Source organism: Protopterus annectens, chromosome 3.part1 (assembly GCF_019279795.1).
Source record: "Protopterus annectens isolate FY-2018-M chromosome 3.part1, PAN1.0, whole genome shotgun sequence".
NCBI classification, from domain to species: Eukaryota; Metazoa; Chordata; order Ceratodontiformes; family Protopteridae; genus Protopterus; species Protopterus annectens.
Window position 1 is genome coordinate 415107493 of NC_056732.1, and position 144179 is coordinate 415251671.

Sequence of the window (144179 nt, forward strand, 5' to 3'; positions counted from 1 at the left end):
CCTTCTACAGTGGACAATGGTAAGTGTACTGGGTGGCACACACCACATGTTTGTGTATAACACACACACACGGAGGCTTTGGCATTGATGCATACACAGAAAATACTGTACACATGGGTGTACTTAATTTTGCAGTAAACCCATTTTAGCCTAAGTAATTCCACCAAGATAAAATAGGTAAACATCACATCAGTAAATAATCAGTCTGCTACTTTAATATCATTGACGATGGTACTGGCAGGGTATATGACCCTTCCCCAATGTAGTGCAATCTCAGAGTTGGTAAACATAGGTGTGCTGGTGTGGGTGGCACAGTCCTCCACTTTGGAGGGTGTGGGGTAGTGTAGAGCCACACATTGTGTGAGTGACAACTACTTAACCTGTTAACAAAAACTGTACAGTATTACAGCAGACTAAGCAGGGGGATACACACAGCAATACCGCAAGTGAGGGTGGCTGTGTCCACAACATCGACAACCAACTATATATACTAACTCCAGTATTGCTGCACAGCTATAGAGTGGGGAAGAGGGCATTTACACATCTACTACTAGTTTTGATGGAATGAATTTCCATGACATGATTCCTTTGAAATGTTAGCATTTGCCAGTCAGTTCCTGGACAGATGACCTCCTGGGATATGTATTTTCTACAAACTGAAGTAGATCCCTTCACATACACACACACTTACTTGGCAAAACTGAGAATAGAACTCCTACCTAGGTACTTATTGCTTCTAATGTGTTTGGCCTTAATTGCATACACCACACACATTTTAGGATGAGGTGTGTCCCGAGTTTCTTAAGTGAGGAACATCAGCAGGCCTTGTACAGTATGGTAATTGGGGATGTACTGGGTGTTAATGAACAATACATAAGATGACATACTGTCATATACACATTGACAAACACATAGTCTTTGACACATCTGAGAGACCTGGGTTTATCAGTGCTAACTACATTGTCAGTGAGTCCATTCTGTTACAGATAATTTGCACAAAGCACATGCATCATTGGGCTGGATAGTGTACTCAGTTACCTGCATGGTGGATGGTGACAGTGGTCCTCATACAGTGGATCTTGGGACATGTACCTGGGGTACCATGGTGTAAAGACAGTATACCCAGCACTCACACCCCACATTGGATATTTTACTCACTGAAATCCATGATAATACTCTGACATACCCACAGCCACACATCGACCAGGACTGCAATACAAACCCTTGTATATCTCATCAGTGCTACTACAGGGATATGCATTTATTTCACATGCCACATGGATTGTAGGATGATGGTTTGTCATGGCTCTCCTAATGCCAGCAACATCACTATCCCTTATACTGTATGGCCAGGTGTATTGTATTTGGGGAATGTGGCCTCAAAATGCTGCATCCTACAAATATACACACATGCACACATACACACACTTGCCAGGACTCAGAGGGTAACCCATGCCTATCTACCCATTTGTACAACAGTGTTGTGCTGGTACTGCAAGCTCCAGGTAGCCCATAGGGTGAAGAGTGTAACAAGGTGCATTTAATGTCCATTACAGCAGCAGCCATTTCTAACTATGGCAATGGGGGGGTAGTGCTGTGGAAGGTCCTCAGGGTATTATCAACTGCAAGTTTACAAACACACAGACACTGTTATTCTCAGCAATGCACGCTGACACATTTGTCAGTACTGGGGTCCATAGGTGCAGGTGTTCCTATGTGTGTACCAGGATATAGTCCATGGAGAGATGAGAAGAATAGGGGATGTGGGTACAGTGGTATCATGCCACCTGACATTTGTCAGCAGGCCATCTATCAACTGATGCCATGTGAGTGATCCTCAGGGTGACAGTTAAATGCAACATCCAATCATTTGGTTATGTCTTGCAGAGGGCCAGTGAGGTGCTCCAATCGACATGTATGCAACGTATATTACATAACATGGCCAGTGTCTGGGTTGGCGACCTGTACCTAAGCATGTTCTGTTGACTGTGGTAGCCTAGTTGAGGTTTCCATGGCATGTGGTACATACAGGGTGGGGTTTCTTAGCTGTGACATTCATAACACAGCTGGGCAGACATGTCAGTGTCAGTCAAGCATAGATTGCCTGTAAGCAGCCAAGATGGATACCTGACATCGGCACATCTGTACAGAGGACAGACAGAAATCAGCTAGCCAACAGGTTATGCATTTGGATTAATGTTTTGACAGATAGACATCTGACACTGATTGGTATGCCATTACTACATGACAGCAGCTCTCAATGACATGTCCTATACACATAGTAGTCTACAGTTAATATCCACATATCAGATCAATATCCAGTAACAAGTATTTAATAACACACACAGCTCACACACCAAGGACACGATAGCCAGTATTCAGAGTCCAGTTTTGCATGCAGGGCTGTATGGTTTCAGTACTACAACCTGCAATCTACTCTTAATTCAGAAAGCAGTGTTAACAGTAGTAATGTAATGATACAATACCTGCAAGTGTGACTGCATATAACATGGGATACTACCCATGTATGAAACACATAAAAAAGGAAAAGAGTGTTGTACTAGCCATATATGCTCAGGTTTCCCAGACAATATACTCACATCCCTTGCTACTGTAATGACAGCACATAGAAGCATGTTATGTACATGGAATTGAATACACTTATTAAATATGTCATTACCATGCTATTTCATCAGACTGGAATGTGATCACTGGTTACCAGGGCTGATCCATGCATAGGAGGTGTAAGCATTGCTTAAATATAAATGCTAAGCAGATTTGTGCACTGGTAAGCGAAGCCTACACGGTGCAAGCACTTATTCATTTAAGCATACGTTAGCAGCACTTACCGTCATTAAAACCCATTTAAAGCTGCTCAAAACTGCCTTAACCTCTCTGTATCCAACAGTCCTTGTTCTGCCTAGCAACAAAATAAGCAGCCCCTGCAGGTCTTGAACCCAGGACCCTATACACTATAGTAGTCACCACAGTTAACCACTAAGCCATCAGAGCTGTGATGATGTTTGTTGTTTTTTTCCAATGTATCTGTCAGTACACATACTGAATAGTAGTGGAAAACTGTTTTCACTTCTACATTTGTGAAGTACTTGTTAGTGAAATTAGTGTTGAAGCAGTATGTTGTTATATCTAAATATACACATATCAGATAAATATGGTGTGATACATCCAGGAATATATAAATATATATATATATATATATATATATATATATATATATATATATATATATATATATATATATATGTAGCTATATGTATACATGTACATACACATATATATATACAAATTTATACATATCTGTATATTGATTTATACATATATATATATATACATATATATATATATATATATATATATATATATATATATATAAATATATATATATATATATATATATATATATATATATATATATATATATATATATATACATGTGTGTATATATATATATATATATATATATATATATATATATATATATATATATATATATATATAGGTTTACTATTGAAATCTCGAAAGTTAAAAAAAGGTACTTAACAATGAACTAATTCACCAAAAGTACACATAACCTAACCTTCCTAATGTCGAAAATCAGCTGTTAATGCCAAAAAAGTCAGACACGATATTTTCAGCACTTAACAGCAATGCCACCCTTGCCATTACTCCTTAGCTAGCATACCTAACATCCAGATTATGCAGGGAGGCAAGCCCCCCTGCAACCCCCTGTGGGGGGCTGCCCCCCCACACCCCCAAACAATATATTCCAACTCCGAGAACGTACTACAGTGAGGAAAGGGATGTATTTCCCTAGCTGCACAGTACCGTAATCCCTGTACATCCCTTTGAACGTTATATTTGTGAATGCACAGTCCATTCGCAAATATAATGCTTGCTCATTTAAATTGCAGACATATGAAGTATTTGAACATCTGTAGTTCGAATACTTCATAGCCGTGCAATAGTACGGTGGCATTACAATGGTAAACATGCTTCTATAAACTATCCCTTATACTGTATGGCCAGGTGTATTGTATTTGGAGAATGTGGCCTCAAAATGCCGTATCCTACAAAATTACAAACATGCACACATACACACACTTGCCAGGACTCAGAGGGTAACCCATGCCTATCTACCCATTTGTTCAACAGTGTTGTGCTGGTACTGCAAGCTCCAGGTAGCCCATAGGGTGAAGAGTGTAACAAGGTGCATTTAATGTCCATTACAGCAGCAGCCATTTCTAACTATGGCAATGGGGGGTGTAGTGCTGTGGAAGGTCCTCAGGGTATTATCAACTGCAAGTTTACAAACACACAGACACTGTTATTCTCAGCAATGCACGCTGACACATTTGTCAGTACTGGGGTCCATAGGTGCAGGTTTTCCTAGGTGTGTACCAGGATATAGTCCATGGAGAGATGACAAGAATAGGGGATGTGGGTACAGTGGTATCATGCCACCTGACATTTGTCAGCAGGCCATCTATCAACTGATGCCATGTGAGTGATCCTCAGGGTGACAGTTAAATGCAACATCTAATAATTTGGTTATGTCTTGTAGAGGGCCAGTGAGGTGCTCCAATTGACATGTATGCAACATATATTACATACCATGGCCAGTGTCTGGGTTGGAGACCTGTACCCAAGCATGCTCTGTTGACTGTGGTAGTCTAGCTGAGGTTTTCATGGCATGTGGTGCATACAGGGTGGGGTTTCCTAGCTGTGGCATTCATAACACAGCTGGGCAGACATGCCAGTGTCAGTCAAGCATAGATTGCCTGTAAGCAGCCAAGATGGATACCTGACATTGACACATCTGTACAGAGGACAGACAGAAATCAGCTAACCAACAGGTTATGCATTCGGATTAATGTTTTGACAGATAGACATTTGACACTGATAGGTATGCCATTACTACATGACAGCAGCTCTCAATGACATGTCCTATACACATAGTAGTCTGCAGTTAATATCCACATATCAGATCAATATCCATTAGCAAGTATTTAATAACACACAGCTCACACACCAAGAACACAATAGCCAGTATTCAGAGTCCAGCTTTGCATGCAGGGGTGTATGGTTTCAGTACTACAACCTGCAATCTACTCTTACTTGAGAAAGCAGTGTTAACAGTAGTAATGTAATGATACAATACCTGCAAGTGTGACTGCATATAACATGGGATACTACCCATGTATGAAACACATACAAAAGGAAACGAGTGTTGTACTAGCCAGATATACTCAGGTGTCCCAAACAATATACTCACACCCCTTGCTACTGTAATGACAGAACATAGAAGCATGTTATGTACATGGAATTGAATACACTTATTAAAGATGTCATTACCATGCTATTTCATCAGACTGGAATGTGATCACTTGTTACCAGGGTTGAGCCATGCATAGGAGGTGTAAGCATTGTTTAAATATAAGTAGATATTTGTAGATATATGTATACATGTACATACATATATATATATATTTATATACATATTTATACATATCTGTATATTGATTTATACATGTATATATATATATATATATATATATATATATATATATATATATATAATAATATATAGACACTCACCATTACTCTGAACTATTGATCCCAAGTATTTAAACTCATCCACCTTCACCACCTCTACTCCATGAATCCTCACCATTCCTCTATCCGCCCTCTCATTCACACGCATATATTCTGTCTTAGTCCTGCTGACCTTCATTTCTCTTCTCTCTAGAGCATATCTCCATCTCTCCAGGGTTGTCTCCACCTGTTTTCTACTATCACTACAGATCACAATGTCATCTGCAAACATCATAGTCCACGGGGACACCTGTCTGATCTCATCTGTCAACCTGTCCATCACCATTGCAAATAAGAAAGGGCCCAGAGCTGATCCTTTATGTAATCCTACCTCCACCTTAAACGCATCCATCATTCCCACCGCAGACCACACAGTGGTCACACTACCCTCTCCCGACTTCCTCATACAATACCACAACTCCTCTCTAGGCACCCTGCCATATGCTTTCTCTAAGTCTACAAAAACACAATGCAACTCCTTCTGACCTTCTCTGTACTTCTCCATCAACACTCTCAGAGCAAACATCGCATCTGTAGTGCTCTTTCCCGGCATGACTGAGGATGAACAAGCCAGTGCATTTCTTTGTGCTGGTCCCAAGCCTGGATAAATGGGGAGAGTTGTGTCAGGAAGGGCATCCGTCGTAAAACTTTGCCAAATACTTCATGCGGACACCAGTAAAAAAAAAAAAAAAAATATATATATATATATATATATATATATATATATATATATATATACACACACACACATATATATGTGTGTGTATATATATATATATATATATATATATATATATATATATATATATATATATAGATATAGATATATATATATATATATATATATATATATATATATATATATATATATATATATATATATATATATATATATATATAAATACATACATACATACATACTAACTTTACCCCCCTCTCACCCCCTAAAGGGCCCATCTTTATACCGGAAGAATGCAAAGTTCCTGTAATCACGGCTGCACAGGTAAAAACTTCACTCTCCAAAGCCAAGAACACAGCATCCATAGGACCTGACAACATCCCAGGCTGCCTTCTACATGAATTACAGAATGAACTGGCACCCCACCTAAGTACCATGTTTAATCATAGCTTCACCTCAGGCTTTGTGCCCATTGAATGGCGCACCACGACAGTTATCCCAGTCCACAAAGGGGGGGGGCCACAACAGACCCCGGGAACTACCGCCCATTAGCCTGATGAGCCTCATCAAGGCCATGGAACGTATCATCATGGAACTCATAAATAAAGACATTGGAGATCTCCAAATCCTGGACCCCACACAGTTTGGGTTTGTAAAAGGCAGATCATGTCTTCAAAACCTGACAGACTTCTTTGAAGTAGTCGCCAAAGCCATAGATGAGGGTAAGGTTGTTCACACAGCCTATCTAGATCTCACCAAGGCATTCAACATCATCCCCCACTCTGGAATTATAGATAAACTCACTAAACTAGGTATAAATCCCTATGTCACAAGATGGGTTGCCAACTGGCTTACTGAAAGAACCCACACTGTGAAAGTAGCAGACTCCAAATCAGACTTCAGACCAGTGACAAGTGGAGTACTGGAGGGTTCAGTCCTGGGTCCTCTCCTGTTTGGTATCTACTTCTCTGACATACAGGCTAACATAGAAGGTCTTTGGATAACTAAATTTGCAGATGACTGCAAACTAGGAGCCATAATTGAAACTCCTAATGATGTGGACAGCCTAGAAAAGGGCCTCACTGAGACAGATGCCTAGTGTCAAAGACATGGTCTCAAGCTCAATGCCAAAAAGTGCATTGTCATTCCCTTTGGTAAAGATTCTGTACCCATGAACTACCACATAGGCGGTAGTCTACTTAACACCGAAGAGTGATAAGAGACCTTTGGACACAGGTGGACAGTAGTCTCTCCTTTGATAATCACATCGCCAAAGTGGTCAGGAAATCCTTCTACATGGCACACCTCATCACAAAAGGTTTCTCATCCAGAAAAAAAGAGGTCATTGTTCCCCTCTACTCATCACTCATTAGACCCATTATAGAGTACAATGCCCCTTTTGGTATGTACCTTACAAGACATCTACAACAACTGGAAAGGCCGCAAAAATACCTCACAAAGAGGATTACTGGCCTCAAACAGATGCCTTACGCAGACCGTCTCAAAAAACTCCAGCTTTACTCCGTCGCATATCGCCTACTCAGAGGCAATCTCTGCCTAACATACAAAGCTATGTCAAACCCAGAGCTGTTGGACATGCTCCACTTAAAGACATCCCAATCCCTCCGAGCTACACGCTCTAGGGACCTAAACCTTGTCACCACAATAAACAGAACATGCTGGAGGGATAGATTCCTGTCCCAGAGACTTCCCATACTCTGGAACAGACTACCTATCTATGTCAAACAGAGCTCCTCATTAGCACTCTTCAAGAAAAATCTTGATGATTGGATGGCTAATAGGAAATTCAGCCCGGGGATCACTTCTGTGGTTCTGCTTGACAGGGGCATAGGAAAATAATTTTCTTGGGTGGCGAAAGCCAGGGTACATTTTGGCTAGGCCTGTATAGGCCCTAGGGCCAATAGCCTAGTACCTACATATGAACCTATGAACCTATATGTATGTATATATAAAACTTATGCCCATAACATGTAGTGGAGTCATACCTCAGCACCAGTAGTCACAACCTCTTAGTGCAAGGGGATGTCATATAAGTATTGCAGGTACAAATGTGGAATGTTGCTACAGTAACAGGGGCTGTGTTAATAGACATGTTGCAAGGGAAGTCACTTCTGATACTGATATGTATGCCATCAGTTACTGACAGACATCATAAGATCATCATAGTGAAGTACCACAAAATCACAGTAATGATCCTTTGGAATACAGCAGAGATATGACCAATAAACATGGACAGTCTGACATAATCTGGTCAGTGCAGAGGTATACACAGAACTTCTTAGTGCAAGACATGTGGACCAAGCCTGACAAAGTGGATTTTTACAGCCATGTAAATGGGGATATCACAAAAATACTGGAATAGATAAGCTCACACAGTTAATGCATTCACACACTCCTGTCTGCCTAACACATATTAACTAGAGGAGCAGAGGTTCCCAAGCCCACATACTTCACACTGGTTAGTGACATACATCTTTACAGCATCCCACTGCTTTGTCAGAAATGCACAACAGTTATGGTGGCCAGGCAACAGTACATCTGACAAATATCTGGACATAACATCACACTAGGTAAATACACTGAGCTGCTAGGCATGTCACAAAGCACTGTGCAAACTACAGGCAGACTGCCACAACACTGACCCAAGTTTTCTATGGGGGAATACACATGTACTTGCAAATATAGCAGGCACTAGAGGCATGTAACAGCATGGAATAACAGACACCAGTGTGAAAGCGCATACCCACAACCAATCTGAACACAGTCATAGTCACATTATGGTAAGCTTAAGTAATATTACAGTATATGGGCTGTGTAAACAAAACCACACTCATGAGCCACTCACACAGTAACCCTACATATATTGGACCAGTACACAGTGCAGTCTGATGCCTGATTGTGGTATGGGACATGTGTCAGTATGGCCCTACAAACATGTACGCTGATGGGGTACCATAAACTGGAGCAGCATGCAACATCAGATAGAAGAGGACCAAGAACAATGACATCTACCACAGTTTGCACACAGGCCAAGTAACATATTCAAAATACACTCTCTGTCAACAATCACCATAAGTACACAGACCTCACTACTGTGCACACTACAACAGAATATCCAGGTTTTGTCCTCAAATATAAGGCCTACTATACATAACATGTCTAGCAGTCTGATATCTCACGGACTTGTTATCAGGTATGATGTCAGTAAATAATGATGTACTGTACATATGCACCGCTTACTGCATGACATATGAACAAAGGGTGACAGACTTGGGAGACGGAGGCACAAACACAGGGCCACAATTGGCATATTGCTGTGATAAACTGAGACATTTCCTGGTGTAACAGGGTTTGTTGTGACATATCACTTCAGAGGGATATGAAGTCAGTAACTCACATGGATGTCACCATGTACTGACTGCAATCATCAGAGTATGTTATTGCATATCTAAAGATAGGAAATGTGTGAGTAACGCAACACATGTAAGACTCCAAACTCTGGACAGTCTGCATATAGCCCTACAAGTGAGAGTTTCCTCAACCACATAACACTGTCATGCCAGACTTTAAATCATGTAGAACAGCCATATCCTCACAAACCCTGTTAAACCAACATTACTTCAAAAGTAGAACAGCAATACTTACATTCTGTCCCCATGTCTGGAACATCCCCCTCCTGTTTGTTGGCCTGTCTCCACAGTGTATTTTGTAAGAAGTATTTCCAACTACCCTCTGTAATGCTGTTCATCAAACACCCACATAAAGTCCTGCTCACAGTGAAGGAAAAGGGTCAACACCCACATGAAGTGCTTAGTTATAGGAGAGGTTTTCCATACAATAGGCTATAGGAATGATACCACAGCTGTTGCACGTGCAATTAGCAAGTGGGGGACTGCAATTCATGCACAGGCCATCAGCTGATCATGAGCATTCCTTACAAAACTCAAGCTATTGCCTATGCAAAACAGATGTACTTTCTCACATCCATCAGAGAGACAGAGAGGGAGAGAGAGAGACAAAGTAAGAAAGCAAGGGTGTAAGAGAGTAAGAGCCAAGCGTATTTGTGTATGATTCGTGGGTGGAGACTGGTATCTGGGTATTATAACAGTTGCCTATATTGTTTACTAATCCATACTGTCACATACTAATTGCATATAGCTATACACATTTATGGCTGAGGATTGTCTACAACAACCTCTACAGTGTTTGAAAACTGTTGGCCTTGTAATGTGGACAATGGGACATATAGGTCCTCAATATAATGGTGTAGCAAAACCCACACTGCAATGGATCCTGTCAGTACACAATCACTCCAGTACCCACACAGGATACTGATGACACACACACAAACACACACTCAACAGTACTGAGTTTCAAACCCCTACCTCACTATGTATTGCTATTACAGTGTTATGCAGTTATTGCACTCAACATGGAGCTTACTTGGTGTAGAGCTGTCCAAATGTATCTTTGAAGGTGAGTGACACCAGCAACAGTGCTAAAGGAGGGATAAGGGAAGTGTAGTACATGTGAATGTCCACAAACGCAGGTGTCAACAGAGACACACACACATACTCTGTCAGGGAAACACACACATTATCACAGTTGGCAAGATCAGGATTAAAACTCCTGCCTAACTAGTTTGCTACAGTATAGTATTACTCAGTTATCACAAGCACCATAGAGCTTATGTGACTGATACATGGCCAAAGGGTTATTTCAAGGTGAATTACATCAGCAGGCATGCTAAAGTAGGGCAATGGGAGGTGTAGTGATTGTGAATGGCTTCAAAATCATTAATCTACACACACACACACACACACACACACACACACACACACACACACACACACACACACACACACACACACACTTGCAAGTACTGAGATGCATAGGTTCATTGCTTCACAGGTGTGTAGTAGGTGAATGGGCCTGATGGCCATACAAGGCTAGGCAAAGGGAATACCTTGGTATCAGGCCACATGACAATGGTCTCCAGTGTGGCTCAGGAGTGTAGTCCCTGGAGTGGTCCCCACAAGTGGGTATTGTATTCACAATCCACTCATCTGGGTTACTACTGTGGGTGGCAAGTGATGTGCACTGCTTCCCATGTATGTGATCTATATTCCATAACATGGGCAGTGTCTGGGTTGTGCATGTGTCCCACTGCACTTGAAGTCTCGAGCATTTTGTGTGTACAGATTGTTATCTTCTGATGTAGCATTCATGACCACATTTGGGGAGACCTGGCTATGGAACTGAGGTCATGCTTGCACCTACATTGGCAGCATGTTACAGCTATTCAGTGGAGTTGGTGGAATCTGTCCATACAAGGCATGTGTATAAGGCATGGCATTCCCTTTGTGGGTTACATTTGCAGACTACAATTGTTGCAGGCATCCAGTGGGGAACATAGCAAAATGACCACTGTAAGCATTTATTTGTCTACTGTAGGGATGGAACAGGGTGCCATGTCCTTTTACTTGCTGGATAACACACAGTCAGCAGATGTTACATATCACAGTACTTTTTGATATCAGTGGCACTTATGTGGTCAACAGGCATGTAGTCCACTGCAGTCACACCGTGGTTACAATCTGTGAGGCAATATGCAGGGAACTACCAATATAGTGGTTGTTGCCTAGCCAAGTGTGTTTGTGTAAGAGACATGGGTGGAGGGTGTTCTCTAAGTAAAACAAGGGTTGCCTATATTGTTCACCGATCCATAATGTGACATGTAAGGCTATGGATCTACACCAGCCTCTCTGGTGTTTGACATCTGTTGTCCTTGTACGGTGGTCATTGTGACATATAGTAGGTCCTCAATATAATAATTCAGCAATCACAGCAACCTCCACACAGGATACTGATCTCTCTCGCACACACACACACACACACACACACACACACACACACACACACACACACACACACACACACACACACACACTTACCAGTACTGAGATTCAAACCCCTACCTAGCTATGTATGTCTACTACAGTATACCACATTTATCGCATGCACTTAGGAGCTTATAGGATGGATGTTGTCCCAAGGTACTTTTAAGGTGAAGAACATCACCAGCCCTTGTAAATACTGGCATTGGGTGATGTAGTGGGTGAGAGATCCCAAAAATAATTTTACCCTAATCACACATTTACATTTTCCAGGGGTGAGGTTCAAACCTCTATTTAACAATCTTTACATACCATTATGGTTACACATTTATCTCATGTACTACTGACCTGACATAGTTTAGTGTTGGTAACAGGTACTTGTAAGATGAAGGATATCTGCAGAACTGCTAAAGTCAGGCTCTGAGATGTGTACTGGCTGTAAATGGGGCCAAAATCTTTGAGGTACACACACAAACACTTGCCACAGATGAGATTCAAACCCATACCTGTCTAGGTCACTGCTACTACATTGTTCCACATTTATGGCACGCACCCCAGAGCTTATAGGGCTGGCTTTTATCCACAGGGGCATTTCAAGGTGACTGACATCAGCAAGCTTGCTGGAGTAGGGCACTGGGAGGTGTAGTGAATGAGAATGGCCTCACAATCACTAATCTCTACACACACACACACACACACACACACACACACACACACACACACACACACACACACACACACACACAGAGTTTCACAGTTGCCATGTCTGGAATTAGAACTCCTACCTAACTAGTATGTTACATTATAGCATTATGCAGTTATCACATGCACCATGGGGATTATGGGGTTGATAATTGGCCAGAGGGTTATTTCAAGGTGACTGACAATCAGCATGAGAGCTAACAAGGGCTATGGGAAATGTAGTGTGTGTGAATGGGCCATGAACCATTCCTCTAGAAACACACACATAACAGTCACACACAACTTTACATTTGACAGGACTGAGTATACAAATGCTAGTTGAATACTGATTTGTACTATCATTTTACACAGTTATCACAAGCACCACAGACACTATAGGGCTGAGGGCTACCAAAAACAAATGTATACAGTGATTGACATCGGCACATCATGTGATATTGGCCAATTGGATGTGTGGTGGGTGGGACAGGCCTCATGATGGCAATCTCTTTGTCACTGTCTTCCTCTCTCTTCCCCACATCTCTGTGTGTATGTTTGACCTATTATAGTGTGTTGGCCTTGGATATGTCTGAGTATTCCTATCCAATGTGTGGGCAAAGCATGAATGGTGTGCAATGTAGTGTGTGTGCACAGACATCTGCGACTGAAAGATATGTATAGTCCACTGTTGTCAGACATGGGCTTCATTTCTCTAAGTGTTGGAGTATGAGCAGTATAACCTTCTGCATTTTATTGTCAGACATGGGCTTTATTTCTCTAAGTGTAGGAGCATGCCCAGTATGATTTTCTGTACTGAGTGTTTGAATCCATTCCAGCTAGGTTGTACTCCAGTGCAGGATTTTGTGTTCTACACCTACAGCTAGCAACCTGTTTCTGCAGGATATCTGTAGATAGGTTCACAATATAGAGTCATAATGGGCGAAAGATAGTGGGATACAGTAACTATTGCTGTCTGTGCTGTTTGTGTTACTTGGTTGGTGTCAGCAGAGATATTCAAACATGTACTGTGTTATACTGTGATGTATTATGTCATCAACTACTGACAGATATACTGATTTGCTCACAGTCATTTCCTGGGAAATACAAGATGACTGAAGCCGTGTCCAGTATTATGATCCACAGCCTAAATATTCTTGCACACTCATGCCATTATGGAGGGGTAGCTGCAGACACTTGCTGATGGATCTGTGTAAATGGTCCAGCACCTTGGTACTGTGGTGGCTGAGGATCCCCTGCTTGTACATCTATAGACATAACAGAATGGCCATATCCTGCTATGGCCATACCTCTCAGCTGTACAGATTCACCCAGGTTATCCAGATGCAGGGCCCATATATCTGGTCATTTCCCCTTCACATTGTGGTTTATGAACGGGTTTGTACCCACCCATTACTGGGTTTGCAGGCAGAGGTAGTATGGGCACACATCAGAGTTTCAGACTTCACACACTCCATGGCGTCCATGCTTCTACACCCCCCACTCTGTTAATCTATCCTCTTCCTAACATTATGAGAGTGATATCAGTGAAGTATCCCTATAGTTATCCCTTCATCCCAGCGTTATTTAGGGGTTGGTCCGCAGTCCATGCAGTAGGACATGGTGGGCATGCTACTGGGATTGGTCGACATGGCCTTGCATTTATGTCATGTTGTTAGCTGGGACCCCATGAGATAACATACATTGGCAGTACGGGTGAAGCACAGGCCTTTGACAGAGAACTGTAGGGCATTTGGTAGTGATACAGGCCATCTGTAGCAGGCCAGTGCATTCTGTCACTCCTACAGTCCCAGGCTGTGAGCCACTGGATTTCCCTGGGGTGACAGGGTAAGTGTGCAAGGTATTAATGGCAATAATTCCTGTCCATATTAATCCATTGGGCTGGATGCTGGCAAGGTGCTGCTTACAGCTAGGGACACACCTGCATAGGACACCTCTTCAGCATGCTGCATTCTGTGGTTATTCCCATACAGAAGTGGGTGTCATACTGTACTCATTCTCAACAGCAGGGATATGACCTGTGATAAACCTGTGGATGATGGTGGGATGAGCTGAGTGCATGTGTCATATGGAAGCTTCTTGCAGCTGACTCACAGATATACCTGGGACATTCCCCTTATGCTGCCTTGTGTGGGGACATAGGCAGTCCCTCATTACTTCATAACTGTGCCTTTTGTGGTCTGCCAGGGATTGGCCAGAATATATCAGTGTTCCACACTACACAGATAACTAATGTGCTGCTAACCTGTATGTACAATTCCAAAGGTGTGTCCATTTGACAGAAACATTATACACTCTCTGTCTAGGGTACTTCTATCTGTGTACTGTGTCTGTGTTTGGGCCCATATTCATGGCATGTCCATCTTTCAGGTGGTGATAGATATTGACATCTGAACAATGAGTATGTTTAACTGCTGAATTGGGTCTTGCTGGGATGCATTGTGGTTGGCACTGCAGTTGTCAGAACATGGCCCTGTCATCGACAGTACTGGCCATAGGCTACCGAGACACAACCCTCCATGCCTGCATGCTGACCACTTCCACACAATGTATAACACACAACAACCTAACACACAGAGCCCTGCATATTGTACACATGCAACAATCTATCCTGTAAATTGGGCCAGCTCAGGTAATCTGTGCTCTACTGTTACTGCATTTCTACATAGGATTGTTGTGGGGGGGCACACCTGACAACTGTAAACATTTGCTATGACTGTACTGGTACTTTAGGTACTCTGTTGGGTTCCATTTCATTTTGTATTCTGACCTATCATGCAGACTAGAGGCATATCAGTAGAGTATAGATCTTAGGTTTTATTGACCTACATTTCAGTTTCAGACTTCTTACCCTGCAGAACTAGCATACAACTGGCTGACTTGTTGTAGTCTGTCTATGTAGGTCTGGAGGGGGTTGATATCCATTGCCATTAATTGGAGGCCTTAGCACAGCCTTTCTTTATGGTCATCTACACCTGTTCTGCTGGTTGAGGCTGTTGTTGGGTATGTGAACCTCACTGACATGCATGTGTGTGTCCTATGGACACAAATTTGGGCCACCACATGTACTGCAGTGGAATTTGTCACCTTGTCTAGTACTGCCTACTTTGTTGATGCCAGTATTTGTTATGGATTTCATGCTGCCCATATAGGTGTCCACTATCTGGTGCCATCCCATTCAGCCACCCAATTCCCTTGCATGCTCACATCCATACCATAGCTACAACTAGCAGAACATACTACTCCATTCAGCAATTGATAGAAAGAGTGACTTACTTGCGGCTGTGCCAGTATTGAGGATGGTGCTGGAGGGCTGACTATGTCAGATGCACATAGTACACTCCCTATACGTGGTAAAGTACAGGTAGTGTCATGTTTGGCATCCCTTTTACTGTATGTGCGAGTCAGAGAGAGGTGTCATTCCCTGGGTTCCTGCCGTGTCAGTGTATACGCGTTGCCTCTTTGCCAAAGCCTGGGCATACTGGGCACCTCCTTCTGCCTACATGGGCAGGCTCAGGTTGTTCTTCCTCTGAGTCACTCTGTGCCTGTGCTGGCCTTGGCAATGGTGGGGGGCTGTGTGGCCCTGCCCCATGCTGTTCCTGCTGCAGATGTTTCTGCAAAATCATATTGTGTAGCATGGCACATACAAGGAAAATTTGTGTACATGTAGCTGGAGAATACTGCAAAGCTCCACCGGGTATGTCCAGGCACCAGAGCCATGACTTTGTGCTTCCCAAACACATGCTCTATTATGATTCTCATTTATGTGTGTGCCTTATTATGGAGTTCTTGTTTGGGTGTGTGTGCATTTCTGATCAGCCACGGCTCCAGTGTGTAACCAGCATCCCCCACTAGGTGCCCATATGGGATGTCCCCACTGGCAAATCTCTGGTACAGCTGTGTCATATGTCAGATGTGGGAGTCGTGATAGCTTCCAGGGTTGCAAGCTCACACATTCATTATAATGCCCTGGGCATCACACACAACCTGGCAGTTGATGGAGGGGAAGCCCTTGCTGTTTATGTAGATCTTACCCCGCTTGCCGTGAGGTGCTTTGATGTGTATGTGCATGCAGCCTATAGCACCCACTACCTCAGGGTATTCTGCTATTTGGTGGAAGAGACGCATATTGCTGGTCAACACCTCACTGTGTTGAGGAAATATATGTGCTCGCTGGCATGTGCTGACATGGCATCCAGGAACTGGTAGAGTACTCTGGATGCTGATGCCTGTGAGATCCCCATGATATCCCCAGTTGGCCTTTGGAAGGTACCTGTGGCTAGTATTCTTAAGCCTACAAATACCTTGGTATCCACTGAGATGGGTTCCCCCTCTATTGGTTCTGTGTGTGGGACGTGGCCGGCACAGCTCAACAATGTGCAGTAGAATGCCCCTGTCCACCCTATAGTGCTCCACTATCTTAGCTCATGTAGCCCCTGGTAGGTTACCCTGGGTTTGTACTCTCTTCTCCTTCTCCTCACTGTGGGTTGGTCATCAGCATTCATATCCTCACCACCCTCAGCCTCTTCCACATATTGATGTATGAGAGTGACAGCAGCCCCTATCATTTTGTTAGTTTTGTCAGGTAAAATTTCCCCATCTGTGTACACCAGTGGTGTAGAGTTTGTGGGAAAAAAACAGAGTGAAAGGTGTTTGCATAGTTTATAATAGTGTGTTGGGCTGGGCTGCTGCCTGTGTAGTTGGCTGATTCTGATACATTTTGCTTGCCAGCTATGCTAGTTCCCTTGTTTACCTTCCTACTGCTGTTTTCCCTTCCCATTGCCTTCCCATTTAAGCCCTGAGGTGCCCCGCCCATACCCAGTGCTCAGATGTGAACAGAGCTGCTGTTTCCTGTTTTTTGTTTGTTTGTTTTTTTGTTTAAAACCTGGTGCACGGCACGCACACCCATTTAGGCAATGTAAACACTGCTAGGTGGCGTCAGACATACCCCCCTTCCTTAGCTGTGCTTAGCTAAGGGCAAACACGGGCCACAGAGCTCCAATAAACCTACGGCATGCATGACACTTCCCTTATGAGGTCATCTACCTCTTAGGCTTATACCATGGTGTTGCTGCACCTACACAGTTTGGTGCAAGCTAACAGTGAGGGGAAATCTGTGATTCAGTATCAGTCCCCTCATTTGCATAAAAAAAACTGACTGCTAATGCATGATTACAAAACTGACACTTAGCCTTCCCCCTTAGCAACCACTGTTCCATGGTATTGTTGTGTTATGTGTGCCATTGACTATTATGGCAGAATGCTGATTTTGGTTTAAAAGCTTATTTCCAACTTTTTTTCTTATTTGCTGGCTGATCCCGTTTGCGCACCGCTGCCCTACGCTTAAACGGCTGAAATCAGCCAAAAAGAATAAAAGTTATTTTTTATAATTTTGCAAGTATTTACCATGTCAAGGGCCATATATTTGGCCATTGGCATGCCTACTACATTGGTTACATGCTTTCTTTGGTGCTGTCATGCCTCCGTTTTTGTAATTTGCAGAAATGTATTCAGTTAGTAGCCAAATACATTTCTGCAGGTTACACTATTCCTGCACAGATGCCTGCCTGCTTCCTGGATCTCTAATTCACCTCATTTGCATGGTTTTCACCTGCAAATGGGGTAATTAGCATACAGGAGCTGTGTCCGTGCAGGAGTAGTGCAGGAGCACTCGTGCACATCCAAGGAGCTCATTCCGGGATCGCTTGTTGGCCATATTGCATGCAGCAGCTCTTGCACTATTCCTGCACACTGTGCAGAGCTTGCTGAATCCTGAGGTTCATTACTAGCAGAATGGATCCAGTTCTAGCTAACTAATCCAACTAAAGTAAACTAGTTAAAAAATAACTAATCTAAAAAATTAACAAGTTCTAACATACTCCACACTATAATACCAAATGTATTAGAAATGAGTGACACTGCAAAAGAAAAATACATCAGATCTATAATATAAGAGCACCCACAAGACATCCTATTCATGAAAATATATGCAAACTACCTAAAGGTCTATTCAACAGGAACTAGCCTTAGTATTAGTGTTAGTATTAGTATTATTATTACTAGTACTAGTAGCAGTAGTACTACTATTAGAATTAGTATTAGTATTAGTATTAGTATTATTATTACTAGTACTAGTAGCAGTAGTACTACTATTAATATTAGTATTAGTATTAGTATTAGTATTAGTATTAGTATTAGTATTAGTAGTAGTATCAGTATTAGTATTAGTATGCTTTTCTCCTTCCTCTCTGATTCTTTTATTCTAGCTGCCTCATTGCCTTTATCTATTGCCAGGCCTACCTGCTCCTCCTTCATCATCTGGACTTCTCCTATTGAGCTGGGGGCGAGTGGATCTTATGGGTGTCCCGAGGTTGGTGCCAGCGATTGCTTCTGCCATTAATGGGAGGTTATTATTCTAACCTACCCATCTTTCTCTGTCCCCATACCTTCATTTATTGACAATGTCTGGGGGAAACTCTTCTCATGCCTCCCCTGAGGGAGCATCTTCAACAAACACCCTCCCCTCTGGTTGGGTTGGTAGACTCACCCTCCCTGCCAGCACCTAGACACCTGAATGACTCACTAATCATTCCCAGGTCAACTTGGCCATAGTTAAGACTTTTATGTCATAATGTTTGTATTGCTGTCATATTTAGGAATGTAGATAAAACTAGTTTTAATTTGGTCACAGTATTACATCTGGCTGGATAACTACTTGTAAACTGGCAGGTTTTCAGATACATAAAAGGAAAAAAGGATTATTAATTGGTTGGAATCACAAATGCCTGCCCACCACACTAAGCTCTCATGCATGACAAGCACCAATGACCATGCAGTTTGTAGTTCAGGAAACAGCAGTACATATCACAGCTGCCTATAAAACAAGGTTTCACAGTAGAATATGTTAATAGCCATATAATTAGCTATGCTTTATACTAATGAAGCAAAAAAATTATGGCAGAGTGATTCAAAAACTTATAAAACAAGCACAAACATATTGTTCTTGCTTTAGCTCTGAATTCTAAGACATGCTGGACCATGTCTGACATGCCATAGGCCACATGAAATTAAAATACTACAGTGCAACAGGGTGGAGAGGGACACTATAATGGAAACTGTTGGCATCTGCCAGCCCCATCTGAGCCCACATAGAAATCAGAGAGAACCCAGCCCAGTGGGTACTGACGTATGTTTAGCTCTTAGTATTTTAGCTACAGAAACTTTTTAGTGATGGCCCAGAAATTGTAGTTATTAGCCGTTTGGGCAATTTTTCCATCTCTCTCAACTTTCTGATTTAAAAGCTAACATTTGCACTTGTTTCTTTCCTGTAACTAGTCTAGTTCAGATACAGATTCTTAGTTTTAGCATTTGAATTTGCTTATTCATGCTCAGCACTTGTTCAGAACCTGTTGAAAGCACTAAATAAGCTACAACTTATTACATCACTCAACCTTCCTCATTACCTGGAGGAAAACAGTTTTTGTACTTACTTTCCTCACTTGCTTAGAGAAAAACAGCTCTTGTACTCACTTTTTTCACTTGTCTAGAAGAAAATAGTTTTTTATTCAGGCATGTCCAAGGGTCAGCTCCCAGTGTTCTCTCCTGTCTATCTGATGAATCTGGGCATCTTGGGGCAATGTAGCAATTGCCTCATACACAGACAACCCTCTCCTCCTACCATCCAACACTACAACCTGTGAGAGATGCACTTATCTAGCCAAACTGGAGGTAAAGCTCTCTCCAACCAAGACTGAATTTGACAGTCAAGAGGAGAAAGTAAACACTTGCACCACACACTGCACTCATCACATAGTCCCACTAAACCTACACCACCAAAATCCACACATAGAAACACAAAAACATTCACGGAGGCTCTCAACAATAATATGCTCAAGCAACAGAGACCTCCAAAGCAGAAACGCAAGCAACCTCCACCCCCCAACACAACCCAAATGACACATAACCCACAGACTCAGCGTGCTACTCAACCACAGCCCATAAGACAAAACAACATACCCAACACACTAGTCATAGGTGACTCTATAGTCAGTCACACTGATGTCTCACTCACCAGGCTAAACAAGCAGAAGGTTACTGTCAGCTGCCTGTCAGGTGCCAGGATCCGCCACATAACCCATGCACTAAGGTTACTCCACAACAAGTACAAATATGACTCTGTCATTGTCCATGTTGGTGTGAAAGATCTGAGATGTACCTCCATGGACTACATGAAAAGATACATGGGAGAGCTCTCCGATCCTGTAGCCCAGGCAGGTATGACCCTAGCCTTGAGTAGCATCCTGTCATCACCCAGAATGATACCACAGTACAAGGACAAAATGATTGACTTCAACAATTGGCTAAACTTCTGGTGTCATTCTTAGGGGATCCAGTATCTCTCTGCCTGGGACGACATGGTCGACAGACCACAATGCTTTGCCAGAGATGGCCTGCACCTGTCTCCCCTGGAATACCAGATACCGGCTAAGGCTCTTGCTGCCCCTATAGTGCCTTTTTTAGGCAAGGTTCAAATGATGAATTCACCACTGTAACAAGAACAGGCAAGCAAAAACTGAGGGTAATACTACTCAATGCTAGAAGTCTAAATCTCAAAATGCACTCCCTCGAGGCACTCCTTAAAATGGAGAACATCGATATTTGTGCATTGACTGAGACCCGGTTTAAGGCTCCAGAGAGCACCCCTGCATTACCAGGCTATAACTAATACAATACTTTTCAGCCATCTAACCTGGACTGGAACACCAAAGGCAGAGGTGTGTCCATATTCACTAAGGATATCCACACATCCAGGCTAGTTGCTCAGCATAATGCATCTGAGGTTATCCAAGTGCAACTAACTCTGGGCAAAACTGCAATCCAAATTGTAGCTTGCTACAGATCCCCCACCATGCCTCAGGATTCCCACTCCTCTTTTCTTGATATAGTGGAAAATATTAGGGTTCAACCAAGCACCGTAAAAATGGGCGATTTCAACTACCCCACCATTAACTGGGCAAACTACTCATGTATCAACTTCTTCACTCAACACTTTCTGGAATTCATAAATTCCAATGGCCTGGATCAACTTATCCACACCCCCACCAGGGGCAACAATATCCTAGACCTAGTCATTACCAAAATGAGTGACCGGTGTTCCACACCTGAAGTCAGATCCGACCATAAGCTAATCACCCTAGATATCCACATTCCACCCCACCCCCATTAAGGAAACCATGGTAAAAAAATTCTCCAAAGCCAACTTCATGCTTCTTAAGACAACAGAAGTGGTGAACTTCATGACACCCATGCAGATGGACAATACAGTTACGACTGCTGAATCCTACACAGATGCATTCTATAAGCACTTACATGAGTGCATGGATCATGCTATCCCAAACAGAAGCAAGATGCTATCCTCCAAAAAAAGGAAGCCAATCTGGTGGTCCCCTGCCATAAACAAACTCTACAACAGAAGGAAGAAACTGTTGCAAAAGAGAGTAAAATCCCATGAGTGGAGGATCTCCCTGGTCAGCCTCAGTAAGAAGCTGAGATCCCTTATAAGATCCTCTAAAGCTGGCTATGAAAACAAAATCACCACTGATTCTAGGGATAACCACAAAGCATTCTATAGCTATGTCAAGAATCTCAATGGTAACACCCAGATCTGCTCTGAGTTACAGCACAACGGCATGAAAATTACAGAACCAACTGATATTGCCAACATCTTGGCAGAGAGGTTCATTGCTAACTTTACCCCCCCTCACCTCCTAAAGGGCCCATATCTATACAGGAAGAATGCAGAGTCCCTGTAATCAGAACTACACAGGTAAAAGCTGCACTATCTAAAGCCAAAAACGCAGCATCCATGGGACCAGACAACATCCCAAGCTGTTTTACACAAACTTCAGAATGAACTGGCTTCCCACCTAAGCACCATGTTCAATCGTAGCCTCATGTCAGGCTTTGTGCCCATTGAATTGTGTACAGCAACAGTTATCCCACTCCACAAAGGGGGAACCACCACTGATCCCGGGAACTATCGCCCTGTTAGCCTGACTGACTGTAAGGCCATGGAACATATCATCATAGAACTCATAAACAAAGACATTGGTAACCTCCAAACCCTGGACCCCACCCAGTTTGGGTTTGTGAAAGGCAGATCATGCCTCCTGAACCTGATCACCTGATCGACTTCTTTGAGGCAGTCACCAAAGCCGTAGATGAGGGTAAGGTGGTTCACACAGCCTATCTTGACCTCACCGAGGCTTTCGACACCATCCCCCCATTCTGGAATTATAGCTAAACTCACTAAACTAGGTATAAATCCCTACATCACAAGATGGGTTGCCAACTGGCTCACTGACAGAACCCATACTGTAAAAGTTGCAGACTGCAAATCTGACTTCAAACCAATGACAATTCGAGTACTACAGGGTTCAGTCCTGGGACCTCTCCTGTTTGGTATCTACTTCTCTGAAGTATAGGCTAACACAGAAGGCCTTTGGCTAATGAAGTTCACAGATGACTGTAAAGTAGGAGCCATAGTCAAGTCCCCAAATTATGTGGACATCCTACAGAAGGGCCTCACTGAGACAGATGCCTGGTGTCAGAGCCATGGCCTCAAACTCAATGCCAAAAAGTGCATTGTCATTCCCTTTGGTAAAAACTCTATAGCCATGAACTACCACATAGGCGGCAGTCTACTTAATGCTGAATGTGTGATAAGAGACCTTGGGACCCAGGAGGACAGTAGTCTCTTCTTTGATAATCACACCGCCACAGTAGTCAGGAAATCCTTCTACGTGGGACACCTCATCACAAAAGGGTTCTCATCCATGAAAAAAAGAGGTCATTGTTCCCCTCTACTCGACACTCATTAGACCCATTATAGAGTACAATGCCCCTTTTGGAATGTACCTCACAAGACATCTGCAGCAGGTGGAAAGGCCACAGAAGTACTTCACAAAGAGGATTACTGTCCTCAAACAGATGCCCTACACTGAACATCTAAAAAACTTCAGCTTTACTCCATAGCATATCGCCTACTAAGAGGTGATCTTTGCTTGACATATAAAGCTATGTCAAACCCAGAGCTGTTGGACATGCTACACCTAAAGAAATCCCAATCCCTCCAAGCTACACACTCTAGGGACCGAAACCTTGTCAAAACAATAAACAGAACATGCTGAAGGGTAGATTCCTGTCCCAGAGACCTCCCATACTCTGGAACAAGCTACTCATCTATGTCAAGCAAAGTTGCTCATTACCACTCTTCAAGAAAAATCTTGATGAGCGGATGGGAAATAGGAAATACACCCCAGGGATCACTTCTGTGGCACTGCTCGACAGGGGCACAGGAAAATAACTTTCTTGGGTGGCATAAGCCAGGGAACCTTGTTGGCTAGGCTTACTTAGGCCCTTGGGCAGATAGCCTAGTACCTACCTATGAACCTATGTACAGTGAACACAGTGAGAGTTTCAAAGGTCTCTGCCTCAAGGATACTCCAACATTTCTACAATGCAATGCTGCAACATGTGGGAGAGCATATCTGGTTTCCACATACTCCAGAGGAAAGTGCTACCACCATGTACAATTTTTATACCATAGTCCATTTCCCTGAGGTACTGGGGGTGATAGACTGCAGCTGCATTCAAATAAAAGCCCCACCTGGTAAACTGGGAGAGGTGCGTGAATATAAAAGATTATCACTCTATCAACTATCAGGTGGTTTGTAACAGACAAGGCACTATCTATAATGTGAGTACAAACCACTCAGGCAGTTTTCACAACTCCCACGTTATGGCACACCTGTGATCTGTACCTAAGATTTTCAAGGGATGACTTCAGGTTGTTGGGAATGCAGGATATGAACTAGAATATTAGCTCATGACACCTCTGAGAAACCCACACAAACCTAGTGAGCAAGGTTCCAACACTGCAGGTGCACATTCTAGAAATATAATAGAACATTTATTTGGGCTGCTCAAATCATGGATCTGCTGCCTGGATATATCTGGACGTGCCCTGCAATATGACCCCACCAACTCTGCCAAAATGCTGACTGTGTGCTACATTACATAATACTATACTTAGAAAACAGTTGCAGCAGGGTGCCCTACAACAGGGACTGCAGTTCCCAGCATAGCATGCAGTGGCAGCTGACACAGCAGGGGTGTCATATGAGGAACCAGCAACTGGGGATGATCATGGCAGATGGAGGTGTGTACAATATGCCACAGGACTGGATAAGAGGCAACAAATTGCACATACACTCACCACTTAATTAAATTAAGAGCTAAGCAGATAGAAAAGGTAAAATTGATGCATACAACCAAACTAGACTTTGCTTACCCATGAAATGGCTGGCTACTGTGAGCATCAGACATAGGCAACCCCAGGCTAGGCCGTTCTTAGGACCAGTATCAAAGGTGAGTGATGAACCTGTAATGAAAAGATACTGCAGTCTAAATACTTTGATTTTTCATAAAAAGTGTATTTCTACAAAAGGAATATTCTTAAAAGAAATATCCTTGAAAGGTGACAAGAACATAAACGATTTTTTATGAAAAATCAAGTGCTTAGACAATTGTTTTTTATGTAATTATTTTTTAACATTTTTTAACAAATTATTAGAGTTATTTATGGCATGCATGACACTAGCTAAACTGTTATGGTTTGTTTATGGCTATGTTGCTTTTAGAACATCTAGTAATTGATGAGTTAGCTAATTGCTTTATTGTTTTACTCTGAATGGTTGCTGTTTAATTAAGAATAGTATATGTTTGCTTTGTACTGATGTGATGATATGGTCTCAAGAAGTGGTGTTTAACACTATAAAAGCGCTAACCTTTTAATAAACTGGATTTTCACTTGCTTGATTTTGCTTCCTTGACCATTGTTTGGTCCATTGTATGCTGCTGCGGATTATTTTTATACTTTTTTTGTTGAACGGTCCATTTATTTATGCTGTGACCCTTCTTTTGAGTGTTAGATAACAGCACAGAGTGTCTATCTCATAGCGCTCCTTGCTAACACAGATATAGTATGCGAGTGCAGGTGAAGTAATCCAAGAAAAACGCTCGGTTTTTGTCTAGATTTGAAATCAAATTTTATTGAGATAGGTAGATGAGGGCTTGTTCATTAACAGTAAATGCTTCATGTTTGTCAATATATACCATTTAGTGGTAGGTTAAAAACAATTGTGGTACAAGATACAGCGAGTGTGGAGAAAGTAAGGAATTTAATTGGATAGGCTCAAAATGTAAGCATCCAATGAGGTCCCCACCAAGACAACCAATATGATTGTGAAGCAGTATGTTGTGCCAGCCAAATGGGGAGTTACCTTATGACTGACTAGAATTATAATGAACAACCAATCAAAAACAGTCAAACAACCATTTAAAATAACTATAAAAGTGTAAAACGTTTTCGCAGAAGCTTCATCAGATCTGCCTATGGAATATCTATGAGCAGATAAACATGCGAGCAGAATACAATACCTATAACACTAAAATATAAAAATAACACCAAAATATAACACCATAATATAAAGTCAATGCCAGGACTCTAGACTGACATATGGCATGTGTGAAAAAAATATGTTCTGGATGTTGTTTAAAAAAAACAATAGAAAACTGCACTATATGGAGAGGGGTTATGCTAACAAGATGTGGCATGTGATCAAGGAATGTCTAGGCTTTAAACCCAGCCTTAGTACATTAAACAGATCTAATTTTGTTGAGTAGGGAAAGGGCTAAACAGAATAGCATAAGTCTGGTGAAAGGACTAAAAGGTTATGGGGAGGGGGATGAAAAAGAGTGACTTTGTTTGGCCTCAAATTAATAAGAACAAGGTGACAGTGGTGGTGTAGCTCTATCAATAAAGGGAACTTTAAAGTTAATAGGACAGAGGGAAATGTGCCCTGACTAGCCGGTGGATATGGAGAAGCAGCCAATGACCATGGTCAAGGGGCTACAAATTATGAAAAGATGGGAGAGCGATGCTATAGGCCAAGAGCTATGGAAAAGAATGCCCAGTGGAAGCTGGAGGGAAACCCACCAATGAGGTGGGAGTATGTGGAGACCGATTGAAGGTGCCCCTATAAGTCTAGCAATGTGGTGGTTTTGTATAGATAAAAATACAGTGATGGTCTTTATGAATCATCTAGCAGAAGCCCTGGGAACCACGGGAAGTAAACATAACTGGGGCTATGTCAATGTCAAATGCTTACAACAAAGTAGAATCGAGCATCCTAACAGGAGCAGGAAAAAAGGAAGAAATAAAAATAGAATTAAAAATAGGAATAACAATAAAGCATAGAAACTAAAAAACTATACAAATGGAAGAAATAGAAAAAAGGGGAATCAATAGATGTAAAGCGCTGTCCCAGGAGGACAACAACATATAATAGTAATCAAAAAATAATAAAAAATAAATAATAAAACCCCAGTAGGGATAGCAAAAGCAAGCATAAGAACTTCATGACCTACCCTAAAATAGAGATACAAAGATGACTTGACAATTTGAGTGTGATAATGTAAACAACCAAATTAAAACATCCAAATAAAAGTAAAAATATTAAAAAAGATAAAAGATAAACCTACCAGTGTCTCACAAATACACTCCATAAGACAAAACAATAAACCAACACAGTCCACAAGGCATAACAATAAACCAAGCATACTAGACATTGGCATCTCTGTTGTGAGACACATCGCTGCCCCCCTCAGCAGGCTCGACAAGTGAAAGGTCACGGTCAGTGGTCTGTCTGTCTGGTGCCAGAATCCTCCACATCATGCACACACTTAAGTCTCTCCACAACAAGTACAAGTATGACTCTGTCATTGTACATGTTGGTGTGAATGACTTGAGATGTACTTCCCTGGACTATACGAAGAGAGACATGATTGACATCTCAGAGTATGTGTCCCAGGCAGGTATGACCCAAGCCCCAGGCAGCATCCTACTTTCACCAAGAATGATACCACAATACCAACAAAAAATAACCGACTTCAACAATTGACTTACTTTCTGGTGTCATTCCAAGGGGATCCAATATCAGTCTGCCTGCAATGGCATGGTTGACAGGCCACGATGCTTTGCCAGAGATGGCCTCCACCTGTCACCCCCTGGGATTCTGGATCCTGGCCAAGGTTCTTGCCTTCCCCATTGTGCCTTTTTTAGACAATGCACCAAAGTCAAGTCTTCCAACATAAAAAAAATTGTCAAAATGTAAATTGAAGGTCATGCTGCTTAACGCTAGGAGCCTTAACCTGAAAATGCACCCACTGGAGGCTTTCCTTGCACTGGAAAATGCCAATGTCTGTGTGGTCATGGAAACTTGGTTCAGGGCTTCAGAGGACACCCCTGCCTTCCCAGGCAATACCTCATTCCACACATTCCAAGACTAAGTGTGGTGGAGTCTCTATCTTCATTAAGGGCAAGCACACCTCCAGTCTGGATCACCAACATGACGCATTGGAACTACTCCAGGTGCAACTGACAGTTGGCAAGACACCCATCCAAGTTATAGCCAGCTATAGACCCCCCTCCATGACTCATGACACCCACTCCTCTAACCTGGACCTACTTGACTCCATCAAGGTACCCCCTAACAACCTGATCCTTGGTGACTTCATCTACCCCACCATAGACTGGATGAACTATTCTTGCACTAATGCACTCATGCAATGATTCCTTGACTTCATCAGTTCTAGCACACTAGACCAGCTCGTCTCATCCCCTACAAGGGGAGATAACATTCTGGACTTGGTTCTCACCAACATGGGTGACTGCTGCACCACTCTCATAGTATGTTCTTCCCTGGTGAGATCAGATCATCAGTCTGACTCATTTGAAGTTTTTATCCCACCCAACCTCCCCTCAACCATAATCAAGCTAGGAAACTTCTCAAAAGCTGATTACAACCTCATAAAGGAGGGTAGCAGTAGCTTCACCCCCCCCCACAGGATGCAGACAACTATGCTGAACAGTACGCCAATGCACTATATGAGCAAATGTATTATCATACCATTCGGTAAAAACATGGCCCCTACTGATTACCACATCAATGCAACCCCCTAAGCACACAACCTGTGGTGAGAGACCTGGGTACTCAGGTTGACAACAATCTCACATTCAACTATCATGTAGTGGCAGTGGTCAGAAAAGCCTTTTACTTGGTTCATCTCATAAGTAAAGGGATTGCTTCCAGAAAAAAGGAGGTTATTGCCTCTCTATACTCCTCCCTCATTAGACCAATCATTGAGTATAATGCCCCATTTGGTATGTAACTCTCCAAACATCTGCACTAACTGGAAAGGCCACAGAAATACCTCACAAAGAAAATCCATGGCCTTCAACACCTGTCCTATGTGGACAGGCACAGATCATTATCAGTCTACTTGGTTTCATATAGATTGCTCAGAGGTGATCTGTGTCTCGCCTACAAGGCAATCACGGACCCTGTCCTACTAGAGATGCTCCATATCCATAATTCTAACTCCTCATGCATTACCCATCAAAAGGCCTGAATCTAATATGCGACATGAACAAAACCTGCTGGAGAGACAAGTTTGTCTCCCAGAGGCTGCCCCATCTCTGGAATAGACTTCCCATACAAATCAAATAGAGCACTTCACTGACCCTGTTCAAGCACAACCTCGATGAGTGGAGGGGAACCACAAATTTGTCCCAGTGGTTCCACCTGTGTCCCTCACTGACAGGGGCAACAGGTGCTGAATAAGGTTTCTTTTTGAGGATAAACTTTTGGCTAGGCTTGTAAGGGCTCCAGGCCATTAGCCTAGTAACCTCCTATAATCTATGATTCATGTGAATAACCAGCTGGAGTTGACTGTACACATGATTAAAGAGAGGCCTGAAATAAACATGAGCTTGATCTTGTAATATGATATAGCAGTAAGGTCTGACAATCCTGCCAGCCAGGCGGAGAACTAGTACAATGTGCTGGGGGATGCAGAGCTGATTAATGCTGTATGAGGGCGAACCATGCAGGATAGCGACTGTCTGGGGACATATACTAAATCATATAATTAAGGCACCTCGAGGGGGTCCAACCATATGAGGGGTAGGAATGCCAACTCAAGTTCATGCTACCAGTTCTGAATAAATAGGACCACAGGGGAAAAAGCTAACTAAGAAATAAAAGCGACCTTGTATTTTTTTTTTTAAACTGTGGTTGCAGTAGATTTCAGTAGCATGTCCTGTTGTTAAAATAGAAAAAGTTGCTCAAATTCAGCAGTGTGTACCTCCTATAAGTGTGTTAAAACACAAATGTCAATCTACAGGATTGTTTCACATGGTAGATATGATTGCATACAATTCTACCTCGGGGTGACATTTATGCAGGGAGAGAGTTTTGATCCCTCACTTGTTTTCATACCTTTTGACATTCCAGAGCAATGCTCAAATAATCCCTTCAACTATATGCTTTTTGACAGGTATAATTTCTTGTGTGGCATCATCAGTTAGTGTGCAAGTCCAGAAAATGTTGACACTGATGGCAGATGTTTGAATCTGGTAGTGGTAACAGGCAAGAATGGCTTATTCAACAGATGTTGATGTGTCAAATGTTCCACAGTGATAACACTGTCACAGGTGCAGTGCTTTGATCCCCCAGCTGATACACTCCTTTTACGGCAGCCCATATATATTCATAAACACTGCTCAGGTTATGTGTTTGACTATATTCTTTCTTACAACTGTGTTATGACTTCATCTGTGGCATCAGTAACAACTTCACAGTACTACAGACTGTTTGACTTCAATGGGCATGTGTTGCCTACCTTCTATGAGAACGTAAAAAAAAATATATGAAAAAATAAGGGCGTCGGTGACATGCTGGAATGACTTACTCAATACATGTGATACGTGACTATGTTTTTGGATGGCTGAGTGATTAATTGCTGTACTTCATTGTGAGCATGCCCAATTTAATGATGCATGTATTGCATTTTCCATTGCGTGACTGTTTGCAAAGCAACATAATGGTGGGGACTACTTATTGTAATTTCTTGTTTTGTGGCAAAAAAACACTGAGAATTTGCCTCTAGCAGATGAATAATATTAATTGGTTAGCAGATTCATCCAACTTATAATCTTTCATTAAATATTCTGGTGACTTATCTTTTCCTTTTTCAAAACAATCAGACTATAACACTAATCTATTCCTTTTTAGTAAATCAGTTTTAACATTGTTCTGAGTTTCTTTAAATCTAGACATGCATGCAATGGGAAAGCACAAAAAATTCCATTTTGATATTAATGGAATTTAAAAAAATATTTCTTAACTGTTTTAAGAATTTATTTCATATATGCATAGTCTCAAGTTTGAAATTAATTTCCTTCTAAGGTAAATTTTATTAACGAGATGGAAGGATTGTTACATATTTCTAATTTATCATATTTGTTAAACTTATAAGAATTTAGCAAAACCCAAGTGGAACAGAAGGCTTATACATTTCCAAATAATTCCAACAGAGTTTATTAGAACTGTGTAAGTGCTTTCGCAATGATCAACATTGCTTCCTCAGACAAAAAAACAACTATATAAAAAACAGTTTAAATACACACATTACATTTAAATTGAACAAATCACATTTCTTAAACAGCCATCCAAAAACATTGAACAAACTGTGAGTACAAATTTAAAGGAACATTACAAAAACACCACTCATTTTAATTGTACAGACTTCAATATAGGTTTAAGTGGGACAGAGTCATTCAACCCATGCCCCCTATGTGCCCCTAACCTTAAAATCCATTGAAGTTCTACTATCTCAGTTCTATTAACATGATCTCCCACCCTAATGCTCTCAGTCTGAATGTGTAAGACTTGAAAAAGGAATACATGTTGTTCTCCTGCAGATAATGTGTGTTTAGCTAGGACACTGTAATCATACTCTCTGCAATAGGGATGGTCCCTCACATGTTCCCTGAGATGATGGTTGGTGTTTCCCACATAGAATTTAAAACAAATAACACAATGTGCAACATAAACCATGTTCTTAGTGTTACAGTTGGCTATGGCCCTCAATTACTATAGATGTCTTGACCCTGGGTGCTTAAAAAACCTTGACTCACCTACATATTCACAATAAGCACAATTAAAAGCTTCTTTTGGCAGGTATTCAAGCTATGGAATGAAATATATATAATCTTGGGTAATATGATCATTTTAATAAGTACTAATCTATCCTAAAAAGTAAAAAAAAACATCCATTCCATTTTTTAATAAGAAGTAACATTTCTTCAATTATTTTTTCAAAATTATTATTAATAATCTTATTCACATCTTGACAGATTTTTATTCCTTAATATTTTAATTCTTTTTTGCCCAATTATATTCATATTTACCTTTAAACTTACTATCTATTAATTGATTTAACACTAAAGTTTCTGTTTTGTTATTATTACATTTCAGCAGCAATACTTATTGAAACTTTTCAACTTCCACATCGATTTCTTCAATTGAATAATTTAAATTTCCTATACTTAGTAAAATGTCATCTGCAAGAAAAATGTATTTTAGATTGACAATCCCTGTTAAGTGAAAATCCTTCAATTTTGTTATTGCTTCTTACACTATTAGCTAAGGGTTTGATAGTTAATTCAAATAGTAGAGGGTCCAAGGGACACCCTTGCTTTTTGCCTTTGTTTAAAGTGAATCCTTGAGAAATGTAAGATCCAATGTTAACATATGCTTTGGATTCGCTATACAGTTTCTTTAATATTCCAATAAATTGTTGTGGAAATGCTAACACTTCTAAAGTTTTAATCAAGTAGTTCCAATTTACAGAATCAAAAGCTCTCTTGACATCTAAGCTAACTAGGGACAATTTCTTGTTCATTCCTTTTGCTAAATCAAAGGTAGCTACTACTCTGTTTATATTATACATTTATTTACTGACTATAAATCCTATTTCATCTTTATTAATTAACTGATCTTCTATATCTCTTAATCTTGTAGCAAAGGTGGAAGTAAATATTTTATAGTCCACATTTAATAATGAAATAAGTCTATATGAGATAACTAGCTTATTATCCTTTCCTTACTTAAGTATATGTGAGATTTTCATGAAGGGAAGAATTATTTATCACTCTGGATTATCCTGAAAATTTCACTCAGTAATTCTAAATGTTTAACTGAAGAAGACTACATAATTTCATACTTAAACGATCTAACCCTGGACCTTTCCCATTTTCCTTTTTTAAAGCTTCTTTAACTTCTGTTATTAGAGCAATAGTCTTATTCAACAGGGATATTTGTTGGTCATTAAGTTTATAAGTAACATTTTTCTTTAAACGTTTATCAATTTTTTTATCTTTATTGAGATTATTATGGAATTTTTAAAAATTATTAAGCATTTCTCCTATGTCTGAAGTAAGCTTATTTGTGTGAGGATTTTGGATATTGATTTGTGCATTTTTATTTTGCATCTTACTTCTATTAGCTAATCTATGTAGATTTTTTAAGTCATCACACAACTGTGCAATTTTATTTTTTAAAGCTATCTCCACTTTATGCATTAAAACTGTTTGATATTTTGACATCATTTTAATGACTTCCGTATTACCTAATTTCTTTGTTGTTCAAATCTCACTTTTTGCATTTCATCTTGCATTTCTAACTTCTTATACCACTCTTTCATTTTATTGCTAGCCATCTTCCCATTCTATATGTAATATGCATTTTAAGGAGTCCCATAATATGATTTTACTAACCTGACCATTATTATTTAAAGATGATAAATTCTCAATGTGTTCCTTAAGGTAACTCTTAAATTAATTTCATCGTATATAGTGGGATTCTATAAATAGTCTGAAATGTCCTTATATCCATCAATATAGTAGTACTTAATGCATTATAATCAGATAAAGGACAATGAATATTTATAAGATAATTCACTTTATTACGTACATCTATAGAGGCATAAATCCTGTCAATTCTAGTTTGCATCCCATGTGCAAAAGAATAATGAGTGAAGAACAAGGACTTATATTCTGCTTTCACTATTAAATCAGCTAAATTAACCATCTGTTTAGTGTTTTAGCTGATGACAGACTTTTAGTTTTCTTTTGTTCACATGTATATTCTATACAAGATATGCAGTTTAAATCACCTGCTAAAATTATACTACCTTTCAAATGACTTTGTAATAAGTTTAAGTGACCTTTAGATACTCTTGCACTTATTACAGGAATCCAGTAAAAATAAGCTAGTGTATTGAGTTTGCCACTATATTTAATTATTGCAAATGTATGCATTCTTTTGGGATCAATAATGGATTCTATGACTTTAGGCATTACAGTAGATTTCCTCCAAAGTATAGCAGTTAATAACATTTCGGAACTATTGTATTGTACTATCTATTAAGTGAGTCTCTTACAAGAATATAATGTTTCCTGTATTTAATTTTACATATCTCATTAATGATTTCCTTTTGTTGCCATTATTTAAGCAATTTACATTAATATATAACAGATTAAAACTATCCATAATGTATATTTGAAAATATTTATTTTAAAAGATAATGTCACATTTATCCACCATATTAATTTAATAACATATAAGAGTCTAATGCATTCCCCCAACAGTATCTAAACATTCCACATTATTTTGAATTCTTCCTTTCTACAAAATGAACTAGGAAAACTCATAGATAACAAAAACAGAAACAAGTCTGCTACTGCAACTGTATATATTGCTAATAAAACACAATCTACCATATATACCAAAGTTCCTAGTTTGCCTATCAAACAGGCAAACTACTATACCATCTCTCTACTTACCAATACCTAAAAATTCATCAAAAACTAATTAAAAGCTACTGTGACTTACAAATAATTAATATAACATTATATATAAATTAACAATAACAGACATTTAATTTAGTTATATATTTTATTTAAAACTATTCCTCATTACTACATAAAAGTTGAATAATCCTCTTCTATTAAACACAAACATTTAATAATCCAAGCAACAGTGTACTATATACCTATTTATATAATAGTAGTATAAATTATCCATTAAATATTCAGAAATTATTCACTCATTCAACATTATTATAACTAAATCTCTAAATTAAATCTCTAAATAAATAAGTAGAACAAAGTGGGACCTGAAGAAATAAAGATATCTATGAATTATAGGTGACAGGTAATCTTATCATACTAAGCTATTATACAAGAGGAAAATCAATGCATATATATATTATAGATCTAACAAAAGCTCTGAATTCATTTTAAAAGTACACATTTCTATATCTTACAATTGTGTAATACACTTAATATGACAAATATCAAAACATTTAAAAATCCTTTAGATTATTAAATTAATTCATAAAAATATGTACATTAATGAGATTAAATGGAATATATTGCTATTTCTATGGAGTCAAAAAAAACAAACATTTGCAGTCTATATACAGTGTGCTTAACTCAAATCCCATTCTCACTTCCTACATTCAAACACATTGAAAATCTACTTTACTTTCCATCAAAATGGATGTACTGATTCAACAATATAACACTCAAATTTCAGCCCTGGCTTATGAAATTCATTTTTTCAGGTAGTCTTAGTGAATCTAATAATATGCAATATGCAAAAAGCTTCAACATTGACATGACCAAGCTTCACATTTTAACTTTTAGAGTATTTTTCAAATATTTGTATATGATTTTCTATGTAAATTATATGAGATCTTGTACATTCACATTTCTGCCAAATGCAAGTACATGTAATATATATCTTTCTTATAAGCAGTTTATTTAAATTTATTTTCTGTCTTATTTGCCCACTGTTATTCTACCTTATTCTATATAACTTGTATTTCTAAAAGCTCCCAACAAATAGCTATTTAATCATCAGCTCTCTATTAGAAATTACAGTACATATATATTTTTCTTAACTTACTGATACTGCTATTTTATTCATTTTACATAGTAGATGTTTAATTCCTTGTACATTTGCATATTATTCTTAAGAATTTACTCTTCTTATTAATTCTAGTATTGCAAGCAATCTTGACTACATATAAAATAATTCATGTTTCATGTTTGTTTAATTTGAATGTGTGTTTTTAGACATTGTGACCTGCTGTTCTGATATAAGTTTCACATCCCGACACATTAGAACTTGATTAATGCATGTGAAAATGACAACTTACAGCACACAGCAGCTGCTAATTTCCTCTGTAAGATTCTCATTCTTCTTAATTCTTTTAAACTGTTCTAATCAGTAACAAACATCTAATTCACTTCTTCCCATTAACACATACAGTTAGAGTTAATAACACTACAGCATAAGCTATTAACATTCAGCAAAATGTAAGCAAATTATATGTCAGAAGCAATAAAATATAAAACATTACTGTCGTGTTTAATTTACCAACTCTTCAATTTTAAATGAATACTTTTTAAAAAGGAAAGATGTTATTTTGAGTAGATTTCTCACATACATACTTTAAAAAAGTTCCTTCCTATTTTCACAGACATCGGTGATGAAATTCAACCGGGATTAACAGCTTGAGGAGTAGATGGGAAGCAAGGCAAGCAAGAATCAACATTTTCATACAACTGTAACATTTGTTTGTTCTTGAGGTTTTTTTTAAGTGTTAATTGCTTCAAAAATGACTTGTGAAAGCAATGTATTATACAGGAACAAAGCTAAATTGTCAGCACTTTAAAACATCTAATTAGCATACTACTTATATCTGACTTTTAGTTAACCCAGCAATGCACATACTAAGCAAAGTTAAACAAATAAAATACAATTCTTAACTTATATTTTCTAAAGGTTACCAATTTTATTTCTTATAATGTGTTTAGCGTTTAGAAATACATTTATAAGTTTAGTTAAATTAAATATATTAACTTGTTCACTGTATAGTAAAAAAGTAAAATAACCAGTTATATTCCTTATCATGACAAATGCTTTAACTTAAAATATAAATACATACTTACATATGTTTTGAAGCTTAAAGTCCAATACAAATGTTTTACTTAAAGTGTAACTCTATTGTTTCAGAAAATAAAAGTCCTACAATCAGAAAAAAAAGTCACTTATTTTAAGCTTTTTAATTTTAGAAGCAGTTTTCCAGGAATTCACCTCATTCTATCTCTTAGAGAATAAACTGTTCCAATCCATTTATTCAGTATTATTAAGGAATTTATTTTTGTTAACAAAAATGGATGCCTCCTCCAGTGTGTCATATAGTTTAGTTCCTTCAGAAAAAATTATTTGATCTTTGCAGGGAACACAAAAATGGCTTAAATATTGTTATTTTTAAGTTCTTTAATCATTAGTAAGCAGAGTTTTCTTCTACTCATTACTTACTGGAATAATCATTGTCAAATCTGACTACATTGTTCACCTATTTTACTAGGTGTGCTGGACCATGCTGTTTTTAATATTTAGGAAAAAAACAACTTCTCAGACTGTAGGAAGAATGACAAACTGAACAATGAAACTTAGCACTTTCATATAATTTATTATTTGAACTTATTCAGAAAACAAATGAACAACAAAATGCATACCTCACTATATATTAAATAACAACCAATAGTAAAAAAGCCTAAAAATTCATATCAGAAAGGCTGATATGACTTCCTAATGATACCATCTTAACACACATTTTATATTCAAACAATCATTAAGACCCAGAATGACGTCAGCATTCAAAAACAATTGCCACCTGAGTTCATGCATTTTGAGTAAAGTATCAACATTACCTACAAAGTCTGTCACATGTTCTAAAGCAAAAAAACTTAAAACATTTAAATCCAGAGCAACGTAAACTGTGTTTTGCTAAAACATTAGTCTGATCACAATTTTAATAGCTAAACAATGTTCCTTTATCTGATCAGAACATTTTTGAGCAGTAATACCTATGTAAAAATTAAAACCATAATCACAAAACCCTAAATAAACTACATGACTAGTGTTACAATTACAATATCCAGAAAGATTAATTGTGTATTTACAATATTTAAAAGTACAACTAACACATTGATGAATGCATTTATACACCATGAAATTCTCACATTTAAATATGCTCTTTCTACAATAATTATAAAGTTCAAAAGGATGATAAAAGGAATTTTCATGGTGTTCAAGAAAACAATTTTAAGGTCTTAGTCTTTTTGTAACAAAAACTGGGACCTTCACCTAACACTTAAAATAATTCATGTTTGCCCTGAATAATGCATCAGTTTTTAATCAAACTGTTTTTGATAGGATACATGTCTAAACTAATAGGAAAAGGAAAACTAAGTTTTAAGTCTTGGCAGCAAAGTTTTCACTTGGCCTTAATGAAACCAATTTTAAGTATGGGCTGAAACCTAGTGTGTCTCTGTTCACCAATTTCTACTATAAACCTGTACACCAGTTGTTCAGGATAATTCCTGTCTAAAAACAATTTTCAAAAATCTACACTCTTTTGTAAACATCAGATTTTCACTAATAATTCTTGGAAGGCAAATAGGTTGTCCCTTCACCACACTGACCATCATAAAGTATGGCTCTTGACTAGTAAACTCCAGGAAATTGTTCCTGAAGGTCTGCTTATGATAAATGTTGGCCTGAAATGATAAACTATCTTTATTGAGAAACATTTAAACTGCCAAAAATTGTACTCTAATACCAACATTAGAAAACAAAAACTTTAAAAAACTGATATTATCAGAAAGTTCTTGCAAAAATAGGTAGAGTTCAGCCTTAGTACCCTGCTAGATAAAAATATCATCAGTGTATCTTTTGTACAACCTAGTTTTCTGAAATATTTTAATTTTAGTCAAACTATCAGCTTCCCAAGCACTTAAAACTAAATTGGCATAGGAAGGGGCAATTTTAGACAGCATAGCCACACCTCTCTGCTGAAGCTAAATCTTCCCATTACAATAAAAAAAATATTTTCGAAAACAATATCAGTAAGGTCACATATAGTGCCTACCTTATTTTTATCCAAAAAAGTGTATTTGTAAAGAAGTTGTCTAGTGAGTTCTAGACCTTCACAATAAGGTATATTTGCATATAAGGACGCAATATCTAATGTCACCATAAAATGGTCAAAAGGTGAAACTTGATATTTAAACAGGTCATTATTATTAAGGATTTTATTTTTGTTAACAAAAATGGATGCCTCCTCCAGTGTGTCAAACATTTTAGTTCCTTCAGAAAGAAATAATTTGATCTTTGTAGGAAACGCCAAAGTGGCTTTAATATTGTTCTTTTTAAGTTATTTAATTAGTTGTAAGCAGGATTTTCTTTTAATCTGACTACATGTTCACCTATTTTACTAGGTGTGTTGGACCATGCTGTTTTTAGTATTTGTTCTTTTTCTAAACTATACATAAACTTATCTATAACCAAACATGAGGGTGAGTTTTCATTCTTTGAAGGTGCTGTCATGGATCTATGTGTCCTTTCATTTCTAAAGATACATTTCAGATAGATTTAAGTTTTTTTTATAGCCAGGTTGTTAAGTGTATTATATTTCTTCGACCACCACGTGGCCACAGTGGTGAGGAAATCCTTTTATGTTGCACAACTTATAAGTAATGGCATGGCATCTAGGTCCAAATAGGTCATTATCCCACTATTCTCTGCTCTCATCAGACCTGTATGTACCTGATCAGGTATATGCTGCAACTAGAGTGATCTCAGATGTTCAAAAAGAATACAAGGTGTAACAAACCTGCCTTATGCAGAGCACCTTAAAGCCCTTTCCCTCTACTCAGTCTCCTTTAGATAGCTGAGGGGTGATCTATGCCTGGCTTACAAGGCATCTGCAAACTCCACACTTATGGAACACCTACATATCCGTAAGTGAAAGAGTACCAGAAATGCAAGGTCTAGGGCCTGAATTTTGCCTGTGGCTTAAACAGAACATGTTGGAGAGATAGATATGTGTCCTAGAGATTGCCCCTCCTATGAAATAGGCTTCCCATTCATGTGAAGCTGAATTTGTCAATTACCCAGTTTAAGTGCAACCTAGACCAGTGGGTGGGGAATAGGAAATTTACGCAATGCCTGACACCCATGTCCCTTATGGACATAGCTTATAAATGCCTGACTAACCCTCAGATGTATTATTTGTATACACAACATCATTATTCTTTCAGGAAAACTTGGCTAGGCTTACAAAGGTCCCCCCCAGGTCATTGGCCTAATAACAGTCTATGAATCTATGAATCTAAAAATGCTGTGTATGCGTGTCTTTGTGTGTGTGTGTGTGTGTGTGTGTGTGTGTGTGTGTGTGTGTGTGTGTGTGTGTGTGTGTGTGTGTGTGTGTGTGTGTGTGTGTGTGTGTGTGTGTGTGTGTGTGTGTGTGTGTGTGTGTGTGTGTGTATATATATATATATATATATATATATATATATATATATATATATGCATCCCTACCGTTTATCCTTTTTTTTTGTTGTTGCTTATGATTCTGTACCCTTCTCCTATTGAATTATCCTCATGATGTTTCCTTTCCTCACTCTTCTCTTTCTTACCTTCTAATTTTTTTATACTCTATTGCCCATCTGAATAAAGTAGCTAATTATTTTCTCTTTTTCCAAATGTATGAACATAAAAATTCTATACAGATGTTTTGTTAGCAAAAAAGAGTTTTCTTCGTATGTATGATTATTCAAAAACAAATTAAAACAAGAAAAGGGCAGGAAAAAGACATTAAAGACATTGCTTTAATGACAAAATCATGAAAAAATTGTAAGAGTAAAATCTACCAGAAAATAATTGTGCTATTAAATATAGTTTAAAGAAAGAAAGTGCCAAGGGGTAAGGAAAGCATGAGAAGAGTAATAGAGGACAAAATTGAAGGGGTCTGTTGGGTTCCGGCTAAGGATCTACAAGATGGATATTCAGCATTAGCTGAAATGATGACAACAGAACCCTCATTAAAAGTGTTATCTCAGATATCAGAGACTGGAATCAAGCAGTTATAGTACTGATCTATAAAGCCTGATACATGTGTATAGCCCAGAGATCTGCATTCCACTGAGCTGAATTTAGCAATGGTAAAAGTGATGGAGGCCATTCTGAATTCAAAGCATATGAGACTGCTAGATTAAAATGACCTTGCTTAGTGAAGTCCATCATGGGTTCAAAGTAGAAAGATCCTGTCACAGTAATTCTGTTCAGTTCTAAGACTGGATTAATAGGGAGTGGAGAAGATGCAGCCTTGTGGTCATGATCTGTCTTGACTGTAACAGTGCCTTAGTTCAGTTCCACAGTAGAAGATTCTTGAAAAAAGGAAGGATATGAGCAGATAGTAAACTGTACAGTGAATGAAAAAGTGGTGAAAGAATATGGCATAAACAGTGGCAGCCAGAAAGGGGGTCCTAAAGGAGAAGATATGACATCCATTATCCCAAAGGGATTAGCCTGAGCACTTTTGAATATGCTCTTCTTTGACCTCACAAGGATATAGAAAGCTGGGTTACCATTCCTGTTAATGTCACCAATTTGGCTAAGCAATATATGATGGCAATGTCAGCCCACTGAGGAATTTGAAGGGGGTTGTTGGAGTGGTCTGTGTGATGGTAGCTCTGTTTCAAGTCTTCTATATGCATGTTGATACATCTGGGAAATGATAATCATGTGGTGCACTATGGGCTTGAAATGATGTGGGAATTATCTTATTTTATGCATTTAGTTTGTTTACTGGAGTAGTACACTGATCACAATAGACCATTTGCAGACAAAGCCCAGGTGAAGAAATTTACAAAAAAAAGGAACTAATTCGCAATCACAGAGTAATCGCATAAGGCACAGAGTTCATCAGACAATTGAAGCAATGAGTAAATATTATTAACAGAGGAGAAAAACAAATGTGGATTAATTTTAATAGTAAATATTGAAGGTAAGCAGCAGGTAAGAATAGAGGGTTGAAGGAGAAGTGATATAAGTGAGGGAAGATTTAGGTGATGGGTTCAGTGGAAAAGCATCTGCATTCAGATTTTTGATAGAGGTGTTTTTCTGAGTTTTGCCTTGAATGTGGAGAAAGAGTAGATTTATGTTTTAGGTGAGGGGAGAGAGATTTTTAGAATTTGGGTTCAAAAATGGAGAAGGAGTGGTCAACGCAATGCAGTTTGGTTTGTATGGAGTATTGAGTGAGAAAATCAATTTGGAGAAGTTGCTGAGGCTGTCAGGGTGATTTTAGTATGCTGTTTGGAAGATAGAGGTAGGAAGGCACCTGGTTGATGTAGCTTGAAAAGAAGAGAACCTACGGGTAGCTCAACTCTATAGAAGACTAGGAGCCACCTGTCTCTGGAGAGGGTAATGCAGTAGTGCTCCTGAGAGGGGACTGAGGAATGAACTGGCACATTTTGTTTTCGATGGATTATAGATTGGATGAGTTTTTTTTTAGTGGCTCTGGCTATGATGCGAAGCTCACACTCAAGTTGAACAAAGAGAATTCCTTTGCCTATTGCAGCTTTAGCTGGTCTGGAGAGAAAGGAAGAGATTTTCCAGGACCAGAATAAAACAGAGTTGATTTTTTATAGTATTTTCAATGTGGTTATGGAAGTTAAGTTACTGTTCCCACCATAAATCTACGTATTTAAAGGACTCGGTTGTTTCAACTGTGGTACCTTTAAAATATGTGATGCTGAGATTTTTAGAAGTTTTTTTCAGCTTTTGTTAGGTTCCAAATATCATACTTTTTATTTAGGAGGGGTTTAGGAGTAGCTTATAGTTGTTTAGCTAAATTGTAAGGGAGTGGAAGTCAGATTGAAACTTGGTTTGAATAGTTGACTGTGATGGATTGGATTAAAGGATAACCACATTATTAGTGTAAGGAGTGATAGGAAGTTTAGGGAGGTCAGAGAGTAGTTTGTTAATGAAGACTATAAACAACAGTGGAATGATTATGGAGCCCTGGAGCACTCATTTGGTAAGGGGGTGCTGGAAGTGATAGGGATAAGATGATTTTAACTCTGAAATACCTATTTATTTAAATATCTTGGAACCAGAGGAAAGTGTTTGAGCTAACTCCAATTTCTTGGAGGGAGTGAAGAATGAGGAAGTGGTCAATAAAATCAAAAGCTTTGGTAAAGTCAATGAAGTGCTCTCCTCAAAGGTTTCCTTCATCTATGTTCTGAAGGATCTCATCTCTAAGTGACCATAGTGCTGTCATTGTGTTCTGTTCAGCCTAGGATCTATGCTGTTTAAGAATGAGGAACTGATACAGTTAGATGTAAGTGCACAGTTGACTGTAGTTTAGCTTTTCAAGTATTTTTTTCCAAGTGTAGGGAAGGTGGAGATAGGGTGAAAGTGTGTGGCATTCTCTGGCTGAGGCTGTTTGGGAAGGGTGTTTGACAACAGCAGTTTCCCATGTGTGTGGTGTGGCATTTTGTGTTAGGCAGAGGTCTTACATGTGGAGTAGAGCTGGGTTAAGTATTTGCAGAGTGAGATAAAGTAGGAAGCTTTTTTTTTTTTTTTTTGCAAAATGGTGCATGCAGAAGTACTTTTTTCTAGTATAGGCTGAAGGTTCTTGTGAGTGATTTTCTTTAAATAGATGAGAGGATAAAAGGGGTGAGGGGGTACTGGGTGAGTCAGTTGGAGAGGTAGATGTAGTGTGAGAGAGGTGGCTAAATTCCTCAAGAAAGTCAAAGGTTAACAGTTCAGCATGAGAAGTCTGGATGGTGAAAGTGGAGCATGTGGGATATGTGGATTTCTGGCCTGTGAGAAGATTAATTCCTGCCAAAAGTGTTTAGGTTTCCTTAACAGAGTAAGCGTGTTGTGCTTGAAATAGTATGTTTTATGACTACATATGACTTGCTTAGCTAGGATCCATAGAGAGGTAAATTTAGTGCAATTTTCTGGTGAGGGTTTTCATTATCTCCATGAAGACCAGGCCATATCTTTAAGTCTGATCAGACTTTTCAGTTCATCTGTTAGCTAGTTTTTTTTTTCTTTTAGTTGAAAAAGGACTATCTAATCAGGAACAATTTCTTCTGAAATTGAAAGACCATATGCGTAAAAACTGTGATAGCTGAGTTAGGATTCTGTAAGTTGGTAGTGGGAGGCCATTTGATAGTTGTTAGGTGTTTTTTTTGTGTTTTTTCAGTAAAGGTAGTTGATCTGAGTCAGAAGACAACTAGTTTAGGGGATAATTTTGGTAAAAGGTGGATAATTTGGAAGGCTGTTGGGGAGTGGGCACTGAATGACTGTGAAGGAACAAATATTTTAGAGATAGCAGTAGGGTTGCTAATGATTAGGCTTTCTTTAGTTATGTTAGAAACCTGGGTGGGAATTCCCAGGTATGCTCAGAATTAGTCCAAAATGACAAAAAATACACCAAACCCACAGACATTGCCAACATCCTAGCTGACAGATTCAGTGCAAACTCCCCCACCCCTTCCCCACCAAAAGGGCAAATATCTATCCCAGCAGAGTGCTGCCCCCCTGACATCTCAGATGCTCAGGTAAGAGCCTCCCTCTCCAAAGCAATAAATAAAAGGTGTGGCGATGGGAGCAGCCTGTGCACCTACTTTTGCCAACCTGGTCCTTGCTAATTGGGAGGACAAGTATATTTTTTCCTCAAATTATATAAAGTATTGTAAACTATACAGAAGGTTCCTGGATGACATCATAATATTTTGGACAGGAAGTATTGAAAAATTAAATGAATTTTTCAATTATTTAGGTAATACAACTAACTTCCTTAAATTCACATACAATTTTTCCCAAGAAAGGATTGCCTACTTGGATGTGGAAATATCAAAAACAACTAACTCCTTTGAGACAAGAGTACACAGAAAGACCACCTATGTGAATTCTTTTCTCCACTATGACAGTGAGCATCCAATTCACTGCAAAAGAAATCTAGTTAAGGGCCAGTTCATTAGAGTGTCAAGAATGACAACATCTGAGGAGGAGTACAACAAAGAATGTGATAAGTTAGAAATGATGTTTATAGATAGAGGATACCCTAAAGACTTTATTAATAAGCTCAGAACAGAGGTAACAAATCAAGAAAGGGAAGATTTAAACCCATAATAGGGACAAAAGAAATTACAAATGAGCAAAATGGAAACACAGAAGAGCAAGTTGTGAACTATGAACATTCATTAGTATTAGAATACAATGAATTAAACAAAAAAGTGAAAACATTATTTAACCAAGAATGGGAGAGATTCAAGGGTTTTACAGATCTAAGGGGATTGGCAGAATCTAACCCAAAAGTAGTTTACAAGAATTCCCTAAACATAAAAAATATACTAGAAATAGGGAAAAACACAAACACACGTTTAGGGGATAGAGCAAACACAAGTAAGGTTGGGACATACAGGTGTGGTAAATGTAAACAATGTGAAATGGTCATAAATTGTGAACAAATATATTTGGAATGTAGAGATACATGGTTGTATGGTAAGGGGTATTTTAACTGTGAATCGAGAGGGGTAGTGTATTTAGTAATTTGCAAAAAGTGTCCTTCCTATTACGTAGGCAAGACGGAGAGATCCTTGAAAAAGAGGATCTATGAACATACCTATGATATTAGGAAAGGGAAGGACACTAACGCATTATACAGACATACAACAACATGCAAAGATTATGATTATGCTTTCTTTGTCCTGGACCAAGTTAAAACTGATATAAGAGGGGGCCCATGGGAGGAGAATATAGGATATAGGGAGCTGTGGTGGCAAGTGGCTTTGGAAGCCAATAGATCCCCTGGCTTGAACGAATATATCTCTATACTACCATTATTAAAGCTGAAAGCAGCTAAAGCCAAGTAGTAAAAGATATAATTCAATTCGCCACAAGATGGCGTTAATACTAATGAAAGAATATACTGCTCTCCAATGAAAACTTTGTTAAAAACATACATAGCATCCAACAATCTGAAGAGTAAATATTTATGAATGTTTTTGAAAGTAATAGAGAAAATATTTTGTTTTTATAAATATTTTTTGAAAATCTACTATGGAACAGCATCTTTTTAAAAAAGGATTAGTGGTTTTATATGGTTTTATACCTTTACATTTACTCACAGGCATATTCAAGGCTGCTTTTACTTTAACTAATTTTTGTTAGTTAATTAGTTAAATGGTGATGAGATTTGATTGGTTTTGGAAATTTTAAACATTATATAAGATGGAAAGAAGGTTGTAACTGTTTTATCTGAGGAAGTCTTATGGTAGACGAAAACGCAGGTTTCAATAAAGCGTTCATACAGACATTCAAGTGGTTACGGGTGATCCTTATCCTCCTTGGCTTCTATATTCCATGTGTTTGGTTTTGATAGCAGTAGGGTTGCTAATGATTAGGCTTTCTTTAGTTATGTTAGGAACCTGGGTGGGAATTCCCAGGTATGCTCAGAATTAGTCCAAAATGACAAAAAATACACCAAACCCACAGACATTGCCAACATCCTAGCTGACAGATTCAGTGCAAACTCCCCCCCTTCCCCACCAAAAGGGCAAATATCTATCCCAGCAGAGTGCTGCCCCCCTGACATCTCAGATGCTCAGGTAAGAGCCTTCCTCTCCAAAGCAAAAAACACAGCATCAATGGGACCAGACGGTGTCCCGGGCTGCATCCTACATGAACTCCAAGAAGAACTAAACCCAAACATAAAACTACTGTTCAATCTCAGCCTTATTACAGGATATGGACCCAAAGAGTGGCGTACAGCAACAGTGGTCCCTCTCCACAAAGGTGGTGCCTCAACGGATCCTGGAAACTATCTATAAGCTTGACTAGCTTGGTCTGCAAAGCTATGGAAAGGATCATCATGGACCTCATAAATAAAGATATTGGGGATCTACAGACACTGGATCCTACCCAGTTCGGCTTTGTTAAGGGCAGATCCTGCCTCTTAAACCTGGTTGATTTCTTTGAAACAGTCACCAAGGCCATTGACGAGGGGAAGGTGGTCCACACAGCCTACCTGGACCTTGCAAAAGCCTTCGATACAATACCCCACTCCGGCATTATAGATAAGCTCACCAGCTTAAATATAAATCCCTATGTCACTAGATGGGTTGCAAACTGGCTCAAGGACAGAACCCACATGGTTAGAATTGCTGGAGCCATGTCAGACTCCAAACCAGTTACAAGTGGCGTCCCACAAGGCTCAGTCCTGGGACCTCTCTTGTTCGGTATATATTTCTCGGAGGTACAGGCTAACACGGAAGGACTGTGGCTGGCCATGTTCACAGATGACTGCAAACTGGGCACCATAATCGACTCTCCAGCTGACACAAGCATCCTACAAAAGGGCCTCTTAGAAACAGACAACTGGTGCCAGAGCCATGGCCTCAAGCTAAACACCAAAAAGTGTATAGTCATCCCCTTTGGCAAAAACAAAGTGCCCACAAATTACCACATAGGTGGTAATCCATTTAGTACGGAAGAAGTAATTAGGGACCTGGGGACCCAAGTTGATAGCAATCTCTCATTTGACAAGCATGTGGCCAAAGTGGTTAGAAAAACATTTTATATAACCCACCTAATCATGAAGGGATTCACATCTAGATCAGGGGAGGTCATCGTGCCTCTTTACTCATCCCTCATCAGGCCCATAATTGAGCACAATACCCCTTTTGGGATGTACCTTACCAGACACCTGCAGCAACTGGAAAGACCCCAAAAGTACCTCACCAAGAGGATCAAAGGGCTCAAACAGATGCCATATGCTGCCCGGTTAAAGAAACTCCAGCTCTACTCAGTAGCATACCACCTACTCAGAGGCGATCTGTGCCTGACGTATAAAGCCATGTCCAACCCGGAATTGATGGACATGCTGCACCTCAGAAAATCCAAATCCCATCGAGCTACGCGCTCGAGAGACTTGAACCTCAGCACTGAAATAAATAGGACATGCTGGAGGGACAAATTCATAACCCAGAGGCTCCATTCACTCTGGAATAAAATCCCAGTCCAGGTTAGGCAGAGTCCCTCATTGACTCTCTTCAAGAGGAATCTTGATGAGTGGATGGGAGATAGTAGTTTACCCTGGGTATCACTTCTGTGTCACTGTTAGACAGAAGCACATTATACTAACCTCGAAAAAGGGCATAGCAAAATTCATTTAAAATGGGTGGTGAAAGCCAAACACTCTCTGGCTAGGCTTATAAATGCCCTAGGGCAGATAGCCTAGTATGAACCTATGAACCTATAATGGGGGTGCTGGTTGGTTAGGAGATTTGGACAAGTAGTGTCACTGACAAACTATATAAGGCTGATATTGGCTAATAATTAATCAATGTAATTTCTCAGGAGATTGAGGTAGTTTGGGTTAAAATAATCTAGAAGAATGATGTTTTTATAATCGTGGGAAGCTGAAGTTAAATTAAGAAGAAGGGATTAACCAGTGACCAATAGAAAGTGACTGTTTTTCCTGGAGGAAATTTTTAAAATTATCTGGTTGCATACAGTGTCTGATGATGCATTTGCTTGAGCAATGATAACTGCTGTAAGGTGTTTTTATAAAGAATGAATGTACCCCGCCTTGCCTTTTGTCATGTCTTGCATCTTACAGGTATTTGTAAGACCAAGCAGGTGCTAAAAATTGGGGGGCAGTGTGTTGAGCCATGTTTCAGTGACAGCTGTAATGTCAGGGGAGTGGGTTGTAAGGAAAATGTTTGCTTGGTCAAGTTTATTAGAGATGTTTTGGCACTGATTAATACAAAGGGGAAGTCAGAGGTTTGGGAAAAATTGTGGATGTTATATGGTGGGAAGGACTTGTATTGGATTCAGTGTTTGGTTTTAAGACGTTCATGATCAAGATGGGGGTGAATTTATAAAGGAAGTTTGAGGTGAGGTTGTTTGAGTTTGGTAGGTTTGGAGGAGAAGAGAGAAGATAAAGAAAGTGTGAAATTGGAGTTGTGTGGAGAACGAAATGTGGGAAAGAGTGGGCTAGGTCTTGGGGTACAGGTAGGTGACTGTGGGGCTTTGTGTTAGGATCATGACGGGAAGGTTAAGAGAAGGAGAAGAGGTGGGGTTACAGATGGTATGGTGTAATGGGTTAAGGGAGAAGAAGTAAGACAGTGAGGTGGAGAAGCATTGTAGAAGGTAGTGAAAGGGATGAAGTTCTGAAAGTAAGTGGCAGGACTAGGCAGTGTATATGGGAAGGTGGAGGGTTTATAAGTGATGTGTCATTTGTTAGTGGTTTTATTTAATGGTGAGTGTAGGAGAAACTGGATGGAAGTTTACAGTGAGACTATATCACATTAAGGTTGCTGAAGAAGTGGGTTGTAAGTATTTAATTTAATGACGTTGTGTGTACCTTTAATGGGTGGTCAGATGTAGTTGAGGAGAGGGTGGTATTGGAGATGTATAATTTGGAAAGCCTGAGTATTGGTTCGGGAATTAGTGCTGGGTGGGAGACTGAACCGAGCCACACCTCTAACATCTGGAATTAATCTGTGCATGTGTATGTGGTGGTTACAGGAGTTGTAGATGTCAAACAGCCCAAGCACAGGAGAGGTCAGATAAAAAAGAAAAACTAAGTCCCCCTTAAGGGTTAAAGCTATGTGTGTTCACCTTCTTTTGAGTAAACAGATCCTGTTTACCTGGGTAAGGAAGATAAGCTATTAACCTGTACTCTGCCAAGACAAGGGTAAGGAAGCTTTGACTGAACTATTATTATAGAGAACAAAAAAATATGACGATCAATACAAGAGAGCAGCAGAAAAGGCAAAACAGATGTGAAAGTGAGATTCATATAGGTACATAAAACTAGTAATTTCCCTTGTATCAGGTTCCAATAATGCCAAAACTGAAATTCTGAATGCAACAATGGACACCTTACAGAGGTAAAAAGGTTTTACTACTGGTAAACATAAAATATTAGCATGGGGGGGGGGGTGAAAGAAACATGTATGCATTTAGACTTAGTGAGGTGAGCATGAGAATGGCATGACCTTATAAGAACGTCAAGGCAATGTATATTAGAACTAGGCTGCACCAGAGGGATGGGCAGGTGAAACAGGAAATGATTATGATATTAAGGCATCACCGTTCACCACCATAGATATTAGGAAGTGCTGTTTCAAGATGGGGGGGTAATCAGATATAATCAGTTATCAGAATGGGTGACAGAGACCAAATCAGCAGAGACATTTAATAAATACTGGGATTTCTGAAAGCAGTGTGAGGAAAACTGAAGGGTCAGCAGTCCTTGATTAACAGCACCATTCCACCAGACCAGATAACCTTACACTGTCCTTCTGTAAGCATTTGTACTCAGACCAGACAGTCTAACACTCTCCTTCCACAAACATGTTTGTTTGTGTTCATAGATCCATAGGTTTATAGGTGGATACTGGGCTACTGACCCAAAGGTCTTTATAAGCCTAGTCATGTGTACCCATATAATACTTGAGAAACCCAATATAAATGATCTTGCCTAAACCTGAGATCTTAGTTAGCAACAATTGCACATATCTAGGAGGGTCATAGGTGAAATCCCTAGCAGAAATTTACATTTTTCCATCCAGTCATCCAGGCTATGCTTAAACAGGGTCATAGAGGGGCTTTGTTTGATGTGAACTGGTAGCCTATTCCAGAGGAATGGCAACCTCTGAGAGACATATCTGTCTCTCCAGTAGATACTATTTACAGTATGTCGCAGTCCAGGCTAAGGTCTCTGGAGTGGGTGGCCCTTGTTGCATTTGACTTGCAGATATGCATCATTTCCATTAAGTTTGGATCCCAGATTGCCCTGTAGGCCAGGCACAAGTCTCCTCTAAGTAATCTGTATGCTACTGAGCACAGTGACAGTGACTTCAGTCTGTCAATGTATGACATGTGCTGGAGACCCTACATTTTCTTAGTTAGAAATCTTTGAGGTCCCTCAAGTTGCTGCAGGTGACTGGTAAGTTACATACCAAAGGGAGCATTATACTCAATTACTGGCCTGATGAGGGTCGAGTAGAGAGGTGTTATAACCTCTTTCGCTCTTGAAGCAATGCCTTTGCTAATGAGGTGTGTGACGTAGAATACCTTCCTTACCACAGTAGACACATGGTGGTCAAAGTTTAGCCTACAGTTAACTTGCATTCCCAAGTCTCTCATGACTGAATTGTTACTTAGGCTATTATTATTTATATGATAGTCTGCAGGGATAGCATTTTTAATGAAGGGGATGATAATGCATTTTTTAGCATTGAGCTTGAGTCCATCCACGGCTTTAGCACCAGCCATTGGTTTGTGTAAGTCCCTCTTGAAGTATATTGACATTGTTTGGAGATTCAATGATTGCACCTAATTTGTAGTTGTCAACAAACTTAGTCAGCCACAGCCTCTCTATTCTGGCCTGAACTACTGAAAAGTATATTCCAAACAATAGGGGGACCCAGAAATGACCCCTGTGAAACCCCACTGGTGACAGGTCTGCTGTTTGAAGTAAAGTCATCAACTTTGACTGAGTGTGATCTGTCAGTAAGCCAGTTAGCAACCCACCTGATGACATAAAGGCTGATATTTAACTGGGAGAGTTTATCAATGATGCCCAAATGTGGTATTGTGTTGAAGGCCTTGGCTAAGTCAAGGTAGGCTGTATGCACAGATTTGCCTTTGTCTACGGCTCTGGTAACATTTCCGAAGAAGTCCACCAGGTTTAACAAGCATGACCTACCTCTGACAAAAAACATACTGTGTCAGATCAAGGGTCTGGAGATCATCTACAGCCTTATTTATAAGGTCCATGATAATTCATTTCATGGCCTTACAGATAAGGCTAGTTAAGCTTATGGGTCTGTAGTTCCCAGGGTCTGTTGCTGTACCCCCTTTATAAAGAGGGATGACTGTTGCTGTTTTCCATTCGGCAGGGAGTTATGAAGTTGCTAACTCATGTTTTAAACCATTTAAAACACAACTTGGGATGCCATCCAGTACCATAGAAGCTGTGTTTTTGTTGGCCTTGGAGAGAGCATTAATGACTTGCTCTTTGGAGAAACAAGATGGGGAGATGTAGAGGGAGTCCTTTGGAGGAGACAGGGGGGTGAAATTTTCACCAAACCTGTCAGCTATTAGGTTATCTGTTTTTTCAGGATCAGTCTGTGTGATGCCACACATCTGGCTCCTACCTTTTAGGTTACAGATATAGCTGAAGAATACCTTATGGTTATCCTTAGCTGTGATTGCTAAATTGTTTTCGAAGTTGCCCTTAGAGGATTTTACAAATTGTCTTATTTGTTTATTCAAGCAGAAGAGGGTGGTCTTTCAGTGCTGGGACCTCTCTTTTATATTCTTAGACAGCAAATTCTTCCTCTTGTTGTATAACTTATTAATGCTAGATGTCCATCAGGGAGGCTTGTTTTTTTAATTGAGGATCTTGTTTTGATTTTATCAGGTACAGCTGTGTCAATGCATTTGTATAAGTGTTTGTACAGGGAATTTGTGTATACCTTAGTATAGCTGTCAATGCCATCTGTGAGAACAGTAGCTTGGAAATTATTTATGCCATCCCTTAGGAGGGTATAGTTAGCTTTGGTGAAATTATTTAGCCTGATTTCACCAAAGAGGGATTCAGGTGTTATAGCTACTTCAAATGTGACTGATTTGTGATCAGATTTAACTAGTGAGGGTCCTATACTTTTGGCAGTGCAATGGTCACCCATGTTGGTGAGGACCAGGTCAAGAATATTTGAGCCCCTTGTGGGGTTGCATACAATTTGTTCTAGGGCATTAGTGTTAACAAAGTCTAAGAACCATTGTGTGAGCATGTTGGTATTCATATAAGTTTCCCAGTCAATGGAGGGAAGAGTTAAAATCTTCCATGACTAGAGCATTTGGTTGTAATTTGATTGACTCAAGTAGGTCCAAATAACCAGTGTGAGTATATTGGTTCATTAAAGGGGGCTTGTAGCTAATGATGATGACTTGAAGGGGGGTTTTACCCACAGTTAATGCAACTTGGAGTAACTCCATGGAGTCTTCCTGTCTAATCATTCTAGAGGTGTATTTATCTTTGAGGAAGATAGCTACTCCTCCTCCTTTGGTTCTCGCACATTCATTTTGCAGTCTGAAAGTGTGGATAGCATTGTATCCTTGCAAGGTTGGGGTACTCTCTGTGACCCTGAACCAAGTTTCTGTGACTGTACAGATGTCAATATCCTCCAGGGAGAGGAGTGCATCCAGAGAGTGCAGTTTCTGATTTAAACTCCTAGCATTTAGCAGCCTAATCTTTAATTTATTTGTGAGTGATATTTTCACGTTGGAAATTTGTTCTTGACACCTTGTCTAAAAAAGGCACTATGGGATACGCAAGTACCTTAGCCAGTAACCTAAAGCCTAGAGATAGCAGGTGAAGATCATCTCTGGCAAAGCAGCGTGGTCTATGAAGCATGTCATCCCAGGCTAACAGGGACTGTATCACCTCAGAATGACACCAAAAACTAAGCAAATGGCTAAAGTCAATTATTTTTTGTTTATATTGTGCAATCATCCTAGGTGTGGGTAGATTGCTGCTCAAGGCTAGGGACATACCTTCCTGGGACACATAGTCATAGAACTCAATCATGTCTCTCTTCATACAGTGAGATACATCTCAGGTCATTCACACAAACATGAACTATGAAAGAGTCATAAAAGTATTTGTTGTTGAGAAACTTGATAGACAGCTGACCGTAACCTTCTCCTTGTCCAGCCTGGTGACTGAGCCATCTGTGTGTTTCACAATGGAGTCACCTATTACAAAAAAAAGTAGTTAGATGTGCTTTGCCTTAGGGGTTTATTTAGTGAGACACTGGTAGCTGTGTTTTTGTGTGTATTGAGTGCTGTAGTATTAGGTGTAGCATGTTTGTGTTTGGAAGGTCTCTGGTATTTAGGTAGGCTTATGGTGAGTATCTCTGTGTATGATGGTTTATGTGTTGAGTGCATACTTTGCATAGGAGGTGTAGTATGTGAGATGACAACCTGTTCAGTGTTACTTTTCTGTGCATGAGAGAACAAAGATTCCAGATTCTTAGTGTAGATGCATCTCTCACAAATTGTACCTAGATGATTTAAGACTAGCAGGTTGTCAGTGTACATTATGAAGTTGCTACAGTGCTTTAGGATACCCATGTCAATCAGGCTGGTAGCAGAAATAGAAGGAAACTGACCATCCATAATCCATAATTCTAGGTTAAATCCTATTTTCACAGTGGGGAGAGAAAATGGAGGGGTGTGGTGTAACTGGGTGCTCTAAACCGGGTCTATACTAATGGGGTGCTCTATAAAGGGTCTGTACTAGCTGGGGTTCTCTAAATGGTATGAGACTATTGCAGATTTGCAGGTTTTGGGATTGTTTAAGGGCGACAGTGCAGCTGAGGTGCTCTCTGAGCAGTAAAGTGCAATTTAAGGACTTCTTGGCTGGATCATGGGCAGCTACTAAGGGAAATTTTATCTACTGAAGTTTTTGCATTGATAACTGCCAGTGGTTACTGTCACATTGTCAGCCTAGCTATCTGAAATTTTGTAAATAATTATATCTCATTTGAGAATATCAATATAATTTATATAGATGTGTGACAGAAAGAGATATTGCCAGCCCAGCTATCTGGAATTTTGTAAATAGCTATATGTCTTTTGTGAATAGCAGCAGGATGCAATTGCTTGTGCTACCATTATATTAAAATCGTATGCCATATTGCGTAGACATCTGCTGAAGAGATATTTTTATACACCACTGTAATTGTTTAAATGCATATATTTTAGAGGAGATTAGCTTGAAAAACTTAAGAACAGTTGAGATTGAAGTACTTTATTGATGGGCCATAAACAAGAGAAGTAATCTTTCAGTTTCAGTTAACAGGAGGCAGGATGTCTACACTAGAGGACTCTATCTGTTGTTTAGTAAGTGTTTTATTGGTTTATGTCTTCTAGCAGTTGCAAACATCTGAAGGCTATGCATTTTAACAGAGAGATGTTAAATGCTACCAGCTGTTGTGGGGGTTTAGCCTGGGAGCTGAAGTCAGTTGACAAAAAGTGATGTCATGCTGCAAGTATCCCAGAAGTAATATTTGATATTAATTTAAGAACTCTCTGAGAGAGTGACAGTGCATTTTGTATTTTGTCTTTGACCTGGAAACATCCATTCACCACTTCTGCCTGCTTGTTGTTCTGTAAGTAAGTTTTTAGGGCATAGTAACTCTTTTCGATTTAGATAGGAATATAGTAAAGTATAGCTTAGATATTTTATTTATTTAGTTGAGACTGTCCTGCAATGTTGTTTTAAATATTTCCTGTGGTTTTGAACTCTGATGTAACTGATTATTTACTGAGTATTGTCTTGTTATTTTATTATTTATTATTAAATATATTTAAACCTATCATTGTGGCTGATATCTGTGAGACATATTTAAGCTCTTAGGGTACTTGCATATCTGTTTGGTGACACTGTACAGGTCACTCCTAATAGCCTGGCCCTTAGTTAAACTACCATTTGGATTAATAGTAACATTACACAGTAAGATTGGACACCCTTTGCTAAGAGCCTTAAAGTAGCTGATAAGGAGCTGGCTGGTGGCAGTGAAAACTACCTTATAGTCTGAGCAGAAGGGGGCATAGCTAGTAAAGCTATGCCAGCCTTTCCTAGGTGTGTGTGTGTGTGTGCATGTGTGTGCATGTGTGCGTGTGTGCGTGTGTGCGTGTGTGTGTGTGTGTGTGTGTGTGTGTGTGTGTGTGTGTGTGTGTGTGTATAAATCAAATCTCAAAGTGTGTGTGTGTGTGTGTGTGTGTGTCAGCTACTTGGGCAGAGACACAAAGCACTGGTTGGCAGAGAGAATGCCGGAGGTATTAGCTTGGCCACTCAGCTGAGATCTCAACTTGATAGCTGTGTCAGTGGGGAGTCTTACTGGGGATCTGAAGAAAGAGGGATAAATCAACCCCAGACTGACTGTGGTTTCTGTGTGCTCTTAAGGGAAATTGTACTCTACTGTGTGTGTACTTGTCATTCTCCCAGTGTGTACGTTCCCCACTGTTGCCAGTGGTGAGGGTTGAGGCTCCTTGATTACTGGGCCAGTGCTGGGATGTCACATATTAATTGTCCACCACTGAGTATAGTGCATGATGGTGCATGGAGGTGCACTACTCACAAACAGATTAATACAACAGAGCAGTGGCTGGTCACCTAACTCTGTGGAGCTGTGTTAAAATGAGGAAACCTGTGCAAATGTGGGGCTTATGTAGCAACAGTGAGCAAACTGAATTAAACAATTTAACGAATAAAAAAGCTCAGCACTGAGCCCTGTGCCAGCAACCTTCAATCAGATGAGTCCTAATTGCACTCTCCTGCCACAAGGGTGCAGGAGGGCCCTCTCCAACAAAAGATAGTCTTGTTTGGTGCTCAATTTAGCAAACAGAACCAGATTCAGCAGGTCTGAATCTAGTCTATGCTACAGCAGACAAAAAGTGCAAGAAATCAGCAAAAACAGTTTTAAAAAATCAGCAATATAACAAAAATACAGTTTAAAATTGCAAAATACAGTATAAAATTGTACTTATGGTTAGCAGAATGCAAATGATTCCTCGGATTGCACAGATAAATGCAGCAGAGCATTGGCTAGTCACCTAACTCTGTGGAGCTGTGTTAAAATATTAATAAATGAGGGCAACTGAAGAGACCGATTCATATTCCAAAGGCTACCTCATCCATGGAATAAATTTCCCATCTTCATAAAACAAAGCCACTCCTTCACTCTCTTCAAAAAGAATTTGGATAAATGGATGGGGAACCATAAATTCATTCCTGGGGTAATGCCCATGTCCCTTATGAACAGAGGCAGTCTGTAAAATGACTCAGGAATTCAACACCCAAAAATCCATTACCCTGATCCTACCCTATCCGATATCTGCAGAATTAAGATATAATATTGTCATATCCTGGGTATTATTGGCTAGGCTTGTAAAGGCTCTTATGCCATTAACCTAGTAATCACCAATGAACCTATGTTGGCTCACAGATAGAGTGGAAAATGTTATGAACAGTATTGCTGTGTAGATAAAGGAATTAAAAAGGTGTCAAGGCATTAAAAAACAGAGCATAATGCAGTTCAGTAAACTACAAAATTGACAGCAGTTTGTTTGAAGTGATGTTTTCATAAGTAGAAAATGTGTAAACTAAGTGGCACAGCTGTTACATAACTGTCAGAAAATTAATTACTACACTAAGCACAACAACCAGGAAATGATGGCAGGATAAAAGTAAGGAGAAACTTTTAAAGGATACAAACCTCTGAGGAAACAGAAATCTGTTAATAAGTTCTTTACTTCTGGGGTAGCTAATTAGCCACTTTGTTAAGTTCTTATAGGAGGAGGAGAATAAATACTTGAATGTAAGTATGGTCAATTGGTTCTTGTCCTTGTTTCTGAAGCACAACACATTCAGGAGTGCTAATTAGACAGCCTTGTGCCTAGCTGCATAAGAATGGCACTCCGATTAATAAGTAGCAGTACTCCCTCACTGAAACATAGATCTAAATGTTCAAATTTAGACTTAAGAGGTCTTAGAAGCATTAAATATACTCAAGGACATATTAACAGGAAAAAAGATAAAATGAAAAAAATATATGTGTTATTGGACCATAATTTCTTTATAGAACCATTCACATCTTCATAATTCTTTCCATTAAGCTATACAAAATCATTTACTAGTGCATGGACTGACATACAGAAAAAGTTAAAAGCATATTAGTTTCCAAACTGAAGCAAGTTATATAATCATGTAAGGTGCAGAATATATGTGAAGCAAACTGTTTTCCTTAAACAAGAATGCTAAATACCTTGTAACTAACAAGGCATTAACACAGATAAAGTACTTTTTCTGTAATGATGTGTTGTTTTGATGACTGTTTTGAAACTGACAAAGAATTTATGTGATCAAAACAAAACAAAAACAGATGAGGCTCACCACGGCCGATAAAAAACACTTTATTCACTGCAGTATAGTTAGCACTTTCACGTTTTAACAACACTTCTTCAGACTTCAAAACAATTCATTCAAAAGCAGCAGTTTATAAATAAAATTTCAAATTCAGATCAACCAATCAAGGCTGCTAAATAATTACACTTATCATCATTGTTAAAAACCAACAAATCACAATGCACTATAATTAATCAGGTTACTCAGACAAATAAATAAAAACAGTGTTGTTTGCCATTTAAAAAGCCTAGTAACCATATTATATATATATATAAAACAAATATTATAAATGCTATAAAAGCATTATGAAATGCATATATAACACAAGGTGGTAAGAAAACTAATGTTATAAAGGACTGATGTAATAAAATACTAGTATAGTTAAAAACTAATGTTTATAGGGGCATGCTATCAGAAAGGGCTTAAGTGTAGCTTTTTCATTTAGCCCATGTCCCCTTGTGTCCCTGTAACCTAATGATCCACCTGTTCTCACACTCGTCTGTGTGATTCTTTATATTTCCAAGTCTATTGGTCTTACTGACTAGCTGCAGTGCATTAAACCTGACAGTATGTGATGTCCCTACATTCAGAATATGTCTAGCCAGGGCATTATGTTCATCTTCGCTGTTAATGGCATATATATGCTCCCTCACTCGTTCTCTAAGGCTTCTATTGGTTTTTCCAATATAGAAGCAGGAGCATGACTGGCAAACTGCCAGATACACTAAATCTCTAGATTTGCAATCAGCATAAAAATTAAAAGTAAATTCAATACCTGTATCTGGATGTACAAAAACATTTTTTCCAGACATATAATTGCACATCCTTGATTTTCAAATTAACATTACTATATGGAATAACAATTCTATTGACATTAGTAGTTACATTCCTATCAATAGAATTGTCATTCCATATAGTAATGTTAATTTGAAAATCAAGGTTGTGATCAGTAAAAATTGGAGCATCCTAACCACTGATGAAAGAATTTCTGAGTTAGTGAGGGATAGGCCCAGTTTTACATATAGAAACACTAAATCTCTAAAAAGGTTATTGTGCTATGAAAATGATAATAAGGTTGTTAGTTTGTCTAATAGAAAGGGCACTTTTCCCTGTAGGAGCTGAAATCAATGCAATTATATGCATTAACAGCGGAGATGATACATAATGCCCTGGCTAGACATATTCTGAATGTAGGGACATCACATACTGTCAGGTTTAATGCACTGCAGCTAGTCAATAAGACCAATAGACTTGGAAATATAAAGAATCACACAGACGAGTGTGAGAATAGGTGGATCATTAGGTTACAGGGACACAAGGGGACATGGGCCAAATGAAAAAGCTACACTTAAGCCCTTTCTGATAGCACGCCTCTATAAACATTAGTTTTTAACTATACTAGTATTTTATTACATAAGTCCTTTATAACATTAGTTTTCTTACCACCTTGTGTTATATATGCATTTCATAATGCTTTTATAGCATTTATAATATTTGTTTTATATATATATAATATGGTTACTAGGCTTTTTAAATGGCAAACAACACTGTTTCTATTTATTTGTCTGAGTAACTTGATTAATTATAGTGCATTGTGATTTGTTGGTTTTTAACAATGATGATAAGTGTAATTGTTTAGCAGCCTTGATTGGTTGATCTGAATTTGAAATTTTATTTATAAACTGCTGCTTTTGAATGAATTGTTTTGAAGTCTGAAGAAGCGTTGTTAAAACGTGAAAGTGCTAACTATACTGCAGTGAATAAAGTGTTTTTTATCGGCCGTGGTGAGCCTCATCTGTTTTTGTTTTGTTCCTATAAGTATCAGTTCTGAGGAGGCTTTTTATCCAGGACTGTTTAACGTTTTTGCTCAAATTTATGTGATCACATGGTGAAGACTCTAAACTTAATTTTGAAAATTTAAGTTATTAATCCATACATTTTAAAACATGTTACACTGATTTGCACATGATAGACAAATCATTCTTATTTGGAACCAACAGATTCAAGTGTGTGTTTACGTGTGTGTGTGTGTGTGTGTGTGTGTGTGTGTGTGTGTGTGTGTGTGTGTGTGTGTGTGTGTGTGTGTGTGTGTGTGTGTGTGTGTGTGTGTGTGTGTGTGTGTGTGTGTGTGCATATTCTCCTTCACCAACTTGCAGAAAAGTGACACTCATTAAGTATCAATTTTTTTATTGATTTTGGTAACTATTTCAAATGTCAGGACCCCATGAGTGAGTCCTAAAGTATGCAGACTGATGACTGGATGGTCAAAAAAATAGACTTGTTTATACCAAGTCTGAGATCACCATTCCTTAGAATATTCTCTTTCTTTCATGTATGGCAATCTTGGAATTGCTATATACAAGTTCGATGGAGGGTTTGTCCACCACATCAGGTGGTGCAGGGTGGCTTTTTCCTGCAAAAAAACAAGTTTAAAAGAGAAGGGCAATGTTTGAGATTCACTCGTCCCCTGTGTTTTCAATCTTTTTTTTCATTGTATTGACAATCAACATTCTGAGTGCCTACATTTCAGTTGGGAGCCTTCATTTTCTGAAAGTTAAAACCCACCCCAGTGGATGAAATTACAGCACTCACAAAAGGAAATGAAATGCCCTCTGTTTCCATGATCTATCAAAAGACCCGTAACAATAGCACCAGACATACGTTGAATAGTGATACCATTAGAGAAAGGATTTTTTGTAAGATAATGTGTAGGGTTTTCTTTTGGTACAGGGGAAGGATTAGTGCAGAGAGAATCCCCCATGTCTTACCTTATTCAAATTTACTAACCCTAACCACACCTCAGCTTCTAACCCTAATCCTGCACATTATGTTATAAAAACAAACTTTCCCTAACAGTGGTACTATGTAAGGTACTCATCCCACACACCAGCATATACACACAGCACTAAAACTGTTTTTATTTTAATTTGCCTAGCCCTTACTCTAACCCTAAGCCCAAACACTCCCACACCTAATGCTGAAACCTTTAGTGTACCCAAAAGTTTCAGCATTAACACATCCAATCATTTGCCATACCCAAAACACATCCCCTGCACAAAACTAACTGATCATCAGATTATCAGCATTCCAGCAGTCAGTAAATCCTACACGTGACAGTGTTTTAAATGAAAAATGAAAAAAAAAACACAGACTCACACACTGTTAGCAAAGAGCACATTCGATGGAAACACTGCAAGTGCATGCGCGTGTGTGTGTTTAAAAACAAAAAAACAATTCAGTAGTGACATATGGACTGATGTATTCCAATAAAACTAGCACCGTTGTCCCACAAGCAGAGATCTGGAATTTTCTCAGACAAATGAACTTTCAAAAAGTCACAATTCAAATTATGTTTCCATAAAATCATATGCTCTACTCTATCAGTCATGATGACTGTCCACAATCAGTGCAAAATGCCTTTAAAAAAGGGTGATCAAGGCGGGAGTTGGCAAGAGGACTATTGCATGGTGCTCCACTCTGCACTCCCTCTAGAGCTGGCTTTGTTACAGCTTCAGTCAAGAAAACTCAGTAGGCACCTAAATGCTTTCATGTGTGTGTGTGTGTGTGTGTGTGTGTGTGTGTGTGTGTGTGTGTGTGTGTGTGTAAATGTTTGTTGTCACAATGTAAATGTGTGAGCTTAATGGGTCAGTGAAACATTTTTTCTTTATTGAATAAGCTAATTACACAGCGCTGCAAAGCTCATGGGAGGCTTTACTTTAAAATAGAAGACTGTGAAATGGGAAGTCTTGGATGCTACCTTATGCCTCAAACTGGGCAAGATACCAGGGCAATGACTTTGATGCTTCTTCTATAAAAACTTCAGATGTCATTTATTTCCATTTCCATTACAATTAGCCAAGAAACTTTGTTATTCTTAAACCTAATTACTATCTTCCTATAATCAAGAATTTTCTTCCCGTATCATTAATCAGTTTAGAAATGAAGTTGTATTAATTGTTTTTGGCCAGATGATTTTTTGTCTCATGACTAATAAAATTAGAGGTTCATAGGTGTGTATTAGATAAATCTTCAGGCTTGTTGGCTGTTGGTGAAGCACCAACCAAGAGGAGAAAACGCTGAGAGAAGAAAGGAGCCACTTTTGAGATTTTAAGTATTTTTCCTCTGTTTATTTGCTAAGTTTTTCTGCATAGCCGCCTATTTTGAGCATTTTCTGGCTTGTTAAACTTGATTTCTGCATTAGTAACTGTATTTAGAGCACAACCTAGAGCTGTTTACTGAATTTCCTGTTTGCACTTATTTTTAAAATTGTTTTTTTCTCAAAACTTGCATTTTGTCTGTCTTTGGCCTAGCACTCTTGTGTGGGGTCATTTACTGCACTGTTATAACTTGTTGATACTTGTGAACCTCTGCTATCTCTGAAAAACAAAAAAAAATCTTGCTTTTTTCCCACTTTTCTGAGATTTAAAAAAGTTCAGTTGCAGGCTTGCTGTTCTTGAACTGTTTGTAAGTTTCTTGGAGGCTATTTTTTGCTTGGGCTAAAGGGAAGTCTCTCTGTTGATCAGTGGCAGTGAAAAACATTGAGCAGCCTGCCTGCCCCTGTGGGAGTGGTTACTGACTTGAAACTGTAGTTTTATTGGCCATTTTGGGTTAATTCCAAACTCCTTCATCTTCTTCTCTTAAAACCTGGTTGCCTCGTGGTTTTGGCATCTTTTCAGGCTTGTTGGCTGTTGGTGAAGCACCCACCAAGAGGAGAAAACGCTGAGAGAAGAAAGGAGCCACTTTTGAGATTTTAAGTATTTTTCCTCTGTTTATTTGCTAAGTTTTTCTGCATAGCTGCCTATTTTGAGCATTTTCTGGCTTGTTAAACTTGATTTCTGCATTAGTAACTGTATTTAGAGCACAGCCTAGAGCTGTTTACTGAATTTCCTGTTTGCACTTCTTTTTAAAATCGTTTTTTTCTCAAAACTTGCATTTTATCTGTCTTTGGCCTAGCACTCTTGTGTGGGGTCATTTACTGCACTGTTATAACTTGTTGATACTTGTGAACCTCTGCTATCTCTGAAAAAAACAAAAAAAAACTTGCTTTGTTCCCACTTTTCTGAGATTTAAAAATGTTCAGTTACAGGCTTGCTGTTCTTGAACTGTTTGTAAGTTTCTTGGAGGCCATTTTTTGCTTGGGCTAAAGGGAAGTCTCTCTGTTGATCAGTGGCAGTGAAAAACATTGAGCAGCATGCCTGCCCCTGTGGGAGTGGTTACTGACTTGAAACTGTAGTTTTATTGGCCATTTTGGGTCAATTCCAAACTCCTTCATCTTCCTCTCTTAAAACCCTCTTTTGCGCGGTTTTGCACGTTTTTGTGCATAGCGCAACAGCGGGCAGCGCCGCCTAATTGGGTTTAAACTATTCCTGGCTCCACAAAGCCTGCTCTTCACTTTTTCCCTTAGAACTGCTCTATCTCTCAATTTAAACACCATATTCTCATTCTAAGGCCCTTCACTGGTCCAATTAAGTAATCCTACAAGTTAGCACTATTAAAACCATAAGCACTACTTACTCTTATACTCTCTAGGATTACCCTGTCCTCTATTGGTCCATCTTAAATTCAGTTTCCCTATATTACTCTAGCATGTCCAAAGGTCAGTCAATGGTTTCCTCTCCAGTCCAGCTGGTGAATCTGGGAAATCTGAGGCAATGTTACAACTGTCTCATGTACACGGACAACCCTCTCCTCCTCCAAACAGGTTCAAATATATGTGAGATGCAACTATTTAGCCAAACTGGAGGCTGAGCTCTCTCATCTCAAAACTGGTGTAACCAGTCAGGAGGAGAAAGTAACCTCACATAACACAATTCCAGTATCACGTAGTCCCACCACATCAGCAAACCAAACACATAAATACACAAAAACATACTCGGAGGCTCTAAATAAAAATCTACCTAAGCAACAGAGACCTCCAAAGCAGACATCAAAGCAAACGCTACCTCAAAACAAAACACGCACAACACATAGCCCACAAAGTCAGTGTGCCAAGCAGCCACAGCCCTTAAGGCTGAATAACACACCTGATACTCTTGTAATAGGTGACTCTATTGTCAGATACACTGACGTCCCGCTCACCAGGCTGAATAAAGAGAAGGTCATGGTGAGCTGCCTGTCAGGTGCTAGGATCCGTTACATAACGCAAGCACTCAGGTCACTCCAAAGCAAATACAAATATGACTCAGTCATTGTACATGCTGGTGTGAATGACCTGAGACGTACCTCCCTGGATTACATGAAAAGAGACATAGAGGAGCTCTCTGATCATATAGCCCAGGCTGGTATGACCCTGACCTTGAGCAGCATCTTACCCTCACCTAGAATGATGCCACAGTACAAAGACAAAATGATTGATTTTAACAATTGGCTAAAATTTTGGTGTAATTCAAAGGGGATCCAGTGTCTGTCAGCCTGGGATGACATGCTCAACAAGCCATGTTGCTTTGCTAGGGATGGCTTGCACCTGTCACTACTGGGCTTTCAGATATTGGCAAAGGCTCTTGCCACCCCCATAGTGCCTTTTTTTGGCAAGGCTCAAAAGTCAAACCCACCCCCATAGACAGCACAAGGAACAAGAAACTAAGGGTAATGCTGCTTAACGCCAGAAGTCTTAACCTCAAGATGCACGCACTTGAAGTTCTCCTCAGTATGGAGAACATCGATATCTGTGCAGTGACAGAAACCTGGTTCAAGGCTCCAGAGAGCACCCCAGCACTACCAGGCTATACCTCATATCATGCTTTTCGGCCCCAAAACCCGGACCGAACCACAAAAGGAGGGGGAGTTTCCATATTTATCAAGGATATCCACACCTCCAGGTTAGTGGCATTGCACGAAGTATCGGAGACCATCCATGTGCAACTAACAGTGGGCAAGACTGCTTTTCAGTTTATAGCATCCTACAGACCACCCTCTCAAAGTCAGGAATACCACTCGGCTTTCCTGAAAACATTGGAGAACATGAAGATCTCTCCGAACACCATTATATTGGGCGACTTCAACTACCCAAACATTGACTGGGAGCACTACTCAAGCCCCAGCACCTTAGCCCAAAGGTTCCTGGAAATTATAAACTCAAATGCTATGGAACAACTAGTCACCACTCCCACAAGAGGGGACAACATACTAGACCTGATCATTACCAACATGGGGACTCTATGCTCCACACCAGAAGTATATCCCTCATTGGTAAGATCAGACCATAAATTAATTTCACTGGATGTCCACATCCCGACCCCACCCCAGCCCAGAAAACCACAGTGAAAAACTTCTCAAAAGTGAACTTCTCACTTCTCAAAACCAAAGTGGAATCCTTCAAGACCCCAGGGCCAGTGGAAACTACAGCCCAAACTGCAGAATCCTATATAAACGCATTCTACGGACATCTCCAGGAATGCATGGATCATGCTATCCCAAACAAAACCAAGACCCAATCATCCAAAGGCAGGCGTCCAGTCTGGTGGACCCCTGCCATAAATAATCTGTACAACAGAAGGAGGAAGCTACTACATGATAGAGCAAAATCCCTAATAGGGAAGGCATCTCTGATCAGTACTAGCAAAAAATTACGATCCCTCATAAAATCCTCCAAGGCCAGCTTTGAGAGAAAAATTGCACAGGACACCAAAGACAATCATAAGGCTTTTTTCAGTTATGTTAGGAACCTGGGATGCAACTCCCAGAGTTGTTCTGAGTTGATTCTAAACGACAAAAAATACACTGAACCCACAGACATCGCCAATATCCTGGCAGACAGGTTCAGTGCAAACCCCCCCCTCCCCCCAAAAGAGCAATTATCTATGCCAGCAGAGGGCTGCCTCCCAAACATCTCTGATGCTCAGGTGAAGGCTGCCCTCTCCAAAGCAAAAAACACTGCTTCCATGGGACCAGATGGTGTCCAAGGTTGTGTCCTACATGAACTCCAAGAGGAACTAATCCCTCAAATAAAACAGCTATACAATCTCAGCCTCACTACAGGTTATGTGCCCATGGAATGGCGTACAGCAACAGTGGTCCCACTCCACAAAGGTGGAGCCTCTACGGACCCTGGAAACTATCGCCCCATAAGCCTGACTAGCTTAGTCTGCAAGGCTATGGAGAGGATCATCATGGAGCTCATAAACAAAGACATTGGGGACCTACAGACACTAGATCCTACCCAGTTCAGCTTTGTCAAGGGCAGATCCTGCCTTTTGAACCTGGTTGACTTCTTCGAAACAGTCACCAAAGCCATAGATGAAGGGAAGGTAGTCCACACAGCCTATCTGGACCTTGCAAAGGCATTTGACACAATACCCCACTCGGGCATCATAGATAAGCTATCCAGCTTAAATATAAACCCCTATGTCACAAGATGGGTCGCAAACTGGCTCAAAGACAGAACCCACAGAGTGAGAGTTGCTGGAGCCATGTCAGACTCGAAACCAGTCACAAGTGGCGTCCCACAGGGTTCTGTCCTGGGACCACTCTTGTTCGGTATATACTTTTCCGAGGTACAGGCAAATGTGGGAGGACTATGGCTCACCAAGTTTGCAGATGACTGCAAACTGGGCGCCATAATCGACTCTCCAGCTGACACAAACATCCTTCAAAAAGGTCTCACAGAGACAGATAACTGGTGCCAGCACCATGGTTTAAAGCTAAATGCCAAAAAATGTATAGTCATACCCTTTGGCAAAAACAATGTGCCCACAAATTACCACATAGGCAGAAACCCATTAAGTACAGAGAAAGTTATTAGGGACCTGGGGACCCAAGTTGATAGCAATATCTCCTTTGAAAACCACATTGCCAAAGTGGTTAGAAAGACCTTCTACATAGCCCACCTCATCACGAAGGGTTTCACATCTAGATCAAGAGAGGTAATCGTGCCCCTTTATTCATCCCTCATCAGGCCCATCATAGAATACAATGCCCCTTTTGGGATGTACCTTACCCGACATCTGCAGCAATTAGAAAGACCCCAAAAGTATCTCACCAAGAGGATCAAGGGTCTCAAACAGGTGCCATATGCTGCTCGGTTAAAAAAACTCCAGATCTACTCAGTTGCATACCGCCTACTTCGAGGCGATCTATGCCTGACATACAAAGCTATGTCAAATCTAGAATTAATGGACATGTTCCACCTCAGTAAATCTAAATCCCTTAGAGCCACATGCTCGAGGGACTTGAACCTCAGCACAGAAATAAATAGAACTTGCTGGAGGGACAGGTTCATAACCCAGAGGCTCCCTTCACTCTGGAATAGAATTCCAATTCATGTGAGGCAGAGCACCTCACTGAATCTCTTCAAGAAGAATCTCGATAGGTGGATGGGGGATTGTAGGTTTGTCCCAGGGATTACTCCCGTGTCACTATTAGACAGAGGCACAGTAAACTAAACCTTAAAAAGGGCACAGTATACTCAAATCAAGGGGTGGCGTAAGCCATACAGAATCGGGCTAGGCTTATAATTGCCCCAGGGCAGATAGCCTAGTATGAACCTATGAACCTATAAACAACCACAAGGGCCTTTTTAAGCTTAGCCATGCATCCCAAATCTCTGGCAAGTTCTGATACCTTTAATAAGTGTAAGTAGGGACTTGGGAGATGAAACCTTTACAAGCAGGAGCCTGGGAAATGAACCATTTACAGGCTGCCTGTGTCCACTAGAGACATAAGTGACAAACCAGGGATGAAGTTCGACTTTTCTTTTCAATTGTCTAAGTTACTGATGAATTGGATTAGGGCTGAATTCCACTTCACATGGATGGGGAACCTATTCCAGGGAAGGGGTAATCTCTGGTATACATACCCATCTCTCCAGCGGGTTCTATTTATATTACAGGCAAGGTTTAAGTCTTTAGAATAGCTAATTCTGGTGCTGTTTGTTTAGCAGTTATGCAAGATATCCATCATGGTGGCATCTGACAATGCCTTGTATGTCAGGCACAGATCTCCCCTCAACAATCTGTAGGAGACAGAATACAGGGTTGCAGGAGCGGCATTAGGTCAACTGGTGCCCTAGGCAAAAGGGTTACATGGTGCCCACACACCACTCGGTGCTCCCATCCTGGTCTACCTACAGCAAATAAATACTAGAAATGCGCCCCTGTTAGAGCGGCGCCCTAGGCGGCCACCTAGTTGGCCTATGCCTAAGGCCGGCTATGCAGGGTTGGGGCTTTGAGTTGGTCTGCATAAGGCATGTTACTTACACCCTGTATTCTTTAAGTGAGGAGCCTCTATGCATGTTCCAGTTGATGGGTGTGCCTGGTTAGGTACATAACAAAGGGGGCATTGTACTCAATGACACATGATGGTCAACGGCTAGCTTGCTGTCTATGTGTGTCCCCAAGTTTCTGACTACTGGGTAAACTATTAGGGCTGCATTATCAATATGATAGTCATGAGGAGTGGATGACTTCTAGAAGGGTACTATTATGTATTTCTTGGCATTTAACTTTTGCTCTGACACAAGTTATTTGTCTGTCAGCCCTTTCTGGAGAACATTAGTGTTGGAGGAGGATTCTATGACTGCTCCTGATTTGTAATCATTTGCAAATTTGATCAGTCAGAAGCCCTTGACATTGGCCTTGACTTCAGAGAAGTAAATGACAAAAAGGAATAATCCCAGGACTGAAACCTCAGGGACTCTGCTTGTGACTTGCCTCTTTGTAGAGGTGGACCATCTAATTTTAGCTTCATGGGTCCTGTCTGTGAGCCAGCTGGCTATCCATTGGATGACATAAGGGTTTATATCTAACCTCTTCAGTTGGTTAACAATGCCCAAGTGGGGTTATTGTGTCAAATGCCTTGGTCAGGTCAAGGTAGACAGTGTGAACCATTTTGCACTCATCCATTAACTCAAAAGTTCATTTGGATTTCATGAAATAATGACAGAGACAGACTAATAAATATAATTTTGGAACTGATTCTATACCATGTCATTAATTCCAGAAATCAACATTTCTTTGCTTTATATTTTCTTTGAGGACATGCTCTCTTTCTATTTGCAGTGTTAAGGAAATTTGCCTTCCTGGAGCATTACATTTAATCTGTTATTGTCTTATAAATGTAGGCAACTACTTGTCTTGCTATCAGTGGAAGATCATTGTCTCCTATCAAGATTTTTACAGGCACAAAGCAGGGGTGCCTGTGTTGCCCTATCCCATTATTTTATCCTTAAATTCTTTTTTTTTAACCATTCAAGATTCTAAACATTTATGCATTAATTTCTTGAATACCAGCATCAACACTACATTGTTGGCAGTTAAATTGTTTGGCATGTTCAATGCCTGGCTAAGTACATACCTCAGTTATTATAAGTCAATGGAGAATGCAGTAAAACTTCAAATTAGAAAATGAAACGTATAAATAAATCTTTTGAACATGATGAATAAGGTAAAAAGTCCAACAGTAAGGTGTCACTAAAAAATAAATACCTCACAGTTGGATGTAAATCTGATGTCTATACCTCTCACTACAAAAATTTCAATCAAATACTATAGCAGGGTCAAACTGGACTTAGGAAAAGAGCACAGACATAAATTTTGCTTCCTCACTAGACCATCTGTCACTAAAATTAGCACATTTCCTACACATTTCTAATTTTGCAATAACTCATTTTCACGTATTTCAGATAAGTTTCTCAAATCTACAGTCCCAGCAATCTTTAAGTTGGTCTTAATAATCTATCAGTCCTGAAACCTAAAAGGTGATGAAAAAAATCTAAACAAAAAAATATCTGCTGCTCTTCTGCGTGGTTAGAAAACTAGTGAAATTATTTTGCATTTCTGGAGACTCTACTCCATGGTGCAGTAGTATCCATCTATGGATTTTAAAAATAAAATTATGGATTTTAACAATAAAGTATTTTAAAGAGTATATGCATTTCTCTCAAGTTTATTCATTGTATAGACAAAATCCTCAGATATTTTCCCAAACACCCTTTATTTATCAGACTTTTAATACTCGACCAATACCGTAAGCAAGATAGGAAGAAGGATGTGATTGCTCTGGGTGTAAACTGTCAGGAGGGATGTGATCACAGCTGGTATTGTTGCTGCTGCAATGAATGTGTTTAGCATCTTAACTGGTCTAAACTTTGGAAGACCTGCTTTTTGCCTTTTGGCTATGTTGAGGAGTACACTGTGAGCAACATGCTAACACTATGCAACAAAAGGATAAATAAAACACCAACTCATTTGCATGGCAGGAAGTCCATACTGTCAATGAAGTTCTCTATAGTGCTGGTAAAGATACTATGACTGTGTCCCAACCCACCCCAAGACAGGGATGATGTAATATCCCAACAATGGAACTTCACACAGCACCAGATCCCCATATTACTATTATATGGTGATAATCTCTTGCCCACCACCATCTAATGACTTTGATTAGCCCATACTGAGGTGGTTTAAAGCAGTTGCTTCACTGTGCAGTATAGCATACATTGGCTCTGCACATAGCTGCTTGGTAGGACAGACTGTAGAGTACCTAACTTCCTTACATTGCTGTACTGTGTAACATACCTGGGAGCTGCACATAGCTGCTTGGTAGGACAGACTGTAGAGTACCTAACTTCCTTACATTGCTGCACTGTGTAACATACCTGGAAGCTGCACATACCTGCTTGGTAGGACAGACTGTAGAGTACCTAACTTACTTACATTGCTGCACTGTGTAACATACCTGGGAGCTGCACATAGCTGCTGGGTTGGACAGACTGTAGAGTACCTAACTGTGTAATACCATCATACTGCACAGCATTGCTTACCAACCATAACACAAGACTGTCTGGTATGTATCAGGGCATTAAACACTCCTGTGTACTGTTTATTAAAATGAAAAGGCTGATGTATGCCACTGGGCTAACATGACAATAAGTATCATCCTATGAGGTTTATGAATATCCAGGTGGATACAGAAAGAAGAAATCTCAATCAAGTTATGACTGTCTTCAATTAAGCATGCTCTTTTTTCAAGGAGATACTCGAAGAAATGCTTAGAAACCACAATAACATTTCTTGATTTATTAAAAACAAAAACAGTAAACTCTGTTGTTAAACAACAGCTGTCTGCATAGGATGACAATTCCACCTGTAATGGCACCATTCACTATCTCTAGTTGACAGAATCAGGATCACATGGTGTCACATAATCTGATGTTTCTTTTTACGACAATTATCTCAGTGATGACAAAAAAAATAGATGTATCTCTTTAATTGCTACAAGCTGGCTCTTCTCTAATGCTTTCTTCAGCTTTTATCTGGCATTTGCCAAAGGAAAACAATATGGTCATTAAAAAAGGGTGGCACAAAATTTTAATCACAATATCAAAAATCTATAAAATCAATGATAATGTTAGAAAATCAAAACAAATACATCATGATGCAGCATAATTCATGTTTAATCTGTAATATATGCTTAATAAAACTAGTAGAATGATAGCTACCAAATGGACTTGCCAGCACAGCTCTTTTCTGTTGACAATTGCAAGTCACTTCCTTATGCAACATGATAAAAGAGAAAATAAAAATGTTGCTATATCTATCAAAATTTACAGATAAAGTACTGTGCTCCTGTTTGTTTTTAATACGCATTTACAAGCTTCAGGATTATGTCATGTGAATTCCCTCTGGTGATATGTACCTAAAATGAATCACAGGAGTTATGTTTTCTACATAAACCACATTATTAGTAGCACACAGGGCCTGATTCCAAAAGACTTGCCCTAAGTGTAAGTGACCACTCACACTGACAGCAGGTCTTTTGGGATCTGACCCTGGTGTAAGCCTGTTTATAGATAGACCTTACACTGAAATAAGTCACTAACACTGAGAGCAAGTATTTCGTAATCAGGGAAGACATATTCTGAGAAGCTGGTCTACACTTGTGATGTTGGTCACATTTATAGATCATTCCTCTCCCCTTGTCCACAAGGCAAGAGCTGTTTCTTATGAATGTACAACTATTATAGAAGCTGCAAGCATGTGTTTTTTCTTGTTAAGGGACGCCATTTCTGTTTCATAATGGGCCTTTTTCAATACATTTTCCAGATTTTTCCCAATGACTAAAACATTAAGGAATATTACCAGTAGCCTCTACTGCTGTGGGATTGTACTGAGTGTTTTCCAATTATTTCTGTAAAAAATGTTTTGAATGGCTCATTCATTAGCTCCACAATCAACCATACAGGCACTTTCTTGCCAGATGAGCACAAATGCATATGTGTTTGTGTGTGTTTTTTTTTCTTTGTGTGTGTGTGTGTGTGTGTGTGTGTGTGTGTGTGTGTGTGTGTGTGTGTGTGTGTGTGTGTGTGTGTGAGCAAACACAGTTATATAGCTATAGATATAGAAGCATACAAAACAAGCAGGCATGCATAAGTGCACCTCTGAAGCCTTTTTCTTGCATTACATTTCAGGAAATAGAAGTACATTTCTTCATAAGTACCATTGCTAGAAGAGTAATCTGGCTATAGAAACAGAGTAAAATACTTTTTTCTTCCTACACACCATTACTTTTTACAATGCACTTGAAGATCACTGTATTTCAGAGAAACACTTTCTTTGTGTTTTTTAATAAATATTAAGGTATGTGGCTGCTTTTAAGAAAACATTCTTTCAGCAATTTTTAGCCATCCATTTTAAGGGAGATTTTCCCTAAGTCTTTCACATGGCTGACTACATAGCACAGTCTGACCTTGTGCACTTTGGAGTGGTGAAAAAAGAAGTGAGATTCCAATGTCAAACTACATAAGAAAGAATATGTCCAATAGTTTTGTGAGCCATATTACAAAATCGGCCTTTGTGTACATTTTACAGCTGTAGAAATTATGCATTTGTTGAAAAAGGATATGTGTAAAAATGCATCTTTTTATTTCTTTATTAATATAACAAGATCTAAAACATTATAAGCAAGTATCTATTCTTTTTATAGGTCACTTCTTGTACATAGGTTCATAGGTTCATAGGTAGGTACTAGGCTATTGGCCCTAGGGCCTCTATAAGCCTAGCCAAAGGTACCCTGGCTTTCGCCACCCAAGAAAATTATTTTCCCGTGCCACTGTTGAGCAGAGCCACAGAAGTGATCCCCGGGGTGAATTTCCTATCTCCCATCCAATTATCAAGACACTACGTAATGGTTACTTGCAATTTCATTACTGCCTTATTTTGGAGCTCTTCACATTGGTTTAATTAAGAAAGGAAAACCTTGTTATATTTTTCCAATTTAAGGAACAGAATTGTATTCATTTTGCATATTAATTTGTATTCATTTTGCACATAGTGATATGCAGAACTGTTTTCATGCTTGCAGTAATTTACTATTAAATTTTATTATTAACATTCATTTTTCAAGAAATGGAAGCACTGTTTCTGTCGTTTTGTTTTTCTAACATAAAAACTAAATCAAGGCAATGATACAAACATCCCTCATCTTATATACTTTATAGTGGAATATATTTTCTTTTCACCTAACCCGATATGTTGTTTAGTTTTAATGTTATCCACAATTATGTGGTACAAAAGAAAAAATAATGACTTTTAGGCTTTTCTTTGCCAATCAAAAAATACTTAAAAGTTATGCAAATAATGGAACATTCGCAATTTGTACAGATTTTTTTGGCCACTTTTTGCACTGTTCTTCACAGACCAGTATCTCCCCATTCCACCTTAATTATCATTCATTCCAATGGGGAAAGTGTACAGCTTATTCATTTCTGAGGTAAGTATCAGGCCAACTTTTAAGTGGACTGTCATATGCATGGTGGAATAGGGTTTTTCTCATTATTCCCATGTCTCCAGGGCAGGCCTGTAGCATCTAAGGGCATGGAGTGCAATAGGTGTAGTGATAATCATGATCAGCTTCATGGCAAGGTAATAATCACCCTGGCCTCTTGCACATAGCACCTCAGAGTGACCACCAGACTCCTCCCATGATTCTTCCACAAAGAATATGTCCAGGCATAATCCCCTCTAAGGGAGGCATGCAGGCTCTGCCCCTTCATTCTTCCCCCACCCCATCTGTCCTTTCTGTTGTTGAGGCTACTACTTGAATCCAAATCACTGAGGTCGATGTCACATCTCCATCCCTCTGTGCCACACAGCTGGATACTTTGTATAGATGTTGTGGTGAAAATCCTAACATCATAATGGTCACAATGTTTCATCTTTTCTTAGCTGAAATGACACTTGAGTTTGAATATAGTGTTCTTTTCAGTTTTGCCAATCATTGAAGCTGCTACATCTATATTTTAAATGTCTATTGTGAAATGAAGATTGTGAGAATATAAGTAACTGTCAGTGAAGAACACGTTTATGTTTCTGAGTACTACACCAATTATAAAGAGGAATAAAAAAGCAGAATTGAGTGGAATTTAGCATAAGAAAATGCACCAGTCAATCCATATGTTTTCTTTCCATTTTTAGGAACTTAGCAAGTTATTAATGAGAAAGTATTCATTTTTTTCAGCATTGTTTTTCAGAGCTTTATCCAGCTTAAGCTAGGACTTGAAGAAGTATGATGTATTTCAGAGTTTGGATTGGGAATGTAAAACTTTCTTTATTGTGATGTAGATGAGTCACTTTTTTAACATATATAGCCACCAACAATAGGAAAATAATATATATTGCATAGTCCCAGAGCTAAGACAAACCAAAATGAAGAAACATAAGATATGAAAAGCTGCTGAGATGGTCTGTACATTTTTTTTCTTTCTGATGTTACTCACTAAACTCATCTTCCACTGACTTTTTAAAGCCACTTCTACTATTTATTAAACCAGTCTTTAACAGGATACCAAGAAAACTTTGGAAGTTCTAATATCACCCCATGCTGGAGCTCTAAATTTGAGTTGTACATGTAGGCAAACTTGTGGGCAACTCGGAAACCTTCAGGAAGTTATTATCAAACTCAGGGAACAAGGAAGCTCTACCACTGAAAAAGAGCACTGCAGATAGGCCACATTATGGGTACCCTACACAGATATTATAAAATAGTTGTAAAACAGTAGAGATAAAGTATCTAGGTGATATTACTGTAAACCAGCAATAAGGCAGGAATTAGAAGACTCATAGAGCACCCTTGTGAAAGCAAATGAGAAAAAACAAAGAGAGAATGATGAGATGAGGGAAAAGAGGAGGGGTGGAGCTGGCAGATGTATGTTAGTGATGTAGCATGGTGACCTGAGGGGAGGGGAAGATGCTAAACGTGTCAGTGGATTGAAATGCTGCAAATGGTTATCACCCAGCTTAGAAAATGGTTGGGTAAATACAACCATGATAAGTCAGTTACAGGGAGACAAATAGAGGAGTAAGCAGGTACTGGACAGACATAATGGGACAAACTCTGGGAGACTGGAAAGGAGCTGAATTAGGAGAGGGGGAACAGAATGGAGGAGATCCTTCTAATAACTTAGTAGGTGGCACAACATAGACTAAGAGAAGAAGGCCAAAGTGGAAAGTAGACAAAAGCAGTAGAAACAGGACAGAAGGAAGAGAAGGAGCAGAGATCTGAAGGCCAAAGAAGAAATGAAGAAGATAAGAAGGATTATTCAGTGACAGGGAAGCAGAAAAGAAGATAATGGGGAACAAGGAAACAGGAAGTTATTTAAAAAGACTAGGAATGTCAAGTGCCAGTGGCAAAGTTGTGCAGACAATGTAAGGAATCTAACAATCACAGTGTTGCCAGGTAAATCAAAACTAGATGGTCAGGAACAGTAACAGACCTGATATCAGATGTGAGAAAACCTCTGACCAAAGGACACAGGTGTTCATATATAGTAATAAATGAGGCATCAAACACTGGACAGGAGAAACTGTACAGAACACAAAAGGAAGAGCTGTGGTACTGGCTAAGAGGGTCTATGTTAAACGTTCGAACATCCAAAATGTCGAACATTACATGGTCGAGACCAAATGTTTGACATATGAATGTTCGAACATCAAATAAAAAAAAGTAAAAACAGAAAAAATCACTTTAACAGTGTAGGCAGGGGGGCAAGCCCCCCCTGCAACCCCCACACCCCCCATTTAAATATACCAACTCCGAGACCGCACTTCAGTACAGAAAAGGGAAATTCTCCCTATCTGCACCGTACGGCACCATTGAAAGTCTATCTTTGAGCACTCAAAATTTCGAACCTTTGGTCTCGACCATGTAATGTTCGAAATTTTGAGTGTTCAAAGATTTGACAGGTACCCTGGCTAAGATATATCAGAAGTGAGGGTAACCTTTTCTGAGCTGCTACTAGTACATATTGCCTGAACCATCATAAAGTGTAAGGTAGTTCATTAGACACCCAGTCATGTTTATGAGGTTAAAGTAGCTTTGTACCATAGGAAATAATTTGTTCTGTAAGGGCAGTAAGGTTGTTAGCTGCTTCACTGGAGGTTTTATGGCAAGTAAGTGATATCAATCAAGGATAGCAAGGTGTTTTTTAAAGTTAATGATATTCTGAATTGTGTTTGGCTATAAAGGTGATAAGTTTTGGTTTATATTTTAATGTTAGAATATGTACTGAGAAAGTTATGAGACCATGATCACTGATGAAGGGTGCATGTATGGTGAGGTTAGATATCATTGTAGGATTATTAGCTTTTGATAGATATCATTGTAGGATTATTAACTTTTGTTAAATATCATTGTAGGATTATTAATTTATATAATTGCAGGATTATTAGCTTTTGATAGATATCATTGTAGGATTATTAACTTTTGATAGATATCATTGTAGGATTATTAACTTTTGTTAAATATCATTGTAGGATTATTAACTTATATAATTGCAGGATTATTAGCTTTTGTTGGATATCATTGTAGGATTATTAACTTTTGTTAGATATCATTGTAGGATTATTAGCTTTTGATAGATATCATTGTAGGATTATTAACTTTTGTTAAATATCATTGTAGGATTATTAACTTATATAATTGCAGGATTATTAGCTTTTGTTGGATATCATTGTAGGATTATTAACTTTTGTTAGATATCATTGTAGGATTATTAACTTTTGTTAGATATCATTGTAGGACTATTAGCTTTTGCAAGATTTAGTAAGGTGTGCTTATTGGACTGAGGGTTTGGTCTAGTGGCTTCAGGGTATATTTGAGTAAGACTTAATCTTGCCAGGAGTTCTGACATATCAATGGCTTTTGGACCTAAGTAATTAAGGTTGAAGTCTCCATGAATGATTAAGTTACAGCTTTGGGGAGCTTTGACATATATTTGTTGAATGAGGGTACTGAATTTTGATACTGAGGCTGGTGGCGGTAGGTATCCACTGGCTATAACAAGGGTTTGTGGTTATTTCTTGGAAATTTTAAAAGGATCCAGTTTTGAGTTACTGTTAGTTTGTGCAATGATAGTTTGGTTAAAGTTGTCTATAACGAGAATTAATGCTCTTCCTCCTGTTTTTTTGTCTAGTCCGTAATCTTGTAAGTATGAATAGTTTGGTATAAGGTGATGAAGACTAGAAGTGTCAGGTTTCAACCATGTTTCAGTAATAGCTATAATGTCAAGATTATGTTGTATGGTAAAGGCATTGATTTCGCCGATTTGGTTCTTGATGGTGTAGGCGTTAAAGAGAGAGCAGGTCATACAATGGTGTTTATTGGTTGGAGTTGAGGCATTATTGTTAAGTGGTCCTGGATTGGGCTCAATGCTGTCTCTTAACATAAGTATAATGACAATGGGACTGATTCTGAGTAATGTTTTTGGAAAGTGTACTTTTGGGTATAATTGAAGTTTCTACCAAAATTAAATATGATTAGATATTGGGACCCTGATATGTTTAATGCATGTCAGTTGGGTTTTGGCATGAGTGAGATGTGATTTCCTGTGAAAACTTAAAAGGGTATGGGTAGATAGCATGTGTGTAGATATGGGGTATGGGTAGGTAGTGTGTGTGTGGGTATGGGCTATGGGTAGGTAATAAGTGTGTAGGTATGAGGTATGGGTAGGTAGTGTGTGTGTAGGTATGGGGTATGGGTAGGTAGTATGTGTGTGGGTATGGGCTATGGGTAGGTAATAAGTGTATAGGTATGGGGTATGGGTAGATAGCATGTGTGTAAGTATGGGGTATGGGTAGGTAGTATCTGTGTGAGAATGGGGCATGGGTAAGTAGTATGTGTAGGTATGGAGTAGAGGTAGGTAGTATGTGTGTGGGTATGGGGTATGGATAGGTAGTATGTGTGTAGGTATGGAGTATGGGTAGGTAGTATGTTTGTAGGTATGGGGTAGGATTAGATAGTATGTGTGTGGGTATGGGGTATTGGTAGGTAGTATGTATATAGGTATTAATGTAGGCAGATATATTGAGGCAGTGGCAGCCTGGTAATTGCTGTGACTTTTTCTGTGAGGGTTGAATAAAAATAATTATCAGCAGGAGAATGTAAATGGATGCCATGGTTGTGTGTATTGCTAGTATAAAGTAACTGTAGTAGAGGCTTTAAAATCTACAGAAATTGGAGAATGAGGGAGGGAAGCAGTATTACTTTAAGGGGTGTTTACTGAGTAGTTAAAATAGATGGGGATCTTCCAGTATAATAGTGTTTGTCAGGGAATTGGGGTGGGAGGGGAGTGAAGGTATGTGAGATGACTGGAGATGTTTGGAGCTAACTTTTGACTGGGTGTGAAAACAGTGGATAAGCAAAGTATGGAGGGCGTGTTACTAAGAAGAGTAAAGGGTGAGAAGCTAGAGAGGGGTTAAAGGCTGAGAAGAACACAGGAGAGTATACGTTTCTATTGGGGCTAAAAAGGGTGTGATCAAAAGATTACACAGGTTATAAAGCTCATAAGAATAGTACAGCGGTATCAGTGCAGATGATATAGAGTATATAAATGTTAGAAAAGATTATGGAAGATAAGAAGTGCATCAGCAGTAAAAGACTGATGTGGAAGGAGATAAAATGAGTAGGGATTTCAGTAGGAGTGGTCTGTTACAATGATGTAATTATGGATGATTTCTAAGAAGAAAGGTTGGGGTTGTGGAGGCTAGTAGTGACTAGCAGACTGAATGATGGGTGAAGGTAGACAAGTTTAAATGCAAATGGGCATGCCTTTGTTGAATGTTGGGCATCGAGCTGGCACCTTGGCATTTCGTAAAATTCTACTGCCAATCATTAGCGGACTGGAGTTCCGCTGTGGCGACCCCTTACCGGGAAAAGCCAAAAGACAAACAACAACAACAACATAAGAGGTGGTAGGAGGGGCTGAGGGCAGTGTGGAGAGAAAAGTGAGTATGAGCATAGTAAGGGTGAATAGAGTATGTCTCCCCCTGTGAATACATAAGCTTATTCCAAGAAAAAAAAAATGCGATTCAGAAAGGAAGCTTTCCTGGTGAAGCTGAACTGCTAAAATGAAGGTAGGCAAATATTTTGGCAAGTATAGAGTGTAAGAGAAGAACTGAGAAATGCTCTAATACAATATGGTTATAGACAATACAGAATTATTATGAGCTCTCTGAAGTAGGGTTGCCAGCTGTCCGGTTTTTGAACGGACTGTCCGGTTTTCTAACAAATTGTCCGGTTACAAATTTCATTCAAAACTGGACACGTGAAGTCCGGCTTTTGAATGAGCCAAAATTTTTGTTTGTCTCGTGTTGATAAAGTAAGGAAGAGTCTGTTGCTGCAGATGAAAGCGAGACATTGATCATGGACTAAGGGTAGCCGAGACATACCAGAGGGTAGCCTGCGGACCGGTGGTGGAGGACGGAGGGATCTTGCTTACTGTCCATGCATAGTTGTAAAAGCAAAAATAGGAGGGGCCTTTTGTAGTAAAACTACACTTCCCAGAATACCACATCCATGAGTCATATTTCAAGGCTTGATTCTGGTTGTCATATGACTTAGTTTGTAGCAGAATGGCGGAAGTAGTACCAGAGGGTAAGCACTGTTTCAGCGGATGTTTCTTATGTATTAGTCAGTAGTCAGTTAAAGCAAGAAATAATTTTGTAGTCTGTAAATATAATGCAGTGAGCGTTGTACATCTGCATGTATATTTATATTTAGTAACATGGTTTAATTTAAGTACTGACTGAGACTTGCTAAGAGCAGGCTGAAAGTGTATGTTTGTACATGAGGTAAATGCAGTTAATACTTGTATAGTGTATAGATTCCGCTTATTGTGCTTGCTTCGCTATTTTGATTAAAAAGCGATTGCATTTTCGTAGTTGGTTTTAATATGTTCACATTATAGAGAACCGTCTGAAGTTGTGTCTCTGTATGTGTGTGGGTATGAATTACAAAATCAAAAAGGATGCATTATATATTTAGTTAATATGTTATTCTGAGCATGTTGCTTCAAAAGATTGTTAGTACATCGGAATGTTTCTACATGATGGAATCATGGAAATCGGGCTCATCCCAGAGTTTACAACCAAAAGTCTACACTGCAAACGTATTATTTAAATGTTATTAATGGCTACACATTTGCCATATATATTGATGGCGTGAACTGTTTATCAAAGTACCACTTCCAGAAGAATCATGGCTTCATGAAGGTGGTCTAGAAACTGTTAACTTGGTTAGAAGAAAAGACATGCTTATTGGATAAGCGACTTGCACGCTTGCTCATAGCTCTTAATATTGTCACAGTAAAACTCAAATGTTAAAACAAAGTTCAACAATCATGGTACATTTATTTAGTTGTACTATTTACTCAGATAGCTAGAATACAGGTGTTTGTATGATCTTGAATCTTATGCAAAAAATAAAACATTTTTAAGTGCATTTTTAGTGATGCTTAGTTATCTCACTGTTAACTGCCATGCTACAAATCAGAAATCTGAATGAGGGAAGGGACAAACCTTTAAAGGCAAGGTAAGGACACCTGGGGGGTGGGGGTTATGATTTTGGTTTACTTGAAAATGATTCTGTTTGCTTTGTCTGAAAGCTTTTTATATAATTGTCTGATATCACTGTGCTTAATTATCCCATATTGATTTATGCTTGCACATGATGTGGCAGCATATATTATCACACTTGTGCTAACACTATATCACTTTTTTACATTCCTGCATATACTATGTCAGCTCCATTCTGCCATAGATCATTCTCACACTTAGTTATAAAGTAAATTGCGACAGTCCTGTAGAATACTTTATGTTAACATCAACCGTTTTCCCCTGTACAATACTAAAAATGTGTCCACATGTCCAGAGTTTATTGTAAACTGAACAGAAGTCAAACAGCTTTCAAACAAATATCTATAATTATAATAGTAACACTAACTCTACTGGTGTGGTTCATAGGTTCATAGGTTCATAGTAGGCTATCTGCCCTAGGGCATTTATAAGCCTAGCCAGAGTGTGTTTGGCTTTCGCCACCCATTTTAAATGAATTTTGTTATGCCCTTTTTCGAGTTTAGTATACTGTGCCTCTGTCTAACAGTGACACAGAAGTGATACCCGGGATAAACCTACTATCTCCCATCCACTCATCAAGATTCCTCTTGAAGAGAGTCAATGAGGGACTCTGCCTAACCTGGACTGGGATTTTATTCCAGAGTGAAGGGAGCCTCTGGGTTATGAATTTGTCCCTCCAGCATGTCCTATTTATTTCAGTGCTGAGGTTCAAGTCTCTCGAGCGCATAGCTCGATGGGATTAAAATTTTCTGAGATGCAGCATGTCCATTAATTCCGGGTTGCACATGGCTTTATATATCAAGCACAGATCGCCTTTGAGCAGGTGGTATGCCACTGAGTAGAGCTGGAGTTTCTTTAACCGGGCAGCATATGGCATCTGTTTGATCCCTTTGATCCTCTTGGTGAGGTACTTTTGGGGTCTTTCCAGTTGCTGCAGGTGTCTGGTAAGGTACATCCCAAAAGGGACATTGTACTCAATTATGTGCCTGATGAGGGATGAGTAAAGAGGCACAATGACCTCCCCTGATCTAGATGTGAATCCCTTCATGATTAGGTGGGCTATATAAAATGTTTTTCTAACCACTTTGGCCACGTGGTTGTCAAATGAGAGATTGCTATCAACTTGGGTCCCCAGGTCCCTAATTACTTCTTCCGTACTTAATGGATTACCACCTATGTGGTAATTTGTAGGCACTTTGTTTTTGCCAAAGGGGATGACTATACACTTTTTGGCGTTTAGCTTGAGGCCATGGCTCTGGCACCAGTTGTCTGTTTCTATGAGGCCCTTTTGTAGGATGCTTGTGTCGGCTGAGTCCTTCCGTGTTAGCCTGTACCTCCGAGAAATATATACCGAACAAGAGGGGTCCCAGGACTGAGCCTTGTGGGACGCCACTTGTAACTGGTTTGGAGTCTGACATGGCTCCAGCTATTCTAACCATGTGGGTTCTGTCCTTGAGCCAGTTTGCAACCCATCTAGTGACATAGGGGTTTATATTTAAGCTGGTGAGCTTATCTATAATGCCCGAGTGGGGTATTGTATCGAAGGCTTTTGCAAGGTCCAGGTAGGCTGTGTGGACCACCTTCCCCTCATCAATGGCCTTGGTGACTGTTTCAAAGAAATCAACCAGGTTTAAGAGGCAGGATCTGCCCTTAACAAAGCCGAACTGGGTAGGATCCAGTGTCTGTAGGTCCCCAATATCTTTATTTATGAGGTCCATGATGATCCTTTCCATAGCTTTGCAGACCAAGCTAGTCAGGCTTATGGGGCGATAGTTTCCAGGATCCGTTGAGGCACCACCTTTGTGGAGAGGGACCACTGTTGCTGTACGCCATTCTTTGGGTACATATCCTGTAGTAAGGCTGAGATTGAACAGTAGTTTTATGTTTGGGTTTAGTTCTTCTTGGAGTTCATGTAGGATGCAGCCAGGGACACCGTCTGGTCCCATTAATGCTGTGTTTTTTGCTTTGGAGAGGGCAGCTCTTACCTGAGCATCTGAGATGTCAGGGGGGCAGCACTCTGCTGGGATAGATATTTGCCCTTTTGGTGGGGAAGGGGGGGAGAAGTTTGCGCTGAAACTGTCAGCTAGGATGTTGGCAATGTCTGTGGGTTCAGTGTATTTTTTGTCATTTTGGACTAATTCTGAGCATATCTGGGAATTCCCACCCAGGTTCCTAACATAACTAAAGAAAGCCTTGTGATTATTCTTAGTGCCCTGTGCAATTCTTCTCTCAAAGCTGGCCTTAGACGATTTTATGAGTGCCCGTAGTTTTTTGCTAATACTGATCAGAGATGCCTTCCCTTTTTGGGGTTCTGCTCTATCATGTAGTAGCTTCCTCCTTCTATTGTATAGTTTGTTTATGGCTTGGGTCCACCAGACAAGCCTAACTTTGGAGGATTGGGTCTTGGTTTTATTTGGGATTGCATGATCCATGCATTCCTGAAGGTGTTCATAGAATGCGTTTATAAAGGATTCTGCAGTCTGGGCCGTATTTTCCACAGGCCCGGGGGCTTTGAAGGATTCCACCTCGGTTTTGAGGAGTGTGAAATTTGCTTTAGATAAGTTTTTCAGTGTGGTTTTCTGGGCAGGGGCTGGGGTCAGGATGTGAATATCTAGTGAGATTAGTTTATGGTCTGATCTTACCAGTGAGGGATACACTTCTGGTCTGGAGCATAGAGTCCCCATGTTGGTGATGATCAGGTCCAGTATGTTTTCCCCTCTTGTGGGAGTGGCAACAAGTTGTTCCATAGCATTTGAGTTTATAAATTCTAGGAACCTTCGAGCTAGGGTGTTGGAGCTAGAGTAATGCTGCCAGTCTATGTTAGGGTAGTTGAAGTCACCCAATATAATGGTATTTGGAGAGACCTTCATATTTTACAGTGTTCTCAGGAAGGCCGAGTGGGGTTCCTGGGTTTGGGAGGGTGGTCTGTAGCAGGCTATAAACTGAAAGGCAGTTTTACCCACTGTTAGTTGCACATGGATCGTCTCTGATGCTTCGTGCTGTGCCACCAACCTGGAGGTGTGGGCATCTTTGACGAATATTGATACTCCCCCTCCTTTTGTGGTTCGGTCCAAGTTTTGGGGCCGAAAAACATGGTATGTGATATAACCTGGTAGTGCTAGGTTGCTCTCGGGAGCCTTGAACCAGGTTTCTGTTACTGCACAGATATCGATGTTCTCCATGCTAAGGAGAGTTTCGAGTGCATGCATCTTGAGGTTTAGACTTCTGGCTTTGAGTAGCATTACTCTTAATTTCTTATCCCTTGTGATACCTATGGAGGTGGGTTTGTCTTTTGAGCCTTGCCTAAAAAAGGCACTATGGGGGTGGCAAGAGCCTTTGCCAATATCCGAAAGCCCAGGGGTGACAAGTGCAAGCCATCCCTAGCGAAGCATCGTGGCTTGTCGAGCATGTCATCCCAGGCAGACAAGCATTGGATCCCCTTTGAATGACACCAATACTTAAGCCAATTGTTGAAATTGATCATCTTGTCTTCATATTGTGGCATCATTCTTGGTGAGGGTAAGATACTACTCAAGGTCAGGGTCATACCAGCCTGGGCTACATGCTCAGAGAGCTCCTCTATGTCTCTTTTCATGTAGTCCAGGGAGGTACGTCTCAGGTCATTCACACCAGCATGGGCAATGACTGAGTCATATTTGTACTTGCCTTGGAGTGACCTGAGTGCTTGTGTTATGTGGCGGATCCTAATGCCCGACAAGCAGCTCACCGTGACCTTCTCCTTGTTCAGCCTGGTGAGCGGGACGTCAGTGTGCCTGATGATAGAGTCACCTATTACAAGTGTATCAGGTGTGTTGTTTAGCCGTAAGGGCTGTGACTGTTCGGCACACTGGCTTTGTGAGCTATGTGTTGCACGTGTTTTGTTTTGGGGTAGCGGTTGCTTGGGTGTCTGCTTTGGAGGTCTCTGCTGCTTAGGCAGATTTTTATTTAGAGCTTCCGAGTATGTTTTTGTGTGTTTATGTGTTTGGTTTGCTGTCGTGGTAGGTCTATGTGAGACTGGAATTGTAGTGAGTGTGGTTTCCTTCTCCTCCTGACTGGTTACGCCAGTACTGAGTTGAGAGAGCTTAGCCTCCAGTTTGGCTATATGGTTGCATCTCTCACATGTGTTTGCATTTGTTGGGAGGAGGAGAGGGTTGTCTGTGTACATGAGGCAGTTGTAGCATTGCCTCAAGATTCCCAGATTCACCAGCTGGATTGGAGAGGAGATTGACCACTGACCTTTGGACATGCTAGAATAGTATTGGAAATTCCTTTATAATTGAAAAAAAGGGCCAATGGGAACAAAGTACTCAAGGGGAGTTTGTGAGGGTGTAGTGCTTTTAATTTTTTAGTGCTGACTTATATAATTGCTTTAGTGAGCAAGTGCCAGGCTTTAGAGTGGGAATAGGGTGTTTATTATGAGAACTAGATCAGTTCTAAGGGAAAAAGTGAAGAGCAGATTTTGTGGAGCCGAAAATGGTTTAAACCCAATTAAGCGGCGCTGCCTGATGCTGCGCTATGCGCAAAATCGCGCAAAGCCGTGCTAAAGTGGGTTTTATACAGGGGGACTTGAAAGAGCTAGAAATTGGCCCAAAATGGCCAATAGACTACCAGATTCTTGTGCTGGGAACACTCCTCCAGGGATAGATAGGCTGCTCCAAGCTCCTCACTGCCACTGGTGAACAAAGAAGTCTCCCTTTATCCAAGAAAGGAAATGGGCAACACAGGAACTTTCCAAATGTCCAGAATACAGCAAAGCCTGTATTTGGACTACTCTAGGTCAGGAAAGATGGGAAACAAGGATAATTTTTTTTTCTTTTTTGCAACAAACAGCAAGAAAGTGCAATAAATATATAACACAGGCTAGCACACTTGAGTGTGTAGCCTCAACAGGTAAATGCAACAAACAGGGCAAACTTTAAAAGTGCAGGTGCAAAAACAACTTTAAACAGTTTAAAACAGTTCAAGAAGCAGAAATACTTGCAGTTTAGCTAAATCGGACAGTCGCCCAGGTAGTAGCAGGAAAAACAAAACACTTTTATCAGGTTAGCAGTGGCTCTTTTAGCCTCTCTGCTGCTAGCACCACTCTGCAGGACCACGAGGAGCTTGGCTGAGTAGTAACAAGCGCACAAACCGCGCCAAAGCGGGTTTTATACAGGGGGACTTGAAAGAGCTAGAAATTAGCCCAAAACGGCCAATAGACTACCAGATTCTTGTGCTGTGAACACTCCTCCAGGGATAGATAGGCTGCTCTAAGCTTCCCACTGCCACTGGTGAACAAAGAAGCCTCCCTTTATCCAAGAAAGGAAATGGGCAACACAGGAACTTTCCAAAAGTCCAGAATACAGCAAAGCCTGTAGTTGGACTACTCTAGGTCAGGAAAGATGGGAAATAAGGATAATTTTTTTTTTTTTTTTTTTGCAACAAACAGCAGAAAAATGCAATAAATATGTAACACAGGCTAGCGCACTTGAGTGTGTAGCCTCAACAGGCAAATGCAACAAACAGGACAAACTTTAAATTACAAGCACAAAAGCATGCTAAAGCTGGCTTTAAAGCAGGGGGTCAGAAAGAGATAGGAAATGGCCCAAAATGGCCAATAAGCTACAGGTCACTGGGCTGGAACCACTCCTCAAGGGACAGATAGGCTGCTCAGAGCTCCCCACTCTCACTGGTGAACAAAGAAGCTTCCTCCTATCCAAATAAGGATATGGGCAACACAGGAACTATGACACAGCCCAGAGACCAGCAATACCTTAAGACTGGACTATTCTAGTCCAGTAAAAGCGGGAAACAAGGATTTTTTTTTTTTTTTACAAAGTAGCAGAAATTAGGTACAGAAACACAGTAAATGCTTTAATTCGGCTAGCACACTTGAGTGTGTAGCCTACCAGTTAAACTAAGCAAAAACAAACTTTAAAAGTGGTATAAACTTATTACCTTTTACAGCTACCCAGGCACAATATTAATCGCCAAATTCAGCAGTCATAATTATGTACTACAGTTTTGTTATAATAACAGTAGATGCCTTCCTCAAATGTACTCTTATGTTTCTTCCATTGTCGTATGAGCCATTAGCGAGCACATGCATGTGCTCACAAATGTCTATGCATATGTACAGCAGGTAATTTGGCATAGTGGAATACACCTTCATGGTGCATTATAATGTGTTTAAAGGTCATATTGTGTGAGCAGAGCTCATATTTAATTTTGAACTAGTGATAAAAGTATACTCTCCTACTAACAATGTAGAAACTTAATAGAGATCATTTCACTGCATAAATAAATAAACCAGAAATGTATATGCAAATATTTTTACTGTGCTGGGGCACCACTCTCCTGTTCATAGTAGCATCATCTAAACCCATTAGCTTTTAGAGTAGGAACATGTGAAGGCTTTGAAAGTCTATGTAACCTATGGATCATTTCTTGTTGCTGTTTGCTAAGATGGGCATGCTTGTAATGGCATGGAGCCAGTGTATAAATCCATTTATTTATTTTCCAGGAGCAGTTAAATTAGGGATCACATATTAGCATAGTTAGAAAATGGGAGTGGGATATTAGTGGTTCTGCTTGCCATGTAGGAGAGACGCATCGCTGATGCATCATTGACACTGACTGCATAACAAACTGCTGAAATTCAGGCAAGGATAAGAACTCCCTACTATTTCAAACAGTGTTTCTAAATTTGTACATGTCTGCACTGAGGAAACATAGGCTAAAACTATCCTATATGTAGTGACATTTAGTCACAATTAAGAAAAAGCCCTAGCTCTGCCACTAGAATTAAACATTTTGAAAATCCGCACCTTCAGACAATGAGCAATTAAAAATAGGGGACAATTCAGGACACTGTTAACTGGGATAATGATTCTTATAAATGGATCTATAAAGTCTTCCTTAGGTCATCCAGCACTATTACGGAGACTTTAATTGCTGACATTTTTGAGTCAAAAAAACACCTTGCAAAGAATGGTTTGCTATCATAGCCTAAATATAGATGTTTTAATTGTATAAGTAGATGATAACTTCTAAGAAGTCCTTACTGCTGATGACTGTAAAACATCATGACATTTGGTTATATCTGGTCAAGCACCTTTCTAAGCAATTAAACTTGCTTGAGCTGGGTCAGTCTAGTACTGAGAACATTGTAAATAATATAACTATCGAACCCCCATCATGCAAATCAGATCATAACTTTATTACCTCTAAAATAAAGGGTAATTAACCAATAAATAATATAATGAAAAGCCATAATTATGAAAAAATATAGCAAAACTAAAAATTACCTGGCAAGTGTTTAGTGAGAAAACATTACAAATGGCTATGATGGTTGCCCTGGTAATTTAATGCTAGAATATACATACTAATGGATGACATGCAATTAATTGCCTAAGAAATGATATAAATGACAATAAAAAGATCCTTAAATAGTGCATTAGGAAGTTAGTTAAGCTGTCTAATCAATGAAAAGATATTTTATCCGTAGAAAAATATCCTAGTACCACGAATAAAATGAAACTAATAAAGTTAATAAGCAATTTCAAATGAAAATTAAAAATGGAAACATGCAATGCAAAAAATGGCAGGGTATACTGAAAACAAGAAAGCATATTATAATATATTGACTGTTACAAAAAAAGATCATAACCTTATTATATCAGTTAATCTTGGAGATCAGATTTTAAAAGATCAAAAAGCAATCACCAGTGAAGTCAATTAATATTTCACAATCACAAATATCTCCAGTTCATGCCTTTCTAACACAAACATTGTCTTGAATAATATTATTCCATATCATGCTGAAATTCTGATTATTAGCATTGAAACTGTTGCTAAATCATTACAGAAATTAAGAAAAAATACAGCTACTGGCCCAGCAAATTGCCAGCAACATTACTGTTTAATCTCAAATCTGAATTATGTCCATTATTACATATCATTTTCAAAAAGTTACTCCAGACTGGTACTATTCTGACAATATAAAAAATACTATTCTGTAACATCTATTCATAAAATATGGAATTTATCACAGGTTAAAAACTACAGACCCTTTAGCCTACCATCCAAATGTTATGAAAGACATATGATTGACTTATTAATAAAAATCCAATACCAAAATGGAAGTATGGGATCTCAACCAAAATGGCAGATCCACACTTAACTGACCTAATAGAGTTTTATGACCATATTCCACTTACAATTGACACACGTTTAACTTGTGATGTTGTGTTTTTATATTTAACCAAAGCATTTGATAGTCTGCTTTATGTATTTATACACAGGCCCATGATAACCGCAAGATACAACCCCTATATGATATACTGGATAATGTCATGGTTTATTGGTAGATCCTAATCAGTTACTATTAAAGGAAATGCTTCAGATGAATTACCAGTCTATTCAGGAGTCTCCCAGGGTTCATTATTAAGTCTGTTGTTATGTAATCTAGTGTTTGCAACATTTTCCAGATACAAATTGTGTTAGATTAAAAAATACACTAATCATATTTAAGATTTGTTTTACAATCATCAGCAATAAAAATTTCTTAGAAATCAGTACCTGTCTATACAATATAATGAGCTGGCTTCAAATTATGGCTTCATTTAAGCACAGAAAAGAAATATAAGGCAACATACTCCTGTAAAAATTGATCACAAAAATATTGAAACTCAAAGATTGGATGCTAGGAGAAGTAGCTGAATTTAAGTACTTGGGAGCAACTATTACTAACACCTTTATATTTTTCAATCATATTACTCATCATTAGCAAATTTATGCAACAAGTAGAAATATTAATGACAAATGTGACAATTAGAGATAGCCCACTATACTGAATCCTTACAAAACAAAAATCTGACTCATTTTAGAATACAGTAGCCTCTTCTTTGTATATTCTTCAAGTCAGTTAATGCTTAGAATCAGTACAGAGAAAACTCAGTAAAAGATATTATTTATGATCAACTTAGGTTATGAAGACATATGGAGGAAGATATAACTTTACAATCTGCACTATCACTACTTTTAGGGGAAGTTAATATTAGGATTTAAACTGATATGTAATGTCATTCTAAGAAAAGATATTACATTTACAAACTAAAACTAACATCAAAACCCTTCATCATAATCATGCAAAGTTCTGCATAAACTGCAATAAGACCAGGCTAGGAAGATGGTTCATTACACAATACATTCCACATTATTAGAACAAACTGTCATTATATATTCATAGATCCGAGAATCCAGAGTTTTTTAAGAAACTCTCAATAACTGGGTTGATTCATATGCTTATAATCCTTGCATTATGAAGGTTGAGCTCCTTGAAGGCATTCAAGTTAGAATTTAGTAAGCCCCACTTATGAACTTAGGAACTTGTTAGCATTAAATAAAGCAGACTGGAAGCCTTGAGACAATGATAAGACAGAAAGATAAAAAGTTGGAGGAAAGAAGAAACCAGTGAGGTCCAATAGGAAAGTAAAAGAAGCAGTCACACCAAATAAAACTCCATACAATTATAAATGAAATAGTAATTTCATCTTGAACCACATAAGCCACCACTGCCTTACTTAAAGGAGTCCATCACGGCTCCATACTGGCCCCTCTACTTTTCTCCATTTTTATAAATAAGCTTACTCTCAACCTTCCTAACTTCCAGTATTACTAAACGCTATTGACATGGTTATCTTTCACTCCAACCACACAACCCACTCAATTCAAAATGATCTGCAAAAAGATTTCCTTTCCCTCATTAACTGTCTCAGTATCAAAAAACTATTGACACCTCAAAAACTAACACTGTGCTTTTCAGAACCTTTACTAAAAGGTAAAGGAACCCAAACTTACTTATTCTTGACAACTTTAACAATGCCATTCAACAAGTTAACACCTTCATATACCTAGGAATCTAGACTGATCCCTCACTTAACTTCCACTATCACTTCAACAACACACAGAAAAAAAGTTTCCAAGATGGCTGCACACTGATCAACATGTTAACTTCAGCTCTCCCAATGTGAAAAAAAGAAACTCAAAGGCAAGTGCCTGGAGCTCTGTCACTTTTAGTAAATTTGGTTACTGGCTAGTAAGTACACCACCTGGATGATGGCAAAGATACATGTTTTTGCTCTTGAAGTTTTTAATAATCTTAATTAAAGAAGGGGTATTCATAAAATCTTTGTTATACCAATCCATCCCAGGCTTGTTACAACTGATTATTAATGTGGGCTTGATGACAGAACAAATCAGGAATCTATTTTATACTTATAAAGCATTACGATCCATTAAATCGCATCCTGGCTTGTTAAAACTGGTTGTTGATCTGTGCTTGATGATAAACTAAATCAGGAAACTATTTTCTACTTCTAATCCATTAATGTTACTTTTAATTATTTGTCATGAGAATTAATTTCATTTGTATTTATTTATTTTATTACAATTAACATACACACAGGCAAGCTGCCATTTATAACAGTCATCTTTTGAGTCGAGAAGGTGTTTCAAGGCAAGTGTTCTAACAATTATATCCAGCACAATACAAGTACTGTAGTCAAAATTAGAAAAAAGCCCACACATTTTATGTGGTTACGGTCTGCAAATTCACTACACGTATACATTGTCTTGTGGTATAATCTTCATGTGTATTCAGGTTACACGTTAACTTACTCGATTTGCAAATAATAAGGTGAGTTACTTACTGGGGACAGGGGGACTAATTAATAGAAAGGAATAGGAAGACATAAAGACAGTATAGGGTGTATCATGGATGTTTTGAAAGATATTATTAGATAGGAAGGTAAAGCATTTTATACTCATGCAGCAATGTGTGTTGCAGTTTTACATTTCTCGGACCCTGCTGAAGTTTTCATTTTGGAACACTGAAGGCATTCAAGTTTCTCACACAGATCTCAACCTCTTATAACTAGAATCAGAGTCAAAGCCAAAAATAATCAGAGGTAAGGGCCTAAATCAGAGACTGCTTTTGAATATTGGTATTAGTTGAACCAATAAGAGAATGTGAGTTAACATGAACTTTTGGAAGTAAGAGAAATCAGTAATTGTAAGGATTGTCATTATTTCCTGACTTTAACTTTCTCAAAAAAAAAAAAAAAAAAAAAAATCACACCTTTTGTGAGAGACAGAGCAATATTTTGAGTCAGATCATGAATAGTCCTTGAAGACTGGGGTCATTAAAGATGTGTGGTCATTCATAAAAGGAAACCTTTTTGCACTTATTCTGAAATTCTGATGGTACTATTGTCATTCACTATACAAGTTCAGAGGTATGGGGGCTTGCCCCTCTACACCCCCATGAGGCAAGCACCCCATATCTTTGAATATATATGTACCAAGTCTATTGTTGCACCGACTCTAAAAGGGGGAAACTACCACTAAAAATTGCAACTACTGGCACAACTCACCAACAGCGCTGTTCTATGAAGGAGCTCCAATTCTCGGCAGGTTAGATTTTAAGCAAATAATACTGGAGAGTCCAGTCTTCATCCATCCACGGGTTACCCATTTTGTTAGGGCCAACATTTTCCTTACCTTTGTTTTTTTCCAAATTATTACATGAATCGTATTACTCTCCTTTATATTATAAATGCAAAAGGTACATTTCTGACTGCTCTCTATTAAGTCAGGGATATTTACAACTTATTGCACTCCTTACCAACTTCCTGTTGGTGAAAAATTCTGTTCCTAGATTGCTGCATTCACTTGGATTTCCATTCCCCTTGAAATTATAAACATAATCATCCTCTTGCTGTTTCAAAAACAGTATAAACTTCACCTGATTAAGTAATCCAAGTGCACTGGTTCTATTGACAGAGGTTGACCTAATCTTATCTTTACAAATTCTTACTGCTCTGAATGACACTGCTGCAACAGGCAATTTTAGCTGTGACATACACTTCATTTTTGTTTATACTGCCTTAGATATATTATATAAAATTGTAAAGAAAATTCCCTTTGTATACAACACTCTGGTTTAACTCATAATCAGCATTAACATACTTTTTGTTTCTCAGATTCATTTATATTTATCGCATTAAGTTACTGTATAAATCTATACCCTACATGTCTCTGATTTATATTACTTCACATTATCTATATAACTCCACTTTAAAATGTATGCACTTTACTGCTCGGTTTCTGCTTTGTATTCTACCATGCATGTATGTATCATGAGCAATCTTACCATGTATGTATGGACCATGAATCTATTTGTCACTGTCTTTTGCCCCATATCATGACCAAAATGGGTCCTGTAACCAGCTCACCTACCCAGTTAACAAAATAAGTAAAAATTATACTTTGTAATTGAAAAATACCTGCAGTTATTAGTTTTGCAGATTCTAGGAGATAGGGTTTGGCTTTGTAAAGAAGCCCTATCTGTTGGGTATGTCAAGTTATGAATATCCATATTCCAGTACTCTGCCTTTTACTTACCATGGCCCTATTGTTTTATAATTACCATGGCCCTATTGTTATATTGTAACAAATGGTACTGCATGGAGTTTCCTGACAATGGAGTCACTTGATGTCATACTAAGTATGAGACAACCACAGCAATCTCTTTACTGTCAGCATAAATGTACTAAATAGTCCTTAGTTTCATGTCCCTCACATCCTCTTAGTCCAGAGCACACCCATGTATATACAACTGTGAGAATTGCATATAACTGTGTATAGCTGGATGCATTTGTACTGTAGATCTCTCTCTTCACACACACACACACACACACACACACACACACACACACACACACACACACACACACACACACACACACACACACACACACACACACACACACACACACACACACACACACACATGCATGTTGGATATATGCATACAATTAGTGTTGAGAGATGGGCTCCTATCCATGTCTGCTGAACTATACATGGAGGATGTTGCTGATGGGTGACATGCCACCACAGATGTCATATAGGCCAGAAGGGACAGTGATAGTGTATGCCACAGTGACAGCCTCACTATCAGTTCAGACCATGGGGGAAATTTAATAACGCCTATACAGTTTTATTTACTGTGTAAGCATTGCACCAGACTGCTTACATAAAAGTAAGCAGGTTTTAGATTCAGTAAACACTGCTGAGCGGTGCGCATGCATACACCAACACGGGAAGTTCTGTGGTATGCAAATCACCTCATAAGCAGGGTGAATCTCATGCAAATGAAGCAGGTAGAGTGATCCAGCAAGCAGATAGTCAGCTCTTCAGACCCCATGTCAGTGTACACAGAAAAATTCCATATACAGGAGTGTAGACAGATAAAAGAGGGTTGTAAAAATGTAGATATATGGACAGAAATGGCTTACCACATACAAATATGAGTGTAACTGAAAAATTCAAGGAAATAAGTTAAATTATTTATTTATTTTTTTATTAATCTGGGCATGTTTGAGCAGTGTGCTGCAGTGAGCAAACATGCCTTGTAAAAATAAAAAAAAGTTGGAAAAATAAAATTAATGTTATGTGACAGAAATGTATTACAGGACCTTGCATGGAGAATGTACAATGGTGCATTGGTGCTGTTGCTAACATGATAGGGCTAGGAAGCATGTAGTTTCCAGGCTGTGAGCATGGATCCCTACGCAAATGAGATGGAGTTCCTAAATAGCATAAAGGGGTAATCGTGACCACATATCCCCTTTTTTGTAGACAGACAACCATGCTGGTGTTTAAACAGGAGGTAGCTGACATCAGAGGAGGGTGTGTCCAATGACTTCTCAGCTTATTTCAGCTTAGTTGTGCCTGTTTGTGTGGCCCGCCACCGTGCTGAGCATGCCCTTTCAGAGGGGTGTGTGCACTCACGTCTAAGCTTTATTTAGCTAAGGGGAACATGTTTCCATGTGTTTGCATGGTGCACCGCTATGCTGAGCATGGTAATCTGGGCAGGGGGCTGAGTACTAAGTGCTAAGATTTGTTTACCTACAGGGTATGCATTTACGGGGTTTGCTGCAGTGCTGAGTGTATCTAAATGTCAATGCTATATTAGTTAGATTTGACCCCTGTTTAACTTAAACTAGGGCCATTACATGATGTTAATGATACACCAGTCAGGTGAATGCATCATAGGTAGCCAATCACAAAGTCAGCACCTACAGCAGAGCACTATAATGTATGCATACACCCTGCAATCTGATTTTTCCACATATTCTGCACCATTGGAGTACAGACTTGGGAATTTTAACTGAGAGAATGCTAGGGGCTGCTGCAGGTCTGCAGCATCTGTATATGCTAGATGCTGAAGTCAGTGCTGCTGCTGACAATATGCCTAGGCAAAGAAGGAGGGAGCTACATTAGCTGGAGATTGTAGAACACTACAGGGTGGACAGGGACATACTACAAGAACTCACTGAGCTCTGCTGCCCTCAACTCAGACTCAGAGTCAACAGAGGAGAACCCATCCCAGTGTAAACAAAGGTATGTGTTGCCCTTAGGATACTAGCTACAGGGGCTTTCCAAGGACCACATGAAGACATGATAAGGGTCTCACAGGCATCAGCATCCAGGGTACTCCACCAGTTCCTGGATGCTATGCTATCACACGTCAGTGAGCACATATCTTTTCCCCTCACCCCTGAAGTGAGGACCAGCAATATGCAACACTTCTACCATGTAAAACACTACCATGAGGTACTTGGTGCCATAGATTGCGCACAGGGACATATCAAGTCACCACCTAGTGAGGAGGCTAGAATCTACATCGACCACAAGGGGTACCACTCCATCAACTGCCAGGTCTTATGCAATGCCCAGGGAGTTAACATGAATGTGTGTACTGGCAGTCCTAGCAGCTATCATGACTCCCATATCTGGCATGCATCGCAGCTGTACCAGATGTCTGCTAGGGGGGACATCCCACATGCCCATTTACTGGTGGATGCTGACTACTCACTGGAACTGTGGATGAATACACCCATCAGAAATGTGCACACACCCACGGGAGAATGCCATAATGAGACGCATGCACAAATTAAAAACAACACAGAGAGTGTGTTTGGTCTTTTGAGATCACAGTTTTGGTGCCTAGATATATGGAGCCCTGCAGTACTTAATATGTGCCATGCTACACAATATGATCCTGCAGAAACAGCTGCAGCAGGATCAGCTAAGGGAAGGGATACACAGCACCCTGCCACTACCTATGTAACCACAGCCACAGTCACAGAAGGACTTGGAGGAGGAACTCCCCGATGATGTCCCTATTGGCAGATGTAGGAGTGCCCGGTATGCCCTGTCTTTGTCTAAGAGACAATGCATAGCACATTCACTGGCAACCTAGGGGCCTAGGAACTAACATCTTCCTCCTACTCACATACATATACTAAAATTATACTACAGTCCTTGTTTTAATTTTTGTAACCTACTTTATGTATTCTGTGTAACTATTATAACTTTTCATGGGAGCCTTTATCCCAGAGTCTCTGCTGAAAACGGGCTTCTCACCCAGCCAGACACTACCTAGTCATCAAATGTAAATAAATAAATAGAATAAAAAATGCAAACACCAGCAGCCAAAGGTCACCCAGGATAATGAAATGCAAATGTGAAAACCAAAAACTCCAAGCAACCACCACAGCTAAAAGCATATGTAGTTTATTAAAAATACAGCAGGATAAGTGCTTTCACACAAAGTGCTTCTTCAGATCCATATATCAGACAAACATTACATGCAAGTTTATGATAAAACAACCAATAGAAACTAATCAGTAAAACAATTAAGTCACTGATGTGAGCTACGCTTCTGAAGAACAGGTTTTAAAGGCATAGTAGCATTGATTCCTGGTAATTTATCTGCTTGCATTCTTGCTATCCACTGCATTTCAACTAGTTCTACTCTGTTGTTAACATCACCCCCTCTTTTATTATCTGATATCAATTGCAATACTGTAAATTCAAACAAGTGCTCTTCATTATTGGATATATGCTTAGCTAAAGCATTAGAGATTCATTTTCCTGATGTCACCCAAATGTTGCATAATACGTTCCTTAAGAATTCAAGTTGTCTAACCAATATAGAAAGACGCACATGATCTAGTGCTAGCTAGATAAACTAAAGTCTTATATCTGGAATCAGCATATAGGCTGAAAGTAAATAGACAGTTGGCGGAGGGATGCATAAAAGTATCTCTCCATGAAAAAAATGAGCAGGCCCTACAATTTCTGCATGGAAATGTACCATGCCTATTAGAAGTCACCTTGATACTATCATTAGTGGTATAGCAAAGCTGCCTTTTCAAAGAAAGGTTGTTTTTTAATGTATAACTAGGTCTATCACCTGCTATAGCTTATCTGATCATTGGAGGCCAAAATAGGCCAATATCTGTTAATAATATCACATACTTTATGGATGTTACTACTATAGGTGAGGGGTAGTCTTAAAACATTTATTTTCGATCCCTCATGTGTTACCCTTGTATCAGGCTCATGAGCTATCATGTGAAAAAATGGCTTCCCTGTTGTATCACACAGGCCATTGACCTGTAACATAACTCTACTTAGGTCATATTGGTTATAATCTATCTTCATTAACTCATTCTTCAGCTCCAAAGATGCCCCTTGATAATCTTGCTCTTCAGTGTGAAGTATAGACATTCTTAAGGACTGCCCTTTAGCTATGCTATTAAAAAAATGCTTAGGGTGCATACTGGAGTGATGTAACAATGCATTCTTTCTACAATTTTTCCTAAATAGAGAACTGTGAATCATGCCATTCATCAAGACAACCTTAGTATCTAAAAAATCAATAGAATCACTAGAGAAATTGAAAGTGAATCTAAAGCAGTCACTACTTCATTCAAGATATTCTACAAACTGTTGCAATTGCACTTGTGTACCTCGCCGCAGAACAAAGATATCATCAATTAATCATTTGTAATGTAGCAAGTGTGGAGTGAAAATATGCTGTGAAAGGACCACCCTGCTTTCCCAATCTGCCAACATCAAGTTGGCATAACTGTTCATGCAGGGGGTCCCCATGGCTACTCCAAGATTCTGCATATAAATGGTCTCCTTAAACATAAACAAATTGTTTTCCAAAACCAGTTCTAACAACATGCCTAACAATTCAATATGCATGGAAGAATAATCAGTATTATTTCTCAGAAAATACTTCACAGAGTCAACCCCAAAATCATGGGGTAGTATTGTGAACAAAGTACAAAAGTGTAGATCACATCAGTGACTTAATTGTTTTATTGATTAGTTTCTATTGGTCGTTTTATCATTGTTAAGATATTTAAACTTGGGTGTAATGTTTTTCTGTTATAAGGATCTGAAGAAGCACTTTGCGTGAAAGCGCTTATCCTGACATATTTTTATTAAACTATGTATGCTTTTAAATAAGTAAATAAATAAATAAATAAAATTGTTGATGCCAGGCAACACACACATCATGTATCTATCCATGTATTGGCTGTTTACTGCTTGCATCAGACAGAGTCAGCCCTGAACTACAGTTCTGTCAAGTGCTGCATTCACAAGTTTAGTTCCCTAACCTACACACTACTTGTAAGGATTACTATAATATGGGATCATATGTATGGATCTGCTGCATGTATACAAGGAAATATAGTGGGCTATGTGGACAGAAGTAACATCTACATGGCACTACAGATATCCAGTCTAATCGTATGTGTTCCCTAAGGATCACTAGGCTTCATGGTTTAATATTCACTACATCAGTCAAGAGAGATGTTAAACAGTGGAGGGGAGGTCACATGATATTTGGACTACTGTCGATCCCAGCATATCATGTGCTGTTGTTCCCCCCACCCCCAGCACAGCAGTGTTCCCATACAACTGCTTTAACAGTAAGACAGCAATGATATATCAGCAGACCACGCAAACTCAGCACTGTAACATAGAACTCGATCACACATTGTATGTCACACGTAAAGCAGGAATAACAATATACATATTTATGCTGTTGATTGTGTGATGAAAGACTCCTGTCTGTCTGGCAGCCTGTGTGGCTCAGTGGACTCGAGAAGTTAGTATGGGTGATGGTGTTGATGGTTCAAATCTGGAAGTATCTACATCTTTTTCACGTGAGGTATTATTATGTTGTTTTTTTTACAGACTGTCACTCACATTATGAACCTCAGTCACATATTAAGTACAGCAGACATCTGGGGAATGCCATGGACATTTTGAGTGCAGTGCAGTACTACAGGAACAGGGACAGATGTCAGTGCATGTAGCATACAAAATCCCGGACTGAAGTACAGGTACGTGTGGCCTGGAGTTGCTTTATATGTGCTAACAGTCCCACTGGGCATGCCCAGACAGTTAAAATGAGTGAAATTCCACTGCCTCTTCATTAAAATTATCTGTTATGTATAGATATGTCTATACATACAGACATATACATATACATATCTGTCTGTCACTATCTCTCTCCCACATACATAGTATATCTATTTCTATGTAGTGTCAACTAGATATATACTGATATATATCTAGCTATATATTAAAATGATAGGTAGACTCTCCCCATATATTTACATAACATGTATACATATCATACACACATGCAGCTACATTTATACATACATCCCTGTTGTATACATAAATATGTGTGTGGATCTCTGTGTTGTCCTACATACTCTAATTATGGTGAGGAAATCTGCACTATCACATATCCATACTGTTGCTCAAAGGATCCAAGCTAAGGATGCAACAGTACATAATCCACCTACCTATAGACACCTGTGCATGCTGGATGTCACCACATAGAAAGACACAGGAGAACAAGTGGTGTAATGCATAATGTTGACAATACATGCATGGACAGGGCACATTGCTCCTTCCTACATGTTTGCCTATCTTAGTGCAAACAGCCACATATGGCAATACTGGTAATGGTACACACATAGCTATGATAATAGTTATCTCACTGCTTGCATACCAGATACAGATAACAGTATAAAGCAATATCACTCTGCAGGCCACAGATGCTGTTCAACACAAGCTTAGTTTGTGTAATGCTCAAGTACTGTGTCTGCAATCATATATGCAACAGACTTTACCTGTGGTGTATGCAATATATACTGTGATTTATAGTGTGTAAGACTAGATAAGTAGGGTTTCTAGTCTCATTCCAGGCTTAGTGCGTGTGTATGGTCATATGACATAAATACGATCATGTTGGTAACTTAGAAATAGGTAGGGTTTTGAAGTATTTGTAGTGTGTGATGTAGGCCCCCAAAGGACTGACCACAACAAGGCTTGCTGATGTCATCAAGCATAATATGTCTTAAACTGATAGTACTAGCAGACATGAGGTTTGTTGCATGCATCACGTACTGTGATCTGTAGTGTGTACCAGTACATAGATAAGTGTTCTCATCTAAATACAGCCAGCTTGCACTATGTGTGTGCCTTGGCATGTCCTTTATGCAGTGAGTGGAAGTGGGGCTAGCCTCAATGTAGCCATGTTTGTCTGTGAGCCTGTTAGAGCATTTTACAATATTTCATGGAACCATAGGATGTTTGAACTTTACTAGCACAATTGCCATACAGCCCTCACAATCATAGACATCTTTATACCCATAGTTACAGGATCAGCACATATTGCCTCAGTCCATGAGGGATACAGGAAGACACCCTGTGTTGAGATGATGGTCACCTAGCCAATCATACAGTTGGCATGTGCTGAGGTGCACTGAGGTGCTGTGTGTGCCATTAAGGAGGGTTCTGTTTCAAGGGTGTGTTTATATCTGCTAGACAAATCTCTCCCACAATCATGTAGTACTAACGTCACATATGAGGTAATGTCCTTATAGTGAGTTATCCATCTACTATGCCTCCTACAGATAGGCAACATATGCAATCAAGCAGGATCACACATTGCCCAGTATACAGTGCACAGGTCACCTGTAATTAGTCTATATGTCACAGGCGACAATGATATTCATTGCAGATGGTCCCCATTGAACACATACTGAAGACGTGAAGTGTCCTTGTGAGGGACCATACTATTGTGTGCAATTGCCAGTACTGCTTGGAAAGGTACATCAACAAATGGCCATTGCACTTGGATATTGGCATGCTGAGGGAAGAGTACTTGGAGGTTATGAGTATGTCACTTACAGGTGACTGTGGCATCAACTATGCCATATGATTCCTGCCATACCACTGCAGAGCCATGATGATCTGAAACACATTAGGGGTAAGCCAGTGTGGCCAGGTGTGTGCCCAGTTCTTATACCCCTGAGTATGTACATCACATGTTGTGACTGGTGTGCTACTTACCAGGTACATAGATCTAACTGATGGAAATGATACTGCATATATATTTGCATGGATTTTATGGTGATTAGTATGTCATCAGGCATGTGTTTGCAATATCCTCTTACAGGATAGTGACATACCACAGAGACTGTATGAGTGGTCACAATTTGCAGGCATCAGTCAACATTGTTAGCCACAGTCAGTCAGTAGTCATGTGTATTGCAGTTAAATGGATTCCAAGCAATAGAGCTTGCAGGTGGATGTCACTATGTGGCATATGTGTGTCATCAATGAGCCACTTAATGACCCCTACAATGACAGTATCATGGATGCCTAAGTAGGTGCTTTGTAAATGTTGCCTGAGCAGGGGATATAGTCAGATGGCTTGGCTCACTCTAGGAGGTTTTACACCTTGATGTACCTTCATCCAGGTCCTTGGTGACTGCCTTGGAATTGTCCACCATGTGTAACAGTCATGCTCCCCCTGTCACACATCCAAACTGTGTACAGTCAACTGTGTGTAGATTACATATGTGTCTGCTGATCAGCTCCATGATGATTGCCCCTACAGGCATACATATATGGATACTTAGACAAAGAGGTGCCTAGTTATGTTGGTCAGTGGATGCACTACCTCTGTGCAGGGGTATCACAGTTGCCATCGTCCACTCAGCTGCTATGCATCCAGTGGTGTCAGTATGACTGCAAGGGTATCCCAATGGTGTTAGTAATCCTTGTCTGATCACATATGAGATGCAGCCTGGAATGTTAGCATGTGCAATAAGTGCTGTGTATTGTCCAATGAGAGGCCAGTTAAGAACTGCTCTGTAAATATGGCAGTTATGGGACAGGTTGTAGGAATGTAATGTGTCACATGTGGTGAGGACAAGGGGGTGTAGTTGACACAGACAGTGTGTGAGTACAGGTTAGGTATGAGTACATACCCATCATATGTGGCAGCATGACGTATGAGGTCACTGACAATCTGGGCCTGTCCTTTGAGGTCACATATGTAACTACACTGTGTGTTGTGGTTCTGCTTTGTGTGGGTGGCTACTTTTGTCACTTACTGTGTCTATACAGCATCAAAACAACACTATGTGCTTCTTTTAACTTCCATGTTAGAGGGGGCGCCCTCACTCCAACTGTCACACAGCACTCTCCACCTGTTATTGTACAGCCTGCTAATGGCAGTTGGCCATCAGTCAGGCTTGCTGATCCATGATGAGCCTGTGTTCCTCCTATCATGTACAACCAAGTTGATGCAGTTGTAATTCTACTGACATACTGCATGGGTGTAGAGGTCTGCATACTTGCCTGTCTCACCTGAAGGGGGTGGTGCAGTCAAGCTATGTCAACCATTCCACAGGAGCTACTAAATGGCTTTCTTGACATATATGTCTGTATTGTCTGCAAGGGGATACTTGCTGGTAGTTCTCAGGAGATTGATCTGTGGCCAAAACCCACCAGAGAGGACCTCACATTGGAGGTGGCTGTACTGGACACACATATTGGTAAACACATAATGCAATACTTTGGTTCCCCATGTGGGGATGTCACAGCACTGACTTGGACCATCCTTTTGGCATGTGAGCTGCAGCATGACTAAACAACACAGTGTGTACATATTATACTTCCCTAACATGTTTGTTTGTGCTCTGTACAGACACCTTGCATGACTCTTCTTGTAACATGCTGGAAGTGACTGCAGTACTTACTTGTACAGAGGACAACTAGAATGTAGTGCCAAGCAGTATCCCAGGATCTCTGAGTCACGTCACCTGAAATGCCATGATTGGAGCTAGCATGGATCTGAGCACTAACACTGTTACTTTTGCTCATGGCCAGATCATGCCTACCAACTGTAACTGGCAGAGCCCATTGGCTGTCATACTATGCAATGGATGTTGGACATATGTCTCACTCCAGCAACCATGGTCTGACAAGATGTACAACAATGTTAGGCCAGCAGGCCTTGCTGGAAACTGTGTTAGTCATGTACAGAGTGTTGTGTCAGCTGGTGGATAGGCAAGTGTCTGACAGTCATACTCTAGGAAGATAGCACTGGGAGACCTATGTTGCAATGACACCAGTCACCAGTGGAGTTCACCATCCTCTACTATTGGCATACTTCATCTACCTGTTCTCTCTCTCTCTACAGTCACAGCCACTGTCAGTGACCTCTGACTGAGTATATTAGCAGGTGATTGCATATTAGGAGCTGTCACAGAATCCCACACAGAACCAACAGTTATCCAGCATGGCCTAAGACACAGTCAGTTGTTTTCTGAGCTATAGACAAAGACTAAATGCCAATGAGTGCACAATAATATCTTGTGGGAAATTATCCACCCCTGCAAAATATTGTAATGTCTGCACATCACACACATTTGAGCCATTACACATGGAGGTATGGACACACTGGTTTGTAAGATGTGGGGTTGCATTCACTGGTGTACAATCTATACCAACAGGTTTGGGATGTAAATCCCAGACTGTCACTTCTATATTCACTGTGGAATTCATCACACCTATCATTGTGTACAATGGCACCCTTGCTATGTCACTACACAGGCATATCGTACAATGGTAGCAGCCACACAGGTTCCATGGTACACCGATACACAGTGTAGATAACATGTCCTGTGGAGTCCGAGTCATGACTGTACATGTATAGTCTGCCTCCTAAATGATTTATAGGGGATGCATATGGCTCCATACAGGGAGGTGTTGAAAGCCACTATACCTCCTGTGTATCCATGACAGGACTAAGACATGTCTCATTTGTTCTACACACCTACAAATCACTGTGGTATACATAGTACATGCTGGAGAGACAGGTATGTACCACAGATAGTACACCCTACATGAAACAAGCCCACCCCATGCATGTGAAGCACACATCTGCTGTGACACACATCATGTGCAGGTTACGCAAAGGGATGCAGAATACGACAATAATAACTGGTGTCAGGAAACAGTCTGCACTGGACACAGGATATTTGTAGATGAGTCATCACCATCACCACAGCTTGTAGATGTGTGAGTTCCCAAAACCCTGGTGACGCATATTAGGGTAGCAGACCTGTTCACAGATTAGGGATGCATGAGTAGGCTGAATGCCGCCATTGTCCTTGTTAGCCTGTTATACACATATGAACTTATGAAGCCATGCACTTATAGTGCTATACCTTGCTGAATACATATTTCTGCTGTTCTGACATGCCATCCTGTGCCGCTTTATTGCCATTGTGTATCCATAGATTATCCCATCAGACCCCTGAAACAGAAACATAAACAGGCCCATGATACACCTGTCATCATGTAACTTATACAGCCATTACAACATCATAAACATAAGCTACAGAAAAGTATTTGGTGTACTCAAATGTCAGCATACAGTATCTGTTGCTAACCACTACAAGTGGCATGGCAAAATAACACTGCATTACACAAGTACATGTTAACTAATATAGTCACACTGTGCATCAGACACATAGCTTCATTTCCCTGCATCAATGGCAAGGATGACAGGGATGTAGCCCAGGTAACATCACTTGCACATGGTGTTGTGTAGGGGAGCAGGAGGCTTAGGCTAACATGGTTGACAGCATGTGTGTGAGTCAGGAAGGGAAGAAGGTAAGATGGACCATGGAAATGTGTTGTGTGTTGGTAGGTGACCTGCATTTGACAGTGGTGTGTGAGTGTGTGCGTGTACACAGTCAATCTCAGTGCTAGCCCTACATGTGTGTATGTTGGGCAGCTTTGGACTGTACATGGTATAGTTGACAGTTCACTGTCTCCTGCCATGAACACAGGAAATGGCTCTGCCAGGAGTTGCACTGGCACCTCCATGTCCAAGGTCAGATAGTACCTGACAGTAACTGCTGTTTTCTGGGACGGTGTCCCCCACGGGACCACCCAGGACCATGAGACCATGGCTTGCCACATTGTGGTGTGGATAGCACATTCCCCTCTGTAGCACTGGATGTATTGCCACCAGGGGAGTGTAATTATGCATGGCCACATGGCCTCTCAGCAGATGGGGTTGCTGACCTACATCCATGAGTCTGATGCTCAACTCCAACCACACATTCCAGCACAGACAATGTGCGGTCCAAGAAAGACACTCCTCAATGCAGTGGAGGCAGTCATGGATGTCAGAATGTGCTGCATCCATAACCCTAAGCATACATCTGGGATTCCATTCAAAACATGCTTGTGCCTCCATGATGGACCAACACATGTGCCAAGTGACCCATGATGTGATACTTTCAACAGGTAGTGGAAGGACAGCAGGCATCCTACAAGCATCCCTGTCAATCTGCCTGTGTGGGACCTTGCCAGCTGTCTGGCTATGGCCAGTGTCTACACTCACTGGAGCCATAGTTGCCACACTTTCCTGTTCAATATCTGCACCCTCTGACAGTCCAATATCTGTAGCCTCTGGAGATTGGGTATGTGTGGGCATACTGACTGTGTGCGGTGACAATTTGGACAGAAGAGGAATGTCAACCTCTGGGTCAGATTCAGCACCCAAACCCCCCACCTGTGCTACACTGTGGCCACCATCATCAACAGAGTCTGAGGAGACACTGAGATCAGGTTGTGTAGGGGACAGAGACCAACCCTCAGTCACCTGTGATTAAAAAGGAAAAGCAGTACATTACTACCTGCACTATTATGCTCTGCAGTACTATGTTGTGATATATGTAAGGCTCTATACACTGTTGTCACTATGACAGACATGTTGATAACCCAACCTCATATAGTAGGACTGTAGAAAAGTACTCTTCCCACTAACAGCTGTAGTTACTTGTACATAAACTCTCATTACACTGCAATCTCATCAGCAATAGTGAGATACACTGGTGACATTAGTGTAGACTGCACAGTTGACACATATGGCACTCTGTTCTGTCATGACATTACTGTCACATCTATCAGTGTGATGACACCTACAAGGCATAGATGAGTCTAACGTGTACAGTCAGACAATATGTATGCATTTGGCAATCATGCCAACAGTACAGCAATGCAGGCAGCAGGCCTGGGATGACAGTCTAGGGATTACAATGCTGTTAACATACATCAATAGCAAAACAGTGTCATGCTTACCAGGCTGATGGACCTGTGCAAAGTTGAGGGAGAGGTAATGTCAGTACCACCACATGGTAATGCATCCAAATATCTTACATTTACAGTAGTAACTGTGTTAATTGTTATAGTAGTCAAAATCTGAGTATGACAGTCAAACTGCAGTTGAACCCTTCTCTCCCCAAAACTGATAAACCTGACACCCACATAAGACTATGTACGCCCTCACACACTGAATGCTACAGTACTGCAGTGTTGCTCAACCTGAGCTTACCTGCATGCTCATCTGACGTGGAAAGTGTGGTACCCACATCTATGGTGTAGGGTGTGATGGATTCGTGGGAGCTGTTGTGTATGCCTAGATTTGCCAAGAATTCCTCTATGGCTGAGAGTGGTTGTTCCACTGCAGGCCTGCCACCTGCGCTGCTATGATCCCTGGCTACATGTGCCACTATTCTGCATGCAGCATTGATCATGTCTGTTGCATGCTGTCACACCTACTCATATGTCCTTTTCTGATGACCTGTGGCATTGACATCATGGACAAGGTCAGCGCACAATGCCTCCTGCTGCTCTCTGTTGTGCCTCCCCCTGGACAGTAGGATTTCATAGTGGTGATGTAGCCCTTCCAGTATCAACTCATTCTCTGCATCTGTGAAAGCAGAGTCCAAGGTACACTCACATTTTTCCATTACTTTTTAATCAAGTTTGCATGACATGGAGTGGTGCACAGCTCCACTGAAACACAATTAATGACTTTAACTGGCGATTACTATGTTTTGTTTAAACCACCCGTGTTAATTAAGAGTTGTGTGGTGTGGTAGGTTAATGCAGTGGTCTACAGGTACAATTATCTTCAATTTGAAACATGGAGCAGGTGTTTATTTTGTAACTGTGTTACAGTTTTAAAGACAAATATATTCACTATAGCTCAGTTTAACTGAGCTTAATGAAGCTGTGCTATGTGCTAAAAAATATAAAGAAAAGACAAATGGGGAGGTAGGAAATTGGTGAAATGGATGCAATCTGTGGGGAAAACATAGTGAAAGGCCGGTAGGGATGTGCAGGAAGGGTGTAGGAAAGAAACATAGCTATTCATTTCTAGTACAGCAACAACTGTGCACTTTGACAGAATTTGTACATGACTTTGGACTGTCACCCCCAGAGAGAGGGGTGAGGACAACATAGCTTTGTTGTCAAGCCAATTGAACCAAATGACATGTGTCCAGTGGATGTGTGTGCAAAATGGAGAGCTATTTATGGGACAATATTTTTTTTTGGGACAGGTGCCCATTTTTTAAGGTGAGATTGGAATATTGGGAACACCTTGGATAGGGAGAGTGTTGTGGAATCTAAGTCCCATGTGCCTCCACAAGGCAGCAGCATGACTCGCATCCCCACCTATGGGACTGTCTGCACTGCTCCATCACTGTCCTGTGGGCTGGGCACTGGGGTGAGACTGCCTCACCAGGTTGGCCAGCATGTCCTCAATCTGTCACAAATGAGGATCAAACCCATGGTAGACTATCCTGCCCACCAAAACTGGCAGCTCAGCCACCTGGGTGATGACTCCCCCCTCCACCACTGCTCTCAGAGGGGGGGCCTGTCCCCATCTTGTGGGGTGGAACTACTCAGCACTGCAGGTAGTGCAGGGGCAGCAGATAGGGCACTGACGGTTTGGGTCCTAGACATGCTGGGACCCGGTGCAATGGGCAGTTGTGGCAAGGTAGGGGGATCAGCCAGAACTGGCTTAGCTTGACATGATGCAGTAAATGATGTATAGCAATAAGTTAAGGTTAGTAATAACCAAATCATTGTTAGTATTAATAGAATGGAACATCATATTTATCAATCCAAATACATATCAATGTATATTATGTGTAACACAACATTAAGTAACATAACAGTCAGTATGTTAACAGCATGCCAGTAAGAAATAAACCATAAGGGCAACAAAATAGGTTAATACTGAATCATAATAAAGCATAACAATAATACATCATATTTTGCAAAAATATAGTTAATTTAACAAAATATGTTAATATTAAACCATAATAATAAATAACAATAATAAATAAATGAAGATAAGAGGTGGAGAGAGAGAGAGAGATAGAGAAAGAGAGAGAAAGCATTCCATTACTGGCAATGCAGACTATATCCCTGATAATAAATACTCTGCAGGAATGTAGTGTCAGTTTTGAGTACAGTGACTACAATTCTCATATAGCTGATGTAGCATGTACATACCTCTCAAGCTGTTAGCAGGGCCAAGCAATAACAAATGCAGGTACACAACTACAAAGAACACTTTCACATAATGTGAACTTATATAACCACCATGGTGTTTTCTAAGCAAATTTGGTAATACATTGCATTCCAGGTAATCATTTTCCTGGTAATCCTGTGACAGACGGATTAGGCAGTTTTAATTACATCATGAGAAATCATGATACTTCAGAGGCATGTTTGTGTACAGTACATAAACTAGACATCTGTAATGCCTTAGTTGGCAGGCATGGGAATAGAGCCCAATAGCTGTGACTGCAGGGGACATCTGCAAAAAAATGTAACATTGGCTGCAGCAGCTTAGTACAGACATGCAAGGAATACAGCCATACTGGAAATATGTAGACAGATTTATTTAGGAATCACCAATACTGCTTAACACTTTATTGGTATTGCTGATATGTGTCTGTAAAATGTTAGCACAATCATATCTGTGCATAACATGGGCTACCTCAACCATATACCTTTTGCTCCTGGAGTGGGAGAAAAAGACAGCATTAAGTGACTGAATTTGTTTTGCATTCTAGAGCTATTACACTTCAGTGAATAATTACATTTCATTGAAACCCATCTTGAAACAGAGTTAATTCATTTAGTCACAATAGTTTTGATCTTTACCAATATATTTTGTTTAATATTCCATTTTGAGATATAGGCTATATCAATTAATGGGGTTATTCCAACATTCCCCATTTCTACACTAATTTTCAATAGAATGACTTTTTGAGCTGATGCCTTTTGACTTTTTTGTTATGCCTAGTAGTTGCTGGCCATATTATACACTTTACAGCTCTAACTGTTTGGATTTGGGTTCCTAGTTTCCAGTCATATTTATACCTGTTCAATAGTTCTGTTTCTGTATTTATATTTCTGCTTTAGTTTGTGTCCATCTGCCATTCTGTATTTATTTTAATCAACATCACTACACTCCACAATTTGGTGGCGTATGAATTTCCAGACCTTTTTGGTTGAGTACATACTACTAGTCATTGTATTATAGTATGGCATACATCACTTTGGATTCCAAGTGTCCAATGGGATCTTACTTTGTCTATGAGAGTATATTTGTAAAACAGGGTTGAAAGGATTTAATGTGAACTACACATATTTCCTTTTAAGATATATTGTTTATTATAATATTTAGTATAATATTTAGAAATGTTTATTGTCATTAAGTAAGATTAGTATTATTCATCATCGACTTTAATATATATATGCATTTTTTGCTCTGCATTGTTACCTCGATAATTTGTATATTTGATTAACATCTATTTTAGTCATTTGAGTGTTCATATGTTATTATTTAATATTTGTATATACACACATTTTCATTAATTCTTATATTTATATATTACATTTCTATTTATGAAGAACTTAGAATTAATTATATGATTTGTACATTACATTTTAAAGATTTTTTTTAGAACCATTATATACAGTTATAAACATTATTGAGCTGACAGACTGGCCATTTAGTGTAATTTTGATATATAATAAGCCTGAGTTATTTATATTCTTGGTTGTCTGAGCATTTAATATGTAGTATCGAAAGATTATATTTTTATATTATATGGTTTTTTGTACTCATGTTTTTTGAATACGTGTATTTTGAGTGGTCCAACTCTTTAGCTAACCAGATAGAGAATGGTATACAAGTTAAAGATAGTATTTTATATTTTTTATATGTGTCAGTACCAGTTTTGATTTAGTAGTTGGATGTTTACTTTTACATACTTGTTTGATTATTAATCATAATAACAAATTAGGTTTTGAGTATTTATTTGTTTTTTAGATATATGTTTTTAGGACATATGAGCATTTCAGCACTCATGCGTATTGTTGCACTGAAGATATGCGAGACGTCTTAGCGCCCGGTGTTTGCATTTTGTCAGTGGTGGTTTCTCGGATTAACATCACTCGTATTAGCTTAATACAATATAATTATATAAGCATAGATTATGGTTTTTTATGCAGCATAGAGTTACACATTCCACTGTGCTCTTATAGCGCTGTTCCTGTCTATGGAAAATGTTTATGTGCTAACAACAAGAGAGTTATGCCCTATATATTATACCAGTGTTGACGGGCTGCCATGGTAACCATTGGAAGAACACTGAAGGAAGAGCTTTATTTACTCCTTCTCTGTCTTGGTTTTCCTTGGTTTTTGTGACGGTCAACCATGATTGGTTTATTAAGATGATTGCCTTATTGATATTGGAATACGGCATAATAATTGAATGGTCATATTATAAGAATGTCCATTAAACATAGTTTATTTTTGTTTTTATGTGAATTTGTTGCACACTAGGGTCTGGAATGAGTTGGAGCATTAGGCTATACTATACTTCATTTGATGAGATCACACCGTCTGTCGATTGATTAATTAGATACGACTTAAATTGAATTAGCTTTTTTGAATTGAAGAGCGTTTTTATTGGCTGTTGCTTATTATTTAACCAATGTTACATTTCTTGTTAAATGAGATCTGAAGAAGCGTGCACAGCGCACGCAAAAGCGCTTATCTTTCCTTGTTTCATGTGCTGTTTTGAATAAAAGAAGATTTCCTCACTTCTCGTGGTGTGTCCCATGGTCTTTTACTTGGATATCATGAGAAATCATGATACTTCAGAGGCATGTTTGTGTACAGTACATAAACTAGACATCTGTAATGCCTTAGTTGGCAGGCATGGGAATAGAACCCAATAGCTGTGACTGCAGGGGACATCTGCAAAAAAATGTAACATTGGCTGCAGCAGCTTAGTACAGACATGCAAGGAATACAGCCGTACTGGAAATATGTAGACAGATTTATTTAGGAATCACCAATACTGCTTAACACTTTATTGGTATTGCTGATACGTGTCTGTAAAATGTTAGCACAATCATATCTGTGCATAACATGGGCTACCTCAACCATATACCTTTTGCTCCTGGAGTGGGAGAAAAAGACAGCATTAAGTGACTGAATTTGTTTTGCATTCTAGAGCTATTACACTGCTATACTTGACTGCAGTGACAGTAGAACACACATGCATGGAATACAGCCATACTGCATTTATTAAAACAGACTTCTGTAGGAATCAATGATGTTATCTTTATTAATTGGAGTAGGTGGAACCGAGAGCATTATGTGACTGATATTGTCCTAGAGACAGTGTTACACTTGACTGCAGCAACCTTACCATTCACAAGTGATGCATACAGCTCTACTGCAATGGTTATGACAATACAATCCTGCTGCACACCATTTTGTTTAATGTTATTGGTATTGTTTGTTGTTTACTGAAATGCAGTTATTATTGTTCATTTATTGCACTGCAACTCTAATTGTCCATTTATTCCATTACAGTTCTACTTGCCCATTTATTGCACTACAGTTTTTACTGTGTATACTTTATTGCAGTAAATGCTTTACTCTTTCTTGCTTATTACTCTATAGTTAACATAATAAATCTGTACTCACCACAATCACAGTGCAATCTGGCCAGGAGCCCAACATGGGACTCAACATTATGAGCCCTCTCAGCTGCAGCTGTTGGAAGAGAAGCACACCATTATGCATACCAGTTTTGCAGACATTCAGCTTGCAGATTGATAAAACAGTGGAAAACATACTTACATATTTGTGGGGCATTCTCAGCTCATGCCTCTTGGACCCAGGTGTCCAAGGTTACCCTATTTCTCCTCTTCAGGTCATCAAAATGGTGGTAACACTCCTCACTTGTGTGGGGGATACCAGTAGCAGTTCCCTGGCCAACTGGTCCCAGGCTTCTGCCTTACATTCTGAGCCCTGGAAGTTGTCCTACATCAGCCTGGGTTCACAATTTTTTTACCAGAAGCCCAACAAAGACCCTGGACTTCCGAACACCCCATCTCTGTGCCTGAAAGCATGCACCTTCACCAGCACCGCCTGCCATATCAACAGATGATAAGACTTCAATGAATGGTGCAGAATTCACTCCTATTGACCTTATTATGGGCTGTTTTCCCACCCTTACACATCATTGAGCAACATTCAAAAAGGCGACACATTTCTTAGCAGTGTGCAAACCAGTTAAGCAGAGCTAAGCACTGTGAAAACTCACCAAGCTAAGCTTAGCACCACAGAACAGCAGTAGCTGTTAACATGTTTAAGCAGTGCTCGGCATGGTGCAGCAGTTCCATATTTCACAATGTTGTTTTAAAATTAAACATATATAGTAAATTAAATTACAGACATGTTATGACTGCTATAGGCTTGAACCCAGGACCTACTAAGCATTAGGCTGTAGCTCTACCCATCTTGCTGCTTAGATATTATGAAAGTATACCTTCACATATACTATTGAGCTACCTGTTAATGTTGCTAAGCAGCATGGTGAACCATGCAAACATGCTTAAATAGACCTAGGCATAAATAATTAATTACATCCAGTTTATATTTTAAGATGTCTAGTAACTGCTGGCTATGTATTTATGAGAGCTGTACAGCTCTGCAGTACTCAATGCCATGCCATGCAAACAGCAATTAAAAAAAATCAGAAAAAAACCCAAAACATAATTATGATAATTAATGACATCCGGTTTCTATTTTTAGATGTCTGGCAGGTGTCAGCTGTCTATATGTGAGCAAAGCTTGGCATTGCTGCACTCTGTGCCACACTGCGTAAACATACAGAAAGGAAAAAAAATCATAAAAATAAAATATTACATATTTGAACCAGTTCACAGCATTTCAACAGTAGTGGGGAGCAGTGCAGCCTCACCATGTACGCATCAACAGCCATGGGCAGCCTGTACACTTCTCCCTACACTGATTCAATATCCCTGTTCCTGTGTTCTCCCTCGGCAGTGCTTCATCATTAATATGCATGGCATGCTGCCGAAGTGGAACAGTGACCGTGTCCATGGATACATTCCATGTAGGCTGTACACAGTGCCTACATGGATTTTATTAAATCCTGGGGCATGTCTTTAACCTGAAACAAACACTGAAACTAGACCATGCTGTGTCTAGTGTGTTCAGTGAGGAGGGGTCAGATAAGGATGAATGAGAGTTTGGCTAGGGAACACTTTCTCATTTGAAGGATATAAGACCACAGTGAGCCCCATTATGGCACAGAGTTGGCCAGGCACTTGTCTACTTATGTAGACACAGTAAGGGATCTCTTGCTGTGCAGCTTCTCATGCAGTACAATAAGTGCATGCACCAATGTAGACATCCCTACCACCATGCTGTACTCAGTGCTTACAGACAGGACTGCATGCAATCTGGATGTGATGCACAATGGCTTTGAGAGTTAGCTTACTGACATGATGACCATCTTATCCAGTATTTAGTAAGTTAAGGGCAACACAAGATGTCCATGCACATTGTATTGCCCATGAAGTCTGAGACCATTCTTGTTTGATTTAGCATGCATCAAAGGATGCAGTTCATAACAGACTATGAGTACAAAAGCAACATTTTTGGCAGCCAGATACCTCTGCTTTTCTAAGCACTCCTTTACAGAGTCCTACTACACAACACATACAGTCCTCTGCATCAACATCCTCTACATAATCTTGAAGCCATAGATAAGTGGAGAGCATATCACTGAAGTCATTAGCTCATGACAACACTGCTGCTTTCTAAGGAATGTAGATGGGATCCATCAGAAAATTATATAATTGACTTTATCTCTGCTAGAGACTCTTATTCTATTTTATTTAATTTGCTTTCCAGGGTAGAGCACTGATCTCCATGGAACTTTTTCAGACCCAGCCTGGGTGCAGTATCTTGTTAAATGACTTGCTCAGAGTCACACAGTTAGGCAATGGAGGCAGAGGGAATTAAACCTTGCCCCACTGTTGTAGTAGCTCTACTACTTTGTTACTATAAACATGGCCTGTGTGCTTCCAGTGCTCTGTATACATGATGAGTGCTGTGCATAGTAAACCATCATTGCGTTCATAATGGTTTATCTGTCTGATGTCACAGGCCATTAGAGACACGATTTGACTTAATAACCATGAATGTCATACTTCAGCCTTTATGAAAGTCATGGGAGGAGGCATGCCCTGTATTGCTTTTAGTATCATAAATTTCTCTTGTGCATTTGAATACTTGCCACCTGTTACAGCTGTAGCTATCTTTTACTTGTCTTCATCTTTGGCATGAGTGTGTATTATTAGTTGTCCACACAAACGCTGCGGGTTATGTAACATTGCTATTTGGATCACTGCTTATTGATGTGTCATCACGATGTGTATCTGGACACACAAGAACAATGTTTGCATATAGTTGCATAGACAGTGTTATCCAGGTGTCCAGATCAGTGGGTATGTATTACATCCTGATGGAATTGCAAACTGTTGTGCAAAGTGGTACTGCTTCTGTATTACCATGCCTCTATGTATATACTGGTGCCTATACTCTGATTATATGCTGTGGTACTGGCACATATATATATATATATATATATATATATATATATATATATATATATATATATGGATTCACTTCAGAAGCTCGAAATACTGAAATCTTGACTTTCAGTATCTCGAGCCCAAGAAGTGAAATGCACAAAACAACGAAAACTAAAAACCGCGAAATTCAAAACCTCGATAACCGGACATTTTGAATTTTGTGGTTTTACTACACACACACACACACACACACACACACACACACTTACCTGAATACATGACCATAGTGGAACTTTAGAAGCGTGAAATTCAAGGTTTTAAATTTCACACTTCTAAACTTTCACTATTATGTGGATTTGGCTTCTTGGGCTCGAAATACTGAAATTCGAGATTTCCGTATTTCGAGCTTCTGAACAGAACCTATATGGGTCCCCATCAGTTGATCAAATGTTTACAAGTTTGAACCACATATAGCCGAAACCATATGTTCGAACTTGTAAAAGTATGATCAGACTGAATGGAGATCTCCATACAGAGCAGAAAGAGAAGATTTCCCATTTCCACAATCTAGTGCGATCTCGGAGTTGGTATATTTAATTAAAGAGGGGGTGTGGGGTGCTATAGACGTTTAGTTTTGTATTTTTTTGTTTTATGTGCTTTTATTTTAGTGTTCGAACTTTCACGATGGTCTCGGCCATATGTGGTTCGAACTTGTAAAAGTTCGATCTATTGAAGTAGATCCATATATATATATATCTATCTATATATATATATATATATATATATATATATGTATATCTAAACAAATTGTCCTGTGTACTTTTGCAGGTAACAGCTGTATGTAGTTGTTGCTTGATATACTACTCTTTCAGTTATTAGCTGTAGGTATGCTTATTCTCAGTAACATTGTTTACTATAGCCCAAAGATATTCAAACAGTTGTTTTGTACCAATGTGCAGATCATGAACATGCGCTTGGATTGCAATACTAGAAGGACAGGCATGGTACAGCATATTCTTAGTGTTATAGTACCCTTCTCCTACCTGTGTGTAATGGAAACCTACATCAGCATTATATTTGTATACATGTACCTGCACAGACTGCCTATGCACATATTATTATCACTACGTCTTGTGACTGTATCGAACATTGTTGTATGTGCATATGGATACCTATATTACTAAGGAATGCTATGTTACCTGCATGTATTCTAATACTTTTCTAATGTGCATGGATGCATGACTGCCACTTTACACAGATCACGCGGCATGGATATATATGCACTGTGATGTGCTGTCACTATGACAGTACACATGGTTAGTCATTAATTGTTCTTTGTCCATATGTACATCAGGCATGGATATGTATGTACTGTGATGAGCTGTCACTATGGTAGTGCACATGGTTAGTCATTAATTGTTCTTTGCACATATGTACCTCAGGCATTTCATGGCTCATAATTTTGAACTAGACCTTGACAGGCCAGCAGCATTCCATAATACTGCCCTAACCTTCATCTCGCTCATTGTGGTGGTACTTCTCCTATGTCTCCCTAATCCTCTGTTGGGACCTTTGGTTGTTTCAGGTTCAGATGCCTGGGATTCTTGAAAAAGGTCTTCTATTCCACAAGCTGATAGACCACCATGCTTAGATATTATCATGTGCAGCATGGCAGACATGGTGATTATTTGTAATGCCTTCTCCAGCAAGAACTGCAAGACACCTAAGTTTATGTACAGGCATCTGCATTAGGCTTTCAGTGCATGGAATAGTCTCTTAACGATACTACTTGTATCAGTGTGCACTCTATTACAGCCTTCCACTGCAGCCAAAGAAGGATTTCTGATGGGAGTCATAAGCCATACCTCCAGCTGATAACTGCTGTAACCTACTACTACTGAATGTACTGGTTATGCACAGAAGATTGTGATGATAAACGTGTTAGACTAGATTGGTCAACTAGTTTAAACAGCTATAATGAAGAGCAGTTTGTTTTTTTTGAAAAATAGTTACTAGATTGTTTGCTGAGTGCTAAAAATTGTGGTTACTGATTTGTTTGGATTTATTATGAGCTTATTTGATGTGAGCCATAAGCAGGCCTTGTTAAAAGCCTCTTACAGACCAATTTGTACCAAACTAACTATTGTCACTAGTTGCAAGAGAATATGGCTATCTGCACTAAGGATTAGTTGCAACTTTGGAAAGTAAAGTAGTGGATTTTTAATAAATAAAGAAGCTAGTATATGGCCTGATGTTGATCGTTTTTGTAGCCACCATATGGGTTAGTTTTGCAAAATAGTTGTCAGTCATTTTTACATTGCGTGCACGATCTACAGGACAGGTACTTAATCGCTGACATTGACATTTATCCAAACCGATTTTGTGTGGCCAGGGCTGTAACAGAGTGCAATTAACCATTTCCAAGGCCCTATATAAATCTACAATAATTGCTCTTTTCCAGATTAGCAAAAGTATGGCTTGAGATGATATATATGGCTGTCTGAGTAATACAGCCTTTACTGTGCTTGGGTAAGAGTGCCATTTTGTTATAGTGTTTCAGTAGAAGAGTGTAAACAACTGTTTCATGATTTTTTGCAAGAGACCAAAATATGGAAATCGATCTTTAGTTTGTTACTCACTTCTGGTTTGTGACTTACCTCCTTCATCTAACATTGCTCCCCTTCCACCTGCATAGTAATTTTCTATGCTATTTCTACACTGCTTTTTGCTGTCACATTTTCTACTGTTCCTCTCAACTTTGCAAATCAATATTCATAATTTCTAAATATTTCTTCAACCCTGCTAAAATTATTGATCTACATAGTTATGAATATTTCACACCACTGGAAGCGTCAATGATTAAAATTGGATATGTATGCATACTTATCTGAATATGTTAACACTTAATGCAAAGTGCTTTAATAATTAGCTATCTTATGCACACTTATCTCCATATGTTAATACTTAATGCAAAGTGCTTTAATAATTTGTGTCTGGTAGTACAAATGCTTAGTAGTAAGGTCAACCTCATAGCTTCAGTGCTGTGGGTTGAATTTTGACATCAGTTTACTTTTTGTGTGGAGTGTAGCTTGTTCTGCCCATATCTGTATGCTTTTTCCAGGTATTCTAGTTTTCTCTCACCTCCTTAAAAATGCTGATTTACTAATAAATGAAGGTTGAGATTCATAGACAAGTTGCCTATTATGCAAAGCTGTGCAAAGCCGTTTGTATACTAGATAGCATTGCTCCAAATTACACTACTAGGCAGCAAGAGTCTAGATAAATGCAATAGCTGTAGACGGGGCCTATACTGATGAGTCCCATAAACAGCCTGGTATGCTGCTCACTTACGACACTTGCATAGTATGGATGTCATGCACTCTGTGCTATGCAAGTTACCCTATAGAGCATTGCAAAAAAATGTATAAGTATATGCCACTAGTTAGCAATGTACAACTATGTATTTCAATAGGGGAAATTTTCACAGGGGAATCAGAGAAACATTATCCTGTGCAGACTGCCGATTCAGTTAAGTAGTTATGAGCATGTGCATGAGAGGTTGTGCTGTTTGTCTGAATGTATGTATGGGTACAGGGGCAGTGTGTGACTGGGACTGGGAGTGTCTGTGGTTGAATGCTGTTTACAAATATATTTATGTGTCTGTCTGTGAGTGGCAAGAATGAAGTGTGCAGTATGGCATGTGCATGTGCATGTCTATGTGCATGCACAAGTCTTTGTAACTTCCAGTTTGCATGTGAATACCAGAATGCCTATGCAGGGTATATACCTGCAATAGTATTCCCCTTATCTACTTTGCCTTCTTAATCTGATATCTCCTAAGGTACAGTTTGAAAGTTGCCTATGTGTGTGTTTCTCTATCTTATGCTCATTAATTAATTAATTTTTGTAGTAACATTATTTGAAAATATATGCCCTCTGCTTCCAGAGATGTCTTTTTCACTCTAACTTTCCATGATTGCCATCTTCCCATTCACTTTCCCATGGCCATTGCAACATATTAATTTATTATTGTGCTATAAATCAATTAACTGATTATTCTATTAATTAAAATCAGCAATTTCACAAAGCAGTATTGTTTACCAAAGGCTGGGAAAATGAAGTAAACATACCTACTGTAGGCAGAGGCACAATTCCATTAAACACAGAATATAATGTCCAAATAATGTCTTTATCTTGAGTTTTGAAAATGAATAGCACTGTGGAATCCCATGCCAGGATCTGAAAGTAGATGATGTATTATTAGGGAGTCTTTCCTCCATTTGATCTCTGAAAAAAAAAACACCATATATCTCTAAAGATTAATGTCACAGATCAAGGTGAATATAATTAAAGTCAACTTGACAATGGTCCGGATTCACGAAGGCTTGCACGGAGTCTAAGAGTAGAGTAAGACTCCAGCCAGCCAACATGTCTGCCGAGCAATCCAGGAACAGCTGGCAAGGGCGTGCAAGAGAGCTCCTAAAATGACTCTTGCACAGACAGTGTTAGTTTATGCAAATTACATAATTACTGCTGAAACCTATGCAAATGAGGTAAATTTGCGATCCAGGAAGCACTAACCTGTCCAAGTAAGAGTAGTGTTATTTGCAGAAATGTACTCGGTTGACAACCGAGTACCATTCTGCAAAAAGTAAAATGGAGCTATGACAGCTCCAAATAAAGGATGCATCCAGTTGAGGAAGCATGCCAATGGCCAAATATACAGCCATTGCATTTTTATCCATTGCAAAATAATAAAAAAATATTTTTTTTCCCTTGATCTCTGATGTTTAAGCGTAGCGCAGCGCCGCGCAAACGTGCAGCGCTCTAAAAACCAGAAAAACAAAAAATAAAAGCCACAAATAGGGATTTTATTCAAAATATTCATCTGCCATGCAGGTGAATGGCAGGCTGAAGACAACATGGCTACTGAGTAGTGGTTGCTAAGGGGCGAAGCTCACTCTGAGAGATGTAACCAAGCATTAGTAGGCAATCCTATGCAAATGAGTATAAGGATAGTGAATCCCAAATTTCCCTGCCATGTGAACCATGTCCCTAGAGTGTAAGAGTAGGATTAGGGGAGTAACAGAGTAGAAGATAGGTGACATCATGAGGGGATATGTATCAAAAAGACTGTAAGCTTATTGGAGCAGAGTGGCATGTGTTTGCTGTGAGTTACTCAGGACTGGAAGAGGTGTGTTTACAGCTGTCTAAACTGAAACCCAGAAACCGAAGGTGTACGCTGTGGCTATCACTAAAGTTTCTTGCAAAGCTGCTTACACTGTGTGCTCGCCTGTAAACCCGTTTAAGCCTGTGTGCGCCCGTGTAAGCCTGTGTAAGGCCGTCTAAGCCTGAATGCACGAATGTGCACCCGCCTAAGCCTGTGTAAGCCTGTGTGTGCATGTGTGCACGTGTTTGCGTGGCACTGCCCCCTGTGGAAACAGAAATGGGAAAAGGAAGGAAAAGAAGTAGTAGGAAGTTAACCAAGGAGAACTAACAGAGCTGCCAGGTGAAATCAATCAGAATCAGCCAATTACACAGGTGGTACACTAGCCCAGCCCAGCACTTAAAACACTGCAAACAACATTCCCCCATGTTTTTCTCAGAAACACTGCAACACTGCAGTCTACAAAGAGAAGTGAAAACTTAAAAAGCTTAACTGAGACCAAACAATGTTAGGGGATGCCATTGCTTTTATAAGGCGACATGTGCAAGATGCTGAGGGTGGTGCCATTGTGAATGCTGCTGAGCAACCCACAGTGAGGAGACAGAGAAGAGTGTACAGACCCAGGGTAACCTACCAGGGGCCACATGAGCTGGAGATAGTGGAGTGCTATAGAGTGGACAGAGAGCTCCTGCAGCAAATTGTTGAGCTGTGCAGGCCACGCCTCACACATAGAACCAACAGAGGGGAACCCATCCCAGTGGAAACCAAGGTATGTGTTGGCTTAAGAATACTAGCAACAGGTACCTTCCAGAGACCAACTGGTGATATGATGGGGATTTCACAGGCATCAGCATCCAGGGTACTGCACCAGCTCTTGAATGTCATGTCAGCACATGTCGGTGATCATGTATATTTCCCTAATTCCCGTGAGGTATTGGCCAGCAATATGCACCTCTTCCATCAAATAATGGAATACCCTGAGGTAGTGGGTGCAATTGACTGCATGCTCATACACATCAAAGCACAGCCGGTGAGCGGGGTAGGGCCTACATCAACCACAAGGGCTTCCACTCCATCAACTGCCAGGACGTGTGTGATGCCCAGGGCATAATACTGAATGTGTGTGCTGGCTGGCCTGAAAGCTACCACGATTCCCATATCTGGCATCTGTCGCAGCTGTACCAGACATTTGCCAATGGGGACATCCCTGACGGTCACCTAATGGGGGATGCTCTATATGCACTGGAGCCATGGCTGATGACACCCATCAGAAATGCACACACACCTGAACAAGAACTCCATAATGAGGAACATGCACAAACACAAAATGTAATGGAGCGTGTGTTTGGGATGCTCAAGTAACAGTTCCGGTGCCTGGACACATCTGGTGGAGCCTTGCAGTACTCACCAACTACATGTACCCAAATTGTCATGGTATGTGCCATGCTACACAATATGATCCTGCGAAAACAGCTGCAGCAGGAACAGCATGGGGCAGGTCCAAACAGCCCCCCACCATTGCCAAGGCCTGCACAGGCACAGCGTGACACGGAGGAGGAACAACCTGAGCCTGCCCCAGTAGGCAGAAGGAGGTGTGCCCAGTATGCCTTGGCAAAGAGGCAACACATAGCACATACACTGGCTCAGTAGGAACCCTGGAAATGATACCTCCCTCTGACTTGCACATAAAATAAAGGGATGCCTAACTTGACACTACCTGTTTCCAAACATGTATAGGGAGTGTAGAATGTGCATCTGACATAGACAGCCCTGCAGCACCACCTGAGGCACGATTGCCATGTTTTAAACAATATAAAGCAGTGCTAAGCAGCTTTTACCAATATCTAGTATATGTAAACAAAATTGCTCATGCCAACTAGCACAACGTCAGGAAACGTTGAGCAATGTTGGGCAAAGTTGAGCAAAGTCAGTTAAACATGCTCATATCTGCTTTACTGTTCCTTAAGCAGTCTGGTCTGCCCAGCATGAAAATAAAAAGCAATGACAGGGCTCGAACCCAGGATACTGTGCACTATAGTCATAGTATTGAACCACTAAGCCATGATAGCATTTCAGTGGCACAGACACAGCAGGACAATTGTACACTAATGCAAACACAAAGAAATGCTATATCATGCCTCTAAAGAGGCAAATGGGTAACCTCCCCCACATGCCTATGCAGACAGAGAACATCAGGCTAGGCGGTGTGATGTGGGTTGTGTAGGCTATGAAGTCGCAATCTAATACACGTGACATTGGATGCTAAGATCTGTAGTACAGTAGTATGCCTCAAGACACTATGATAGGCAACAGTACAGACTGAAATGGTGTCCTGTACATAGCAGTGCAGGCATAGAAAATGTGTATAAGTGTCAGGTGAAACCCACATCCTATGTACCCCCACAGTAACAATCAGGTGTGCCTCCGGGTAGAAATGTACAAAGAATAGCTGTCCCCCCTGTGTGTAGAAATATTGACAGGTCTATGCAAAGTGTCGCATGGAAGCCCTGCAGGCATAACATGATACCTGTTGATCTATGACGCAAAGGTGAGCCCTGCTGTAAACATACAACTTGATTTTCCATACACATACAGTATAAATGTCTATACCGGGCGTGCTCACATACTCAAACAAATGTAGTGGATTTCATTCAGCATCACACTGAAAGGTCATACTGGGCATGCTCACACACTTAGGCTAAATACGGATGTGATAATAAGGGATCTATGGACACATGTGGATAGTCATCTCTACTTCCAGAAACAAATTCACAAAGTGGTTGGAAAATCATGCTATGTGTTCACAAAAAACTGCCAAGGTCTGTGCATGTAGGTCAAAGGAGGTTCCCACTACTCAGCAGTCATCAGACCTGTCAGAGAGTACCACAACACACTTACGATGAATCCGACTAGGCACGTTCAGCAGATAGAAAGACCAATGAAGTACCTTAACAAGAGGATTACTGGCGTCAAATAGTTGCCCCATGCAACAAGACTGAATGTAACCCAATCTGTACTCTGTTGCATACTGTCCACTCAGGAGATCTCTGCCCAACAGACAGGTTCATGTCATGGTTACACTCAGATCTGTTCTGAGTTACAGCTCAATGGCACTAAATGTACAGAGCCAGCTGATATTGCCAACATACTGGAAGATAGGATCACTGTTAACTTTACCGCCATCTCACCCATGAAAGAGCACATCTCTATAATGGAAGACTGCAAAGTTGCTGTCATCACGGCTGCACAGGTAAAAAACACTCTCCAAAGCCAGTATCACAGCAGCCATGGGACCAGATAACTTCCCAGGCTGTGTAGTATCTAATATCCTGAAGTAAACACTAACATGGCAGGTCTGTGGCCGCTGAAGTTTCCAGAGGACTGCAAACTAGGAGCCATAATTGTAAACACTAAAGATGTGGACATCCTACAAAAGGGCCTCACTGAGACAGATGGCTGTTGTCAAAGCCATGGACTCTAGCTCAATGCCAAAAGGTGCAGTGTCATCCTCTTTGTTAAAAACTCTGTAGCCAAGAACTACAACATAGGTGGTAGTATACTTCACATTGAAAGTGTGACAAGAGACCTTGGGTCACAGGTGGACAGTGGATACAACTGTGATAATCACATTCCCACAGTAGTCAGGAAACCCTCCTATGTGGCACACCTCATCACAAAATGTGTCTCATGCAGAATAGAAGAGGACAATGTTCCCCTCTACTCATCACTCACTAGAACTATAATAGAGTACAACGCCGCTGTTGCTATGTACCTCACAAGACAACTACAACAACTGGAAAGCCAGCAGCAATACCTCACAAAGAGCATTAGTGGCCTGAAATACATGCCATACACAGACCATCACAAAATGCTCCATCTGTACTCCCTTGCATATCACCTACTCAGAGGTGTTCACTGCCTAACATACAAAACTATGTCAAACACAGAGCTGTTGGATATGCTCCACGTAAAACACTCAGAATCCCTCTGACCTTCGGACCCAAAACCATGAGTGAAATACAAAAGGAAGGGGTGTACCCATTTACCTTATGGATATCCACACCTTCAGGTTAGTGGCACAGCATGAGGCTTTGGAGACCATGCAAGTGCAACTAACATTGGCCAAAGCTGCCCATCAGATTGTAGCCTGCTACAGTACCTTGTCTCAGGAACCTCACTCAGTATTCCGGAGAACAGTGGAAAATATAAAGGTCCTATCAAACACCATTATATGAGGAGATTACAACTACCCAAACAGTGAGCGGTGGAATTACTCATGTACAACGTCCTTTACCCAATGTTTGCTAGAGTTTAAAAACCGTAACACCCTGGAACAGCTTGTCACCACGCCCACTAGAGGTGACAACATACTGGACATGATCATCACCAACATGGGGTACCAGTGTTCCACTACAGAGATAAACCCCTCACTGGTAATATCAGATCATAAAGTAATCACACTGGACATCCACATCCCCCCCCCCCACCCAGTCAATGAAACCACTATGAAGACATTTGCAAAAGCAAACTGCACACTTCCCAAGACCAAAGTGGAATGTTCCAAAGACCTCTTGCTATAGGATAATGGTATACAATCTGCAGAATCATTTACAAGTGCATCCTATGAGCATCTACATGGATGCATGGAATGAGACATCACAAATAAAACCAAGATGCACTCCTCCAAAAATAGGACAACAATCAGGTGGTTGTTGCCCATAAATAAGCAAGACAACAGAAGGAGGAAATGAACACATGATAGAGCCAACTTCACTAAAGGAAAGGCATCACTGATCATTATCAGTAAGAAATAATGATCGCTCATAAAATAATCCAAGGACAGTTTCTAAAGACAAATAGTGAAGGAATGTAAGAATAACAACCACAAAGCCTTCGGTAGCTATACCAGACATGTAGGTGTCAACTTCCAAAAATGCTGTCAGCTACTGAAAAATGGAAAAAAAATACACCAAACCAACTTTCATTGCCCATATCCAGGGGGACAAGTTCAGTTTAAACTCCCCCCATCACCCCCAAAAGGGCCTGTGTCCATCACAGAAGGATGCAGATCCCCAGATGTCAAGGACATGCAGGTAAAGACAGCCCTCACCAAAGCTAAGAACACACCATCAGTGTGACTGGATGGTGTCCCAGGCTGCGTCTTACACTAGGCCCATGAGGAACTAGACCGTCACCTACATTCACTGTCCAGACACAAGCATACCACAGGCTATGTACCCAAAGAATGGCATACACAAACAGTCATCGAGCTCCACAAAGTGGCTGCCACAACAGAACATGGACACCATTGCCCTATATTTCTACTCAGCCTGGTCTACAGAGCTATTGAGCAAATTGTCATGGAACCCATAGACTGAGACATTGGAGACCTCCAGACACTGGACTCTCCACAACTTCACATTGTTAAAGTCAAATCCTGGCTCCTAAACCTAGTTGACTTATTTCAAACAGTTATCAAGGACATAGATGGAGGTGATAGTAGTCCACACAGCCCACCTGGACCTCACAAAGGACTTTCTACACCATTCCCCACTCTCATCATGGACAAGCGTATTAGCTTGAACATTAACAGCTATGTCACAGGATGGGTGGCCAAGTGGCTCACAGATCAAACACACATGTTAAGAGTTGTGGGTGCCATGTTCAACTCTAAGCCAGTCACAGATGGCATCCCACAGGTCTTGGTCCTGGGACCCCACTTGTTCAGTAGATACTGCTCAGAGGTACAGGCAAGCATGGGAGGTGTATGGCTGAACAGGTTTTCAGATGAATGGTAACTGTGGTCCATAACTGACTGTACTGCTAACACAGACATCCTCCAGAAGTGCTTACAGAAACAGATACCTGGTGTCAAAACAATGCCCTCAAGCTAAATGCCAAAAAATGCATAGTCATCCCCTTTGGGTACAACAAAGTGCACACAAATTACTACATAGGTGGTAATCCAGTATGTACGGAGAAAGTCATTATGGCCCTGGGGACACAGGTAGATAGTAAACTCCCCTTTGATGATCACATGGCCAAAGTGTTTAGACATTCCTTCAATGTAGCCCACCTAATGTCACCTAATGTAACCCACTTTGTATAGTCTGATGATGTCACCATCCTACAAATATACCTGTGGAAAGGATAACTCACAGTAATGTGTATAGCACAGTGTGTAAATGCATGCTTTCATAGTGTCATAAAGTAGTTAGGTAGTAGTTTGAATCCTGCACTTGACAAGTTTGTTTGTGGTTTCCTTGGGAAGGAGCAAATGTTTTGGAGAGTAGTAAAACACCTTAAAAGTGGTAAACTAATCTTTGACAAGTCTGATGATGTCACCATCCTACAAATATACCTGTGGAAAAGTGAGCTCCCAGTAATGTGTATAGTGTGCAGTGTTAATGTGTATTCCTCAGGTATCATGAAACAGATAGGTAGAGGTTTGAATCTTGCACTTGACAACAGTGGGTTTGTGTGTGGTCTCCTTGGGAAGGAGCAACCTTTTAGTAGAGTAGTAAAACACCTTAAAAGTGGTAAACTAATCTTTGTCAAGTCTGATGATGTCACCATCCTACAAATATACCTGTGGAAAAAAAACACCCAGTAATGTGTATAGCGTGTCATGTTAATGCGTACTACTCAAGTATCATGAAGTTGTTAGGAAGGGGTTTGAATCTTGCATTTGACAACTGTGTGTGTGTTCATGTGTGGTCTCCTTGGAAAGGAGCAACTCTTTAAGAGAGTAGTAAAACACCTTAAAAGTGGTAAACTAATCTTTGTTAAGTCTGATGATGTCATCATCCTACAAATATACCTGTGGAAAAAAGAACTCCCAGTAATGTGTATAGTATGACGTGTTGATGTGCACTCTTCTAATATCATGAAGTAGTTAGGTAGTGGTTTGAATCCTGAACTTGGTGAGTCTGTGTGTGACAGTGTTAGTCAATGTGTTGGAGGTTTTGCTTTTACTACCATATGAAATATCAGTAGGCACTGCACATGTGAGGTAGCTGTGAGGCAAATACATATACATACATGTTACCTCAATTATTGCATGTGTGGGGACCCTGCTTTACCCAAGTACACAGTTGTCATCTTTTCCAGACTGTGCTGCTGCTTCCCAGACCTTAGGTCACATCTGTATGCTTGTGACAAGGCCAGCCACTGCAGTGATGCCTGGCCTAGGTCATCCGTGTCACACACACTCAATACAGTTTCTATTGAATTGTGTGAGTGAGGGTTTATGGTCGAGGTATATGTCAGACCTGTTCAAACGCAGCAGAGTCTGTCAATGATGACTATGCATTATAGGTGTACAACAACCTTTGTGGACATGCATGCAGACCCCTTATTGCTTATGTGATCCACTGAGGGATTTCAAAATACCTTAGGGAATGTGATTATCAAAGGAGAGATGATGTAACACTAGGTTGCATGTACACATCGGTACCTGTTCATCATGTTGGTGGCTACAACCTATGTGGTACTGTGGGGATACTATGTTCCGTAAAGGTAGAAGACTATGCTTAGTTTGGCCTACAGCTTTACAGCATGGGTATGACAACAGGTATCTGTCTGTATGATACCTTTGTGGAGGATGTGTGTGTCACCTGGAGAATGCAGTATAGTTCACAGTATGCATTAGCTCACATGGACAGACATATCCCTACTGTGATTGCTTGTACCTAAGAGAGCCATATGCCAAACAGGAGTGGTCTCAGTAATGGGTGCAGCTGAATACCACTGGTTACTGGCATAGTATAGTACCTGAAGGATCCAAATGTTGCTGTGTGTCCTACATCTGTGTGTCAGTTGTCAAGACATCATCTAACGATTGGTTATGGTCAGGCCATTGAAGTCATGTATACTACCAGAATGCAAAACAATGACAGATAGTAACAGTATCACCCACAGCACAGTGTCAAACCATGTCATACACACATGTGTAGTCAGGTTCCAAAATGTGTGTAGTACAATGCATACTGGTCACCAATAGAAACTATGGAGTGTTACTGTGTAATACAGAGCATGTCACCCTGCCCATGTCTCCACTATGCACGTACATGCAGACAGTGCACCTCCACCATTTTCACAACTGTACACCTGCAAATATGTGCTACACACATCCCACATATACTGTCCACTCTCTAACACATGCTACCAATACTGCACACATCAGCCAAGTGGCACGTGGGCGGACAATATACAATTGGAACTAACACAGGTGTAAACAACACTACAATGACAATCATAGCTTTAATGCATCATGCCTGCTCAGCTACACCTTCAAGCATATCATTACACTCTACTGCTGACAACATGCTAACATTGCTATACTGCTATAAAGACACCCTGTGCATCAGCACCATGGTAGCCTGTTCCTGCATCGATGTTACAGATGACAGGAGGTGGCACAGGTTTCGTCATATGCACAGGGTGTGTTGTTGGTTTGCCAGAGGCCTACAGTGAGCCATCCAATCAACATGTATGTGTGTGTGTGTGTGTGTGTGTTTGTGTGTGTGTGTGTGTGTGTGAGGGGCAAGAATACTGGTATTGGCCAAGGTTGATGTAATGTGTGTGGGTATGTGCTGGCCCTAGGTGTCTGGATTATGTGTGTGTGTGTGTCTGCATGCACACAGTTCCACCATGTGGCTTCCACATATGGATATTTCATAGTTTAGTTTCATAGTTTCATAGTTTAGTACTAGTCTATCTGCTCTGGGGCATTTGTAAGCCTAGCCATAGTGATGTGGCTTTTGCCACCCCATGAAATGGTACAAAAATGTACAGAATAAATTTAGAATACTGTGCCTCTGTCTAGTAGTGACACAATGAAGGTCCCCTTATATAATAGAATTAGTTTACTGTGCCCCTGTCTAGCAGTGACACAGATGTGACCCCTGGGGTAAACTTATGATCTCCCATCCACTCATCAAGATTTCTCTAGAAGAGAGTCAGTGAGGGGCTCTGCCTAATATGAACTGGGATCTTGTTCCAAAGCATGGGAAGCCTCTGGGTTATGAATCTATCCCTCCAGCATTTCCTATTCATACTTGTGCCGAGGTTTAAGTCTTTAGCTCTCGTGGTCCTGATGGGTTTGGATTTTTTCAGGTGGAGCATGTCCATCAGATCCTGCTACTGAATAGAGCTAAAGTTTCTTTAGTCTGGCAGAATAAGACATATGTTGGAGACCCTTGATCCTCTGGACAGCCACAGACTGTACCTGCGAGGCTTTACAGATACCGTCTCTGCCCACGGATACGGTACCTGTGCCTGGCAGGGGTGCTACTGACACTATCAGGTACTAAGCCAGACTGGGTACTATCCCCAGAGGTAGATGGATGTACCCTGGACCCAGGTCCCTCCTGGGACTGTCCAGAGCCACGTGCACATGGTCTTCTAAGACATTCTATGGACAGCCCACCCCCAACATTGCTGGGGTTGGTATTGGCACTATGAGAGCGTAAGTAAGAAGATGGCAGTTATGTAAGTACACCCTCTTTTTTTTTTTTTTTGTTATTATTATTATAGTAAGAAGGAGGTATGGATCAGTGGATGCAAAAATGAAATAGATTTAGGGTTTTAAAGATGAGAAGTTTTGTCAGGGGTCAAGAAATAAAGTTAGTCAGGATTAGTACAGGGGCAATGGGTTTGTAAGGTGCCCAATAGGGGGCATTGCCTAACATGAATGTGTTATGTGTTGAAGAGTGTCGCACAGCCACATGTGAGGCATCTACCCCTCAGGTATATTGTGTGTGCTGGGTGGATGAGGTTTGGGATACTGTAGTGTGACCTTACAGCGGGTGTCTGAATACACCATATGTAGCATGTTAACGTGTACTGGGTATGACAAAGTTCTGTATGTTGTGTGCATGTGTATCGACTCTGCCTATCCAATGTCCACTACAGTGTTGCCACAACTGTGTGGGATGCTATGTGCATTGTATGTGTTTCAGGCAGCTACCCACGTTACTAGGATGTGCATAGTCTCACAGCAAAAATGCACAGCATGCATTATGCGTAGGTGTGCTACGTGTACATGTCCTACATCTCACCTATGACATGCACATTTAATTAGCAATATTAAAGGTAGAACACACTCACCAGCATGGGTCTGCTACCTTGCTGTCACATAAGAGGGAACTACAAGGATATGAGACACTTTGTCAGTAGCAAAAGCTGTGGCATTGCTACTGTGTGTTTGCAATCTTGCAGTAGTACAACAGTTGACAGTCACAGGCCTACAGATTATATTCCTAATTATTAGTATTGCACAACACTAGGCACCACATCATCTAACTACACAGTACACATCTCACATAAGCATGCTCTACCAATAGAGGTAACAGTATTCTACAGCTATGCCATGTTACCTGCACGCTCCATGTCAACTTGCTGGGTGGCTCTGGCCTCCATGATGATACATGTTACTTGTTGTGGTTGTTGTTGGCCAGGAGCCACCTGGCTCAGGAGCAGCACCTCCACTCTGGTGAGGGGGGTATGTATGGCTACGCCCCACCTGTGGCAAGCTGTTGTCTGCAGATATCAGATGCATGCTGCCAGACATGTCTAATTAAATCACTGCAGTGATGGTGTACCTGCTCATATGTCCGGTTATGCATGCCTATGTCATTTACCGTACGGACATGATCTTGCCACAGCGCAGTCCGCTCATGCTGGTCCTGGCTGGTTCTGGAGAACAGCAGGGCCTAGTGCTGCATCAGGCTCGCTGTGATCTGTTCTTCCTCAGCCGTGCTATATGCGGGATTACGATGGTGGGACATTACCCTGGAAGACAATGAAACAATATATGTGAGCAAGTCATGTGGCACACGTAACATTCTAAAGTACAGATATCAATTAACTGCCATATAAAGCAACCTATTGGCTGTCAGAAGATACACACTTTCAATACCACATATCAGTTCTCAACCCACATATGCCTGATGGTGCCTGGCACACTCTATATATCAAACCATGTTTTGCACAGCAACAAAGTTAAAACAGTATGTAAGACTATACAACAGTACATGGCACACTGTATGCGACACAATGCACCACCTAGCCACACGAGGTATATATCATGCTAATGCATAATGAAATATGTAATCCATTGCAATGATTGTAAAGTCCACTGACAGTATTACCAGTATACTACACTAGTCGTTGATGGCAGACCCCTGCGTAGCATATGTGCACATTCATTAATATAGGTGGCATACTGCTGTACTAGGCTATACATGTTGTTAGATATGCAGTTATATCCTGTAACACACATATGACTGAGGCCATGGTACAGGCATACCCACACACATATCAGACATACATACCAGACACAAAGGTATGGCAACCCAGGTGACCTTTACCTGTGTACTTTACAGTACTTTGTGTCAGTCGTTACAAGACCTTATGCCGGAGGTATGTAATCTGTGAGGACTACAGGGAAAACATATAACAGTGGTTCCAATAAATGTGGACGTACACCATACTGTCCTGTTTAGGCACGCAGCTTCAGGTAGTACTACAGTTCATGCAGGAGTTGGATTCACCAGCAGTAACACTCAATAAGCATACATGTACTGCTTTAGTCTACAATGGGACACCCCAGTCGACAACAAGGGACTACGTCAGACCGTATGGCATACTACTTTTTCTGCCTAGCAAATGCATACACATCTTTTGCTGGGATCACAGCTAGGACACATAATACCATGACAGAAACAGTTTCCCACTAAGCTATCACACATATACCAAACTCTGACACATTCACCAACACATTCACCATCACACTCAGTCAACCTCACATAGCAATTATTGCAACAAGTACATCTGGGTGTGTATCACTTCATAGGTAGGTAAGAGACTATTGGTCCTAGGGCCTATAGAACTCTAGCCATACGCTACTCTGGCCTTTGACACACAGGTAATTACATTTCATTTGGCCCTGTCAAGCAGAGACACAGAGGTGATTGCCTGGGTGTATTCACTATCTCCCATACAATCTTCAGGATTATTTATGATGACTGCTAATTAGGAGCTTTGTTTGCTATGGATAGTTGGTTTGTTCCAGAGTATGGGATGTCTCTAAGATAGGAATCTATCCCTCCAGCATGTGCTGTTTATTGTGGTCAAAGGGTTTGGGTCCCTAGAGTGTGTAGCTCGTAGAGATTGTGATCTGTTTACGTGGAGCATGTCCAACAGATCTGGGTTTGACATAGCTTAGTATGCTAGGCAGAGGTCACCTCTGGGTAGGCGGTCTGCGACACAGTCTAGTTGTGAGTTTGTGGGACGGTCTGCATAGGGCATCTGTTTGACGCCGATATTACTCTTTGTGAGGTATGTCTGTGTCCTTTCCAGTTGCTGTAGATGTTTTGTGAGGTACATACCACATGGGGCATTGTACTCTATACTGGGTTTTATGTGTGTGGAGTAGAGGGGAACGCTGACCTATATTTCCCTGCATGACACACCTTTTGTGATGACGTGTGCCACGTAGACAGATTACATGACTAGTGTGGCACTGTGACTATTGAATGGGAGACTACTGTCCACCTGTGTCCCATGGTCTCATCACACCTTTGGTGTTAAGTAGACTACCATTTATGTGGTAGTCCATGGGTACTGAGTCTTTGCAAGTAGGGATGCCAATGCAGTGTCAACATTGAGCTTGAGTCCATGGCTTTGTAACCAGACATCTGTTGCAGTAAAGATGACCCTGTCTCTCTCTCTCTCTCTCTCTCTATATATATATATATATATATATATATATATATATATATGTGTATATATATATGTGTATATATATATATATATATATATATATATATATATACACACACACACACACACACACACACACACACACACACACACACACACACACACACACATACATATAAACATCCATTGGTGTACATATAGATATACATATAGGCACATATACAGTCCACCTTTTATGGTGGGAATATCAAGTATGGGAAGGTTGTGAGGTATACAGTTATGTCATAATATTGCACAGTGTTGTGCGGAATGCATTGAAGGTGTTCTCAGCCCATGTAGCTTTAGCAGGCCTCACTGGCTGCAACACTGCAAACATGACAAATCATACCCACAGCGTTTAACAACCACATGTCATATACCAGCACTGTATGCTGTCTGGTCTGCCACACACTACAACCTACATAGAAATATGCACATAAAAACCTTCAACAACATATATATATATATATATATATATATATATATATATATATATATATATATATATCCACCTTTCACAAACAGTTACAGTATGTCCCTTGCTCAATGCAGATGTACAGATGCTAATATATCTGACACAGACAGATCTCTCCATATGTGTGTGCCATACACACACAAAGACCACACTGTTATAAGTCCATGTACCTCACGGCTGACCTGTTGGGCCTTGTTGCAACATGAACAGGTGTCACATGTGAGCACACAGTAATATTAGAGGGTGTATATATAGCTGCTAATGCTGAATTAGCATACTAGCCTGGTGCAGCTGTTGCCAATGCTAAGCTACACGTTAATATGACTATCATGCATTTGTTACTCTGTCACATCCATGTTTGCATAACCATATGGACTACTACCCAAACAGACATTGTACACACTACTGTACAGAACACAGATAACATGGATCAGATGTTTGACATTTAATGCTGAACTACATATGTCACCGTCACATCCCACTGCACACAGCTACACACTCATTTCTCCATGCCAGTAGTTATGCAGGGCATCTGTACATTGATACGTACTGCTGCCACATATGGATGATTTAAACTATGTAGAGTACTCCTCATAAACATCTACTACATTCCAGTAAATACATAGCTGTTACATGCCTTTCCTTTGTATGTGTTCGTGTTTGTTGTCGTATATCCTGAATTAAGTTTTCAAGGTATATTTCTTTTTCAATATACGTTTTCTTTTCAATATATCATTTACTTTTCAAGATTTTTTTTTTCAATAGATTTTTATTTAAAAATATATTTCTTTTCAATATATTTTTTATTTCAATATATATTTTTTCAATATATTTTCTTTCAATATATTTTTTCAATATATTTCTTTTTCAATATATTTTTTTTTCAATATTTTTTCAATACATTTTTTTCAATTTTTTTTTAATATAATTTTTTTCAGTATATTAATTTGTTTTCAATATATTCTTTTTGTTATCTTTTTTATATTACGTCACCTTTTCTTTCAAAATATTTTCTTTGGATCCTTTTTCTTTATCTCTGCTGCAGCTGTTGTCTGCCTCTGCATGTCTCTCTCTCTCTCTCTCTCTCTCCCTCCATACCTGCAATGAAATGATTGCATGTGTGGACAGCAAGTACAGACTGCTTTTATAGGTATCTGCATATGTGCATGTGATGGCCTCTGTACCAATTGGTGGTCACCATTTGGCAATAGCATGCAGCCTGCTGTGTGGTACTTGCAGTACTCACTGTCATAGCAACCCAGTGCTATAAATTGCTAAGTCAGGTAGGCGTAGCCCTTTCAGATTTCCAAAGTGGGGACCATGCTTGCTTGCTGTGGACACCGTTGTGTAAGTCAGAAGGTTGGTATACTTCTTCTAACTGTTGCTAGGGGTGTAGATAGTTATTTGTATGTTGTACTCAGACCTGAATGTTGCCACTTCCAGTACACAGTTGACAGTGTAGAATTGTGCTCACCCCCAGAAATGCTAACACAAGATACATGGGAGTATGGAGTTTATTTTCAACTTATACAATTAGCTGTCATACATATGTAGTTATTGAGATGTTTTCATTTGGCACATGAACTGTTTGGGAACTGCTATACTGTGGATATTAATGTACTCACTTCTGCACAGTTTGTGCTTTTTATTTTGTTGACTTTATCACAGGATGCTCATGAAAACTGGACAATTCCAGTACAGAGTATGCCTACCTACATCCTTGCTGTACCTTGAACACACTGGCATTTTGTACATTTGGGTGGGGATTGTCCTGGTATGATACTGTGTGGGGGTTGTAAAGTGCTGCTGTAACATTATTTACTGCTAGAATGTCTGGTTCTGTTATCACAGTCATGTAATGCAATTCCACAACAACTGCTGGTAAAGTTCCACAGAACAGGTTTTGTGTTATGGCATTCCTATCTTTCCTTTACATTCACACATTCTGATGCATGATATATATATTTCAGCAACAACCTGCTGTATATCTACTGTGGCCTAGTGGTACTTCATGCAGTCTAGTGTGTCCAATGTCTGGGGTTCGAGACTGACAGTGGTGTTTTATTTTGCTGCTGAGCAGAACAAGGCCCCTCATATGCAGGGTGACTAAGGCACTTTTAAGCAGTTGTAAGTGGGTTTGCGTGGGTTTGTGCGATGCTTAGCAATACTTAGCTAAGTGCACATGCGCACACTCGCGCAGACCCGCTTACTACTGCTTAAAAGTGCTTACTCCCGCTAACCCCCATGCTTATTTCTTTGAAAGAAAAGAAAATGGGGAGATAGGAAAGTGGTGAAAAAGGGGCACAAAGAGGGAAAGACAGTAGGGAAAACAGCTCGGGATGTGCAGGACGGGTGTAGGGAAGGTCTATAGCTGCCCATTTCTTTAACAGCAACAGCTGTGCATATACTAGTAATTTGGAGGGAAATTTGAAACCTTCCACCCCTGAGAGAGGGGTGAGGACAATGAAGTATGTTGTACTGCCAATTAAATTTCAGTTTCTGTGTCCAGCGGACATTTGTGCAAAATGGGCAGTTATGTATGGGGCGTATTTTTTTTGTTGGAGCAGATTGCCCATTTTTATTCAGGTGAGAGTGGAATGTGAGGTAGGGGAAGTAGGTATGTTTTGAGAGGTAGGTTGGGGAGGTAAACAGACAAGGCAAACAAGATGCATACAGGGGCGGAATATGGAACATGGGGTGGGTGAACACCATTGATGGGGAATGATGTTTGGAAATCGCAAGCCCATGAGCCCACAGATGGCAACAGTGGAACTGAGATCCCCACCCATGGGCAGTCACCACTGCACCTTCACAGCCCAGAGGGTGGCTGTGCTGGGGGCTGCATAGGAAGGGCAGGCTCACCTGTGAGTCGCGCCACTCTTGCCTTGAGCTGGCATAGGGGATTAGCGACAGAACGCTGGATCTCCCTATGCACCACAGCCCGGACCGTTTGCAGGGTGATAGGTGGCTCTTCTCCAGCCACGCTTGCATGGGGGTGACGAGCCCCATCCCCTGCAATGCTTCCACCTGAAGGTGGCACAGGGCCAATGGAGGAGGAGGTCCTGGGCAGGTCACCAGACCTGCTGGTGCCAGGTGCCATCGCCAGCTGAGGTGGGACAGGTGGGTCCACTAGGACCGGCCTTCCCATACGTTCTGTGTTTAGGTGAATTTAATGACAATACAGCCAACAACATTCCAAATTAGTTGTAAGAGCATGCAGTAATATTCCCATTAACCCAACACACCAGAGTTCCAACAGTTGAACAGCAAGCATAACACATGCCTATACAGAATGACAGTGGACATTCCAACAGCATGCAGGAATGATTGGTGGCAACAGGCCACCAAGATTGTGGTGTTTGAACAGGGCATATGCATCAAAGTAAATGCAGATATTTATAAACCAATAGGACATATGTCCCAGCAAATGTTTTGAGATTACACATACCCTTTGAGGTGTGGAATTGCATTGTTTATGCACATACAGTAGGGTGTAAAAAGATACCTCCATTAACAACTTATATGAACTTATAGTTTACACTACAATCCTATTGACTGCAGGTGTATATCCCCTACATGTATTATTACACTAGGCAATGTCCATTACGTTGTGGGATGTGTTTTGCTAGTTCCTTATGTACCTGACCTATATCTAATATACAAACTGTCCAGGATGCAGATGTTACTGCTACATATTTATATATTTTATTTGTATTCATATGTCTACATATCTGGATGTGTTCAGGTGACATTATCAGTTATATTTTAACAGCCCCCTACATTTCTAGCAGCACACTGACATTTCTGGTGAACACAATAACAAGCTACTCATGTGCCAGATTTACCTATACATGCCAGCCTTGAAACTACAGTTTCGGACTGTATATATATATATATACTTAAGAGATACTGGCACTCCCTTCATCCTCTTTCTATTGGCCTACCCAAGTGTGGGTTGACAGCGCTTAATACAACACTACAAGTTCTATACTGCAAGAGTACATCAACATTTCGAAGAAAGTGACACGGACACACTATATGAATTATACCTTTATTAATTACATTACACACTTTTCTAGTGGCTCTCTAATTTATTTGTTATTACAGTGCATGCAGACATCTTATTCAAGATATATTATACCTTCATTTATGGTTTACAACACTCTTTTTCAGGCTCTCTCACTTATTCTATATAACAATACATGCAGAGAAATAATTCAGGACTTATTATACCTTTATTAATGGGTTACAACACTCTTTTTCAGGCTCTCTTACTTATTTTACATAACAGTACATGCAGAGAGGTTATTCAAGCCTTATTATACCTTTATTATTGGGCTACGACACTTTTAGTCAGGCTTTCTCACTTATTTTATATAACAGTACATGCAGAAAAATTACTAACCTGCCTGGCAGTGCAGCCTTAGCAGCCTATCTGCATAGGCTTGCTGATTCGCAGCACGGACTCCTGCAGCTGTGAAGTAAATGAAGTGATATTGATACATATACCTATCCATACTATCGACTACACTAGCAATTTTTACATACTTCAGTCCATGGCTACCTACACATTAGTGGGGCATTTTGCATCCCACGGGCCTCCTGTATCCATTGGATCAGTTGGTCCTGCTTGTGTCTCTTCAGGTCTGCATGGTGATGTCTAACCTGCTCACCAGTCCGAGGGACACCTGTGGCACTGTTGAGTTCATGTGCAAGACAGTTCCAGGCTTCCGCTTTGTATTCCATGCCCTGGAACTGGCCCTGCAGGAGTCTAGTATCATGATGATGGATGAGGAGCCAAACCATCACTTTTGACTCCTCAATGCCCCACCATTGCGCTCGGAAGCAAGAACCCTCTCTGACACCAGCTATTGCTGCCTGCAGATGGGAGCTACAACCAGTTATGGTGAGTATTCCTGCCTATGGAGCTTAAATATGCCTCATTTCCCACACTTATTTGTGATTGGCCGGATTTGAAAGTTCTCAGCTGAGTGCACACCTGCTTAGCACTGGGTAAACTTTGATTGATATGTATATGTGTGTTGACAGTCCATGAACATCAAATGCTGTCATGGCTTAGTGGATCAGTACTGTGATTATGGTGCACACTATCCCGGGTTCGAGACCTGTCACTGCTTTTTTATTTTACTACTGGCCTGACTGGTAGGGGGTGTGGCTGTGTTTAGCCGACTTTTCTCAACTTTGCCCAATGTTGCTCTACATTTATCGACTTTGCCCGACATTGTGCTAGTTAGCGCGGTGCACAGCTTCGCGCAAACATGTTTAGTTTTCACTAGTTGGCGCGATGCGCAGCTCCGCACAAAGCTATTGCACTAGTTAAAGCAGTGCTTAGCTATGGGCAATTATTCTTAAATGTGCTTAATATTGGTAAACGTTGCTTAGCAGTGCTTCACACTGCTTAAGATAGGTTACTTATGCATTCATTAGTATGCATGACTGTTTCACCTTCTTATATATATTTAAAATATCGTTCACTACTACATAGGCCATTTCGATGCATTTTAATAAAATTTAAAAGGTAAATGTCAGGAATTATTTTGATGCACAAATTTCCTACAGAAAATGGAAGGGGAGTGGTGGGATTCAAACCGGGAATGCCTCCTCTTTGTGCGAAGGCTCTACCACTACACTATTGCTATTTGGATTAATTTGCATATAAGTAGTTTATTATCCTCTTCGATGTCTAAAATGTTAACTGTAGCTAAACAATGGGCACACCCACACACACATGCACAAATACGGGCAGCTATATCGTGAATAATAAAAAAAAATTGTTTAACATTTTATTTCATTTGTACAGGGCTTTTGAATGTGGGGGAGTGTAGTGTTGGGGGTATACACATTTGAGTGGACTCGCTCATATCTGCTGACATTTGCAGATTTAGGCGCTTGCAGGGGTGTGGATATTTGGACTGCTCGGCAGTCTGACACACCCCCTGCACTTCTACATGCTCCACATTAGCCTGGGAGTTGAGTCAGCATGCCCTCATGCATATGCATGATGTGCTGATGTCATACTCTTAGGCGTCAGTCTCCGAGTAGGACTTTGTTCGTCTTACATGGAGGATTACTGAATCCCCCCGCTATCTTTCAAGCACACATTCTCTTATAGCTACTGTTGATCAATACTTATTCATTAAAATACATTGACAATGTCTAAGTTTCATATATCTGCTTGTTTAGATAAAACATCGATTAGACAACGAGGATCGAGTTTAAATAAATTCATCAAAGAATTGATCTGATAAGACCAGTACATAAATCGCCAGTGAGAAAAAGTACAGTTGTGCAAGTTAAATGTACCGTAACAGTAGACATTCAAATGATCATTGCTGCAGTAACTTAGCTTATATAGGTTATATCATCCAAAGGATATAACAGCCAGCCAGCTTCTAAAGCTTCATGGTACCTTCCACATGACCAAACTGTCAAGCAGCACAAGCTTAGCTGACTAAAAGACACGTATGGGTATGAAGCCCTTCAGAACTTTACTGTCAGCAGAGAGAAAGAGGCTGAGCACTAAAAGGACAATGCTAAGAACAACAAAAATTAAATGTCTACACCATGGCATAACAATCACACCAAAAAAACAAGGGAGGGAGGGAGGGAGTGGCTACTGCAACACTGTTTATTCAAACATCTGCTGTTATGGTAAGTTTAACTTACACATCTGTACTATGTTCATCTTATTGATCATTGCTACAGTAGCCTTAGCAATATGGGGTAGATTACCTTAGCTAACCACATTTGGGATGTGGAAGGAAAAGCATTTAAGAGCCGAGAATGAACCTAGCAAAGCTTGATCTGGACCTAGGAAAGGAATCAAGCTTATAGTGCTTTGTAAAATTATGAACAGGTAACCACGTAGCAGCTTCTAGAATGCTTTTAGAATCCAACCCTTTCCAAAAATCCAAAGATGAAGGCAAGACCCTGGTAGAGGGGCCTTGATCCTACCTGGAATAGCTTTGTTATGGTGAGTGTGGCATCCTTCCTCTTGACCAGTGATCAAGGAGCCTCAATCCTTACCACTGTGGCAAATGTTCACTGTGATAAAAATAGACACACACAGTAATTTCAAATGCAGGTCTCTGCACCAAGTACAATTTCCCTTAAGATTACACAAGGAATGTACACTCCAGTCCTGGGGCTGGGTCTTCTCTCCAGACCCCACATAAGACTCCCCTCTGACCACTATAGAGCTGAGCCCTTAGCTTGGTGTTCCAAGCCAAGTTCTCTACCACCCTCATTATGAAATTAATGCTCTCAGTGTCCCTATTCAAAGTAGCTGTCACACACACACACAGTCTTTGAGATTTGATTTTCACACATACACACACACACACACACACACACACACACACACACACACACACACACACACAACTGGGAAAGGCTGGTATGGCTTACCCACTCTGACACCTCAACCTAGACTATAATTAGATCTGCTGCCAACAGAACACCCAAAGCCAGCTACTTTAAGGCTCTTATCAGGGTACTCAATTGCACTTAGTAAAATTAATACTTATACAAATTGTAGTGTTTAACCAAGTAGCAATACTTTCAGGAACATAGAGGCACAGTGACACTAAATAAATGCAAGTACTCTCAAAGGTTAAATATTTTCTAAAATACCAGCCACAATGAAAAGGTGAGATATATTTAATATTAAGTAATAAACTAACATGAAAATACTGAATATCTATTTGCAATAAACACCAGAGTTTCAATCACAGGAAATATGAAAAAAACAACACAGATGGAAAGATTCAGACTGATAAAAAAGCTACATTTAGCTAATCTAAATATATTTTTCTAACTGACTGAAGAATTACTGTTCTCTAGTTACTTACTAAAGCAAGGCAAGATAAACGGGGATGAATGTCTTGTCAGGTCCAAAAAAAAAAAGAGTGCACATTTCACATCTCTCACTAGTATTCAAATATAATTTCAGTGATGACTACAGAATGACATCACATCTGGTCACCTGACTCTGTGATTCCCACACTACCTTCTCACTAGAAACAGAGCCAGGAAACAATGCACATGTAGAACTTTTGCTAAGGTTTATTAGAGCATCTGGAAACCGTAAAACAATTCAAACACTTCCACCCTTCCTGCAGAAACTAACAAGCCATTCTCTGGCACCCCAAGGTAGCGATCAGTTCACCACTAAGGACAATAGAGCAGGATCCCAGCCCAGGCTTTTCACAGACATTGCATCTCTGTCTGTTTTCAAACCAGTAAGATAAAATCTTTATTGGCCAAACCAAGTCATTTTATTTCAGGCTATTTTTCTTAAGGTTAGCTGGGCTGAGCTTAAACTCTTCCCTTCCAGTCTTCAGTTAAAATATGTACATTTATTTAGTTACAACAATACAGTCTGACATATTTTTTTTCTGTCCAGCAGTTCCCACTGTTGACACATTTTTAACACAAGCAACTTTATAAATGCATTTTTAACACAATCATCTGTACAAATCAGTTTGATATTCAAATGCCATATAATTATTTACAAAACACCAGCTATCTATGCTGGCATATGTTACACATGCACTGCCCTTCTCCCTCTGGCACAGCTGGCACTACCTCACATCATCACAGTGAATAAAACAAAAGGTAATATCATTAGATAACCATTTAGAAATAGTCTGTTTTGATACAGGCTGTCGCTTCTACTTACCTTCACAAGAAAAGAACAACTGATCTGAAGATCTGAAAGATTTAATTCTGTCAAGATAATACCTGAGTTATCTGTAGACATCCAAGGTACGGAGTATCATTTCTTCCTTAATTTTAAGTTCAGGAAAGAAAATAGAGAGATGGATAGTTTGACTTAAAGTTAACTCAAATACCACTTTAGGCATAAAAGAAGGATTATTTCTCAAAGAAACTATGTCCCTATGGAAAATGAGATAATTTTAACTGAAAATGAGAACTTGCAACTCAGACATCCTTCTTGTAGAGGTCAGTGCAATCAGGAAAACTGTTTTCTATGTTAATAACCCCAAGTCGGCCAGATTAGCTGGTTCAAATGGAGCAAGTGTTACCTTGTCTAACAAAAAATTAAGATCCCAAGTAGGGGCCACCCATTTTCTTGGAGGCTTGTTATGCAAAACCCTTTCACAAATATTTTGACATGAGACTGCAATGAAAAGAAATGAAAGAGGAGGAGTCATGGGCAGGCATGCTGAAATGGCCAATAAATAAACATTGATAGAGGATTAAGAAAGGCCATAGGATAGTAACTCACACAAATATTGTAAAATCAGAGAAGAATAGTCCTGAATGGGTTCTTTATGTTGATGACACCAACTAGAAATCCTTTGCCATTTGCTAATATATGATTTTCTAGTAGCAGATTTTCTTGCATCCATTAGTAACTGTTGCATATCCCCAGTAAATAATTGCCTAAAAGGAATCGAGACCTTATCATCCAAGCAGTCAATTGAAGGTGACTGATGTCAGGATTTTTGTATGAGTAGATCCGGTCTGTGAGGAAGCTTGTGGTAACTGCCTCTGGCCATTTCCAAATGAAGGGAGAACCATAGTTGGCTGGACCAGAAGCAAATCACAATGGGCATGGGACATTCCTTCTGAATCTTCAGAAGTACCCTGGATTTTAGTGGAAAAGGTAAAAAGTATACAAGAACATTCCTGTCCAAGGAAAAGAAAAGGCATCTGTCTTTCAGGACTTTTTGCATAAAGTCCTGGAATAGAATCTTTCCAGCAGATTGTTCAGAGAGAAGGCAAAGAGATCTATTTAAGGATCTCCCTACAGCTGGATCAAATCTTGGAACCCCCTCCCCTGATTTAGTTTCAATTCATAGGGGTCTGCTCTGTTCCTGCTCAGCTTATATGGCATACAACTTTGCTCTCACAGAATGCAGGATATCCATACAGTGAGATTTTGCTGTGAAGCTATATCCCAAGCTAACATGGCTAGTCTGCAAAGGGGTATGACATGGTTTCCACTTGCTTGTTGATGTACTACATGACTGTGGTATTGTCTACAACCACTTGAACAGGTCCAGGGACCACAAGTGGTGAAGACAGTTGAGTGCCTTGATCAGGGCAAACATATATTTGATATTTATGTGCTTTCATGTGTCTTTGGTGTTCCATGCTCTCTGCACTTTTATCCCTCCTGAAACTGTTTCTCAAGCAAAGTTTGAAGTATCTGTGGTAACTGACTGCTTCAGAGTAGGATGGGAGACAGGGAGATCTGGATTTAAGGATATATGATATCTCCACCAAAAGATTTCTCTTCTGAAAAGACCCAGCACTAGGATTTAAAAAGACAAAGGGTGTTGATTTAGCCTTTTTTGTGTGAAAGAAAAGCTCTTTGAACTGAGGTGTCTAGATGACATCCCAGGAACACAATCCTGTGCGAAGGAATCAAGAAAGACTTTTGACTGTTCTCTTGGAATCCCATCTTGTGTAGGAGATCTCTCACCCAAAAGAGAGATTCCTGATGCTTTGAAAAAGATTCTACAAAGATATGCAAGTTGTCTAGATATGGTTAATTGCGGACACCCTGTAGCCTATAATGAGCTAAAATGAGAGCTAGACACTTTGTGAATACTCTTGGTACAGAGGATAGCCCAAAGGGTAAGGCAGCGAACTGGTAATATGATACAGTCACACAAAACCTTAAGAAACATCTGAAGTCTGGATGAATAGGGATGTGATGATAAGCATCTTTTAAGTTTTCTGTTACCAGAGCTGATCTGGAGGATGAGGAATGAGCCCCCGGGAAAGGAAGAATTTCTTCCCACTGCCATCTGTGACCCTAATGAATGATTTTCAGAACCCATTTGTCTGAAACAATGTGTTGCAAAAAACTAAAATGGAGAGTCAAACTTTCTGGAGAAAAAAATGGGCCAGAGTGAGGGTGGGGGTATCACAAATTCTGTTAAATAGTCATTCAGACATTTTGGTCTGTCCTTTGTTTTGAGAGGTTCTAGACTTCTTTTTGAAGCCCCTTGACATTTTTTTATTAAATGCCTCTTTACCTGAATTTTGTTTGAGACTGTTTATTCTGTTTTTACCAAAATTGGATGAGGAGATAAAAAAAAATCCT